Source organism: Bubalus kerabau, chromosome 4 (genome assembly GCF_029407905.1).
Source record: "Bubalus kerabau isolate K-KA32 ecotype Philippines breed swamp buffalo chromosome 4, PCC_UOA_SB_1v2, whole genome shotgun sequence".
In the NCBI taxonomy this organism is placed as follows: Eukaryota; Metazoa; Chordata; class Mammalia; order Artiodactyla; family Bovidae; genus Bubalus; species Bubalus kerabau.
Genome location: NC_073627.1, coordinates 124,097,745 through 124,234,552, shown reverse-complemented (window position 1 = coordinate 124,234,552; position 136,808 = coordinate 124,097,745). Strand labels below are relative to the sequence as shown.

Here is a 136,808-nt window from a genome sequence, read left to right as displayed (position 1 = left end):
CAAATGAACAGCAAGTTTTTCAACCGGTTTCATAAGGACATTTGAACAACTGAAGTACAGAGCATGGATTTGTGCTGTTTAATAGGGCTTGGTGTAGACAGTATATATCTATCTATACCTATTGGTTTGGCATAGATAGAATATATTTGTATAGTTATCTTTTTAAAGTGTATATCTCTATCTATGAAGAAACAGAACTTTTTCAAAAGTTAGAACAAGTAAACTCTCACTGGCTCACACTTCTGTAAATTTCTTGGCAATGGTAATGAACGAACACAAGGTTGCCAAAAGTCAGTGTACATTTTAAAAACAACAACAGCAACAACCAGGCTACCAGACTCAGTTTTAGGTCAAGAGCTAACAATACAACTGCTAGAGGAGGACTCTATCTGTGCTTTTCAGGAACATCCTTCCTGAGTGTCAAAAAACTGAACCTCGGTGTTTTCAAAATAAACTTTTGTGAGTATAGTTTTTATTTTATTTTTTTTTGGTTTGAATTTTCTTCTTTTTTTATTTTATTTTATTTTTAAACTTTACATAATTGTATTAGTTTTGCCAAATATCAAAATGAAGCCACCACAGGTATACATGTGTTCCCCATCCTGTGAGTATAGTTTTTAAAAGTAATATGTACTCATTGAAAAAGCCCCGGATGCTGGAAAAGACTGAAAGAAAAAGGAGAACGGGGCAGCAGAGGATGAGATGGTTAGATAGCATCATCAACTCAATGGGCATAAATTTGAGCAAATTCTGGGAGATAGTGAAGGACACAGGAGTCTGGTGTGCTGCAGTCCGTGGGGTCGCAGAGGGTCAGGCACGACTGAGCAACTGCACAACAACAACATGTATGCATTTGTTATGGAAGATATTAAAAATGCAGAGATATTAAAGAAAAAAATTAAAGCAGCTTGTGATTATAAGACCCACATAAAGTCACATTTTGGTTTGTTTCCTTATAGGCTTTGTTCTGTGCATATATTAAGATGTACACACACACACACATACACAAATATTATCTAACTCAATATCATACTATGATATACTACATTTACGATTACACATTTATTATATGTGTATATATATATTTATTATATATGTATATATTATATATGTATATATATTTATTATATATATTTATTACTATATATTTACTACTACAGAACCTACCTTTTTCATGTAACAATTATAAACATTTTCTTGCCAACAAACACTTGAAAGCAAAGGTTGTAAATTGGTGGCCAATGAAAACTAAGATCATGGCATCTGGTCCCATCACTTCATGGGAAATAGATGGGGAAACAGTGGAAACAGTGTCAGACTTTATTTTTGGGGGCTCCAAAATCATTGCGGATGGTGATTGCAGCCATGAAATTAAAAGACGCTTACTCCTTGGAAGAAAAGTTATGACCAACCTAGATAGCATATTCAAAAGCAGAGACATTACTTTGCCAACAAAGGTCCGTCTAGTCAAGGCTATGGTTTTTGGATGTGAGAGTTGGACTGTGAAGAAAGCTGAGCGCCGAAGAATTGCTGCTTTTGAACTGTGGTGTTGGAGAAGACTCTTGAGAGTCCCTTGGAGTGCAAGGAGATCCAACCAGTCCATTCTGAAGGAGATTAGTCCTGGGTGTTCTTTGGAAGGACTGATGCTAAAGTTGAAACTCCAATACTTTGGCCACCTCATGCGAAGAGTTGACTCGTTGGAAAAGACTCTGATGCTGGGAGGGATTGGGGGCAGGAGGAGAAGGGGACAACAGAGGATGAGATGGCTGGATGGCATCACCGACTTGATGGAAGTGAGTTTGAGTGAACTCCGGGAGTTGGTGATGGACAGGGAGGCCTGGTGTGCTGCGATTCATGGGGTCGCAAAGAGTCGGACATGACTGAGCAACTGAACTGAACTGAAGTGAAATACATCTGATGGGCTCACAGGGTGTTCAGACACGTGGAACTCAGCTGATCCTGTGTGATAGGACTGTGCTTCCACTTTACTGCAGTTCTTACTGTGCCCTGTGGTTCTCCAACTTAGACTGTCAGTTGCTGTTTACAATTTCACTTATACTCTTTGAAAAATTAGGAACATGAAATAGTTCTCTTCTCCATGTCTCCATTTTATATCCAGACTACTTTACTCTTATTACTGTCTGGCATCCAAATGTGGAATCCTTTTACTAAAGTATGCTTTGCAAAGGCTTTTGAAAACACTGCATTATATGACTTCCATAATATATTGATCCAAAATTCTGTTGTTGGACATCCAGTTTGTTGACATTACAAAAAATACTAAAAGGAACATCATTTTACATAATTTTGAAAAGATGAGTTCCTAGAAGCAGAATTGTTTTTGAAGGGTAAGAATATTTTCAAACTTTTGATCTATACTTCCAAATGACTTTCAGAAAAATTGCCCAAATACATTATACTAAGAGTGGAAGACTTTTCTTATTTCCCTCTCTATACCAAATCATTACTTTTTTTTTTTGGCCAATATGAGGAGTTAAAAATGGCATTACAAGCAGTATATTAAGTGAAACAAATCAGACAGAGAAAGACAAATGCTACATGATCTCACTTATATAGGAAATCTGAAAAGAAAAAGGCATTTTATTCTTGCTTAATATGTATTTCATATTCATTTTTTCATATGTATTGATAATTGTATTTCCTTTGGGAATTGTCTGTTCATGTGTTTGCTCATTTCTCTACTAAGATAGTCATAGTTTCCTGAATGGATTATATAAAGTTTATATATTAATGACATTACTTGATCATCTGTGCCACAGGATTACCTCATTTCTTTTTTTTTTTTTTAAGATTTTTTTATGTGGATTATTTTTTAAAAGTCATCATTGAATTTGTTACAATACCTCTTCTGTTTTATGTTTTAGTGTTTTGGCCACATGGCATATGGGATCTTAGCTCCCAGTTCAGGGGTCGAACCCTTACTCCCTGAATTGGAAGTCGAAGTCTTAACCACTGGACTATGAAGGAAGTCCCTCTACATTTCTTATATTAATGTTTTCTTATGATCTCTTTTGCCTGCTGAAGTATATAACATTCAAATGTGGCAATACTTTGTTTTTTTCCTTTGCTTTTATGCTTACAAAGTGCTCTATGTTGTGATCAGGTAAAATTTTACCTCTATTTTCTTCTGTTCTTTTATGGCTTCTCTTTTTACATTTATGCTTATAGTAACTCTCTTGCCCTCTCAGCAACATGACACAGGGATCTGCAGTAAAACATTCTGTTTTTTTGGTTCTGTGCATTTCATTATCCAGAGATACCTATTACTTCTCTATATTCTCAGACTTATAATGGCTTCTAGCATTTTTGAAATCTTTTAAACAAATATTTCTTACACTGATATGTGCACAAAGGGTAATTTAGAGAATACCTTAACATGCAGTTGTCCTGCTCCCTGAGGTAGGTCCCAGAAATATGCATGTTCACCAAGCATCTGAAAGAATTTTTCTGCAAAGTGGTGTAGGAACTATTCAGCCTTATTATCCATTTGCACGTCTATATTTATACATGTATGTCTACACACATCTATCTCCACAACCATGTCTGTGTAGCCTCCATTGAACATCTTCAGCTGTGTATCTCCCAGGTGCCCCAAACTCAAGCCAAAGGAGAATTCATTACCTCTTCATTCAAAACTCTTCATCCTTTGAGCACCATTTTACTTACTGACAGTGAAAGTGAGAGGTTTCCCTGCCCCAAATGTGAATGAGAGATTTTTCCCAGAAGCTCTGGTACCTGTCTGTGGATAATAGTATTTAGAAACTAAGACCTGGGCACTAGGTATACTTATAATTACCTTGTCTTCCTTTTAACTCTTTCCTTGACCACCATCCCAGCAGTGGGATTATTGGATTAGAGAAGATGAAATATTTTATGGTTCTTGATTCAATATTGACAAAGGTATAACCAGTCCCTTTGTGGGCTCTGTTGGGATACATACCATTGCCTCTCTTCCCCCAGACAGTGTCAGTCACTAATATTAAAGCCTTAGCATTACCTAACAGTGTCCTCTTGATATTAGAACTTCAGGAAGAGATTCTGAGGTACAGCTCCTGTCACTGCCCTCTCTATTCCTCCAGGGATCTTTGCCATAAGGGAGAACAGACACACACTGAACAACAGTCAAATGGGGAAAAAGAACCAGCTGGGCAAGTGCCATATCCAGCTCCCACACCTACCCCCTTCCAAATCAGCGTGTCTCTGATTCATTTGGAGAGAAAGATGGGGCCAAGACCAGGACTTCTAAACAAATCTCCATACTTTGCTTTGTTTCCTTAGTCTAAACATCCTCAGAAGGCACCGGGAAGGCCAGCCTGGCCCTTCACAATAGCAGGAAGCAAAAAAGAAAAAGGTTAAACAACGTTTCTTGACTGCAATGAACAGTAACAGAACCCTTCAATAAATGTGTCCCAGATTATCATATTGGGGGGAATGGAAGACAGTGAGGGTGGTGGCCAAGAAAGGGGTAGAAAGGGGGCAGAAGTACAAGGGCAAAAGGGAGCCCCCAGAGTTACCATCTGTGATGAGACGGGGGCTGGGGGCAATCCTGTCTCCTAGAAGTGCCACCAGGCACACTATCCAGCCATGTCTGTCCTCCCTTCCCTGTGGTGAAGCCCACATTTGCCCACTCAAACTAACTCTACAGGAGACCAAGAAGCCCTGAGAAAGAACAAGTCTTGCTACAGGCTGTTTCAGTTTCCTTAACGACTATAAGAAAAAAGATGCCAGGGAAGAATCAAAGCAGGTGTGGTTTGTCTTGACAAATCTTACACCAGTTCAAAAACATGCCATTTCTGTGTTGTTGCTACTGTCTGTGAGTTCAAGAGAGCACTCTTCTTCTAAGACTTGTCTCATGCTCCGGGGTGACAGGAACTCTGACCATCTCCAAACTGGACTTCTCTAGGTCCAGCTCCTTCAGTTAAACCCAGAGGTTAGGCTTTGGCTCAAAGTGGTAGTCAGTAACCCACCTGAGGGGTGGCAGGCACCCAGGTTGAGGAATGCTGACTACAGAGTATCTCTGCTACCCACTAGCTAGTGAGATTTGAGGAAAGCCAGCAACTCTCTGACAAACATAGACAATGTGTTAAAGAGCAGAGACATTACTTTGCCGACAAAGTCCATATAGTCAAAGCTATGGTTTTTCCTTTAGTCTTGCATGGATGTGAGAGTTGGGCCACAAAGAAGGCTAAACGCCGAAGAATTGACGCTTTTGAGCTGTGGTTCTGGAGACGACTCTTGAAGTCCCTTGGACTGAAAGGAGATTAAATCAGTCAGTCCTAAAGGAAATCAATCCCGAATATTCATTAGAAGGACTGATGCTGAAGCTAAAGCTCCAATACTTTGGCCACCTGATGTGAAGAGCTGACTCACTGGAAAAGACCCTGACGCTGGGAAAGATTGAAGGCAGGAGGAGGAGGGGATGACAGAGGATGAGATGGTTGGATGGCATCATTGACTCAATAGACATGAGTTTGAGCAAGCTCCGGGAGATGGTGAAGGACGTGGAAGCCTGGCATGCTGCAGTCCATGGGGTCGCAAAGAGTCAGACATGACTGAATGACTGAACAACATTAACAACAAAGCAACTTTCTCTGCCTCATATTCCATATGTGAAATAGAGATCCTCTAGTCAGAGTTCTCTAGAGATAAACAGAGTCAATAGGATGAGTATATATATATGTGTGTGTGTGTGTGTGTGTGTGTGTGTACAGAGAGAGAGAGAGGAAAGGAGATTTATCAAAGGAACTGGTTCACATGACTGTGGAGGATGAGAAGCCACATGATCTGCAGTCTGCAAGCTGGAGAACCCGTGAAGCCAGTGTGTAATTCAGTCCAAGTCCTAAGGCCTGAGAACCAGGAGCATGATGTTGGACGGCTTAAGATGTTTGTCTCAGCTCAAGCGAAGAGCAAATTTGCCCTTCCATGTTGTTCTATCCATTGGATGATGCCCCCCTATATTGGTAAAGACTATCTTTACTTCGTCTACTGATTCAAATGCTAACCTCTTGCAGAATAACCCTCAGATACAGCAGAAATAATGTTTTAACATCTATATGAGCATCTCATAGCCTTGTCAAGATGACACACAAAATTAACCAGCACAGGAGGTGATAACATACTGACTTTAGAATCATTGTGAAGAATAAATGAATTCATACATAAAGTATTTAGACCCGTGAACTCAGGAATGATGGCTAGAAAATGAAGATAATGATAAGTAGGACTATAAAGCTGCCAAAAGTCATCTTCCTTCAACCCGCCATGGAACCTGAAGATTCCCTTTTGATCACTCCTACAATTTTCAATGGTCCCCAAAGTATGCTTCAGGGGATGCAAGTATTTCAGGGGCTGGGCCAAAGTAACTCACTGCTAAAACTGAACAATGACAGCCTTCCCTGTACCCATTCTTCACCAGCTGCAGACCAAATTAAGCTAATGGATACAAATTTTAAACTTAAATTTTCATCCTACCTATAAGTTTTTATACCTTTGGTGCTATAAGTGTTTGGAAGGAATTAAGGGGTAGAAAATAAATATTATTGGCAAAACTCAAATGCTTGGTTGCCCAAGCCTAGCTCAAAAGCCAAATGATTTTTCATGAAACTATACTCAATTGTTTTTACTTTAGACTGAAGATCTGTGAGTCATTTTTTGCTAGTAATATTAGTTTTTATGTATATGAGAGAATGAAATATGTCTGTATTTGGTTGTGTCCTAGCACGAAATAGAATCAAGGCTCAATGCCATTTGAAAAAATCAATCCCTTGGAAAAGTATTAAAGGTCGTCATTGGTACCATCTCCAGGTACATGGCTCCACTAATCCCTACAGGGTTCACTGAGTGTAACAATTATTTGACCCTTAGCATGCAGGGCTGGCAGCTGAGATGAGCTACCGCACGACCAAGGTCAGGGGCAGCGGCTGAGAGGAGCAACCCTACGTCCAAGGAGTGGTGGCTGCGCAGGGCGCAGGAGGGCCGACAGGAGCTACTCCACATTCAAGGTCAGGAGGGGCAACCTTGTCCAAGGTAAGGAACAGCGCTTGCTTTGCTGGAGCAGCCGTGAAGAGATACCCCATGTTCAAGGTAAGAGAAACCCAAGTAAGACAGTAGTTGTTGCAATAGGGCATCAGAGGGCAGACACACTGAAACCATAATCAAAGAAAACTAGCTAATCTGATCACATGGACCACAGCCTTGTCTAACTCAATGAAACTAAGCCATGCCGTGTGGGGCCACCCAAGACGGATGGGTCATGGTGGAGAGGTCTGACAGAATGTGGTCCACTGGAGAAGGGAATGGCAAACCACTTCAGTATTCTTGCCTTGAGAACCCCATGAACAGTATGAAAAGGCAAAATGATAGGATACGGAAAGAGGAACTCCCCAGGTTGGTAGGTGCCCAATATGCTACTGGAGATCAGTGGAGAAATAACTCCAGAAAAAATGAAGGGATGGAGCCAAAGCAAAAACAATACCCAGTTGTGGATGTGACTGTAATAGAAGCAAGGTCTGATGCTATAAAGAGCAATATTGCATAGGAACCTGGAGTGTTAGGTCCATGAATCAATGCAAATTGGAAGTGGTCAAACAGGAAATGGCAAGAGTGAATGTCAACATTCTAGGAATCAGTGAACTAAAATGGACTGGAATGGGTGAATTTAACTCAGATGACCATTATATCTACTACTGCAGGCAGGAATCCCTCAGAAGAAATGGAGTAGCCATCATGGTCAACAAAAGAGTCTGAAATGCAGTCCTTGGATGCAATCTCAAAAACGACAGAATGATCTCTGTTTGTTTCCAAGGCAAACCATTCAGTATCACAGTAATCCAAGTCTATGTTCCAACCAGTAATGCTGAAGAAGCTGAAGTTGAATGGTTCTATGAAGACCTACAAGACCTTTTAGAACTAATACCCCAAAAAGATGTCCTTTTCATTATAGGGGACTGGAATGCAAAAGTCAGAAGTCAAGAAACACCTGGAGTAACAGGCAAATTTGGGCTTGGAGTGCAGAAAGAAGCAGGGCAAAGGCTAATAGAGTTTTGCCACGAGAACACACGGGTCATAGCCAACACCCTCTTCCAACAACACAAGAGAAGACTCTACATATAGACATCACCAAATGGTCAACATCAAAATCAGATTGATTATATTCTTTGCAGCCAACGATGGAGAAGCTCTATAGAGTCAGCAAAAACAAGACCGGGAGCTGACTGTGGCTCAGATCATGAACTCCTTATTGCCAAATTCAGACTTAGATTGAAAAAAGTAGGGAAAACCATTAGACCATTCAGGTATGACCTAAATCAGATACCTTATGACTATACAGTGGAAGTGACAAATAGATTTAAGGGACTAGATCTGATAGAGTGTTTGATGAACTATGGACAGAGGTTTGTGACATTGTACAGGAGACAGGAATCAAGACCATCCTCATGGAAAAGAAATGCAAAAAAGCAAAATGGCTGTCTGAGGAGGCCTTAAAATTGCTATGAAAAGAAGAGAAGTGAAAAGCAAAGGAGAAAAGGAAAGATATACCCATTTGAATACAGAGTTCCAAAGAATAGCAAGGAGAGATAAGAAAGCCTTCCTCAGCGATCAATGCAAAGAAATAGAGGAAAACAACAGAATGGGAAAGACTAGAGATCTCTTCAAGAAAATAAGAGATACCAAATAAGAGATAAGTGAACATTTATCAAGCAAAGATGGGGCTCGATAAAGGACAGAAATGGTATGGACCTAACAGAAGCAGAAGATATTAAGAAGAGATGGAAGAATACACAGAAGAACTGTACAAAAAAGATCTTTACGACCCAGATAATCACAATGGTGTGATCACTCACCTAGAGCCAGACATCCTGGACTGTGAAGTAAAATGGGCCTTAGAAAGTATCACTACGAACAAAGCTAGTGGAGGTGATGGAATTCCAGTTGAGCTATTTCAAATCCTGAAAGACGATGCTGTGAAAGTGCTGTACTCAGTGTGCCAGCAAATTTGGAAAACTCAGCGGTGGCCACAGGACTGGAAAAGGTCAGTTTTCATTCCAATCCCAAAGAAAGGCAATGCCAAAAAATGCTCAAACTACCGCACAATTGCACTCATCTCACACGCTAGTAAAGTAATGCTCAAAATTCTCCCAGCCAGGCTTCAGCAATACGTGAACCGTGAACTTCCAGATGTACAAGCTGGTTTTAGAAAAGGCAGAGGAACCAGAGATCAAATTGCCAACATCCGCTGGATCATCGAAAAAGCAAGAGAGTTCCAGAAAAATATCTATTTCTGCTTTATTGACTATGCCAAAGCCTTTGACTGTGTGGATCACAATAAACTGTGGAAAATTCTGAAGGAGATAGGAATACCAGACCACCTGACCTGCCTCTTGAGAAACCTATATACAGGTCAGGAAGCAACAGTTAGAACTGGACATGGAACAACAGACTCGTTCCAAATAGAAAAAGGAGTACGTCAAGGCTGTATATTGTCACCCTGCTTATTTAACTTACATGCAGAGTACATCATGAGAAACACTGGGCTGGAAGAAGCACAAGCTGAAATCAAGATTGCCGGGAGAAATATCAAAAACCTCAGATATGCAGATGACACCACCCTTATAGCAGAAAGTGAAGAAGAACTAAAGATCCTCTTGATGAAAGTGAAAGAGAAGAGTGAAAAGTTGACTTAAAGCTCAACATTCAGAAAACGAAGATCATGGCATCTGGTCCCATCACTTCATGGGAAATGGATAGGGAAACAGTGGAAATAGTGATAGACTTTTTCTGGGTGGGGCTCCAACATCACTGCAGATGGTGATTGCAGCCATGAAATTAAAAGATGCTTACTCCTTGGAAGGAAAGTTATAACCAACCTGCTGCTGCCAAGTCACTTCAGTCAAGCAGAGATATTACTTTGCCAACAAAGGTCTATCTAGTCAAGGTTATGGTTTTTCCAGTGGTCATGTATGGATGTGAGAGTTCCACTGTGAAGAAAGCTGAGCACTGAAGAATTGATGCTTTTGAACTGTGGTGTTAGAGAAGACTGTTGAGAGTCCCTTGGACTGCAAGGAGATCCAACCAATACATCCTAAAGGAGACTAGTCCTGGGTGTTCATTGGAAGGACTGATGCTGAGGTTGAAACTCCAATACTTTGGCCACCTCATGTGAAGAGTTGACTCATTTGGAAAAGAATCTAATGTTGGGAGGGATTGGGGGCAGGAGAAGGGGACAACAGAGGATGAGATGGCTGGATCACATCATTGACTCAATGAACATGAGTTTGAGTGAACTCATGGAGTTGGTGATGGACAGTGAGGCCTTGCGTGCTGTGATTCATGGGATGGCAAAGAGTCAGACACGGCTGAGTGACTGAACTGAACTGATGCACTGTTTTAAAGTTGTTTTTTATTTTTTTTATTATTTGTTGTTGTTCAGTCGCTAAGTCGTGTCAGACTGTTTGTGACCCCATTGACTGCAGCACACCAGCCTTCCCTTTTCTTCACCATCTCCCAGAGTTTGCTGAAATTCATGTCCTTGAGTCAGTGATGCTATCTAACCATTCATCCTCTGCTGCCCTCTTCTCCTTCTGCCTTCAATACACAGTTTGAAAGCATCAGTTCTTCGGTGCTCAGTGTTCTTTATGATCCAACTCTCACATCCATACATGACTACTGGGAAAACCATAGGTTTGACTATGTGGACCTTTCTCGGCAAAGGGTTGTCTCTGCTTTTTAATACACTGTCTAGATTTGTCAAAGCTTTCCTTCCAAGGAGCAAGAGTTGTTTAATTTCATGGCTGCAGTCACCATATGCAGTGATCTTGGAGCCCAAGAAAAGAAAATCTATCACTCTTTCCATTTTTTCCCCTTCTATTTCTCATGAAGTGATGGGACCGGATGCCATGATTTTAGCTTTTTGAATGCTGAGTTTTAAGCAAGCTTTTTCACTCTCCCCTTTCACCCTCATCAAGAGGCTCTCTAGTTCCTCTTCACTTTCTGCCATTAGAGTGGAATCATCTGCATATCTGAGGTTGTTGATATTTCTCCCAGCAATCTTGATTGCAGCTTGTGATTCATCCAGGCCGGCATTTCGCATGATGTACTCCACATATAAGTTAAATAAACAGGCTGACAATATACAGCCTTGCTTTACTCCTTTCCCAATTTTGAACCAGTCCATTGTTCCATGTAAGTGTCTAACTGTTACTTCTTGACCTGCATACAGGTTTCTCAGGAGACAAGTAAGGTAGACAACTAAGGTATTCCTATCTCTCTAAGAATTTTCCAGTTTGTTGTGCTCCACACAGTCAAAGGCTTTAGCATAGTCAGTAAAGCAGAAGTAGATGTTTTTCTGGAATTCCCTTGCTTTCTCTATGATGCAATGAAAGTTGGCAATTTGACCTCTGGTCCTGTGCCTTTTCTGAACCCAGCATGTACATTTGGAATTTTTTGATTAACATAATGCTGAAGCCTAGCTTGAAGGATTTTGAGCATAACTTTACTAGTATGTGAAATGAACCCAACTGTACGATAGTTTGACATTCTTTGGTACTGTCCTTCTTCAGGATTGGAATGAAAAATGATCTTTTCCAGTCCTGTGGCCACTGCTGAGTTTTTCAAATTTGCTGACATACTAAGTGCAGCACACTTTCACAGCATCATCTTTTAGGATTTTAAATAGCTCAAGCTGGAATTCCATCACATCCACTAGCTTTGTTTGTAGTAATGATTCCTAAGGCCCACTTGACTTCACACTCCAAATGTCTGTTTTTTTTTTTTTTTAATTTTATTTTATTTTTAAACTTTACATAATTGTATTAGTTTTGCCAAATATCAAAATGAATCCGCCACAGGTATACATGTGTTCCCCATCCTGAACCTTCCTCCCTCCTCCCTCCCCATTCCATCCCTCTGGGTAGATGTCTGGTTCTAAGTGAGGACCACATTATCTTGGTTATCCTGGTCATTAAGACCTTTTCTGTATAGTTCTTCTTGAATTCTTGCTACCTCTTAATCTCTTCTGCTCCTGTTAGTTCCTTATCATTTCTGTCCTTTATCATGCCCATCCTTGCATGAAATGTTCCCTTGATATTTCCAATTTTCTTGAAGAGATCTCTAGTCCTTTCCATTTATTGTTTTCCTCTACTTCTTTGCATTGTTCACTTAAGAAGGCCTTCTTATCTCTTCTTGCTATGCAACTCTGCATTCAGTTGGGTATATCTTTCCCTTTTTTATTAGTACTCATCATTTAAAATATAAGTTTGTAAAAACAGAGTTGCCATAAGATCCAACAATCCCATTCCTGGGCATATAGCCAGACAAAACTATGATTCAAAAAGATGTTCACAGCAGTGATATTCACAATAGCCAAGACATGGAAACAATATAAATGTCCATCAACAGGTGAATGAATAAAGAATATGTGATATATGTTAATATCTACACATATATATATACATGTATATATACAATGGAATATTACTCAGCCATTAGTAAGAATGAAATAATGCCATTTGTAGCAACATGGATGGACCTAGAGATTATCTTGCTAAGTGAAGTAAGTCAGAAAGAGAAAGACAAATAGCATATATCATTTATATGTAGAATATAAAATATGACACAAATGAACATACTTATAAAAGAGAAACCAACTTACAGACATAGAGAACAGACTTGTGGTTGCCAAGGGGCAGGGGGACAAAGGAGGGGAGAATTGGGATTAACTGATGCAAACTATTATATATAGGCTGGATAAACAACAAGGTATATGGTATAGGATGGGGACCTATATCCAATACCTTGTGATACATCATAATAGAAAAGAATATGAAAATAGAATACATATATGTACAACTGAATCACTTTGCTGTATAGCAGAAATTAAACAAAACATTGTAAATCAACTATACTTCAATAAAATTAAAACAAAGTATAAGCTAGATTTCCCAGCTATACTGCATGCTCTCTGAGAGAGGAATTAATGTTTATATAGCTCCTGATGTCCTCAAAGCCTAGGGCAGAAACTGTTTGTGGTATATCCAAATAAACATATTGGCTCATAACTTGTTACCTGGAATGAATTATGCTTCACAACTTTTAATTTTCATTTAATCCCCCATTGGAATTGGAACATTGGGTAGCTAAGTCTTAATGGTTAAGACAGTAGAAAATGTCCACCTACTGAGGATCAACAGCCCAGTTCACCAGATCTAGATGGATCATGAAAAGGTCCATAACTGGAGCCTCACGAGTAGGGCATTAATCCTTATAAGAGTTATGGCTGGAAAAAACCCACTTCACCACAGAAATTCCATTCGCTTTAAAGGCTTGCTGGGTTGCAAAGGAATTGCACTTTTCTGGTTTCTAAAGTTAATATTTGAAGAAGCTGTTTCCCTACTGATTCCTTTTACATAGAGAAAAACTGTACAGACCACTGAGCTAAACCCAGTGAAACAAAATCCAGCTTGAGATTCCTCCTGGGTATCTGATGAAATTGTAGAACTATGCAGAATCCTTTCAAAACACTTTTCAAGAATATGAATGATAGGGTTCACAGAAGGAACATCTTAGGCTCTTTTTCACACTGGAAATAAAAAATTCCCATCATTAATGTCTTCCATCTACAACCAACACTCACACCCTGGTCTTTCCCCCAATCCATGTTTTTTTTTTTGCATACTCAACCTTAAAGGATGTTGGAAATGAGAATACTTCATTCATTCCTAGAAAAAATTTCCTAATTTTAGCCCAATGTAACTGTGGATCTTCTAGTCCATGCTGGTCCTAATGTCTGCTAATCTATTATTATGTGAACATGCTTATTGAAAAAGAGGGCTGTGTTTCCAGGGATTTGTCTGAAGACGTCAAATACAAGTTGACAGACTGCAAATTCTAGATATGCCTCCCACTTGACACTGAAGGAATTCTTACTAAGTAAAATTTAAGAACTAAGTATCACCTACTCCTTGTTCATTATCCCTTCATCTTCTCCCCTCCCCCACAGCTGGGAACTCTGTACTGTTCATAGGGGAAAGATAGGCTTTGTTCTTTCTTCCTAAATAGAACTCCTCCTTAAATGGCTGCAGTGGGGGAAGGGAGTGGCAGTGATGTAAAAGCTGCAAGAATTGGTCTATGGACACAGCAGTGCTAAACATACTACCCTTTATAAATCATGAGGATTATGTTTTTCTGTTTTGTTTTTTTTTTTAAGCCTGATCTGGGTAGCCAAGCTTGTTTACCCAATGGTCTAATTGTTCCTTAATGTAAAAAGTGAAATCTAGAAAGAAAAATCCCTTCTCTTTTTCTTTTACTCTCCTCACAAATGAATGTCTTGTATTTCAATTTTTTTATCTTTCTAGAGTAGCCCTGATTTCAAACAAAAGATGTCAAATGAAGAAAGACACATAGAAGAGGTCCTAAAGAGTTCCTCGGTTGACAGAGAATTGTTGGATTTAAAGATATTTGAGATTGACTTCTACCACAGAATAGCAATCCACGGCCATTAGGATTCTTACTTAGCCAGGGCCCATCAATTCTCACTAAACCCTATTCACAGATTGAGAGACCTCAGCCATTGCTAATTAAATAGATGATGTGGAAGGAAAGTGGAAGTTCCCAGTTCAAAAAGAATCCTAGGGCAGATCACATTCCTCAAAAGAATTCAGTTAATATCTAATCGACTTCCTAATTTCTATATGTGTTTCTCAAGGTCTTCTCAACACACAACTTCACATTCATAGGGTGAGATGGTATGACACTCGAGCGTATTTGAGACATAATTCCATTAACCTCTTGCTGGTAAGCCACATTTTTCTTGTTATATTATCTAAATGAGGGAATTCAGGGGATTTAGCCATCCAAAATAACCACTGTATGTAGCTCATGATTTGTTTTCATAGTACTACTCCCACATCAAATTGCATTTTCACTTCCACAAAGATTTATTTACTTATTTAATTTTTTGACTGTGGTGGGTCTTTGTTGCTGTGGGGGCTTTCTTAAGCTGCAGTGAGAAGGGGCTATTCTCTCGCTGTGGTGTGCAGGCTTCTCATTGCAGTGGCTTTCCTGGTTGCCAAGCACAGGCTCTGGGCACAAGGGTCTCAGTACTTGCGGTTCCTGGGCTCTAGAGTACAGGCTCAGTAGTTGTGATGCAGGGGCTTAGTTGCTCTGCAGCATGTGGGATCTTCCCAGACCAGGGATTAAACAGTATCCCATCTGGTGTCCCTGGCATTGCAAGGCAGATTCTTAACCACTGGGCCACCAGGGAAGCCCCTTCACTTCCAAAAAGATATGTGTACCAGTGGCATATTTTCTTGAGTATGAAACAGCCTATGAATGGGAGGGCATTCATGATCTATGGCTCCTGCCTTTCACAAGATCCATTTATCCTGCCTCCAAGAAACACATAGTGATGTATTTCTGGGCAGCAGAGTATTCTTGGGCCCCAGACGTATTTCTTGGGGCCCCCACACAGGCCATGGCTGGACTAGAGTTCCTCAGATCGCCCTTTTAGAATCTGTCCTGCTATCTGATTTTCAAGGATGCATAATAGCAGGGGTGATAATCCCCCAGTTCTTTAGTGACCTAGGGTAGGGCCCTTCTTTCCAGGCAAAAAAGGGAAAGGAACAAGGTTCTTAGGGCCAAGCACTGAGTGGAATAGGATACTGTGTTATCTCAGCTTATCTCTTTCAGTCCAGGCAACCACCTTGAGAGACCTGTGCTTTTATCCTGGTTTTATGGGTGAGGAAACTGATGCTCAGAGAGGGGAGTAGTTTGCCCAGTGCCATACAGTAAGAGGCAGACATGGATTCCATTTCAGGATCCTCTGTCTCTAGGCTTGGTGCATGTTTTGTTAAACTTCTCTAGGCTTCAGGGTTGGGTGGGGCAGGGAGGAGAATGAAGGATGCCACAGGATGGGGATGGGGATCCTGAGAGGGGAGATGGAAACAAGACACAGGAAAGGGTCCTCAGAGAAGGGAATGACAAAAGAATTATGCAGGAAATTCTCTGAAGGGCTTTGAATCTTACTGATTTGGAACTTTGTAACTGAATGTAGGGCTTCCCTGTTGGCTCAGTGGTAAAGGATCTGCCTGTCAATGTAAGAGATGAGTTCCATCCCTGGGTTCATCCCTGAATTGGGAATTTCCCCTAGATAAGGATATGGCAACCCAGTCCAGTATTCTTGCCTGGGAAATCTCATGGACAGAGGAGCCTGGTGGGCTACAGTACAGAGGTTTGCAAAAAGAGTCGGACAGTAGTGACTAAAGAAGAACAACTGCATTTAAGGCACGGATTATGATTTATCGTTGCCAAAAGTGTAAAGAAAGGTCCTAACGTTATTGAGCAGACTTGTTTTACCATTTTTCATTAATATGGTTTTGGGGTTAATGACTTTCCATAAGCTGAAGTTGTTAATAAACTGAAAAATTCTATAGCTGTGATGGTTCATTTCAGGTGTCAACTGGGCTAAGGAATCCAGATAGCTGATAAAGCATTTCTGGGTGTGTCTGTGAGAGTGCTTCTGGAGATAAGCATTTGACTCAATAGACTAAGTAAAGTTCACCATCACCAATGCCCAATGCAGGCGGGCATCATCCAATCCATGGGGGCTGGGGGGGCCCACACAGGACAAAAAGGAGGAAGGGTGAGCTCGCCTCTCTTCTTGAGCTGGGATGTCAAGCTTCTGGTTCTCACACAAGTAGCCCTTGGTTCTCAGGCCTTTGGACTCAAAATGAATTATACCACTGGCTTTCCTCGTTCTCCGACTTACAGATGGCAGATTCACGGCTTCCATAACCTCAGGGGCCAATTCCTTTAATACATCTCTTCTCTCTTTTTCTCTCCTATTGGTTCTGTTCCTCTGGAGAACCCTGACTAGAACAGTAAACAGTAACAATTTAAAGTAATGTTTTAAAATCGTGTTGCAACCTGTTTATATGACCCCTGTTGATGTAAAAGAGAAAGAACTGGACAGAGATTTTTAAAAATGTATTTCTTAGTGTGGTTCACGGAGAAGGCGATGGCACCCCACTCCAGTACTCTTGCCTGGAAAATCCCATGGACGGAGGAGCCTGGTAGGCTGCAGTCCATGGGGTCGCTAAGTCGAAGACTGAGCGACTTCACTTTCACTTTTCACTTTCATACATTGGAGAAGGAAATGGCAACCCACTCCAGTGTTCTTGCCTGGAGAATCCCAGGGACGGTGGAGCCTGATGGGCTGCCGTCTATGGGGTCGCACAGAGTCGCACACGACTAAAGCGACTTAGCAGCAGCAGCAGTGTGGTTCATGGTCAAAGATATTCAAAATCCATTTATTTTAGGAGAATTTGGAGGATAGAAACTATCCATTTACATTCAACAGGTCAAATGTTTCCAAACATATTATCAGGACCCAGACCATATGTCTACCATTACCAGGACACCCCAAATCATTATTAATTACAGAGTTCTATATATCCCCCTGCCTTTTTTTTTTTTTTTTAATTTTATCATTTGTGACATTGTAAATCAGGACAGTTGCTTTGCTATCCTAGGTGAAATTAAGACTTGCTATCTTTGGCGTTCCTCTGCTTCATCTGGCTACTGAGCCCATCTTTTTTTTTTTAACTGAACTCCAATTTAGGGCATGGATTGGGTGCTTCCAGAAAGCACACAACTGAAGGTAGCTGCCTTTCTCTGCTGGCAATGCACACAGTTCTAGAGCCCAGAGGCAACTCTGCAGGAATATAAGTCCTTATATTCCTTATATATCACATATATATAAGGACCTTATATAGTCCTTATATATCACAGCCTACCAAGCTTGTGAGCAAGATACATATAAATGTTTTCTATCAGGAGATCAATGAGGGATTTGATCAATGAAAGAGAACTCACTGTGGCCAGTGGCCGCTAGTGAGTTCTCTGGAGTACCAGGCTTCAAAAAACCCAGCTCTCCTACAAGTGACTGAGAAAGTACTGGGCCTTGGGCTTCTGGTCAGTAAAATAGGGATAGTAATACAAATGCTTTGATGGTCAAATGAGGTAATACGAACAATAAAGCACTTAGAACAGTGCCTGACACACAGTAAGTGCTCAATAAACAATGGTATGCACATTCAGGAAATGAATAGGATGAGAATCCACTGTAAAACTGGTACATACCCAAAAAAGAAATCCTACTGACTTTAAACAAATAACTGACAACATACACAAAATGTGTCGTAAGCATTTTTAAAGGCATAATGCGGTGTCACTAAGTACATTCACACTGTTGTGCTGCCTTCACCCCCATCCATCCAAGAACTCTATGCCTCTTGCAAAACTAAAACTCTGTACCTGTTACCTCTCCCCAGCCCCTGGCAACCTCTGTTCACTTTTCTGTCTATAAATTTGCCCAGTCTAGGTACTTCATATAAGTAGGATCATAAAGTCCTTGTCATTTTGTGTCTGGCTTATTTCACTAGCATAATGTCCTCCATATTATGGCATGTGTTAGAATTTCCTTTGCTTTTAAGGTCCATTGTTGTTATTTTTCAGTGGCTAAGTCATGTCCAACTCTTTTGTGACTCCATGGACTGCATCCCGTCAGGCTCCTCTGTCCATGAGATTTCCCAGGCAAGAATACTGGAGTGAGTTGCCATTTCCTCCTCCAGGGGAATCTTCCAGACCCAGGGATCAAACCCGTGTCTCCTGCATTGACAAGCGGATTCTTTACCTCTGTGCCACCAGGGAAGCCTAAGGTCCATTGATTATTTAATTGTTTATATATTTTAAAGGCTACACTCCATTTACAATCATTACAAAGTACTGGCTATATTCCCTGTGTTGTACAATCCAGCCTTCAGCCTATCTTATACCCAATGCTTTGTACCTCTCATTCCCCCACCCTTATATTGCCACTTTCCCCACCTCGTCTCCTAGCTGGTAACCACTACTTTGTTCTCTGTATCTGGAGTTTGCTTCTTTTTTGTTATATTCACTAGTTTGTTGTATTTTTTTATATTCTACATTAAGTAATAACATACAGTATTTATCTTTCTCTGATTTATTTCACTTAGCATAATGCCCTCCAAGACCATCCAGGTAGCTGCAAATGGCAAAATTTGTTCTTTTTTATTGAAGCCCACTGACCTGTCAGACAGTAAAGAATCTGCTTGCAATGCAGGAGACCTGGGTTCGATCCCTGGGTCAGGAAGATTCCCTGGAGAAGGAAATGGCAACCCACTCCAGTATTCCTGCCTGGAGAATCCCATGGACAAAGGAGCCTAACAGGCTACAGTCCATGGGGGTGCAAAGAGTCGGACCCAACTGAGTGATTAACACACACACACACACACACACACACTGATCTTTTAACCTATCAAATTTTTGAAGTCTTCAGAAATTAAAGATATAAATATGAAAATGCCTCCTTTCACTAGCAAAGGCAAATAACTTCTTGAAACACTTCCTGGAGTTACCTAGAGATACCCATCTCCATAGAAATGCTAATTAGAAATCCAGTTTTCTTAAGAAAGGTATTATTCCTTGAGGCAGGCTGTTTACATTAATCAACATTTCTCTAATACTAGTCAGTGTTTTGTAACACTTTTTCAAGTGCCAATTGTAGCTTGCCAGTTCTTCTGAAATGTGGAGAATGCCAATGGGGGAAATTAGAATGGTAACTCTGTCCCCATGGGATTTTTTCTGTCATCGTGAAGGAGTTATTTTTATCGTTTTCACTTTACATAAGCATTGCTTATGTGGATGGTGGCTAGAAATATTGGACACTGTGTAGAAAGTCCTGGTTTTTCTGTATTTTCATATTTGCCTCCCTGTCAGGCACTCAAGTTTTTCAGTGGAAATTGTGGATTTAATCTGTCCACACAAAATGGAATCTGTTTATTACTGTCACAGAAATGTTTCCTTTCAGTCAACATAATGGCAATGGGAAAAACAAAATTCATGCTAAATGGCCACAATTAAAGGGAAAAAACTGATGGATGGGGCATTCCAATAGTCAATGCTCAGATTATGCTTTGTCACTTTTCACAACTTTTTGGAAAACTATTTACTTGCACATCATAAATATGTGCCTCTGTGATTCTAGATGAACATAACATCAGCATCCAAGATTTAGTGCTATTTTCATTCCTTTTCAAGATTAGTATTTAAAGCTTAATACACAGAGCAATAATCGGTTTCAGTATTAAATTTAAAAATCTTCAGGAAGTTTCCAAATAAAACTAACAATTTATAAATTTCACTGCTGGGTTCAAGTGATGAAAAGGCCAGCAGAACACCTATTTATAATGGGAATTAAGAAACTGATATAAAATTTATTTGCTACAATCTTATTCTTAATATGTAAGTAGTTTTGTTCCTTATTTTATAGTAGATTTTCTGGTTATTCTGAGCCTGATGGTCCACAAAACGATGCATTAGAGGATTGCTAATGTAATGCCCTAATTTGTTTAAAGATTTTCATTTTATGTTAATTGATAACTAAAGGACATTTGAGACAGCGGGAAAAAATAAAATACCATTAATAATAAAAGAACTAAAAGATCCAGAGAAAAACACTGGGTAATACTTTGGATATTAGTACAAGAGCTTTAACATGATGCGGGGGCACTTTTTTCGTACTTTTAAAAACTGGAAACATCATAAGCCAATCTTTTAACTATGAAGGGAATTTCTATTACCATGTGAAGAAACAGATGCAGACAATGAACCTAAAATGGCTTTCCCACTTTTTATCATGAAAAATTTCAAACAGAAAACTTGAAAGGTTAGTAAAATGAAAAACGACCGACTCTGCTCCTAAACTCTACAGTTTCTGTTTACAGATTTGCTTTTCCTTTCTTTTCAGATTTGAAGATTTGGTTTCTCTTTCTCTACCTACACATTTTCTCTGCAGTTGAAGACTTCATTTGAAGTTGCATGCATCAGTTGCAAATATCTTCTCAGAATATCCTTTGACATGATCACAATTTTTTAAAAAAATTAACCATAATCCCATATTACCTAATAACCAGTCCATATTAAAACTTCTGAAGAACATCTTTCACAGATACGTGATGGGTTTTTGTTCTTTGAACTAGGAACCAGTATAGATTCATATATTGCATTCTCATCATGTGTCTTTGCTTTTATGGAATAGTCCTTTCCATTTTTTTTCCCCCTCTCATGACACCGAATTTTAGAGCAGAGGCCAGTTGTCTCATGAAATGTTCCAACATTCTGTAATTATGTCACTTGACTTGTTCATCTAGGTCTACACTTAGCATTCTAGAAGCCATGGAAGTATTTGAAATATTCACTCGCTATCTAGCCCATTTTTCATCCCCAGGGCTCACCTGCCTTCAACCAGTGAGGAACATCAAGAGATCAGAGATTAGCTGAACTCAGCTTTAACCCTTCAAAGAAACTGTGTAGCTCCAGGAAGAAAAGTTATTTAAATGATACTCCCAAAGAAAAGGCAGAGGAAAGGTGCCCCCATTTAATTTTTCCTAGTAAGTCCAAGGCCTATGGTAAAGTGGGTCATTGAAGAGAATTATTAAATCAACAAAGTTTGCTCCTTTATGTGAATCCCTAGGAAGGAGCGTCAAAGGTACTTCCTTTAACTACTTTTTCTTTTGTCTATGAAATACCCTTCAGCTTCTCTTGAGCTAAATGCTAAACTGAAAAGGTAAAAAAAAAAAAAGTGTGTATTATTCCAACTAGTACCAGGCCACATTAACAAATTAACACGTGCTCCATACACGGGCAAGAGATGTAAACAGGCCTAGAAGGGGCTGTGAGATGGAGAAGAACATTTGTATCTGCACTTCTAGGATGACTTATAAACACAGGCTATTTTGGACCTCCACCTCTTGAAGTTCAGACTTAAATAAACACAAGTTCGCCCTGGCTGAGGTGGTGTTCTTCTGCAGGCGAGTGTTTTTTAAAACATGATTGGCCAGCTAAGAAGTTTATCCGCCTGGTGCCTCAAATTCTCAAACAGTTTATTTGAATACCGTGTGAATGGCTAATCTCCGACAAGTTTTGGGGCTTTAGCAAGGTAAACAAGTGGGTGGGCTCTGAAAGTAAACACTGGATTTCCTGCCAGTCTCATCCTCCTCTCCCAAATTCCGCTCCCTCATTCCTTTCAGCAGCCCCAGCCTCCCCCTTCCAAAGCTTGGTCTCTTGTACCCTGTAAATGTACTGAAATTGCAAAGGAGACATTTTTAATTATAAGTACTACAGTAATGAATTCAAGTACACTCGTTTATCATAAAGGGCTTTTCCATCTGTCTCTAAAGTATACTTAAAAAGACTGTGTATTTGATAACATTAGCACTGAGCATCTTCCACATGTTGATGTTCAGCGTTTTAGATATTCGCTCCCCCCACCCTCAAAGACAGCACGGTGGTGGTTCCAGAAAGAGCACATTTATCTCTGTGTTTGGGAGTGTCTGTGTGGTCTCTTCCTAATTTATTTGCACTCCAATCCTCAGGGATAGCATCGCAATCCCCCTAGGCCAAAGGAGATTAGGGACTGGGCTGTCTGCTTCTCCCCACCCTGACAGAGAAGGGAAAACAACTTCCCCAAGTCCCACAAGTTCTCTGGCCACTGTACAAATTGTTCTTGAGCATGGAGGGTTTCCAAAAGCCCTAATTAGCAACTCACAGCAAACATTTCTTTGCATTAGCTAATGATCCGGCTACACTTGTAAGCAAACAGAACCAACATATCTAATCAATGCTGAAAAACCAACCAAATGCCTATTAAACATCTGGATGTAATTTTCTAGTTAGAACAAAATGAAAACATATGCAGGTTCCTTTGATCTGTGTTTTAACAAAGAAATTGTTGATAAAAAAGCATACTGGTCAGTCAATGTGTCATTTTCATAAAGTCTGCTCATTTCTCTTCAAATGCTCCCAGTTTAATTTAGTTGGTTTCCTGCAATCTCTAATTTTACCATATTGTGTGAAACCGCAAGAGATTCTTTGGATGTGATTTTATTTGAGGTTTTACTGCTTCATGGATTTGCTACCGACTTTTTTTTCCCTTTCCTTCTCTGCTTTCTCCCTTCCAACCCCATGCCCATCCTGTTCTTTTCTTTGGTAAAATGCTGAGGGAAAAAGGTTATAAAGCAATGCTGGGAAGATTTCTTCTGGACCCTACATTCTTAGGTTTAAGAAAACTTCCAGTTTAAAAAAAAAAAGTCAAATGAGAAAATGTATAACAGCTGAAAGGAAGAGAAAATGACAAAAGTAATCTTTTTAAAATGTGTGTAATTAGTATTTATTTCAAATAAAAAAGTGACAGATTTAAAAGATGTATAATTTCCATGACCAGCATTCATAATTTTTCCTATTGTGTCTAGTACCTATACTACAGATAGCACCTAGTTTTTGTAATCACTTATACTATTAGTGAATTGAAAATTTGATAACTCAGCAACAAATGAATGGAAACATACATGCATCAATGATAAAGAGCAATCTTTTTGTTTTCTTGCCGAGGATAAAGAGGGAATTTTTTTCAGAGACAATTTCCTATGGAAGCAGAGTACTTAATATTTCATGTAAAAACATCATCAACATATATATGTTAAAGGTAAAGAAGATTATGGTTAACAGACTTTAAACAGAAGACCAAAATTACAGATTTCGTGAGTAGAACTATTTTCCTTTAAATAGGCTGTAGGCAATCTGCACATATATTATTTATTTAAAACATAAGATTAAAGCTACTTGATTGTTTAAACACCATCATTTGTAATGCAGTTTGATGAGAGTTTTGTAGTATAATTATTACAGCATGACAATCACATAGGAAAAATGACCTTGAAAGGGGGCCCAGCCTCCTCTCTCAAGGAGGATGTGCTGTAAGAGAAAGAAGCCATCGAAAACCAACCATCTTTATGCACACAATTGAAGGCCTTTCAATTTTCAAATCAGTATTCTTTCTTTTCGCCAAATACTACATCAGAAGGAAATCAGAAGGCCTGGTGTATCAAACTCTACTGGTAAAGAAGCACGAGTTAAAAGAGAATTTCTTGCTGTTCACCTGAAACTGTCACAACATTGTTAATCAGCTATACCCCAATACAAAATAAAAAATTTAAATAAGCAAATCAAATAAAAGAAAATTTCTAATTTTCCCCTTTGGCAGACTAGGAAATATGGTTGAGTAGACATGTTCACTGTGAACAGTTATATTAGAGAACGTTGGCCTGGCATGCTGCAGTCCGTGGGGTCGCAGAGTCAGACACGATAGAGTGGCTGAACTGACTGACTTACTGACTGACAATGTGTTAGGGATTTCCACAGTGGTCCAGGGGTAAGACTCTGGGCTCCCAGTACAAGGGGCCCAGGTTCCACCCTTGGTCTAGAGCCCACATGCTGCAACTAAAGATCCTGCGTACTGCAGCTAAGACCCGACACAGCCAAAACAAATACATATTAAAATCAAAACGAACAAAAATGTGTTAGAAGACATTTTGAAGGGGATGAGGAAGGGTGAGAAGTAGCAACATTTTTACTCCTGTTTTAACTTCTCTGAAAGTGAAATTGCTCAGTCATGTCTGACTCTTTGTGACCCCATGGACTGTAGCCTACTAGGATCCTCTGTCCATGGGATTTTCCAGGCAAGAGTACTGGAGTGGGTTGCCATTTCCTTCTCCAGGGGATCTTCCCAATCCAGGGATGGAACCTGGCCTCCCACATTGTAGGCAGACGTTTTACTGTCTGAGCCACCGGAGAAGTCTTAAACTACTAGCATGTGCCAGTAAATCAAAGTCAAGTTTGGGTAAAGCCATGGAGAAGTCTTAGTTGCCCTAGTTGTCCCCACATGCAGAGGCATATTTGTGGAATCTAAGCACTTTCTACACAACCCTGGAGCTGATTACGGGATGAAGCAACCATAGACTGGTATAGGTGACCCAATACTATGTGATTTCAAGGCACATAGGTTGCCAATCCCAACTCAAGGAAGCTATGAACCAAGCCGTGCAGGGCCACGAAAGAAAGGTCATGGTGGAGAGTTCTGACAAAATGTAGTCCCCTGGGGAAGGGAATGGCAAACTACTTCAGTATGTTTGCCTCAAGAATCCCACAAACAGTATGAAAAAGCAAAAAGATATGACACTGGAAGATGAGCCCCCCAGGTCAGTAGGTGTCCAGTATGTCACTGGGGAAGAGTGGAGAAACAGCTCCAGAAAGAAAGACTCAATGGACATGAGTTTAAGCAAACTCTGGGAGACAGTGAAGGACAGGGAAACCTGGTGTGCTGCAGTTCATAGGGTTGCAAGACTCAGACACGACTGAGGGACTCAACAACTAACAGGTTGCCAACCCATGGTTGTATGATTCAAAAACTCCTGTAGCAAGACTGCTCTCATCACTAAATATAACCAAGAAAAGGGGCAGTGCTTCCTTGCTATTCATTTCCAATGTCAGCAGAAATGAATAATAGAACCCACTCCTTTAACCCCACTTAATGAGCCACAATTCTGAACTTGTTTGAGAATTACTATGGCGTTGTACAGACTGGCTAAAATCGCTCCTTTAATTTTTCATTTATAATTGATATTTGGGATTGATCCAATTATAGACAAATCAATATCATACATATTTAAGAACTCCACCAGTGAAACGTATTATCTAAAATGATTCTTTTAATATTTCAAAGAAAAGATCTCTGTAAAAGCAAATCTTCGAATAAATTGTATTTCTGTTTAAATAAATGCCTTTCCATAATTCTCTTGAAAGTAAAATAATGGGAACATGGGGGCCATTAACACCGAAAACTTAAGTATATTCCAACATTAGATGAATGCTTGTCAAAGATGTGTCTTTCTCATGGAAGAATTCACCCCTATTTGGCTAAAACAGCATTATTCACTTACCAATCATGTGGAAATAGCTCAACTGAACTGCTCTTTAACGTATAAAAGCAGCAATAGTGAAGGTTTTCTGTGGGATGTATTTTAGAAAAACTGACAAAAACTGGAGATTTACGCAGTATGCTCCGTTTATTTAAAATCTTAAAATCCTTTTCAAGTCAAGTTCCAGCTCATAAGAATTTTTTTCGACGTCTTTTCCACAAAGCTTCCCATTTAGCTCCTTACATAGCTAAAGGGGGCGGGGGGTACCACCCGAACTATGGGGGTGAGGTGGGCAGGACAGGTTTTTCAGGTCTCAATGCTGTTTATCCCATTGTCTCCCTTTGTTTCTAGAAATTGGAAACCGACTCGTGGTCGTGTTCCTGAGAGGCCCCTGGAACTCTCAGTAGCCCTCTTCTACCCAGTACAGCGAAATCGGGACTTTAAAAGAGAAGGACCCGAGATTTCGCGCGGCGGGCAAAACATCTCATCCTTGATCGAGATGCGCCAGCCTTACCCTGACAGCTCCTCGGGTATCCCTCCCGCCCCAACTCAGGTCGATCTTTTTGCAAGGTGGTTTGTGAAATACTCCAATAAAAACCAATTCCTACCACCTTGAGTGCAAAAGGGGGCGTGGGCATTAGAAGCCTAGTCCTAAGCCGCTAGTGTATCTACGCAGCCAATGAGTTGCCTATTTATGCAGTTTCCATGAAGTGCACAGTCCACTCCTCGGGCATCTGCGTAAAGACAGCTCAAGGGAAAACAATCCTCACAGAAATTTTGAATATGACCTCACTTTCTAGAGTAGCATCGAACAGGGGCCTCCGAAAGACACCTTTGGCTTGAACTACCAAAAAGCACCCACTCTCCCTCTTAAGAAACTACGCGGTTAGTCTCCGGGTTACTTTCACTGAGATCTGAGGATTTTCATTAAAGGGAAAAGTGAACAAGTGGCAGGATTTCTGCAAACTCGAACCCCCGGCTTCCGAGGCTGCACGCTCGCGTGTCCCTCCTGCTCGCGCGCTCCCGCGCGCTCCCTAGCCGGCCCCACGTTACTTTGATTGACAGCCCGGCCCCGCCGCTCTCCTTCCTACCGACCTTCCCATCCACCGTGCCAATCTCCGCGTCTCGCTGCTTCCCATTGGCTGGTTTCGGCATCCCGCGGCTCCTCCAGGAACAGTTCCTCACCGAGCCCGGGAGGACACGACTGGCGGAGGAGTGGTGGGGGTGGATGGGAGGGGAGACGGGGGAGACGGCGGAGATGGAAGCAAGTGGGGTGGGAGAGGAGAGGGGGACCGGGTGAGACGGCCTGTCCGGTGCCGCGCTGCCATAGGCTCTGGGGAGGCTTCTCGTCAGCACCCCACGTTGGGCGCGCCGTAAGCGATTGGTTGACGAGGGCCTTCCCCCACCCCCCTCCACCAGACAGACTCACGTCCCCCGCCGGCTCCGCGCTCGCGCCCCCCGCCCGCGCGGTGCTGGGCGGGGCCGGCGCTGGTTAGCTCCGGAGTGTGAAACCGCGTGTTAATGTAACCGGCGCGAGAGGCGCGGGCGGCGGCAGCGGCTGGAGCGGCGGCTGCAGGAGCGGCGGCGGCGGCGGCGGGTACCCTGTGTCCTGCGTCCCCGAGGCAGCCGACTGCGCCACTCCCGCCTTCGCAGGACCGGGCGGGAACCGCGCCACCAACCGGGACCTCCGCCTGCCCTCGGCAACTTAACCGCCTCCGCGACTGCTCCGGACTTGCCCGCGGAGTTTGCCGGCCCGGGAGGGAGGCCGAGCGGCGGAGCGCACTCTTGGGCTTTTCCTCACCGTCTCTTGGATGTCTTTCTCCGGGTCGTGAGAGAACTTTGGAGCGGGCTGGAGCGCCCTGTGAGGAGAGGCAGACGAAGAGAAGGAAAGAAAGAGGATCGACGGAGAGGCTCTAAGAAAGGGTCCGGAGAGGTCTGGCCGGCGGTGCAGGACGAGTGCGCGCGGGCCGCGGCGCCCGGATGCGCCCAGGTCTGGAGGAGCAGCGGGCGGCTGCGGGATTGCCCTCGGCGGAGTAGACCCGTCGGCCCAGGAGGGTTTGTGCAACCTCGGAGAACACCCAGAGCCGGCTGCACTGGGCGTGCCAAGCCGCCTCCCGCTGCGCCCTCCGCACTTTCCCCGCCTCGTCGTCATCCCGCGCTCCTCGTCTCGGGTTAAAGCTGCGGAGCGCCGGGCGGGGAGCCTCCGCTGCGACCGGGACCTCGCACCCCGCCGCCTCACGGGAGCCTGTGAGCTCCCGGTCGTGAGCGGTGCCTGGGCCCGAGGGGGTCACCCCTGAACACAGTCAGGTTTGTTTGTGTGGGGTTAGCCGCGGGCGCCGCGCCACCTGCACCTCGCCGGCGGGCGCCTCGGGGAATACCCGAAGAAGAGGCGGGCCGGGAGAAGAGCAAAGGAGAACAGTCCTCCCCTGGATTTGTTGCCCGGGACCGCTGCGGCGCACGCGGATCGCCGCGGGGAGCATCGAGTCACCGGGCTCGTCATCTCTCAGCCCGGGCGGCCGAGACCCGCGGGTGGAAGCGCAGCCCCCGCGTCCTCCCCACGAGCACCAGCGGCGTCCCGCAGGTTCTTGGTGCGGCCGGGCCCGGAGTGCCCTGTGATGTGGCCCTGAGCGCGGGAGTCCGCACGGGCGGGAGCAGAGTGGCCTGTGCGTCCCGCCGAGCGCGCCTGCGTGCGTGGCCAGCGCGCTGTCCGCTTCTGCCTGGCTTCCCGGCTTAATTTTCCTCGGCGGGATTAAAGTTGGAAATTGAGCGGAGAATTGAGTTGCCCGGGAACAGAGCCGCGGCCTCCTCCAGAGCGATGTTCCCGCAGAGCCGGCACCCGGTGAGGCGCGGTGGTGGCGGAGTGGGGGGCAGGGGGGTGGCGGAGTGGTAGTTGTTCTTTCTGTGCGGTGAGGAAATGGGTGGCTGCTACAATCTGACCGAGCCCCCTGGCCTCCAAGGGTACAAGACTTGGGAGGTCCCGGGCTCTCTCCTCCTGTGTGGGAAGGGGGCTGAAACTCTGAATTCTCCCCCTTTGCTCTAGGCTCCCTCCTACTTGACGTCTAGACTGGGCGGGCGGGGCGCTTAGGGAGACTGGGGTTTCTCCCGCGGCCGCATCCTCTCCGTTCCCCAGGCGGGTAGTGCGCCCCCCGCTTTGTTTCTCGTCTCGCCTATTTACATGTCAATGAGGCCCCGGTTCCGGCGCGCCTGGAGGTGGCCCCGGCGACTCTGGGAACGGGGAACATCAGGGAGTTTTCTCCTCTGGTCCCCGGGGTCATTATCGCCCCCTGAGGGAGGAGGAGGCGTCGTCGACGACAATCTGGCCAGGTCCTCCACGGCCGCCGCCGGGAACCCTTGTCCCTTCAACCAGGTGACCCAGGCGCACTTACCGCGTCCCGCCCTGGAGGCTGGAAGAGGCTGCGAGCGTCATTTGAGGAGCTTCGGATCTGGGAAGGTCCACCTTCCCTCTCCCCAAGTGAAGCGCAAATTGGAGTTCGGGACTCCGTTTGGTGCCACTTCTAACTTTATTTTTCGTTTATGTCCCACCCACTCTTTGATACTCCGACTGCTTTATCCAACCGCCCGCATCCCCGTCGCTTGGTCCCCCTCGTTGGTCGCCCTTAGACGCCGCACCAGGCTGCAGGCCAGCCCTTCAAGTTCACTATCCCGGAGTCCCTGGACCGGATTAAAGAGGAATTTCAGTTCCTGCAGGCGCAGTATCACAGGTGCGTGTCGCGCCGCGCCCGGTGAGTGGTCGCCCGGGCAGCGCTGTGCCCCGGGTCGCCCATCCTGGTGGCGGCGGCAGCTGTACTTAGTACTTGCGTCCAGGCGGTGGCGCGTGGAGTCACAGTTAAGACCTGTCATTCACGTTACCCCTTTCCCCTGCTCTTCCCGGGCCGCCTCTTCTCTTGTCTCCTCCTCCTCCCATTGTTTCCCCTTTGCCCGTTTGCTGCTGTTCCAAGGAGCCTTTTTTCGTGTATTTAGGAGTTGCATGAGAACTGTCAATATTTGCACTTCATTTATTTATTTTGCAACAGGCTGAGCTTGGTTCAGTCGATGCCCCAGCTCAGGAGTGCAGGTTCAGAGAGGCAAAGCCAGTGTTGAAATCGCTGTTTGCCATACTAGAATGGGTTCTTTGAAGCAAAGTCCATTATGGGAGGGTAGATTCTTTTAGCTGTGCCCATCCTTAGTGGGGGGCTGTGGATGTGTTTAGGGAACAGCTCACCTGCTTTGGCTTCATTCTGGGTTGGTTTGGGTAGGGCACGGGATTGGAGTCACATTTGTAGTCATTTCACCTTTAGTCTCTTCATCTAATGAAAGCTGCTTCAGAAAATTTATAACAGAAAGCTATTTGTAAAGCACCCAGTCCATAGTAAATTTTCTAGAAATGTTAGTTTCTTCCCGTTTCTATGAAATCTTAGCTGATTAGAGCTAAGAAATAACTGTAATGACAGGTTTTGTTTTTATCATGCCCCAGAGAAAGCACACAGCTGCTTGGGTGTGAACTTTCTTATTTTTGTCAGAGGCTTTCTGATTATTGACCTTTTGTCTACTTGAAGATAATAGTCTCTAGAGCTTGAAACATCCCTGCCCACACCGTGTTTGCCAGGAAGGGAGGACTTCAGCCCACTTTAATTGCCAAAGCTATATGACATATTTTGGCAGGGAATTAAAAAACAAAGGTATTAAAAGGGACCAACAGTTGTAGAAGTAACTTTACAGGTACAGTTTTCAAACCAAGAGACTGAGTTGGCAGAGGTGACACAGCCTATGCCTGAGACCAAAGGTTATATATACAAAGGCCAGATTTTGGTTAAGTCCAGGGAAGCAAACTTTGATGCAGTGAAGCAAGTAGGAGTGAACAGATGACCATGAGGAGAAATCAGTCTTCTGAGTAGATCAGAGGTTTTGACAGATCTTTTGGTCTTGGCATCAGAGCAGGTATGCATGAAGAAGGAAAAGCTTAGTTTTTAAGTGGATACCTTGCACTATTCCTCTTATTCCTTTTCCCCATTTAATGCAAGGACAAAGCTTTTGGGTGTTTACCTAGATAGTTTATGGCTTTTCCAAATTGGTCTATGTTTTTACTTGAAGTGCAAATATGTGAGGCAGATGTTAAAACAAGTGACATAATGTTTACATTAAGTTGCCTGTTTTGTTTTCGTAGCCTTAAATTGGAATGTGAGAAACTGGCAAGTGAAAAGACAGAAATGCAGAGGCACTATGTGATGGTAGGTATCAAAGATTAGGTTTTTTCCCTTTTCATGTAATAGTAACAAATATGTGTTCTCGGCATTACAGAACATGAGTTAATGACATACTTGGTTCTTTTTTCTTTTTACAGTATTATGAAATGTCATATGGATTAAACATAGAAATGCATAAACAGGTAAGCTTGAATGAAGTCTCAAGTTGAAATGAGAAATAAAGTCATGATTCTATAGTGCTGGCTTTGTCCTCTGTAGTGGGAGGTATCTGCATGCCATGTTTCAGCCGTGGTTTCCCTTTCTGGGAATTGGGGGGCAGTGTTCTGGAGCAAGAGCTGGTTCTTGACAGTTATAGAATGTTTAAGTTCCTAGGTGGGAGGTGCTTTGGAAGTGTAAACTAGCCTGTTCATAGGCAGATTGGAATCGAGGCTTTGACTTGACTTTACTGCCTGGATACATTTATTCTCCTCTTGGAAGACCGGGATATCCTGTCAAGTTCTGAAGTTCAGAATAGCTAACGTTTTTGTGCTGATTTGGAAAGAAGTGTGGCCCTTTGGGGGAAAGATGGGTATTCAGGAGTTTCTTTACTCAGGTTAAACAAGGTATAAGACAAACTATGGAGTTTTGGGGGCTACATAAAGCGACACTCAGGATTAGTGGCATATTAGCAAACAACTTTTTAAAAAATGTCTCAGTTGATACAGGTTTGGAGGTGAAAAAAGCATCCTTATATGACCACAGCGTATGTTGGGAGTTGCTTCAGTCCTAGTGGTTTTAAAAGCATGAAAAGATTAGTGACTGGAAAGCTCAAGCTATGACTATGAGTTTGCAAGTTCCCATAAAATTCACACTTATGGCTGCTATAATGGTGTATAAAAAGAGTATTGAGCTGGAACAAGGCACTAAGGACCTCATAAGAGAAGAAAAGCTAAATGATTGCTCAGCCCAAAGGACCCTCGATTGAGTAGTCATTGTCTGCCAAAGAAAGCATTAATGGCAGGGTGTAAGTATTCTGGAGATATGCTGACATTCACTTTTTCATCAAGACTCTGGTACAATAAGTCTTTTAGAAATCGATTGCCTCTTAAAAAATTATCATCAGATGAAGTTGCACAGTTGGACACATTTCAAAGTGCAACAATACAATTCTTACTTGATGTATATGTGCTATTTCATCTCAAACCCTTGTTTCATTAAATTAAAGAGCATGGCTGACCGGCTGGGGCACAGTGGAGAAATTGATTAGTTCAGCCTTCAGATCTTCCTTATATTCAAAGACTTTCATTAAGCAAGTGTATTTCAGAGTTGAATTCTGCTTTTGTAACTCTGCACTCTTTGATTTTTAATTCATCATAGATTTCATAATGTTATGTTATCATCGTGTACCTTAGATCTGTTCTCAGATATGTGTTTGGAAGGAGATAGTTAAGTTCAAGGCTTTTCATTAGCAGTGTAATGGGCCTTTAAAAATGCCAGTTCTGTTCCGATTTGCAAAGTTGGTAGCCTAATTTCTGCTGGGTTTGTGTCTTTGTTTCTCTGTGCTTAAAGGGGCCAGTGCCTGATTGAGGCAATTGTAACTTGTTGATAGTAATTATACTAAGAGATATATGGTCATTTATATGAATTATGGAAATAAACTTGGTGGAGGATTCTAATGTGCCACTTTGTTTTTTTAAAGTTACCCTAAAGGCACATTTTTTTCCCCCAACAAATTTTCTGGAAGGGTAAGGAGGAGATTGAGCTTTCTCTTAAACTCATAAACTCAAAGGATGTAATAACCTCACTGACTCCGTACAGGGGAACGCCACCTCTGTGTGATGTGTATTGGTGCTGGATTTATTGGGGGAGCTACAGGAGGTGTGAAATTCTCCTGGGTTCCTGTAGGTTACTTGGTGGAGGACCTCTATCAAAAGGAAGAAGGGAGAAGGAGGATCAGGAACCCCATGGTGTGAAAATAGTTTTCTAATGAGTTTCTGGACTCCATTGGGCATTTGTGGGTATATATTGTCTGTTCATGAGCCAGTGTGCCTTAATAATATGCTGTGTATAATTGGCTCAGTAATTTGAAAAATGTGAAAAGCTGAGAGATGTTGTGTTCTCCATAGTAGGATATTAAGCTCCCTGAAATTTGGTTTGTATTGTAAATGCTGATAGACCCTTAACTGGAGTAGTACGCAAAGCTGTGCTGTAATTCAGTTTAAAGTGGCCTTACATTTGAAAAACATCCTTCTGAATGTCACACATTAATAATAAGTTCTGAGGAGGCATTTGGTGCAGCTAGTAATCATAATTCTTATTAAAACTGGTGACGTCTGGCCCCCAGGGTGTAGCCAGGCTCAAATTGATGCTTTTTGCCGCCTGATCACCAGCATGGCCTAAGTGCTCATTATATTGTAGAGAGGGCCTTTGGAGCTCTCATTAGATTTGACAGGAATTCTCTCTAGGGGGAAACTGGGCATTAGCAAGACTCCTGACAGGCTGAAATTAGTCCTGCTTTATGGCTTATAACCAAATGCTAGCAAGGCATCATCAGGGGACACAAAAAATTGTCATTTCTGACAACATCTTTGTTACTGGAAAAAAAAAAAGCAGTGATGGGGAAACTTTCCATGGAGAGTCCTTTAATGTTGTTAAGATTTGTCTCCAGCGTGACGACCGCTCTCCTCCCCACCTTTCAGTGGCTTTGTTGAGGGGTGAGTTTGAGAGATTTCAGTGTCAAATCTCACCACCACCTTTTGCGTCTGGAAGTTTGAAAGTGGAAGTACATCCAGATCAAGAATGGCATAATTGTGGTTTCCTTAGCTGGTTTGGTGCCCGCAGTCCGTGTGGCAACACTTCCTGATAAGCCTTCCCCTTACTTTCTCTGCTGCCATCTGTGGCCAGTTACCAAAAAGTCAATGAAATCAGGGTGGTCGTGGATATTTAAATCTCTAATTGTAGCATGAAGACAAAATTTTTTTCCTTTGTGCTTTTTATAGCTTCCCACCTGTCTGTCTGTTTTCAGGTAGGTCATGTAAACTCTAGATATCTCTATACAGGAAGGTGGGGACTTTTCATGAAAGCTGGAGCAATTCTGATACCACCAGTGTTCGGGTACATGAAAAAATAGGTTAACGTGAGTCTAGCTGTTTTTGAGGATAGGACTGTGCCTAGTGTGTTTGGCAGCTTGATAAAGTTTTTTTTTTTTCCTGTCATGTGGCATGGTATTGTTTCATTTATATTTTGGGGAACAACATGCACTGTAAATCCTTACTTAGGGCTTATTTATCCCACTTGTGTACCTGTTCAGCACACTGATAAAGCCATGCCATAAGTTGTCATTAGTGGCATGAATTTGTACAGCACTTAGTTTTCAAAAGCAAATTGGCCTTGTCCTCTGAAGAAAATAGGGTAGGTGTTAGATTGGGTAGGTGTTGTGCTCTGCCTTGTAATGTGGGGCCAAATGCTCAGAGTCTGCAACTTGTCAGGGCCAAGAATCTACTGAAACTTGAGTTTGGGTCACCTGGTTCCCCATTCAGTGCTTCTTCCCTGTCTCCTCCAACCCCGCTGCCTTTGGAGGATGAGGCCAGTAGTGGAATCACACTTGAGCCTGTGTTTAGCGACCTATATCTACTCTGCTGCGTGCCTATGTTTGATCTTTATCTGTTTTGACCAATTTCACAATTTGCAAGACAGCTTGGGGCAAGGCGCATATTGTAGAAATTAGGAAAATCAGCAGTACTGACTGGTGGGTGGAGGCCACAGCTGTGGGCAAGTAGAAAGTTGTAACTAACTGAGCAACACTGTCCACAGGTTAAAGTAGGCCTAAGAACCAAAAAAAACCATGAAACGCGTTATCAGGATTCCTAGTTGAAACCCAGCAATGCAGTGAGTTTGATTGATTACTTTGCCTCTCTGTGCCTGTATTCTTTTAAAGAGCAGACAGTGCTTAGGGCTCTCCAGGGTGGTGGAAGAATTTAAAAATAAATGAAAGGACTAGTAGGAAGGTTTTCTGCAGTCCTGATTGTGGGGTGGGGAAGGAGAGGAGAAGGAAGGAAAAAAAAAGATGAGAGCTGAACATTTCAAAACTCTGTGTGATAATTCAGCAAGCACAGTGTCTCAGACCATATAAATTTTGGAGTTAAAACTGCTTTCACAGTTTTGGTAAGTGCTTTAAAGTTCCTCTCTAGAAAGAAATGTTCTTCAGTAGTGTTTTAAAAGTGTTGTGGTGGAACTGTTAGGGGTTCACTCGTGGGTTAATTCCTTAGATGTGACCCTTATTATTTTGTCTGTATGCTTTACCTTTCTTCCTGCTTTTAAACCATGTGGGTTTTCAGTCTACAGCTTCTCATTTTGAGATCTTTTTTTTTTCCTAAGTCAGCATCTCCGAATGGAACTGATCAGCTGGAGTATAGGCACTTGGAGTTAAACCTCCATCTCGTAATACAAAGAAGACAGCTGTCATCAAGGTTGGAGTGGTCCCTCACTTCATTTCATTAGCCAGGCCTGTCCTTTACAAGTAGGAGTTAAGAGATAAAGCTCCCTGTGTGTAGAACCTAGATTCCGAGGTGCAAGATTAGCCTTTGTGTTTTTTTTTGTTTGTTTTTATCCTTTGCTCCTTACACAGCACCCTCCTGACCCCTTCCATAGCTGGGCTCGTTGTGGGTTTCTTTCCAGGGCCATGACTAGGGTAGGTGAGTAAGGCATTTGCCTTGGGCACAGAGTTTAAGGGAGGTATCAGAAAGCCTAATTGTTGTTCAGTCGCTCAGTTGTGTCCCACTCTTTGCAGCCCTATGGACAGCTGCACGCCAGGCTTCCCTGTCCTTTACTGTCTCTCGGAGTTTGCTCAGACTCATGCCCCTTGAGTCGATGATGCCATCCAACCATCAAGCTTTTTAAATATTTTTAAGGCTTGAAATCAAAGCCAAAAAACCCGTGAGGAACAAAATGCCAGCATTTTATGTAGGGGCAGAATCTAACAGGGTTGGGAATAGGGTGAGGTGAGGCCAGGGAGGCACATGTGGGGTCAGAGAGCCGCCCTCCCCTCCTCTTTGCTCTGCATCTCCAGAGGACAGGGCAAGGTGGAATGTCCCAGTGATTTGTGGGATCTATCTTGGTGTAAGATAGAGCTGACTGAAGTCACTTATTAGGGACCCTGTTAGTGATGGGGTGGGTCATTAACAAGTTGCCTGGACCCTGGTTTCCTGCTCTGAGAAGAGGGTGATGAGACTAGACAGACTCTGACGTAGAGCTCTGCCCTGCAGAGGGGACTCACTCCTCCAGAGCAAGGAGCATCCTCCACCGGACTTCGAACCCAGCTCCGTGTATATGTCAGCTGAGGAGAATCTGTCTGGAGGCTTCAGAGGTCCCTTCAAACAGTGTTTATTAAGAAACACAGAAAGGAAAATCTGTTCCTTTAGCAAATATTTAAATAAGTATCTTGTGTGGTAGTTTCACTAAAGATATATTCAGTTACTGGCTCCTGGAACCATTTTGAGTTTCCCTAGATCTGAGTCTTCGACTTGTCTATTAAACTTTTGTGGTCTCCAGGCTTGGATTAAATTTGAGGAAACTAAGAAACTCACTGGGCTCTCATTAAGCCTTGACTGACTCAGTCATCTCCTATGCCCCCTGCCCCCGACCCTTCCCTTCCCTGGTACTTAGCTGTTGCTTCAGATTTTTTAAAATTGAAATTCTTAGGACCAGTACATTTGATGTGGAGTATTTGGTGTAATGGTCTTTAATTAAATTTTAGACAGCTGTTCTGGGAGGTTGGCTGATTTGACAAGATTAGGCATTTATAGCTTCAAAAATAGTGTTCGATAATAGAACTGGTGAATTCTGTAGTAAGAAATGTGCCATAGGATTGTTCCATGAATATGGCTTGGTGCTTGAGAGAGAGAGAGAGAGAGAGTGTGTGTGTGTGTGTGTGTGTGTGTGTAGGCATGAGTCCCTCAAGTGTGGGAGAGATTTTCTAACTTTTTTCTGAGGCATGGTTTGATTGGAAAAATGAAAAAAGTTTACACTGAAATTTTAACATAAATTAAGAGATTCCTGTATTACTATTCACTTGGCTAAAGAAAAAAAAATGATTTCTAAAATTGTTTGCAAGAACACAGTGATTACAGAACTATTCAATTTATAGATCACCCAGTCACTGTAATGCTTTCTGTGAAACTACAAGAAATGTTGACACAAAGTTTTACCAACTAACCTGTGATTTCAAACAAGTGTGTATTTCATTATTTTACATTTCAATTTTTGGTACCTAGTAAATTTTTAATTCTATTTGCCTACTTTAAAGCAGCATAACAGTCATAACCATGAGAATATTGTTTACCTTCATCCCTGCCCCCCCATGTTTTCATACTAGATATAACAAACACATTTTTCTAGTTTTTCTAGTAGCATTATTTGCTACTTGGTCATTCTTTGACCACAAAATATGTTTTCCGGAAAAGGGAAGGATGAAGGCTATTTTGAGTATAAGGAAAATCAAACCAGAAGAATTCTTTTCATTGAATCAGCTTTTCCACTTGCCAAGTAGAGGAAAAATTGCTATTAAGTGTGGTGGGTGTGCATTGCTGTGCATGCTGAAAGGGGTACTATACCTATTTTCAGTAGATTCTCATTAGACAGTCATTATTCATTTGATAGTGGAATTAGTTGTCTTAGAGAACATAGGTACATTTGAACTTGTATGTCCAAATCATGCTACTTGTTAAACTGCTGAAATAAATACAGGTGGTACTAGGCTGGGGTTTTGTTTTGTTTTTTTTTTTCTTTTTTCCCCTCTGCTGCATGACTTGAGGAATCTTAGTTCCCCAGCCAGGGATTGAACCTGCACCTTCAGCAGTGAAAGCATGGAATCTTAACCATTGGACTTCCAGGAAATTGTCTGGGCTGGGTTTGACAGTACTGTCTTCAGTGATCTAACTAGCTTTGTACAGCCTGTCAGTAAAAAGTTAAAAAATGTATCCCCAGACTTGTTTACTTATGAATTGGTAAGTTCTGTAAATATGTTACTATACTGATTGTTGTATACATGTATAATAAATGGGAATTTTAATTGGAGGGGTTAACATCAAATTTCTCACAGCCTCTGTGTTCCCTGTTGGCTTGTCTGGTGTGGCTCTTGGGGCAACCCTGACTCCACGGTCAACATTAACCCACATTGTAAATAGTCTTGGAACGCTCATCCTGGAAGGGAGCATCTTTAAGGGAGTGAATGGGGGGCTTGGGTCTTTTCATCTCTTCGATATGCCCAATTTTTCTAAATTTGACTTCCCACTCAGGTGGTTGCTTCTCTGCCCATCACTCACAGCCTCTGTGTTTGCCTCTGGTCACTGTCCCTGCCAATCTTACCTGGTCACCTCCATCCTCTTCCCTCCAGGTCATTTAATCCAGCCAAATGGGTCCTTTCTTCATACCTAAAACATGCTTTGTGTTTTTCTGTTTTCTTAAATGTCCAGGCTCTTTTGTCAAAGTTCACATGGCCTTCTTCAGTATCCTTCAAGATCCAGTTCAAATACCAACACTACCTTTCTACTTCAAGGCCTTCCATGGCTGCTCCCAACAGGAGGCTGTCACATCACTTATTTTTGCTCTGATTTTTGTAGTGGTGTTTTCATGTGCCTTTTTTCTGTTACTTCAACTATGCTGCAGTCTGCTTGAGGCTTGAGTTTGAGATTTGCATCTTTCCCAGTGAGTTTGAGTAGGCATTTAAAAATTAAAAAAGAAAAAAAGGAGTATTTATTTATCTATTTGGCTGTGCCAAGTCTTAGTTGTGGCACGCAGGACCTTTTTTCTTTTTTTTAATGCAGTGTGTGGGATCTTTAGTTGTGGCATGTGGGATTTGGTTCCTCAACCAAGAATTGAACCCAGGCCCCCTGCATTAGGATTGTGGCGTCTTAGCCACTGGACCACCAGGAAAATCCCTGAGTAGGCATTTAAGAAGCATTTATTGTGCCCCTCAGAGCCGGTAGAGTAACAATTTTGGGTCCTGAACCCATATGAAAATCAGGTAAAACCTGCTTGGCAAAAAACCATATGCATTTTGATACACATGCAGCTTTGCCAAACAATTTTGGCTTTTTGTGGACATGTTAAGATCCATCAGCAAGTCCATGGAATCTAGATTAAAAACTTGACTCTAGAGTACCAGTATGAGTCCTTATGATAAAATTAAGAGTGAAATCTGTTTGGTTTCATCAGATGTTTTGTAGGATTACAGTTCTAATCTCATCCAACCACTTTTGCTCAGATGTTTTTCTTTTGAAAAATGATTTATAGTCAAATATCTATAGAGGCTACTTAGAGAAGTTTAATTAGAGTAATACATTTCAGTTTGTAGTAAAAAGGTAAAAAGAGAGAAAACAGAAGTAGTATGTTTCTGAGATCTGGGTTTCCATGTGAATTGAGTGTGTGCATGCTTTACTGCCCTGGGAACCACCATTTATCTCCTAAGGATGACCACAGCCACTAGCAGAGCTGTGGATAAGTTGAGTTACAAGTTTCTTCCAGGGCATTAGACTTGACTTAATCACCAGGTTTCTTAATAATTATACTATTGATTATTTACTTATAGAGGCTTCCCAGGTGGCTCAGTGGTAAAGAACCCACTTGCCAGTGCAGGAGACGCGGGTTTAATCCCTAAGTTGGGAAGATCCCCTGGAGAAGGAAATGACAACCCACTGCAGTATTCTTGCCTGAAAAATTGCATGAACAGAGGAGCCTGGTGGGCTACAGTCCATGGGGTTGCAGAGAGTCAGACCCGACTAAGCATGGGCATGATTTACTTGTCTTTACAGAGTTCATTCCCCTACCCCAAACATTTTGCTATGAAGAGTTTCATATATACAGAAGAGGAGAAAGAAATGTAAAGTGAACACCCTGTATTATACCCACCTATTTGATCCCAGGAGTCTGTAAAGTAGCATTTTTGTAATATCTCTGTCTGTCCCATATTTTGCATAGAGCACTTGCCTTCTGCTCACCCTGAAAGATAAATAGGTGATTCAAGCCTTTCTTTAGCAACCTTTGAGGCCGGTGCACATGGAAGGGGAGTTTCTCCAAGTATACACCATCTGAATAGGTGTTTATCGCATTTTGTAACATTTTCCTTCTAACTTGCCCTTTGTGTTTTTGGCGTGATTGTATTAGATGATCCACCATTATGTGGTGTTGGGGTGCTTGCTCTTATGCTCTCATCTGAAAGCAGAGGTTGGTACTTAAAAAAGCCAGATTCCCCTTCCCCTTTTGGTGCTTGATAATGCACGTTTCAGATGTGATCAGCAAATTCACCAGGGGAACAGCTTTAGTGTTGATAGGTAGGAAACTGGGAAGGACTCTGATCAGGACTCTGATTTTGAACTTTGTGTGAATGGAAGCTCTCCTGATGGAGAATTTAAGGTGGCCTCTCAGATGCTGTGGGTGTTACTAGGATGTGGATTGCCAGAGACCAAAACCTCTTTGAAGATCCTGGCATGAGGAGGAGGCTCTCCATCGCTGGGGCCTCTAGGAGCACAGCCTTTGTCCTCTGTGCCCTCTTGATGCCTTGAGCAAATAGCTGGGCAGAGCCTCTCACAAGTAAGGTGACTGGCCAGTGTATTGACACTCACAGACACGATAAAAAACTGCATTAGGAGGTGAGCCACTGGGATTTGCAGTAAATATATTACAGAACACAAGTGACTTGCCGATACTGCTTGTTTAGCAGTTTGCAAGGGCAATGGCAGTATGGATTTTTGAATTAGAAGGGAAGGGCTGTTCTTTCTCTGTGCAGGAACATCTAGTTGATGGCTGGGGAGAAAATTGATTTAGAGAACAAAATGCAGCCGCCTTTATTTGTGCCATTTGAAAGGCTTCTATGGATTAGTGAGTGTAAATAAAAAGGTTGCTTTTGGTTTAGGAAAGGGGGTCTTAAACATTGATCTGCATCTTGGTCTGGTATGGAAAGAAAAATGGTTGGGCCCCTGGGATGGAGGAAGGGCATCTGGTCCCCATGCAACCTGCAGCTACAGGTGCCCACTCAGTTCTCAGACACTTGTCTGTTTCAGCACTTTGGCTTTCAAAAGGCAGCTTCTTGGGTCTATTATTGTTGTTATTGTTTAGTCGCTAAGTCGTGTCAAGACTCTTTGAAACCCCATGGACTGTATCCCTCCTGGCTCCTCTGTCTTTGGGATTTCCCAGGCAAAATACTAGAGTGGGTTGCCATTTCCTTCTCCCAGGGATCTTCCCGACTCAGGCTTCGAACCCATGTCTGTTGCATTGGCAGGCAGATTCTTTACTACTGGGCCACCAGGAGTAAGCTTATTTGAGACATGAGAGTAAATATTCTTAGCTCCATGTATTGGGCCACATGTGCCCTAGAAATTGTACAGTATGTTGTTATTGAGTCACTAAGTCATGGCCGACTCCTTTTGCAACTCCATGGATTGTATCCCGCCAGACTCTTCAGTTCATGAGATTTCCCAGTCAAGAGTACCGGAGTAGGTAGCCATTTCCTTCTCCAAGGGATCTTCCTGACCCAAGGAACAAACCCTTGTCTCCTGCATTGCAGGCGAATTCTTTACCACTAAGCCACCTAGGAACTCTGTAAATCCTTCCAGCCTCCTGTGGATATTAATTATTCCCCCTTGCAAAGGAAAAAAACAGGCAAGAAGGTTAGGGGATGACAGTAGCATCTACTGTATAGGGTAGTTATCAGGATTGAGTGAGTTTCTGTGCGCAGGAGCCTGTACTTGGGCAGTCTCAGGACAGCTGTTCTCAGAATCTGTTATTGACTCTATTATTGATTCCTTTTAAACTATACACTCTATTTGGAATTCTAGGCCATGCTCCCTATTGTTTTTCCAAGTCCAGTTTCCTTCCTTCCTGCATCTGAACTGTTTGCTTTCCAGTATTTCCCCTCAAAGTTTTTATTGTTTGTTTACTTTTAAGATCAGGAGCATTTATCGGTAGGTTCAAAAGGGCATTTTTTTTTCCTCTCTTTTTTTAATCTCCTGTTGGCAGCCTCTATGGTGGCTCAGTGGTAAACGAATCCACCTGGAGTCCAGGAGATGTAGGAGATGAGGGTTTGATCCTTGGGTTGGGAAGATCCCCTGGAGGAGGAAATGGCAACACACTCCAGTATTCTTACCAGGAAAATCCCATGGACAGAGGAGCCTGGCAGATTACAGTCTGTAGGGTTGAAAAGAGTCGGACACAACTGAGCACACACATACGTACACACGCACACGTATGTGCTCTAGAGGAATTAAGGTGCTTTATTTAAGTCAAACAGCAAAAGGTGCCCTTGGAAGGCAACAGCGTTAAGTAGTTAATACAGCTACCAGTGAGAATAGTTTTGTGTTGAGTTTTTTCATTTATGGGGATGGGTGAACAACAGAGAACAGATTTGGTTCATTTTTATCGAAGTGAGTTCTGGCAGAATAAAGGATGGGAGGTGTGTTTCTTTTGATGTAACGTAGAAAATCAAATTTTGAATTGGAAGATAATTTTATTATCCTGAAAAAAAAGGTGTGTGGATAAATTAAAGATAGTTGCTTTGTTGGAGAAAGGGAGGAAAAAAACGTGTGTCTTGATGACATATACACACATACAGTTTTTTGGTTTATTTTTTTATTGAAGGATAATTGCTTTACAATATTGTGTTGGTTTCTGCCATACATCTACATGAATCAGCCACAGTTATACATATGTTCCCTCCCTCCTGAACCGCGCCTCTCCTCCACCCCCCATCTACCTCCCCATCCCACCCCTCTGCTGCTGCTGCTAAGTTGCTTCAGTCATGCCCAACTCTGTGTGATTCCATACATGGCAGCCCACCAGGCTCCCCCGTCCCTGGGATTCTCCAGGTGAGAACACTGGAGTGGGTTGCCATTTCCTTCGCCAGTCCTACCCCTCTAGGTTGTCACAAAGCACTGGGTTGAGCTCCCAGTGTCACTCAGCAAATGCCCACTTGCTGTCTGTTTTACATATGGTAATATATGTTTCCATGCTATTCTCTCAATTTGTCCCACCCTTTCCTTTCCCCACTGTGTCCACAGCCTGTTCTCTGTGTCTCTGTCTCCATTGCTGCCCTGCAAATAGAATCATCAGTACCATCTTTATAGATTTCATATGCATGCGTTAATATGCAATATTTGTGTTTCTCTTTCTGACTTACTTCACCCTATGTAATAGGCTCTAGGTTCATTCACCTCATTTAGGACTAATTGCCAATGAAACAACTGACAAAGGATTAGTCTCCAAAATATACAAGCAACTCATGCAGTGCAATACCAGAAAAACAAACAACCCAGTCAAAAAGTGGGCAAAAGGCCTGAACAGACATTTCTCCAAAGAAGACATACAGAGGGCCAACAGACACCTGAAAATATGCTCCACATCACTCATTGTTAGAGAAATGCAAATCAAAAAAGTGCAATGAGGTGTTATCTCAAACACCAGTCAGAATGGCCATCATTAAAAAATCTACAAACAAAATTGCTAGAGAGAAAGTGAAGAAAAGGGAACCCTCTTACACAGTTGGTGGGAATGTAAATTGATATGTATAGTTTTCTTTGGCTATGAAAATTCTGGAGTGCATGCAAAAGTTTGAGTAGATGTGTTGCAGTATTTTCCACGTACTCCATGGGCTTGAGATTTTTGTAGACTGTCAGTTCACAATTGCTACTTAAGTGCTAGTATTTGAGGAAGCAGGAAGACACACACACACCCACAAAACCCACAGGAGGGAGAGAAAAGCAGGGCCATTGGGATTGGATGGACCGGAAGTTAGACTGTTGACTCTTACTGCCAGGCATGATGCAGTAGCAACTTTTTGTAAGTATTTGGGTTAAAAGAGGACACACCTGGACAAATTGTGCCAGTGCCTGCTCTCACGTTTGCTTAAAACCCCTGCTGCCTACTGACTTCGGTGTGCTGAGATGCCCCACGTTGTGGCTCTGTGTTTAGCTCAAGTCCTAAAGTCCTCCGAGTGTCCGTAGGCGAAGCATGAAGTTCTTGACAACCCCTTGGCCTGCCAGTTGGCCGGGGTTGCAGAGCCTTTTCGTTTTCTAAGCTGGCTGGCCCTCTTACAGTGCCTGGACCCTGTGCTCCCTCGGAGCCAGTGTCCTTGTAGAGCTCCCGAGAAGATTGGAATTGGACCATTGAAATGTGTCCAACTCGTGTCCCTTTTTAGCTCACCAAAGGCCAAAATCATACCACTAACAAGAGCGGCTGACTTCTGAATCTTACCAAAAAATCTCTATTTCATAATTGATTATTCTGAATGCTGTGACTGTTCTGAATTCATGAATTAAATGAAATTAATGGGGTGTCACATTTCGACTGGATTTCTCTAGGGATACAGAGATTTTTGAACTGGTTGCTAAATCTGGATTCATTCTTACTTTTTACAATGCACAGGGTCAGATGTGGCTTACAGAAGGAGCCCGGCAGGGCAGTGGTGGCACACCGCTGTCACCTTGTGCGGCCGTTGTTTTGCTCATGATTTTATCACAAGGTCAAGTACCCACAAAAGCTGAGGTTTTTATTTTAGTATTACTTTTTCTGATCAACTCGTTGGTTTCCCTCAAAATGCTGAAATTGCTCAAGATTTACATGGAATGGGTACCAACTGTTGCTTTGCAAATTAAAACAGTATAAAAGGGAAGGGGCTTTTGGGTAGACTTTGCACAGTGAGGATATTGGTGTTGACATCACTTAGAGTTTGGAGTGTAGTTTGAAGACCAGATTCTACTGTTTGTCGCATACTGGTTAATATGGCCGTAAAGAGGAGATGAATGTGGCTACTTTTCCAAGTCTATTACTCAGGAGGACTGTAAATTTGATTGGCTGTTACAATTCTAGCAGAATCATTCGATTTGAGAGCAATAGAAAGATAAGATATCCAATTACCCAAATGATTTGCAGGGTTAGCCAACGTTGTCATGGAGACACGAGTTGGAACAAATTAAATTTCAAGCAATAAAATAATCTTAAAGCCCGTCTGGGAACAAGAAAATTTGGCAGTGGCACTTACCTGAATTGAATCTTAGCTTGACACGATGTTGTTTGACATTGATATACTGTGGGGGCCTAAACTTACATATGGACCTTCACAAAGGAGCTTGACCAAACCAGGGAAGAGGAGTATTAGCGTAAAGTCAGGGTATTAACATTTATTCCGTGGCTTAAGTGGTAATTAGGCTCTGGGTTCCCAGGAATATTTTGTATTTAATGATTGAAATGCTTTAATAATGATTAAGCAGCATTAATTGGACACTTGGAAGAAAAAAGATTCCTCAGCAGCACACAGCTTTTGGAACTGCTGTTCTCCTTTGTGTTAGCAGACGTAATAGAAATCGTGTGGATGTCTTTTGGTGGGGGGGCGGAGGTGTGTGAGCATGCATATATTTGCATGTACAAATAAGGAGATTTTTGGCACATGCCCCTGCAACTGCAGACGATTCTCCATATTCGTTAGAATTTCTCCTTTGCAGTACTGCTCGCAGACTGGAAAATTGCTTTCTAAACTTGAGCTGATGCCCTAAAACCTGAGTAAGTGTCAGTCTGGGGCTTAGAAGGTTATTTCCCCTTATTAACGTATTGTTTAACTGGTTCCTGGCTTGTGCGGTGGATTTGAAAACAGCAGAGTAGCCCAGAAGGAGGGAGGCTTTTTATCCACATGTCTATTAGACAGATGGAGATGGAAATTGGTCTGAGGTCAAGCCATTTGCAGCGTTCTCACAGCCTTCGATTTTCCTCTCATCCTCACCGCAGATCATCTCAAATGATTCAGTAATGACCAAAAGTGCAACATTGACCTTTATTCCCTGGTGGATTACTGTGTTTCACAGTCCAAATGGCAGGAAGTCTATTCTGTTCTTCCAGAAGAAGCTCGACATTATTGAGCCAGCCGAGCCCTGTGGGAACCATGCGAGTGCAGACCCGTGTAACACAATACGTGGGTTAAATTTGGTTTCTTGTGCTCTGGGAAACAAGAATTGACATGTCTTGAACTCACATAATTAATGGAAGAATATCTAGGATGCTTTCTAAAAACACACAAGCACAAAAATTGATTTGTCCACTTGTAAAATAACTGGTGAATGATAGGAGTGGTAACTTCTGATGGCCCCTGGTTTATAAATTGTTCTCGCTTGAATTATCCAGTATTCTTTCAGTATTCTTTCATCCCTTCTTGTTTAATTCTTCCCTGGTAAATGTTAGACAACACATGACATTGATATGTCATTTTAAAATTACAAGGTGATATGACGGCATAAAGGGGCTTTTCTTTAAATACTTTTAATTATATATATATTTGTGGTCAATCCATGTAGCCCTGACTAAATTATCTTCAGACAGCACACTTTTTACCCCCTGAAAGTAGCTTGATTGTTATGTTGGAGAAGTGATGATTATTTTTCTTACTGCTTAGATTTCTCTGTGGATCGTATTGTGATGCAATGTGATGAACAGGTTCTTTGTTTAAGAATTAACTTGTATTTATTTATGTGTGCTGGGTCTTAGTTGTGGCATGTGGGATCTAGTTCCTCAACCAGGGATTGACCCAGGCCTCCTACATTGGGAGTCTGAACCACTGGGCCGCCATGGAAGTCCCTTAATTTGTGTTCAAAATGCTGTTTCTCTTTGCATCCACCTGCATGGCCAAGTTAATATCCTGTGGCTCTTGAGTGTACTAATGAACTCTGTCATCTAGGATCCTTGTGCTTACCATCTTATAAATACTTAAAAGTTTTTCCAAAAGGTGATGCTTTGAACACAATTTTCACCAGCCCATCAGATTTCATTTTTTGTAAATTAATACTTTACTTTTGGCTGCATTAGGTCTTTGTCTCTTTGAGTGGGCTTCCTGTAGTTGTGGTGAGTGGGGGCCACTCTCCAGCTGCAGTGCACAGGCTTCTCTCGCGGCTCACGGGCTCTACAGCACGGGCTCGTTCGTCGTGGTGCATGGACTTACTTGTCCCACAGCATGTGGGATCTTCCAGATCAGGGCTCACACCCGTGTCCCTTGCATTGGCAGGTGGATTCTTAACTACTGGACCACCAGGAAAGTCCCCAGATTTCATTTTAATTATGATCTAAGGTGCTTTTGAGAAAGTAATTTTTTCCTTCACTTTTGATGTCACTGTGCACATTTTTTTTTCCCCCTCAAACTTTGATGCTTTTCTGGCACTGCTAGGTTCAGCAGAGGACTGTCCTGAGGCAGAAGCCCAACCCCAGTCTGCAATAGAGCCCCCTCCCTTCAGATTCATCCTCTGGCCACTCTAGGGGGTAACTTGCATTCTGGAGTTTCTTGGCACATGATGTTGATGGAAAAGAGAGCCCCAGGTTTCAACTGGGAATGCCAGGAACCTTGTCTTCCTTCCCAAAGGACCACCTCTCCAGCAGTTCAGCCTGTGAGGAGTCAGGCCCAGAGATGGGGCTTTCCACCTGAGACTTGAGTTTGGGACTCAAGGATGGCCTTATCAGTGCATACACACACACGTGTCTTTCTGACTTGGGCCATTCTCCTGCATGTCACATGGCTTTGATGGCGTAGACCTCTTGATGAAGTAGCTGCTTTTCCCAGGAAGTTGCTCTGGAACAAGAGTGGCAGCCATCCTTCATGTGTATGGGTCATTCTGCTGCAGCGTGCTTATAAAATTAGGGAACCACTGTTCATGGTCCATTCAGGCAGGAGATTCCCTTCCCACCATCTAGATTGGCTGACGATTCCAACCTTTTAGGGAAACATTCATACCTATCCAGTGATCTCCAGATAAGATGTGGGGAGAGGGTATGATGAGAAATACTAAAGCTGATGATAAATTGTGCTTTATAGTTGTGTGCACTGGATGTTTGCTTTATCGTGATGGGGGGCAGGGGCACAGTGATGCAGACTGTTGGAAGCCAGTACCATCCAGAAACGGGTTTGTTGTTGTTTAGTCGCTAAGTCACGTCCAACTCTTTGTGACCCCTTGACCTGTAGCCTGCCAGACTCTGCTGTCCATAGGATTTCCCAGGCAAGAATACTGGGACCCTTTCCTTCACCAAGGGATCTTCCCAACCTAGGGATAGAACCCTCATCTCCTAAATGGGCAGCTGGATTCTTCACCACTGAGCCACAGGGAAACAGACCTAAAAGTTTGCTCTGATTAAAAAGAAAGGGTTTAAGTGTTATTACAAAGAAAGTAACTTTCCAAGTTTTGAACCAAGACCATTCTCATAAACCCGGTTTTCAGAGGCTACTTGGTTTTTGCATATTCTTGTGCAGTCTTTGTCTTTACGTATGCATATTTTATTTTCGTAATTGTAATTTTAGCCTTCGTGCCATGATGATGTAGCCGGTTCTTCCTCCCACTGATCTTCCTGCTGTTGTATGATACTATCTAATTTCTCATGAGCTCCCTAAACGACTAAGCCCTGTGAAGAGGGTGAAAGGTGTAGGCTTGCTCTCTTTCCATTCCCAGAACAATAGGTGATTAATTCATAGTATTGTTCCATGGTTCACCCCGTGGAGTTTGTCTTGAAACCCTTTTTGTGGCACAACAGAGCGCATTTTCCTCTGACACCACCAAACGCTGTCTTTTTGCATCATGAAACGAGTCAGAACGATTTCTTGTGAGCAGCACTTTCTGAACTCCGCAACAAGGGTTTCTGAATAATGGAAATGTGCTGTTTAGGCACTGAAACAGCTGCGATGCTTTTGTCAAGGATGCATCTTTACCAAAATGACAAATTAAAGCCCAAATGCTCTGCTTGGCAACAGTTGGGTCAAAACATTTAAGTCATTAATTAGAAGGAACTGAAGGGGGAAGAATTTACACAAATACACAGCATTGGAGACTCAACTTCATCTTGGAAAATGCAACTGAATTCTTTAAAAAAAAAAAAAAGAGGACAGCCCTCAAGTGGGGCCTGCCAAGCTTGTCATTTGCAAATAAATCAGAAAACTGTCATTGCAGGAAGGAGGACCAATGAATAGAGTTGCTTTGTCCTTCTTTGATGGGCCCCACACTCAAGCCTGCTATTAAAAATGAATGCATTCAAGAGGCTCTGCATTAAGGACATAAACAATTAAGGGCACTTGAGTTGCTCTGCTGAGAGCTGCTGCGAAGATCCGAGAGCTTTCTCCGAAGATGCAGGCCCCTGCGATCTGCCTCACAAGGAGCCAGAGAATGGGAGCAATTAGTGTTGCTATCTCCGCCCAGGCAGCCTTCAGCAGGTTTTTCTTTCCCTTTATTTTAACCCCTCCTTGCTCTGAGAGAAACTGTGAGTGTGAAAGGTGAGCAGTGGAAGGAGGGAGTCGGCGCCCTGTTGGAAAGGGCTGGGGTCTAGAATGTGCTTGTAGAAGCTGCCAGATGAGGAGGAGGCGGAACATGAAAGTTATGATCTGCCTGTAATTGGCGACTTTGTATTCTGATTAATTGAGCCACTGAAGGGGTTCTGTCATCTGGCCCTCTTTGTTTTGCTTTAATTATCGGGTTGAAGAAGGGATGAGATTACATTGTCATGGGTGGACTCATTTAAATGAATATAGTTTGAGGTTTCCCACAGTAGGCAAATGGCTTGCTCCAGCCTCGGTTTATGTTCTTGCCTTGGTCTGATTTTCTAAAAAGGCGTGGAGAAAGGCGATCGTCTCTCTCTGTGGCAAGGCTTTGGAGAGAGACAGATCTGACCTCCCTTCCTGCTTAATTCTGACCCTGGGCGAGTTATTTTAACCTTTCCGGTCCAGTCTCCAAGGGTACCCACACTAACTGACATTTAGAGCCTGTGTGTAATTGGAGCTCAGGTGTGTTAAGCAGTAGACGCTGCCTCTGTCATGATTATTCAATTTCCAAGGTTCTCAAAGTGTGGTCCCCGGTCCAGAAATCTGCAGAGCACCTGGGACCTTGTTAGAAAGGCAGATGCTGGGGCCCCAGACCTCCTGGCTCAGAAATTCTTTGAGTGGGTCCAGCTGTCTGTTTTATCAAACCCTTCAAGTGAACCTGGGGCACTCTTATTAAACATGATAACCTCATGATCAGTATATCCTCAACTTAAAGAGATCTCAAGTCCTTTTCATTTGGATTTCCCCCAAATCGTGGCTAGTCATTTATCTCCGTCATTATATTTTAAACAGAAAAGCTACTCTGATGCATTAGAATTTCTGATAAAATTCCTTTTTCATGAGTGTGCTGGTGAAGCAAGGTGTTAGTCTGATGCGTAGTTATTGTTCTGAAGGCGATCTCTAGCCCAAGAAGCCTTTTCCCCTTCTAAAGGGGTGGGCAGAGTACTGGAAGATTATTTGCAGAGTTTTGCATAGATGATTTTGGGTATGCACTATCAGGCAAACATCTTGAATTATCTTTAGGTACATCAGAGACAATGTTCAGGAAATGAGAGATGTATTTGTGGCTTTGTTTTCGTGGATTCTGCTTCATTGGTGGGCCAGGTTGTCTGAAGTTAGTGCTGAGGCACTAATTCTCTTTGCCTCTGAAGGGCGAGACAGAGGTGTGCAGTTTGGCTGCTGTTTTTTATTTAAGGTTTGCAGTTTAGGACTGAGGCTCCTTGTGAAATGCCTCCTTTGCTTTGCACTGTACTTCTGCCCAAGGCAGCAGGAGTCCAGTGACCCTGTCACTGACATACGGTGGCCACGTGTTGTGGTCCTGTCGTTGGCTCAGCAGTGACATGGCCTTGTGCTGCTGTGGCCCTGTGTGGGCTCTATTGCTTTGCATACAAAGCTGAGTGTTTAAGCTTTGTTTCTGGTCTAGAGTATGTTCCAATTTCCCACTTCCACTTCCCTGGAGAAAGAGCTAGGCAGTGAACGTGGCTTCTTATCTTTATGATCCTGGGCAAATCGTTTCATTTAGGTATTTGCTTCTCCATGTGTGATAGGATGATTGTGAGAGGGCTGGGCACCCAAAGGGTGTCAGGGTTTGTCAGCATCCTTATGACTCAGGGCCAGGGTCCATCACAGGAGTGGGGAGCCTGATCACCCTTCCCCATTGAATAATACATTCAAACGGTAAATCAAGGGCAGGCGACATCTGCAAGGTCACTCTTGGGGGAAACAAGGCATTGATAATGCTGCCATTGCAGGATAATCACTGGTTTTATTTGGGGTATCAAATTACAGTGCTTTGCCACATGCATATGTTGTTAAGAAAAACAAAACAAAACACAAACACATGAACACCACAGCTTTGTTCTCCTCCTGGTTCATCTAGTAAATATGTTGGCTATTTAAGCATCATTATCATAAATATGACTTTAAAATGGTTACCTGCCATGCCTTTGGGTTGATGTCGTGTATTTAACCGTTCTCCTAGTACTAGACAACTGATTTATCAGGAGGGCAAATGTTAAGTTTTTCAAAAACTCTGCAGATGGTTGTGATGTGTCGAGCTACTGTTATATCTTTACCTGACTTTTTCTCTTTTGCTTTGAAACTTATGCTGCAGTGAGCAGCTTCATGCATGGAATGCTTTTCATTTGAACTATTTCCTTAGGATAAATTCTTAGCTGTGGGAAGCCTTACCAAAAGGTTTGAATAATTTCATGCTCTTGAAACGCATTGCCCAGTTGCTTTCCAAGATGACTGTACCAATTTACTCTGTCATCAGTAATGTATGATTGCTCCAGTTTCCCAGAAGACTCATCAGCTTTTGATTTCATTAATTTTTTAAAAAATAAGCTAACATAACTGGTGCAGAATGACCCACCTTACTTAGAACTGCATTTGCATTTTATTTGGTTGCCGCTGAGGCTGAACATTTTTTCTGGATTGAAGGCTGTCATTTCACAGACTCTGAACCTTCTAGTCAGAAGGGATTTAGAGATTATTTATTTCCTTTTGTGTGCTTTGTTTTCATGTTCTTGCCCGTTTATCTTTTGCCAGATACTTATGACCAGCTCTCCACTGTGTTTTTCTCTTGGCCTCCCGCTTGGTTCGAGGAAACCAAAAGATCAGTTTGCCAGCCCTCAGCATAAGCGGCATTTTTTATGATCCATCAATTTGCAATTTAATGGTGGTGGAGTTTCCCCTCCCTAAGCTGACTTTGGGCAGGGTGCCATTGGATTGCTTTGAGACCCATGGGCAATTTACTGTTAAGCAGCCCTCGCCCTGCTTTGAGCCTCCAACAACCCTCATTATATATTACTCGGTGTGTAGTGGAGATCAGTGGGCAGCCGTTGGAAAGCGGGCTGGCTCTTCAGTCTGGTAATTAGATGAGGTGGAAGGAATATGAAAAGGTGGAGAGCTGAGCTTTTAGGAATCGTGAAGTCCAAAAACGTAAGTTCAGATGCTCAGAAGATCATATCTTCGGTTTAAGAGTTCGGTTCATTGCTGGCCTTTGAGATATTTGACCTGTTTAACTCTGTTAAAATATACATGTATCTGAATCTTGCGGGCTTCCCAGATGGCTCAACGGTAAAGAGTTCACCTGCAATGCAGGAGATGCAGGTTCGATGCCTAGGTCAGGGAGATCTGCTGGAGAAGGAAATGACAATCCATTCCAGTATACTTTCCTGGAAAATCCCATGGATAGAGAGGAGCCTGGCAGGCTACAGTCCATGGGGGTTGCAAAGAGTCAGACATGACAGAGCGACTAAGCAACAACAGCAACCTGACTCTTGTACTGAGATGTGATTTCTTATTGTAAACAGAGCCTTTTCCTAACACTGGTTAGGAATGGTTTATGTAGTTCCATGTTGGTCATTGAGTTTAGGATGTATGGGGATTCTGTTTTGGTTCTGTAAGGCATTCCTTTGAAAGTTCCAAATGTGGAAAGGGTATCCTGTGGTCAGTTTTGATGGGGAGGGTTCAGCGAGGAGCTGAATCAGGAGTCTTCTCCTGCTTCCCTGTTGGGTTAAGATGCATGATGCCAGCCTTGATGCTGGAAGCTGTAGGAAATTGTCCAGAAGCTTCATGTCATATGTGATTTTCAACATTTAATCTTAGTTTATTTACTAAATAAAGTTAAATTGCTCTGGTGGGTCTTGAAGGGCCTAGAGTTTGTTTATTGGTGTTACAGGGGAAAGGCAGCTTCTCTTTGGGTTTGAGGTCGTTCTTAAAAGATTGGGATGAGAGCACAGCACTTTGTAATAGTGCAGCTGTAGTTTACATATTAGCTTATGTGATTCTGATAAATCACTGAAGTAGATTGGTGATAAGAGACCTGGCGCTTAGCCATTGAAGTGACTTAACTCAGGACACTTAGTACTACTTTGCTGATATGCAAACCCAAGTTCTTGGATTATGAGGGCTGACTCATCACCATAAGCAAATCAGTGAGAAAGGAGTTGGCACTGATGAGAATAAAAGCTGGTTCTGGGGACTTCCCTGGTGGTCCAGTGGTTAGGAATCTGCTTGCCAGTGCAGGAGACAGAGGTCCGATCCCTGCTCTGGGAAGATCCCACGTGCTGCAGGGCAACTAAGCCATGAGTTGCAGCTACCAAAGCATGAGCACAGCAATGAAGACTCAGTGTAGCCAAAAATAAAATAACACATAATGCACTTTAAAAAAAGCTGGTTCTGAACAGACGCACTCCTGCTGCCTCGGTGGGTGCTTGCCGTCCCTGAGGCAAGGCCTGATGCTGGGGCCTTGACCAAGCTGGTAAGTTTTTGGGCGCAATGTTTCCATGCAAATCTGGTTTGGGTCTGGCTCTTGAATGCTGACTTAGTGTTGTTGCCTTACATGGTGTCAGAAATACAGACACAGGGTAAGTTTACTTATAAACAATATGTCTGTTAGCAGGTACCAAATACATCTTCAGTTTGGGTCAGGAAAATGATTTCTAGGTGGAAAACACAGTTAGCCTGCAGTTTTTTGTTTTTTGTTTTTTGTTTTTTCCTTCCATTGAAGTTGTCTGGTCTTTGGAAGAGGTAGAAAGAAGGCAGTCTGAAAAGGTTATGGGACTTTCTCAACACCTGCTTAAGCAGGGTCAACTATCCAGTCTAACCTGCTTGTAAACTCTGTGGTCAGGAATAGAAGCACAGGTAGAGAACACTACTACTCGTTAATTTGTGCTAAGTTCTTGTCAGAATATCCTTATGTTGAAGCAAGAGATGATGCTGGAGGATCGCTGTCAGTTGTCATCCAGACTGTTTGAAGGGCGGCAGTGGTGGTGATGTGTTAGACCTCCCAGAGCACTGTCAGGGAGATCAGATGCATCCTCACGCTGCCAGGAGCAGGGACTCTACAGCTGGCTCAGAGAATTGCAAGGTAAACCAGAGGTGAGGTTGGAAGCTAGTTTCCTGGCTCAAGGTCAAGCTCACTTGTCAGAGGATGGTTTTAAGATTAGGGATTAGAGACCTGGCAGAGGAAGGAGACAGCTGGGACAAGATCTTTCTCTGTTGTTCTTGTTTCTGTTTCTTTTCCAAACCGTTTATTTAGAATTCCCAGGACAAATGGTATGGCTTTTGATGTTTCTGCATCAGTTTGAGCTTTGATCTTTAACACTCGTCCTCCTGTTGCAGTCTTAGCTGCTCTAACCCAATTTATGTGGTCTGTGCTCTTAATCCGTACTTCTTTTATTTTCCTCTTAATATTAAAGGATTAATATTAAAGGTTTATGAGTTCGTTTCATTTAGACCAGGTCTTAACTGTCCCCTGACAGTGAAGTTCACTTCTACCTTGAAGCCACTCTGTGTAATAACATATATAATTATTAATTAAAGAGGAGATCATCTTTCCTTCTTAAACTAAAATAAATTCCATGTAGGTCAAGTAATTAAATGTAGAAAGTACAGCCGTAGCAGCACTAGAGGAAAATTAAGAATGGCTTCTTTAATTTGGGAGTGTTCTAATCCTCACCCAAAGGCCAGGAACATAGGAAGGCTATTCTTTAGTCCGACCATGTAAAAACGTAGTTATGTATAGCAAAAAACCCATACTAAGCAAGGTTGAAAGACAGGTGACAAGGTGGAAAGACCATGGAAAAGTTAGTATTTATCTTATAGGAGGAACTACTACAAAAAGACAAGGTTGAATAAATACCAAAGGAAAAATAAAGTGGGCCAATCAATATATGAAAAGATGTTTAACTTCAGGAAGAATCGGAGTAATGCAAATAAAAATGAGATCATTTTTTAATCTATTAGATGGATAAAGATTTTAAAAAGGTCAGTGAAACGCAGTATTGACACTGGGTGGGGGAGCAAGCACCATCATAGAGGGATAATATAAACTGGTAAGCTTCTCTGCTGGGCAGTTTATCAGCATGCATTACAGTTTAAAATATGCAGACACTTTGACCTAGCAATTTCACTTCTAGAGATTCCTTTTAGAGATCTAGGGAAAGGGTTATTTGATGTAGAGCGTGTAATTGTGGAATATTAGGTGAAAAATAAATATCCCCCGATGTTGGGAGTGTTCAGACACCTGACTGCTTGTGTAGTGGGATATATTGATGATGTTCTTACTTATATCTGTTTTTATGGAATGGAAGGGTGTCCATGACAGGTTTGAGTGGAAGGAACAAATTGCAGAAGAGCAGCATACCTCATGGGATCCGTTGATATCAAGGTGTCTCTCTCCACTCTGGGCTTGTGCACACACAGATAATGAGAGCCTGGGGGGTTGCTTCCCAGGATCACCACAGAATTATTGTGGTTGTCTCTGGGTGGCAGACTTAGTTCTTGTGTATTTCTGTGCAGTATACATCTGTGGATATGTACTCAGAGTGAGCAGATGTCATTTTTAACATAGGAAAACATGAAGAGAATTTTGGAGGCCGGGTAAGAACAGAATGCTGTTGGAATGTATGGCAGGTGGAAAGTGGGGAGCAAGGACCTCAGACCCCACAAAGGGCATCTCTGCCTCTTTATGTCTACCCAAACATACAGGGTAGAACCTTGTTGCAAAGGCAAGGGTAGCTGGCCCATACTTTCCAGGAGAGCCATGACCTTGTGTTCACTTGAGTGGGTGGCTGTGATCAAACGAGCTACGTGGGGCTGACCCAGTTTTGTGATTGCACCTGGTACAGCTGTGCCCTTTTTGCATATATGTATCTGTTAGCTCCACTTGTTCAAGCAAGGTCATGGGATTGTTCTCTATACCAGTGATTTCCCTTTCCAGTACATTTCTTCCAATGCACGGTCTGTAACCCTGTCTCAGTGGTGGTCAGGGAGAATTGAGTTGGATTGGCATAAATCCAATCCCATAAAAGGAAAGGCTTGTTGCTCAGTTAACTGGAATCATCTCAGAGGACAAAAGGCAGCTCTTTTTTATGTACTTGATTATACAGTTCCTGAGGTTTCTACTTTATCTCACTTATTCCATTCTGTCTTTCTCAAGGGCATGGGCTGTGCTCTTCTTATTTTTTTTCTCCCCATAGTCCTTTTCATTGCCTAGTTCAGTAATAGAGGTGGCATCAGTAAACATTGACACAGAAATGACGAAATATATACATAAGGTCAACCTGGGACTCTTCAGATGTCTTTCCCCCTCCACCCCCCAAAACAGAACTGTTCTTCAGAGTTAGAGGAAAGCAGGGCTCCTTTGCATTGCTGCAGGGTGTTGGAGAGGGGGTGGGCAGGGGGAGCGTTCCTAGTCTGGGAGCAGAGCACACTGTATTCCCTCCTTTGCCAACTTGTCCCTCTTCCAGAGGGACTCCTGTGCCCTTGGAGCTGAGCAGGGATTATTCCTCCTTGCTCTAGAATAGCCTGTGCCACAAACACTCAGGACACATTTTCTTAAACTCAGTGGAACCGTGGGCTCCTGGCATTTGATGCTGAGTTGTGGTAAAACTTGACAGATATCTAGAACCCCTTGTCTTGACTGTCTGGATTTGAGTCTGTTTCAGCGGTGTTTTCTAGGCTTGTTTGAAATTTTGAAACTTGGTGAAGGCTTACTAACATTAAAGTTCAATTTCAGTTGTGCAGGAGTTGAAACAAGTGGAAGGAGGTCTTCCACTCCCACTCTGGACCTCAACTTGAGAGCTAGTCTGCTTTGGCAGTGCTTCTGCTCTCCAGGGTTCTGACTTTGGTTTGAATGAACTTGCTTCATAAAAGTGCTCTGGTATGCCATAATTGAATAAGTGTACAGAAGGGTTTGGAATCACCAGGTTAAATGATTATATAGCCTCAAACTGCATAGATTTTCTGACTCAATTAAACTACCCATTATCTCTTATTTAAGTGACCAATAAAACGTGCGATTATGTCTTTCTTTGCAAGTGGGATTAATATCTACTGTTTATCTCAAGATAAATATTGCTAACATAGCCTGGGAAAGCACTTTTATGCCCTTAAGAGTGAGGCAGTAGAGGACTCCACTGTTGGGTATGAAGTTTTGTCTTCTGAACTGATTATGAAATACGCTAACCATTTATATGGTTTTGTCTTTATAGACTGAAATCGCCAAGAGATTGAATACGATTTGTGCACAAGTCATCCCATTTCTGTCTCAGGAAGTAAGTAAAACTGTTCAGCTGTTAAAGTGCAATTATGTTGCTTCTCTGTTTGCAAATTAGCTAGTTTTAAGATGTTAATTTTATCACGAGGAACAAGTGTGAGGAACATCTGTTACAGCTGAAGTGTGTAAACCCCCTGCTATTCCATCTCATAGATCTAAGGGCACACTGTGGAAGCAGTGACGATAGCTCAACCTTAAATTAATTCTTTTCTATGGAAAACTGCAAAATGACTATCAAGCATAAAGCTTTTCTTTTCTTCGAGGAGTAGTATAAGCTTGATCGCTTCTGATGATTAACGTGTCCTTTTACTGTTTCTTTTACTGCTTTTTAAAAATGGTTCCATCAGGGTTGACTTGATCATGGGAGCAGGTATTTCATTTGTCCTTGTACCTCAAGGCAGATTGATAATGCTGTCTGTGGAGGGAGCGGATGCCAATACTCGTAAGGTTAAGAGCATTCATGTTACATGTTCGTGTTACCTTGGCTTACAGAGTTATATCCATATATGAGCCATTTTATTGTTACAAAGTCATAGATAGGAGTTTAACCTTAATCTTTTGAGAGGGGAAAGCTCTTTGTGTGAGTAAACCTATGAAATTGACTCAAAACCAGTATATTTTAGTTTTGCCTTAAAGTTTACTTTTGGATACAAGCTAATAAATGTAAAACTGTGCTTTAAGTGTGTACAAGATGCGTATATCTTGAGACAGAGTGAAAAGCTTATGGGCCTTGGAGCTGGAATGCTGAGTGTCTGCTCTTATTGGCATCTACTGCTCCATGCTGGGTAGCACCATCCCTGCTATTACCATGGCAGCCTTTTCCAGCATAGCATTTACGGGATGTTACCATTTAGATTTGTTGGCCTTTTGAAGACTGTTGTTTTGTTAGACTTTATTAATTCGGAGTCTCTGCTATATATAGTCTCCTTTCTCCCAAAGAGACGTGCAACTTTGTTTTTATTTGTGAGTGGACCTGGGAGGTGTGTGGGCTATTTCCAGCCTGTGATCTCAGAGTGTGTGTGTGTGTGTGTGTATGTGTGTGTGTGTCTTTCCTTTCTCCTGTGGCGGGTAAAACATCTAAGGACTAAAGGAGGAAAGGAATTCCCAGAGTCCAGAACCAACTGGTGGGTTGAGATTTGTTGACCAGAGAAGAGATTGCAGGTTTAATGTTTAAAATTTGAGTATCCAAACTGCTACTGCTGCTAAGTCACTTCAGTGTATGACCCCAGAGATGGCAGCCCACCAGGCTTCCCCGTCCCTGGGACTCTCCAGGCAAGAACACTGGAGTGGGTTGCCATTTCCTTCTCCAATGCATGAAAATGAAAAGCGAAAGGGAAGTCGCTCAGTCGTGTCTGACTCTTCACGACCCCATGGACTGCAGCCTACCAAGCTGCTGCATCCATGGGATTCTCCAGGCAAAAGTACTGGAGTGGGATGCCATTGCCTTCTCCAAAGGGGTGTTTTAAATGGCTGTAAATTTCTCCTGCTCAAATTTATCATAGCAAACCCTTTCTGAGAATCAGGATGATCTTCCACATCCCATACTATTGACTTCTAAGGCTTCACATGACCATTTTTGATGTCTTTTTTTGCCTTTCTACCATTCTGAACCCCAAATTCCCATCAGAAGTTAACTGGTGCTGTTTAGAAAGATGGGCAGCACCACTGTTTTCCTTTCCCTGGTTGTCTGTGTTCTGTGAAATATGTGCTCCAGCAAGTTCACATTTAAACTCATATTACACCTCAGTCTGTACCATATGCAGCATTTGTCTTTTGGTTGGAAGGTACAGTGAAGTTCTTGGCTGCCTCACTAATACTTTTTCTTCTTGTTTTCAAAGCATCAACAGCAGGTGGCCCAGGCTGTTGAACGTGCCAAACAGGTGACCATGGCAGAGCTGAATGCCATCATCGGGGTACGTGGCCTACCAGGTCTACCTCCTACAGTGTGTATAACCAGCTTTCATTTCTTCTAAATTTGTGGGCTTAATCTATATCTAATCTGTATATAATATGAAGTTAACTTGACCTTTTGATAAGTGGGAGAGGGGGAGGCAGTTTCAGGTACGGGGAAGTGGTTTCAGGTACACTGAGGTGTGTAAGGGAAGAACACTTGGCATAAGGGAGGTAATAGCAACCTTTTTTAGGATGGGAACAAAATAAATCTTATTTTCAATGGAAAAATAAATATAGTTTATCCTGCTCCCTTAGGTTAAAACTTTAGGTAAAGGTTTTAAATACCTACTTTCCTTACTTCTGTCATATAACTTTAGATCCCAATTGGGGTCAAGACATCCCTTGGAATTATTTCATTTTGTTATCATTTGATTCTTTTGCCTTTTTTTCCCCAGGGTATTAGAACCTATGTATAACTGTTTTGATTTTCTTGTGGCTCTTTCATGAAGTTTTAAGTGGCACCCCAACGAAAAGAAAGCCCTCTTGCCGTTGAAGAAGTGATAATTGTCTGCCCTGGTGCCCTCTAGCCTTTCACGAGGTTTCTGCTCTTCTGGGTTGAGTTCAGTTAGTGCTCCTTGCTGGCAACTGGTTGTCAATCACAAGTCATTTGCTCTGCATTAATGAGCCCGGTGAACCGTGGGGTCCATCTCCTGCATGAGTTCATTCCCCACCCCCTGACCACGCCCCCTTCCTTCCCCTCAACTGCAGGATCCAGGACGGTTCTCATGTTTTCTGCCCTTCCAGACTAGGCGAGAGAAGTAGCTGAAACAAGGGACCGTCCTTTCTGATTTTATTCATACGTGAGTGCCTTGAGCGGATTCAAATCACTCATTTATCAATTTATGTTAATTGCTTGTGAGAAGATGCCCTGCTGGTCTTTATAGTTCCCTCAGACACTTTGTAATGATAATTAGACATGCTGCTGTACGGATTAAGAGTGCCATAGTGCAGTGACGGCCACAGACAATGGAACCAGTTAATCCATCAGGGTTTAAAATTACATCCCAACTGGAGATGGAGAAAAACATAAGAGCCAAGGAGGATTAAAGAATGAGCCTCAGCTTGAAAACTCTCCTTTCATCAGTTTCTCAATTGCAGATCTGCAGTCGGGTTGCCTGTGGTAAGCTATTGGCAGTCAATTAGGTGAAATAAACTGGGAGGGTGACCTTCATTTCCTTTTAATAGCTTTTTCCTCCCTGAAATGGGGAGCTTCAGTGGATTTTCAGCTTAAATTTTATTCAAGCTGCTTTATTACACTTGACAGCTTAGCTCTGCATAAACAATTCTCCCTCCTCCCCTTCACCCCAGATCCGGGCTCTGCATCTCTCCCCCTTCGTATCACGTTTTTGACTGTTACTTAGTGGGCTCTCTAATCACATTCAACAAAAAACACAATTACATCTGCATTTGTCTGCTGCCTTCTGTACCCTTTTCTTGTGTAATGAATTGCTTTATTTCAGAGATCAAATCAAATATTCACTGGTACTTTTGCATGTACTGTGTTTGATTAGCAAAGACTAATAGCAAATTGTACTTGTAGCTCGAGCGCAGAATTTTTTAACCCAAATGAATGAGGATGGAAAAGCCTGTTTTGATTAAAGGAAAACATATGCAAAGCAGTTCTCAAGTACCCAGTTCAACTTTGTGGAACATGTTTGTTTTCTGATAGGCTCTAAATTTTTACATATCATTTCTTCATGGTAAAACTTTGTACTCTTTATGTCCTCAAAGCCACTGCCCAATTGTACCCATTAGAAAGGAGGAAATTGTGTTAACCAGATGTTTATAGGTAATACTCATTTCACGTTGAATCAGAAAATAAAAATAACAGGTTGTTTTGCAAGGGCAGATGAATCGCTAATTTTATGAGTGGCTTTAGTCCAGGAAACATGTTGTTGAGATTATAAAGGCAGATTAGCTCTGATAGCTAGCAACAATAACCCAAATCAGTGAATTGGGCCCAGCACAAGACTTAACGCCAATTGTGAGTCTTCAGCATATTGGCATGTGCAGCTTTTATAATTGTAATGTTTGGATCAGTATATTAATTTATGTCGGCAGGCTCTTTTAAAGTTTGTAGTGATCAATAATTATCCTACACCATAAGTTTCATGCTCTGGCATATGCTTGATTTTTGCTTGAAAGGAATTGTGCGCATCCTGGAAAATCGAAGTAGCATAAAATTGGGTTGACAATTCAGTGGACCTTTGCACCCCTTCATTGAACATGCAGTGTGTCAACCTTTCTCCCCAGAGGGGAGGAGGCTCTGGGAGGCTGTCTGTTCCTACAAGCAGCAGCTGCGCGCAGAGTAAATGCAGCCTGGTTTGATAGCAGCTGTCAGTATTGTTCAGGGACCGACTTAGGGTAAAGAACAATGGCAGAGGCCACGGTCTTCGTCTGCATCGACTTTCAGGCTAAGAAAAGAAATAGTAATTTAACGGTTTAGACATCTATTACAAGTGTGAAAGATCATGAAAGAGTACCCTTTAAAATGCAGATGAACCAAAAATTTCTCATCCCCTTTAAGGTACAATCAAGCAGCTTACTGCTTGCTTAACAGGGCTAAAGATTTCTCTTTAGCAAACCTGGAAAAAGTTATATCTTCCTAAGGACACCAGGCTTCTAAGTGAGATTAGCTGTGTCCTGGGACTGTGGATGCTCTTTTAGTAGGAAGAGAGAGGTTCTATTATTTTTTTTCCCATTTTTGTGAAGTGAATTAATGATACCTGTTTTGCACTGGCATAGAACACTTAGTTCTCATATCTGATGGGAAATACAGAATTTTAAATCTTTTCCACTGCAGCACCTGCCTTCAACTTACATAGATTACTGGTATTTAAGAAAGATAAACTTCTTAGATATTTGAGATATTTTTGGTTATACTTTTTAAAAATAGCTTTGATGGTAAATTTGATAATCGGCAGAATAATAACTGCAACCCTAGATTTTGAATTTTTTTTAAGCTCTCTTGCTATTAAACATATGTTCTTGTAACAATAAAAAGTAATAATGCAGAGATCCTAATAGGCACAGGGTTTATTCAGTTTGACACAAGCTGACTTGTACTTTAGAAAACAAGTTCATTGTGGGAAGGGAACTTACTTGAACCTTGATTTCCGCCCCCCCCCTCCCCAAACATTGGGATAAACAACACAATTTAATCAGCATTCCTCAAATATTTTTTTAAAATTTGGAATGCTATTAAAAATGCTCAAAATGAAATAGTTTGTTGACTTAATGTAACATTTTATTTGTGGAATAGCTAATGGCTACCTGAAGGAAAAGAAAATTGACCAAAGACCTCTTAAGTTCATTACTCCCCATTGTAGTATTTGGGTAGTTGGAAACTTAGAACTCTCCTTTACCTGCTCTGACACTAAGTAATTGATTCTAAACTGAGATTAGGATTACAAATAATTAGTGTTGTCTTTTAACTGGATTTATTATATCATATATAATTGGTTTTATATCATATAAAATTAATATGTCATACAAATACAGATATGGCTATGTACATACCTGTACACACATGGATTTTTAAAATTTGATGTGTAATTTACACGTGAAATGCACAGTGTACAGACTGACCCCTGGCACAGGCACACACCCTTTGGGCCACACTCTCTCTCAGGGTACAGATTGTCCCCACCACCATAGAAAGTCCCCTTGTCGTCTTGTCAGTCAAGATTTCCCACTCCCTGAAGAAACATGGTTTCTTTTTGATTAAAGAGTGAAAGAATAATTAGCAGAGGGCAATTTCTTTTTTAAAGAAAACAATTGCATAGTTTACCTATTTCTAACCAAATACCTGCTGCCTAACTTCTCAGTGTTTCATTTATGCTCATTTTCTAAGACCATTTACATCATGTTCTAGAACTAACACCCAAAAAAGATATCCTTTTCATTATAGGGGACTGGAATGCAAAAGTAGGAAGTCAAGAACACCTAGAGTAACAGGCAAATTTGGCCTTGGAGTACAGAATGAAGCAGGGCAAAGGCTAATAGAGTTCTGCCAAGATAACGTACTGGTCATAGCAAACACCCTCTTCCAACAACACAAGAGAAGACTCTACACATGGAAATCACCAGATGGTCAACACCAAAATCAGGTTGATTATATTCTTTGCAGCCAAAGACAGAGAAGTTCTATATGATGAGCAAAAACATGACTGGGAGCTGACTGTGGCTCAGATCATAAACTCTTTATTGCCAAATTCAGACTTAAATTGAAGAAAGTCAGGAAGACCACTAGACCATTCAAGTATGATCTAAATCAAATCCCTTATGATTATACAGTGGAAGTGAGAAATAGATTTAAGGGACTAGATCTGATAGATAGAGTACCTGATGAACTATGGACGGAGGTTCGTGACATTGTGCAGGAGACAGGAATCAAGACCATCCCCAAGAAAAAGAAATGCAAAAAAGCAAAATGGCTGTATGAGGAGGCCTTACAAATAGCTGTGAAAAGAAGAGAAGCAAAAAGCAAAGGAGAAAAGGAAAGATAGATCCATTTGAATACAGAGTTCCAAAGAAGAGCAAGGTGAGATAAGAAAGCCTTCCTCAGTGATCAATGCAAAGAAATAGAATAAAGAAAATAGAGATCTCTTCAAGAAAATTAGAGATACCAAGGGAACATTTCATGCAAAAGTGAAGTCGCTTAGTCGTGTCCAACTCTTTGCGACCCTGTGGACTGTAGCCTACCAGGCTCCTCCAAGATGGGCTCAATAAAGGACAGAAATGGTGTGGACCTAACAAGCAGAAGATATTAAGAAGAAGTGGCAAGAATACACAGACTGTACAAAAAAGATCTTCATGACCCAGATAATCACGATGATGTGATCATTCACACTCACTTAGAGCCAGACATCCTAGAATGTGAAGTCAAGTGGGCCTTAGGAAGCATCGCTATGAACAAAGTTAGTGGAGGTGATGGAATTCCAGTTGAGCTATTTCAAATCCCAACAGATGATGCTGTGAAAATGTTGCACTCAATATGCAAGCACATTTGGAAAATTCAGCAGTGGCCACAGGACTGGAAAAGGTCCGTTTTCATTTTAATCCCTAAGAAAGGCAACGCCAAAGAATGCTCAAACTACTGCACAGTTGCACTCATCTCATATACTAGTAAGGTAAGGTAAGTCACTTCAGTCGTGTCCGACTCTGTGTGACCCCAATAGATGGCAGCCCACCAGGCTCCCCCATCCCTGGGATTCTCCAGGCAAGAACACTGGAGTGGGTTGCCATTTCCTTCTCCAGTGCATGAAAGTGAAAAGTGAAAGTGAAGTCGCTCAGTCGTGTCCGACTCCTAGCGACCCCATGGACTGCAGCCTACGAGGCTTCTCCGTCCATGGGATTTTCCAGGCAAGAGTACTGGAGTGGGGTGCCATTGCCTTCTCCGCATATACTAGTAAAGTACTGCTCAAAATTTTCCAAGCCAAGCTTCAGCAATACGTGAACTGTGAACTTCCAGATGTTCTTGCTAGTTTTAGAAAAGGCAGAAGAACCAGAGATCAAATTGCCAACGTCTGCTGGATCATCGAAAAAGCAAGAGAGTTCCAGAAAAACATTATTTCTGCTTCATTGACTATGCCAAAGCCTTTGTGTGGATCACAATAAACTGTGGAAGATTCTGAAGGAGATGGGAATACCAGACCACCTGACCTGCCTCTTGAGAAACCTGTATGCAGATCAGGAAGCAACAGTTAGAACTGGACATGAAACAACAGACTGGTTCCAATAGGAAAAGGAGTACGTCAAGGCTGTGTATTGTCACCCTGCATATTTAACTTAAATGCAGAGTACATCATGAGAAATGCTGGGCTGGAGGAATCACAAGCTGGAATCAAGATTGCCGGGAGAAATATCAATAACCTCAGATATGCAGATGACACCACTCTTATGGCAGAAAGTGAAGAAGAACTAAAGAGCCTCTTGATGAAAGTGAAAGAGGAGAGTGAAAAGTTGGCTTAAAGCTCAACATTCAGAAAACTAAGATCATGGCATCTGGTCCCATCACTTAATGGCAAATAGAAGGGGAGACAGTGGAAACAGTGACAGACTTTATTTTTGGGGGCTCCAAAATCACTGCAGATGGTGACTGCAGCCATGAAATTAAAAGACGCTTACTCCTTAGAAGGAAAGTTATGACCACTGTAGACAGCATATTAATAAGCAGAGACATTACTTTGTCAACAAAGGTCCGTCTAGTCAAGGCTATGGTTTTTCCAGTGGTCATGTATGGTTGTGAGAGTTGGACTGTGGAGAAAGCTGAGCGCTCAAGAATTGATGCTTTTGAACTGTGGTGTTGGAGAAGACTCTTGAGAGTCCTTTGGACTGCAAGGAGATCCAACCAGTCCATCCTAAAGGAGATCAGTGCTGGGTTTTCATTGGAAGGACTGATGTTGAAGCTAAAACTCCAATACTTTGGCCACCTGATGTGAAGAGCTGACTCATTGGAAAAGACCCTGATGCTGGCAAAGATTGAGGGCAGGAGGAGAAGGGGACGACAGAGGATGAGATGGTTGGATGGCATCACTGACTCAATGGACCTGGGTTTGGGTGGACTCCGGGAGTTGGTGATGGACAGGGAGGCCTGGCATGCTGTGGTTCATGGAGTCACAAAGAGTCAGACATGACTGAGTGACTGAACTGAACTGAACCTTGGAGAACATGGTGCCCGTGTTGGTACCCGTGTTACCTGGTCCTAGGATAAGACTGGACTTTTTTGGGACACTTGGCACTATTATGCTTTGTGACCTCGTACAGCCAGTTTAGCTCCATCAGCGTCCATCTTCAGGTGGACAATGCCATTTACCTTGTATGGCTTTTGTAGAGGGTAAGACTGACCAGCAGCCTTTGCCTGACATGTGGGTGAACTGACTGCCCTGAACTGCAGTTTTGCCTGCCTGGTTTCTCTCAGTGCCTGTAGCACATCTCTGGGTCCAGTTGACCAAGCTTCTTCAAAGGGTGATTACTCCAGGCAGTGGGTCACCTCCTCTTTTGTCTTTTCTGGTGGTTACCTGGATATTGTTATTTGAGATTAGACCCAGCCAGATGCTCTGCTTCTGCCATTAAGTCGTGTGCTTGAATGAGTTTTAATAAGGACACAGCAGTGTAGAAGCATTGCCATTTAACTTTTGGTGAACAAACTTAAAATTCAGAACCGAGGGAAAAGTTAACTTTGGGGAACAGATGGAGAGAAGTTTGAGAAGCAAAAGTGTGAGGATCAGGCACTTTTGGCTTCCTTACTCAGCATAAAGCGTGAGGGACCAGTTCTTTTGTTGGCACTGAGAAGTGGCAGGGATCCTTGAGATGGAATTAGAAGGAAGGCAGAATTAGAAGAGATGCCTAGATGACCAATTCCCCTACCACAAAATGCCAGATTTCTGATAGCTGCCTCTGTGCTGATTGTTGGACATAAGAAAATGTAAACAATTTTCCATAGCAGTATATGAAGGTCAGGAACTCAAGGAAATTTGGAGTTAATATAAGCAAACTTGTTTATCCTTACTCATTTATTTGGATGTGATCTAACTTACTTTCCCCAAATATAACTTCTGTCAAGGTCTGTGGGGCTCTGGTTTGGGGCTCTAGTTTTGGTCAGGTGTGTATTCTTGTTTCATAGGCAAATTTATAATTCTCTATACTTTAAAACAACTTAGTGTGAAATAAAAGAAGCCTAGGGTGGTTTGTGGTATCTGACTACGTGTGTTTGTGTAGGTGATGGCTGTGAATACAGACTTCTGATGTATCAGTAGAAGGAGCCTTTCTGTCCTGAAGAGATTGAGTTGTAGACCTAAAGGACTCCCCATTGTTGCATGAGATGATTGGTTTAAGGATTAGCAAGAATGTTGGATTATTTTTCTCCTCCGGCTGTAGCTGTCAGCCATCTATAGGATTGTAGTGTGTGAAGTTTAAGAGGATGAGGTTAGCCTCTTATTCTTATGAGTATGCAGTTAATCCCTGGAAAGCCCATCAGTAACCCAGCTGTAAGTTTCTTTATAAAACAAAATCACCCTAGGAGAATAATGCATAGCCTGCTACCACAGGAAGTAACTAAAATGACAACAAACATGGATCTTCCAGCTCTACCAGCTTCTATTTAGTGACTTACCTGCCACTTAAATTCCAATAGTTCAGCCCGTTTATTAATTTTCCAAAGGGATGGAGCAATACAGCCGAGAAGTCTTCTCTGCATCTGACTTTTTTTTTTTTTTTTTTTTTAAACCTAGAGTACAGCTAGGTATCTAACAAATGCAGGGCTTGGCTTCAGTGTCTGAGTTCCTCTGAATAGGCAGTGTGCTTTTAATTTATTAGGAAACTTGCTGAAGCGTTGTTTACTTGTTCATGTCCCCATATATTTTCATATGATTTTTATTTGGATTTATTAGAAGGCATTATAATATTTTCCCTCTTTTCAGGGGAAGAACTCTTCAGAATAGAAAGTAGAACATCTCATTTTAATTATTAGATCTATGCAGGTTTTTTTAATTGATGGGTGATTTATGTACCATATCATTCACCCTGCTTTTTTTTTTTTTCAAAGAACTTTTTAAAATGTGGACCATTTTTAAAGTCTCTACGGAATTTTTCACAATATTGATTCTATTTTATGTTTCTTTGGTTTTCTGGCTGTGACACATGTGGACTTTCAGCTCCCCAACTAGGGTTTGAACCTGCACCCCCCTGCATTAGAAGGCAAAGTCTTAACCACTGGATTGCCAGGGAAGTCCCTCACTCACCCTTTTAAAAGCACAGTGTTTTTAATATATTTACAAACATGTATAACTATCACTAATATGTAATTCTTGAACATTTTCATCACTCCAAAAATAAACCCATATTCATTAGCAGTCAAGACCCCCCTTCTCCATCCCTTCAACTCCCTGGCAATGCTTAATCTTTCTATCTCTTATGGATTTTTCTGTTCTGAATATTTCCTGTAAATGGAATCACATAATACGTTCCTTTGTCTGGCTTGTTTCACTTGGCATAATGTTTTCAAGATTTTTGAGTCCTTTTTTTGATGAAAAATATTCTATTACATCAGTATACTGCATTTGTTATCTGTCCAGTCACTTGCTGGTCATTTAATTGTTTCTGCATTTTGGCTATTATAAATAATGCTGCTGTAAATATTTGTATGAGGATGAGATGGTTGCATGGCATCACTGATTCAATGGACATGAGTTTGAGTAAATTCTGGGAGCTGGTGATGAGAGGGAGGGCTGGCGTGCTGCAGTCCACGGGGTCGCAAAGAGTCAGACATGACTGAGAGACTGAACTGAAACATTTGTATAAAAATTTTTCTTTGGGCATGTTTTCTTTTATCTGGTATTTATATCTAGGAATGGAGTCTCTGGGTCATATGGTAATTCCATCTAACTTTTTAAACAGCCCAGTGGCTGTAGCATTTTACATTCCCCCCCTAGCAGTGGGTGAGAATTCCAGTTTCTCTGCTTCTTCTCCAACACTTGGTATTGTCCATTGTTGGATTCTAGTCCTCCTAGTGGGTGTGACATGCTGTCTGATTTGTAGTTTTGATTTATATTTCTCTGATGGCTGGTTATGGTGAGCATCTTTATATTGAAACCTTATCTGGTTTTAGAAGTGGATCTACTTAAGTGCCCATGACTTGTAAAAACTCACTCTAGTTTAGGTCTTTAAGTCATGATGGAAACAGGTACCCAGGGCAGGTAGAATGAGTAAGTCAGGGTGATGATGCAGAACAGGTTGGCCTGTGCAGGTTAGCCGAAATACAGAAACAGAAAAGAAGAGTTTCGATCCTTTTCAGAATTTTAGGCCTTCATCTGGGTGCCTGCCTACATGTAGGTCAGCAGTTTTGTTTCTGTGTGCTCCTGCATCAAAATGGGGCCTTTCGGTGGATTTATTTATTTACTTACTTTTTATTGTCTTCAAGTGGCTTGTGAATTCTTGGCCCCAGCAAGCAGTTCCTGCCTGTTTATCACCCCTGCCCCTCTTCACACGAGAGGCCATCCACATAATGGGAGGTTTCCAGATAACTCCCAGAGTAGTGTCCTTGATGTTTCTGCTGCCACACAGCTCTTCCCCACTTCTCCCACTTATTTATCGTAGCATACCAATTTTCTTTTTATGCACTCTCCCAAGATAAGAACTGAGCGTTTTAAAGAACAGAGTAATAGCAGAAAATCAAGGAAGAGTGATTTGGAGAAAACTGTCAATAAATGCTACTTTTCACTCTCCCCCTCCCCACCTTTAAAAGTGTTTAAATACCAAGTGCTATAAATGCCACGTACTGTCACACTTTTAGCATTGGAGATGCTGTTTTGGGGCATGGTTTTAGTTCTGGTTGGGTTCAGTTTGTGGTTTGTGTGACACAGTTTTCCCAAAGGTTGTAAAGTGGGTTAAATTTCAGAAATTCAAATTGATTCAGTGGTTGGTGATGAGGAACTTATTAACATCTAGTGGGGATGAGGGGGATATTGGTCTTCATTTTTCTGGTTTCCTTTCTACCTGTATAGGCAGCTTTGTGGTGATAAATCTTGTGCTATACCTGTTTTAGAAACAAAAATGTAAAAACCACCTCACTATTACATTAAAGCTCTGAATGTAAACAGCAAAGTCAATTTCATTATAGCAACATAATTGACCTGGGCTGCACTAGGTAAAATGTGAATTAAAATTCTAAATGCATGGCTGTTGTTTGATATGGATGAGGTTATTTTATTCCTTGTGGGTTTTCAGTATCATTAACTCAGGGTTTGGTGTTTGTTTTCTTCATCTCATTCCCAGCCTATTCAAATTGTTTGGGTAAGAATGAGTGCATTTATCTCCTCATGCCCCAAACTAAACCTTTCCCTAATCATCTCTGTGGCATCAGAACAGTCCGTAAAAGTTCCCAGTGTAGCTCTTTCTCCAAATTGTTTTGTAAAATGTGAAGTTTCTGTTTGTTTTAAATTGTTACTGGAGTCAGCATAAGCAGCTGCTCATTTTGGGGGGTCGTGACAAGGTACTTGATGGAGAAAGGACAGTGAAGAGTTGAATGCTGAAAAGTACTTTTGGGTTTTAAACAATTTGGCAAATCCTTTGGCATATAAGAACATGGATTCTAACATAATGGTACAGAATTCTAGCTTAGATCTAGACCAGAATTTCTCTGTTTCAGTGTTACTGACATTTTAGGCTTGTGAATTCTCTGTGATGAGGGCTGTTCTGTGCATTGTACTGTGCATTGTACGGCGTTGAACGGCATCCCCGGCCTCTACCTACTGGACGCCAGTAGCACTTCTCCTCCTCTCTCCCTCCCAGCTGTGACAACCATAAATGTCTCTAGATGTTGCCAAATGTCCCTGGGATGGGGGAAAAGGCTGTCAAAATTGCTTTGTTTGAGAACCACCTGTTTAGATTGATACATATTGCCTCAACCACCACTGTTCATCAAAAATGCCTTTTCTGATAGCTTTGTAAACTGTTTTGCTTGTGTGTTCTGTGGTTATAAATCTATAGCCAATCACTTAAAAAAAAAGTTTACTAATTAGTGCAAGCTAATGAATGGGTAGAAGGTTGAATTTTTCCAGCCTTGCTGTCATGTTGAGAAACATTTTAGTTTCCCCAATGATTTGGGCAGGTTTGGGTCTATGGAGGACTGATGCATGTAAATTCCCTTAATTGGCAGAGCCATTGGGTGTTTTGAGGTGTTGCTGGCTGTATAGTAGTGTCTTTTGTTCTAACACATATTTTTGAGTAGCATTCATGTTTTTTTTCTTTTAGTGAAGGTGATGGGTATTAGGCTGTCTCAGGTAAACTGTGGGGAGAAAAAAAAAAAAACACAAAACAACATGTTCTTTCAAGAACACATGGGACAGGTCAGCTGCTCTTTTGGAGTCAGCTGTTTTAATCTCCTGGATGTGGGCCCTCTATTCATTTCCATGAATATTTTATCTTACAGACAACACTTCTTATTTATTAAGCGTCTTCTGAGAGAAGCCAGAACTATCTCTGTTTCAGCTTGATTCTTCCTTATCAGCTTCCTTGGAAGAGAACTAGAGTGAAAGATGTTTTCATTTCTCATATGTAGGGTGTTGGGAAGTGGAGACTGGAGAGATGGCACTTGTGAGTTGTAAATCTCAGAACAAATTCCCATCTGTCACTGCTGCCGAGGCTGCATTGTGGAGATCGTTTTATTTCCCAGTAAACATCCGACAGTGAAGTGGATTGTCTCTGGGTGTACAGTGTTGCGTGCCCTCAGGAGTATCTCCTTACCTGGGAAGGGAGAAATGTGAAGTCATCAGTGGAGAAAGAGCTTGTCTTCTTCCTTCCGCTGCTTGGGAACCCTGGGTCTGTCACTGACTCCTTATGAACATGCCTGGGCTGCTGGGGTCACAGGAGAGATGCTGTTGAAGGGAATGAAAGGTTTTCAATCATCATTCTGGCTGAGAACCCATGGCAAGCCACTCTTTCATCTGTGAAATGGGAGCCATGATTCCCACCCTCCCTCCCTCTGGTATGTTCTAAGCTGAGGCCAGATAAGGAAGCTGGAATTATGATCTAGGAGCTCTGCATGGCAGGATAAAGAAGTAGAATGTGAGGCAGCAGTGTTCATGTTTCCTGGGTCTGCAGCATCTTCAGTAGCTGTGATTCATCCTGTTGCTATCTACTTAAGTATTCCTTTCATTTTGTGAGAGAGTTATGCTTTTTTATAAAAGGTGGAAGAAGGCACTTTCAAGATGGCCAAGCTCAGAATGGAAGAACCTCATTGCCTCTAATAATAGACTGTCTTCATGGGCCTGAAACTCTATAGCAGGGTAGAGGTGGGGGTTACCTATGGCCAGTGTAAGCTGTTGGAGAGCTCTGTTGAGAGCCATTTGCCTAAATGTTGGGTTTAACCTTTCAGGTCTGCTTCACAGCTGAGGCAAAGCCCCTTTATTTTGTAAGCTTAGTCTTCTTTTTAGTAATGAGAATGCTTTCCAGTTCATCTTTCTAAAAACCAACTTGGCTTTGGCAGAAAATTCCCTTCCTTCTAGCGTCTTCAAATGTCACCTGAGACTGCCTTAACTCTGACATAAAATCCCACGTCTGGAGTCATTTTTTTGGTAACTCCATTTGGGGGGGGAATTTTAGGGGGGTAACTGGGAGGGGCGGGGTGCAGGGAAGGGTGATAGGGTTGTATCCTCCACCCTGTAGTTAAAGTCCTTCCCCTCTGCTTAGCCTCGCTCATCTTCTTTTAATCAGTGCTGCTCTTAATTACCCCACTGCACCCACTTCTGTATGCATCACTGCCTTCCCCTCGCAGCAGCCGGACATAGCTCTCACTCTCCGAGTAATGATAGTAATCGCTGGTAGGGCAGACCTGTTCCTCATCCTTCTCTGAGCACATTTCTTATGGCAGGTGTCTAGTTCCTAATTAAGTGCTAATGAGCATGCCTAGTGGACCGTGATGCCTCTGCCAGCTTCTTCAGTTTTATGTCCTGCTATTGCTGAGCTCTTAAAAGGTGAGAGAGCAGGAATTAGTGTCTTTGGGATGACAGGAAGGTGATTTTATGCATAAAGAAATTGTTATTATGATCTCAAATGGTGAATGAGTAGTTTATAAATACTTTCCAAGAATGCTATTAATGTTGCTCTCTCTGACCTCACTCCCTTTTCCAATTTCCTTCTCATTAGAACTGTGCTCTCTTTGGAAGGAATGGAAGTTTAAAGAGGTTGGCTTCTAAAGATTTTTAAAAAGATACTAGGAGTGGTTGAAAATTCACTGTAAGATAACTGTAGACACTGATTTCTGCCTTTTAGCTGCTGCTTGCTCTTGAGGGCTGGAAACCTGTTTAGTATTCAATCAAATATCAGTAGTTGGGGTGGAAATTACTGAAGATCTGGCATAAAGATCTAATATATTCAGTACACGCAAGGGGGTAATAAATAAAACTAGTAATTGAGTCCCAGGGAAGTGAGCACAAATCAGAATCTTAAGAATTTCCTAACATTACACCTTAGAAATTGAGCTTTAATCGTTTTTACTATCTCATCAAAAATGAGTTTTATGTTGGACAGCTGAAATGCAGCCAGATTTATAGTGGAGGGGCCATTTCTGGGATACTTTTTCATTTCCTGTAGTGTGTCTTAAATATAATATATGAGAGCAATGGTACTTTTTAATATGAACCAATTTATAACTTCTGGAATGGGTTAAGCAATAGAGGTGAAGGCATTTAGGAACGAGGGACTTGGTCATCAACAGTGTTTTCCTCAGCAGGCTTCTTGGCCTCACTGTATCCCGGTGTCTTCCTCCGTGACATGGAGAGGGGCTGGTTTGGGGCATGAAGCTCAGGAGAAAGGAAGGGATAATCAAAGTTCTGCCTCTGTGGTTTCTTTGAGTTGTCACATGCATGTCTCCCTGAGGCCTCCCTCTGTATGTGGTGGTACCATGACGGCCCTTCCTATGTTGACTTCACTCCCCTCCCACCTGGTGGGAGAAACTCAGTGCCTTGAGCCTGGCCACCTGTGAAATGGGAGTATCAGTACTTCCTCATTTCTGTGAGGGTTTGATGAAGTAGAACTGACTTAAGATGAAGATAAACCTTGATGAAGTAAGGGCACACCAGTGCATAAGAGATGCTAGTTCTTCCTTCTTTCTGGGTATGTTAATATTTGGTTTTGTCTCATCCTACCATTGTGTTAGGTTAATACAAGAATGCTGGGGTAGAATGGAATCGCCTAGTAACTTGTGACTTGTTGAGAATATAGGTACTATATTGTAGGATGTATATCTGTGCCTCCCCTGTTGTAACCTTTCTGAAATCAGAATGAACCCAAAATCTGTGGCATCTTAGATTCAGTGACAGCACTGGATTTCAACCCTGGAGCTGCCTAGAGATGGGACTAACTAATATGTGAGGGCTTACTTACCTAGCCAAGCTTGCACAGCTACGTTCTCAGGGTGTGAGTTAGGCCAGAAAGTGACAATGTTAGTCTGAAGATTATGTTTTGGGACGATTATATGATATCAGGTAACTAAGCAGATGCAGGCTTTTGATGGACTGAACGTACTAACCACATTTTTTTTTTCTCCCTTTCCTCCCTCTCTCTCTCTTTTTGCTGTGTGTGTGTGTAACCTCCTGATCTGTCTCCTCCATCCTCTCATGTCATGTCTGGTTTCTACCCGGATGCCACCACCGCCGCCGCCACCACCACTTTTTCTTTCTCTCTCCCTCTTCCTCTCAACCACCACCTCCAACAGCAGCAGCAGTTGCAAGCTCAGCATCTTTCTCATGGCCACGGACCTCCAGTGCCCCTCACCCCTCACCCTTCGGGACTTCAGCCTCCTGGAATCCCGCCCCTCGGCGGCAGTGCCGGCCTCCTGGCGCTGTCTAGTGCTCTGAGTGGCCAGTCTCACTTGGCAATTAAAGATGACAAGAAGCACCACGATGCAGAGCACCACAGAGGTGAGAGGCCGGGCAAGCCAGATTAGGACCTTGTCCTAACACTCTTACAGTGCTGCAAAGTTTGTGCACCGCTAAAGAAAGCCCCAACCCATACAGAGCGCTAACAATGAGCTAAGAGGAACTGTCTGTCGCAAAGCTTGGCCACTGAAACACAGTTCACCCTGGAGGTTTTCAGGGTTTAACGTGGGCATCTGTAGATTTCTCCATCTCTTTAGATGGCAGGCATCTTGACATCTTGGCAACTGCCTCGTTAATGCCAGTGGCCTGTACCATATTATGGAAAACTGTTAACTGCTTAATTGGGTAATTTTCAAAGAAAGTAATGTTGTTAAATGGGGCGAAATAAGAAGTTAAATTTGAAAGTGAATGTGTTCAAATGAAAGGTTTGATAATTGCATCTGTTACTACTTAGTTTCATAGGCTTTAATTCTAGTATGCATTAAATATTGGGCAAAATTGCACTTGACTAATTTTTTGAAAAAAAAAAAAAAAAAAAGAGTAATTTATTCTGTCAAGAAATTTAAAAAAAATAGGCTTTTGTGTATGGTTAAACTGTAAATCTTATGTTTACAAAATACTGTAATTTTCAGGAAATCACTGTATTAGGAATGTGCAATGACTTATATAAATAAAAGCCATTTTTAAAACTGTTTGGGGCTTGTGTTCTAATTATTCCCCCCTTTTTTTTATTTCTGTTCTTGCCTCTGTGTCTGAACGGGCATGTCTGTGCGTTTCTTGGTAACCTCGGGAGCAGACAGAGAACCAGGCACAGTAAGTACCCTGACTTTATGTGCCTGCTGCACATAAAAACACGTTCCTCCTCCCACCCCCACGGTGCACCCCAGCCGCCTTTCTGTACATATAGGCACAGACACGTGTATTCTACCCTATCTCTCTCAGCAACTTGTTTTTTTTTTTTTTTAATATGTCTGTTCTCTCCCCCACCCCCCATCTTTTGTATAAAACTTTTATCGGATGAGAGGGAGGCAAAGCTAAGATTACTCACTTGAAAATACACTTTGATCCTTATGTGCCCCATTTTAAAAATATGTTTATCATTGCACTTCAAGTCCAGGTTTACCTCTAATGTAAGAGAGTATTCATTTTTTTCTTAAGTCAGTTCTGCAGGCAAGAGGTCATAATCCATATATGAAATTGGTTAGTGTTGTGTTATTTCTACCTAAACCATCATTATCCTCTGCAAATGCATCTTAGTTGCTAGGTTTCTATATCTGGTTTTCTTTTCATAATCATCCTTGGAGTGTGAACTTGAACTTTATTTTAGTCCAAAGAACTGAGTCTTTGAGTAATCTCTCAAAACCAAGAAAATTGAGTTCACAGAGCTCTGTGCTTATTGAGTTCATTTTTTCACCAGCCTAAATCTCAGTATATACTGAGTTTCCTGCATAATTATTATAGAAAACTCATGGTAATGGTTATATAAAATGGAGAAACCCACTTTATGTAATATTTGATCTGTTCACATATCTGCCAGTTACTTGTGGGGTTGCCTGTCTCTAGAATGCACCTCTCATGTTGTGGAGCAAACAGTGAGAAACTGGCCCCTTTTCAGCTAAGATAACCTGTAGTTTTTACCCCTTCCCTCCTTCCTTTTATCTTTCTGAACATGACAGTATTTTGATGATCTTCAATCTAAATATGGTTTAAAAATGGGATGAAGTGAAGTGAAGTGAATTGAGCTCGCTCAGTCGTGTCCGACTCTTTGCGACCCCATGGACTGTAGCCCACCAGGCTCTTCCATCCATGGGATTCTCCAGGCAAGAATACTGGAGTGGGTTGCCATTTCCTTCTCCAGGGGAACTTCTCGACCCAGGGATCGAACCTGGGTCTCCCGCATTGCAGGCAGGCGCTTTACCCTCTGAGTCACCGGGGAAGCCCTACTGAACTTTTAAATAAATCGCTCTGATACTTTCTTATGAATTTGGGGGGAAGATATGTAATTTTTTTCAGTTTGAAAAGTTTAGGTCCCCCGTCCCTCCACCTTCTGGGTAGAATAGTAACTGTTTTAAAAATTTTCTTTGGGACTGAGCTTGGTATACTTTATGTGTCAGAGTATATTAGGGGAATAGATAATGGTGAAAGGATGAGAAAGCTGGTTTTAAGATTCTTGTTCTGTAAGTTTTCTTTGGAAAATGTTAGGAAGGAAAAAGGGGAGAAAAAATTAGACCTAGGGAATAAAGTCACCTTCTCCCAAAGTACAGACCTAAGTAAACTGATATATGGAGGAACTAACTTTTGATTTATGGGGAAGTTGTACCCTTAAAGAAGTACAAAATAGTTCTTCAATTTCAGGCAGCTGTGGATTGTTTTTAAGTCCAGCTAGTTTGGTTATTAGTAAGTCCATGTTGAGTTAATAGTTAGTGAACTTTCAAGTCCAAATGTGGTAGATACATTGCATAAACCAATCTATAAAATAATATAAAATACATAGTTACTTAATGTTTCATTTGCATGTCTCCTTTTTTACACCAAACTTCTGTTAAGTCTTAATTATAATTTCAACATTTTCAGAAGTATATATACTGAGTTTCCTGCATAATTATTATAGAAAACTCATGGTAATGATTGTATAAAATGGAGAAACTAGACTACTTTGTAACCTAAACATTTAATTCAGTCTGTAGAGAGGAATTAAATTGTTCACTGTCCATATAAGTGGGATTTTGCTGCAGTTATGTAAAATTAACTCTCTTCAAACTTTATGTAAAATTAAATATGAGACTCAGTGGGTAATGAGATGATGTGTACTATTAACACCTAAAATATTATAGTACTTAAGTATTTAATAAAGTGGTTTGAATTATGAAGTTGAATTTTACTTGGCAGATGAAGTCAATTGATTATACAGGTGTTTTGTTTTTTCACTCAATGAGGGGTTAAGAGCAGTGGCTATCTAGGGCAATGATTTTCACACCTTGTGGTCTCAGAACCTTCATATCCTTAAAGTAATTAATGACCCCAGAGAACTTTTGTTTATGTATGTCACATATTTTGAAAAATATCTGGGTTAGAAATAAAACAGATTTTTAAATTACTTAAACAGATAGTTACTTAATTGTGTTAAATAACATTTTTAGTGAAAAATAACTAATTTCCAAAATAAAAAATTAGAGTGGGAAGAATGTCTTTGTTTTTTGCACATTTGCAAATGTCTTTATTGCCTGGTTTAAAGAGGGTAGCTGAGTTCTTGTCAATTTTTTGTATTCTGTTTGTTGACATATATTGTTTTGGTTTAAGTATTAAAATCTGCCCACAAAGAGACACCCTTGAGGTCCTTGGACCCAACTCTTGAGAACCTCTGCCATAAATAAGACCAAGGAGTTCTGAGAAATTCTAGGCTGGCATATAGTTTTATTTTTTTCCTACTCTTCTTTCTATGTTGAACAGACATTTTTTATATCCAATGCAAAAATCAAGGACTTACAATAGATCCAGAGGGAACTGTTGAGTGTGTATGTATTGTTATCTGAGTCTAAACTATTCCATTCGCTAGTTGAAGGTTTTATGGTGGGAAAACAAATGAACTATAATGTAACCTATTTTATGTAAAACCCAGGAAAGGAGAGAGCTAAGAGCAGAGAGGACACGATTTTTTAAGTTTCTCATTTCTGAAAGGGATGAGTGGTAAAGCTAGTAACTTAAGAGAGGTGTAATTTTCTGTTTGGCTATTGATTTTAAATTAAGATTTGACTACTGTTTTTCTAATTCACAAACCTTTTTTTATTTTAACATAAGCCTGTTTATCAGAGTGCTACTACTGAGCAAAGAAATGACCTGACAAAAGCCTTTATTTCTTCAAGAGTAATAAAATTTAGATACTCAAGTTAATTTAAAGATGAATTGCACCAAATTCATTTTGGCTGAAGAAAATCTCCTTTAAATTAAGTCTGCTTGAAAGACCTGGAGTTAGAGAATTGACAAGGAGCTGTATGGCTTTTAAGAAAATGTGATAGGATGTTTATTTAAGTACTCATTCATTAAACAAATACTTATTGACCATTTACTATCTGCCAGGCACTGGCTGAGAGCACTGTGTATACTTGCTGCCGTTTTATAGTGATGTCTTGTGATGTCAGAGTCAAATTATGTGTTGAATGAAAAGCACTGAAATACGTCACTCATGTGATCATTATTTGGAACATCTAGAAAAGGGAGGAGACTTGAGCGGGCTGTCTGGGAGAGACTCTAGAATGGGATGGTCTGTAAACTTAGGCAGGCTCCTGAGTGGACTTCAGAAGGCCCTTGAATACCCCTAAGATTTTATGTAGAGTACTGTGGGTGAGTGCTCTTATGTAATGCTGGGAAAAGATCATAACTCTCACTGAATTCTCCATGGGGGGTTCCTGGCTCTGAAAAGTCTTAAGCACTTTTCACCTGCTTTAGGTCAGAATAGTGCATCGCTATCATTTTCTTCCTAGGTGGTACTAGTGGTAAAGAACCCACTTGCAGGAAACATAAGAGATCTAGTTCAGTCCCTGGGTCCAGAAAATCTGGAGGAGGGCATGGCAACCCACTCCAGTATTCGTGCCTGAAGAATCCCATGGACAGAGGAACCTGGCAGGCTACAGTCCATGGGGTCTCAAAGAGTCGGACATGACAGAAGTGACTAAGCACACATCTCTTTTCTCACACGCAAAGCACAAGGAGGTTGGGTGCTTCTGTTCATACAGATCATCTTTCTGAGGGACTGTATTACCACTCCCGTAACTGATTTCTACAGTTACCATGCTCACATTTAGAACTTTTAAACAAGTGGTTATGACAACCATCACTTGATGTTAAGATGGTGTCTTTATTTTTTTCTTCTCTAGCTGTTGTACTTGACTAGTTAATTGGCAGAGGCAGGACCAGAGCCTAGTTCTGGACCACCCACCCCTTCCCTTTTTCTGAAATGACACTGTGCAGAATAGAGGGCAAAGAGGGAATAAGCTACGAGGCTTGCTTTGGGAAGTATTTCACCCTTGGCTGTTTCTGAAATTTTACTTTTTTGAATGTCACATTGCTCGTGGCTTTTTATGACCATGGCAGTGTGGGGGGGGGGGGTGTGGGGGTGGTGAGGAGCAGTGATAGAAAGAAGGTAGGTTTTGGACTAAGGCAGACCCAGTGGAATTCTGGCTGCACAGGCAGTCTTCCTCATCCTTTTGGACCTTCTTGTCTCCTCTGTAAAATGGCAATGGTGGCTGCCTGCAGGGTGAGGGTTCAGGACCCACAAATGGGAAGTCGTCAGACCTGCCATTGCAGGCCTTTAGGCAGGTCCTCCCTGCATCTGCCTGCAGGGGAGCCAGACAACAGGAAACATGTCGTTGGTCACCCTCAGCATAGTTACTTGTGGTTTCCTTTCCTCCTCACACAATGTGTGAGGCTTCTGTGGCGACGAGGGCCCACCTGACTGAGTGGCTGGTCCTGATTATGTGTGTCAGCCTCACGAAACACACCCCAGTCTCTTAGGAACTTGATCAGTTGAATGATGCTGGAATCCGTCAAAGGCAAATGGGGGCTCAGAGGAGGTATTTTCACCTAAACATTGATGACATTATCTTGGCCTATGCCAAGGAATTGTGTGGAGACAAAGGATAAAACTAAGATGAATTAACTGAAATCTCTATATTTAAGGCACAGTAGGAAACACATTTTCTGAAGCAGTGGCCTCAGTAGATTTTTCTTTTGGCAGAACTTAAAACTCTGTACTTAAAAAAATAAAATAAATCCTCTGGGAAAACCAGCATCACTGCCGTGAGAAGGGTGAACCCCCAAGGGAAGGAGGACCCTGGCGGTTTCTTGCTTGTTGGGAATGGTGTGTTCCTGTGCCAGGTGAGGTGTCTGCTTATCATTTTCAACATCCCCTCCTTAACATAGTACAGCAAACTGTATCTTTCCGATGAGGAGAGATGGGTGTAAGTGCCATCAGATATCAGATACCACAGTCCAGTCCTGACCCATTGCTTTCTAGTTTCAGGACCTTTTTCTTTGCAGTAGAAGCTTCTCACCAGGGGCTGGCAAATGAAGAGGGGCAGTAGCACCTAAGAGCGCTTTACAAACATGCTTCTAGAAAAGGTTTGAGATACAGCTTGATTTTTGCTGTGACCAAGGTCCTGATTAGGGGAATAAAGGTGTTATGAGGTCATTTAAAGATTATTTTTAAGTAGTTATGTTTCTTTTCAGCTTCATAGTTTTTATTGAAAACGTTTTATTTTGTTTTACCTGGAGAAGGAGGGTGGAAAAGCAAACTGTGGACCTAGAGAGTGACGCTGAAGGCATTTCATGGTTTAGCACGTCTTCCAGCCCAGATGTCACTGGGTGTGTGTCTATAGCTCTTTTATCTTGGACATCCTCTCGAGTCACCCATCTGCATCCAACAGTGCTGAGTTCCTAAATGCAGGTGCACGAACATGTTTTTTCTTTTAATTTTTTTTTTATTGTTCTCCCCATATTTTGCCTTCAAACCATGTGAGAAATAGATGTTTACCCTTCAGACCTGCTTCACAGCCAGTCTTCTGAGACATGTTTTCTATGTTTCCACACATCTCCATTTGCTTCCACTTTTGCCACTGACAAGTGGGGATTCTGTTAGTTTTATACGTTACAAGTGCATTTGTCACACAGAATGCGTGAATGACCAACTGGACCGCAGCACAAAGTATGCACAGAGTACGCGCAGAGTGACGGCTTAATTGGTACCAGGTGTGGATGAGGCGGCGCACAGATGTGATGGGGTGTGTCGTTACCTAATTGTTTTAATGTTCACTGAGAAGTTAATTGTCAGCCTAGAGTGTGCTAGCAAATTAGGTTCCCACTGCCTTAGAGTAACTGAGGATAAATGAGGTGTCATGAGTTTCCAATCTGTACCTCTGACACAAACACTTTTCCTGTGAGGAGGAGACTGTTCCCAAGGGGAATCAGCATGGCAGCTAAAGAAATCCATTTGAATAATGTGCATTATTTTCACATTAGGGAAACCTGTCTAGCTTTTGCTGTCTCCATGAGCGGGTTTTCCTTTCACATTTGCTGCTGGTGGCTTCAAGCTTTAGATTTGTCTGGCAAAAGAATTGCTTTGAGGTCTCAGAGTAGATGAAGGAGACGTGAATGCTCTTATAAAGTGTTCTGGCAACACTAACAGTGTAAACCAGCTCTCTTTCATATATTTGGAGTTTACCTTCCAAAATACCTCAGTGTACATGAACAGCCATTCTTGTTAAATTGCCCAAGAAAAGTAAAATTCTTAGAACAAGACTATAAAGACTGCTTATTATTCATATTAAAGCAGCTAAGTCTCTCTATGTTGGTCTTGAGTAGGTGGGTGTTCAGAGCATGAAATAGAAACATTATTTTCCAGAATGGTCAGAATAAAGGTAACACAAACTCCAAATCTTGACATTTGCTTCTGATTTGACTGAATGCTCTTTGAAATTCAAAAGATTCTTCTATTTAAATTGTAAGTTCTTATAGGAAGGTATGGTTTGTTATTTACATGTCTGGATTTTATTTTTACTTTAAGAGATTACATTGTCCACTTCTACCCGCTAGTTCAAATACCACCAACTCTCTAGTTAACTTGGGCCCACTCATCTTGAGCAGGGAATGATTCTGGTGTGTTTTTATGCAACATGTTTCCCCTATTTGGGAAATTGTGCTCTGAATCTGACCACAGGTTATAACATTCGAAGGCTTCCTATGCTTTCTGGGTAGCTTTTTTGCTCACTCTCATTTCTGTTCTTAACCATCACATCACTGTTAGTGCAAGAAGGGACTCTCGGGAAGCACAGGGTAACCATAGTGAACAATTCACCTGTTGTCAGTTCACATGCCCAGTGAGGTTTTAGGTTCTCAGATATTCCAGATTTTAGAAGGGATGCGTCCCTTCTTGTGGTTCATACCTTTTCTCTGTTCTTAGACCTCATCTAATCATTTCATGAATAGTTTCTTTATATAGATGGAGAGAAAAGCATGCCAGTTGGGATAACGGGTCTTTTAGACACTCTGTCTCTGGGCTGAACATTCCAGGGGGATCTTGTTTTCTTTAGAGACTTGTTTCATCTGCCTCTCCCTTTATTGTTTTACTTGGCTCTATTCCCACCAGTGTGTGTAACTTGAAAGGTGCAGAAAATCATCACGGTTTTCAAATTTTAGCTTATTTTGAAAACAGTGTGTTTTTAGATCTTGATTTGCTCAGATTTGTAATATCCCCCATGGGCTGTATGAAACTTCTATTTTTGAATTCTTGTAGGGAAGACATAAGGTAAATAAGATGATTTTGTTTGGTTCTTAAGAAAATTTTTAAACAAACGAAAACTTATATACAGTCTGGAAATCCCAGCTCTCGGAACATTTGTAGTAGAAGTCTGCCCGGTAATTATAGTGTTTGAAAAATTCTGGCAGATAATTAAATTTTACCAGCTGCAAGGTGAAATAAAACATCAAGTTTCTTGGCTAGAATTAGAGTCTATCATTCAGTGTGGTAACGCTAGTTTTCATGTTGATTAAAAAACTCTGATTCACAATTAAATATTTATTTGGCAAATAAATATTTGAAAAGTGAATTTTACTTGATGAATGCTGTTTGGGAGATAAATACCTTTCAAAATACAGACTCTAGGGGGAGAAGCAGTAAATAAGCATATGGAACCACCGTTGGCAGTAATTGATGGGGCATGAAACTGGGGCTGTGGATACTGGGCTATTTTGTTGCTCTCTGCTGGGGTGTTTTTTTTAGTGTGATTCTTGGCTTATAAATGGCAGGAATCGTGAGTGGAAAGCCAGGAATTTGGGATTGTTTTCAGGTCATTTAAAACTAAGCTGTAAAATGTTTTTGGTGTTTGATATTATGTTCACAATTTTGTTACAGTGGGCATATACCAAGTAAGGCAAGATGTGTCTGTGTTTAGGAGGTGGGGGAAGTCCAAGAGAGCATACATTAGTAGCTATTATATCACATTAGAATTTTAGGCTCACTAGGTTAAAGAGCCAATATGACTTTTAAGTGAGACATATTTGGGGGAGTCAAGTATTTGGGTACAAGTATTTGGGTACAATGTACATAAACTGAGTTTAAAAAATCACTCTTTTGGGAGCGCAACACTTTGACTTAATGGACAGAAGCTTCTTGACTTCAGGAAAATCACCTCCCCTTCTGGACGTCCTCTAGATAAAACAAGAGGGATAAAGACAATGAATATGTGTTAAGGTTGCTTTAGCCTCATCAGAGGTTTGGTCCTAACTGTCTTGAGTAACTTGAAGCAACCTCAGTTTTATTCTTTTACAAACAGGCTCTTCTTAAATGTTGATTGAATATTAAATTTTAATGTTAAATATGATTCTGTCTTGTCCTCTTTCAAATCTAACAAATCAAAATAGAACCATAAATTTTGAAGGACCCAAAGGATATTCATTCAGCACCCAGGGATAGTCTCTTCATTCTTAAAATGTGTGTAAAATGTCTCAGAACAGCCATCAGAATGACTGTTCTGCTGCTGAGCCCTGAGGAATGTAAGACAACGTGTGAGAACAAAACATAGCACCAGGGAAGAAGACTTACGGTATCAGGAGACATCCAGCACCACCCATGTGGTCACTTGCGGGTTCTGAGGATCAAATGAGGGAATTGTGAAAGATGAAGGTCACCTAGGCAGTAGTTAAGCAAAACTGTTGCTGCCAACAGTGCATTGAAGTTCATTAGGCTGGAACTATTTGCTTAAGAGCAACAATGAAAGCAGTGTCAGGGCTGGAAGATGCTGGGGACAATTACAGCAAACAGGGCACATGGGAACCACAAGAAAGTGGTTTGTCACAGGTGGGGCTGCAGCGGGGGCCAGGCGCCCCCTGGCTCCAGACTGCGGCTGTCCCAGGCCTCTCCAGCCCACACTCCTTGCTGCCGTGTTTTGAATCAATTTTATACCATCAAAGGTATGATGAGACATTTCATTTCATAACTTGTCTCAATCTTCCATCTGAATGGAGCCAATTTTCAGATAAGCAGGAGTGCTAATTACCAACCCCATCTAAATTTAGAAGTACTTTCAGAGCTTTGCAGATCTCATTCAGATTATAGGCCTCACTTAAGCTGCTCAAACAGGAATGAGAATTTAACTTCTGACATGGAAATGCAAAAGCCTCACAGCTCGCCAGGGTCCAGCCAGAGGAATGTTAATGTTTCTAGCAAATATTGCGTTGTTCCTAGAAGGCACGTCGTTTACTTTTGTGATCACAGTCCCATTTGACGAGAAAAATCAGATCATTAGAAAGCTGTCTTTGAGTAGCTGAGTGATTTGGATGCCCAGTGCTAGTTAGAGCAGGAGAGCTGCTCAGGACACCCTGAAGAAAGAGGCTTTAAAATTGCCAGTGGACACCAACACTGCTGTGTTCTGCTGGGCGCATGGGTATGTGTCCGGTTGAGAATGATGCAGCCTGGCCCTCACTGCTTCTGGTCTGAGTCTAGAGGAAGAAACTTGGGGGCTGATATAATCTAGAACACAGACAAGCGTGTTTGGACACTTTTTCCACGTGAGCACAAGCTGCTGCTCCCCTCCCCAGTGTGTGTGTTAGCACTTCACAGGAGTTTTGTTAAGTCTCCTGCGTCCTGTCAGGCAGTGGGTCTGGGTCAGAGGGGTTAGTTTTTAGCAGACGTTTGCCAAGGTAATTAGTTCAGGGATCCAGCCAGCTCACCTTTCAGCCCCACACTGTGCTCGAGACATTCTGAGCTTCTCTATAGTGAATTGTGTTGGTTCCTACCACTGCTTTTATGTAAGCCTCCCTGCATTTGTGGAGCTTGAACGGTCATGAATGAAAGCTCAGCTGCTTCAGAGGCAGCCTCTGAAGTGGGCAGAGGGGCTTCAGCATGCCTTTTGATTTCCTCCTGAGTGTGGTTGAGCTGAGAATGTTCCCATGGTGGGGTCCCCAGTTTTCACAGGGGACGAAAGGGGGGCGGTTTGAGAGCAAGCCAACTGGCTAATTTCCTTGGGCTGGTTAGGACGGAAGACCCATCCAGGGCCTCTAAAAATTGACCTTTATTTAAAGATTTGCTCCTGGTTTTTATTGCATTAGAGGTGGTCTTACTTCAAGGTTTTCCCAAGCCCCTTTGTATTTTAAATTGCAGCCTAGAAAGGTAGCATCACTGTTTGTTGTCTGTGGACTGAATTCTCCAGCATTTTTCAGAAATTGGGCTTATCTGGGCTTTGAGAAAGGAAGTTTTTGCACAGCCAGTTCAGCATTGTTCAAGGCAGTAACACATCACTGAACAAATTGCACTCTTGCATATGCTAATCCCACACTTAAAAGAACTCTTTGTAACATGTTCTGATGCTTTAGCCCAAGGGGAGATGGGAATTGAAGGGATGTCAGATCGTGTCATGTGACCCTCAAATATCTAAAATGCCTGTTTTCTTTGGGTCAGCAGTTCATACTCAGCACATGTGAAGGAAAGTATCCTGTGTGGTTTGTGGAAAAGATTAGTCCTTGTTCCTGCTTTTGTGTGTGGGAGCTGGCCTTGCTGTTGAAGATTCACTGGCTGGAATTCCTGCTTTGGGTCTTAAATTTCAGTGCTCTTGGCAAGGAACACCAAATCTTATTTTCAACAATAAATTAAAAGAATTCAAAAGAATTCCTTCATTGTGACTGTGGAAAATGTGATTTGCCTTTTAGGAAAGCATACTGTTAATCCCACCCGCCCTCTTTGTGTCTTTTTAGAAAGGCCCACATTGACTCTTACAGTGACAGAATACGTCTAATAGAGTGATCTCAGGTTTTGCTCATAGACCATTCGTATTCCAGACCAGGGAGTCTCAGTGGGAAAGAATAAAAACACATCCACATATAAACAGCAGGCTCCCATTTCTCTTAAGAACAAACAGAACAGAGGAGCATTTTAAGTGAGTTGGGCCAGAAGGATCCACGAGGCTTTGGATGGCTTGATTGCATAATCAGGGTCTCCCTTTTAAGTGCTTAAATCTCTATAAATGTTTGCCATCTACGTCTTCAGATGAGACGAATTAAATGGAATGAAAGGCTGTGTAGGTATCACCTTTCCAAATCGGCTGTCACATCCAGGTTGGGTTTTCATGTGTACAGAGAGACTTGGGAAGAAATCTTTGATTAATTTTTTTTTTTTTTTTTGGTCTTGCAGAGTAATTCCCTCTTGGTCCCAGACAGTCTAAGAGGCACAGATAAACGCAGAAATGGACCTGAGTTTTCTAATGACATCAAAAAAAGAAAGGTGGATGATAAGGACTCCAGCCACTATGTAAGTAAATAAAGGGCTTGAAATAATATTTTGTTTGTCTTCTTGCTCACCTTCTAAGTGAGTCTATAAAAGATCTGATAATTTCACATACCTTAAAATAATGTATCAAGAGGATAGATTCTTACATTGTAGGATATTATTTCCCTCTAGAGCTGTAAATTATGTATCTTCTAGGCTCAGTATTAAATTTTGGGCTTTCTACTGCAGTTATTTGTAAGAGGGGATACAGAAATGTAGGACTAGCTTCATGGTGTGTGGTCTGAGCCAGCTGCACTGGCCCTGCTCTTAAAAAGAACCTATCTCACCCTTAGTTTCATCCTCTGCTCTCCACCATCTTTAAATGCTCAATTTTTGAGCCAGGGCCTGTGTTTTCATTTTGTCCCAGGCCTTGCAAAATTTGGTACCCTGTCATGCTGAAATAATGAGGATAAGAATTTGGTGTCACCAGCTGCCTTCTTGGATGCCATTGTGGTAATAGATTCAGGTCCAAATTAGGCCTTAAGTCAGAGTCTGTCCTCTGCTGCAGCGAGTGGTGCAGTGATAAAAGTCCGTGGTAAAAATGGAAGAAACACTGGGGGCATCTTGTTCAAACCCTACAGATGAGACCACACAGCTCAATGTGAGGACTCTTGATTCAGATCTGGCTAAAACCACATTCATGAGGAGAGCAAACCAAGCCAAATGGCCATTGACTGTGGTCTCGGGGTCATAAACATTGCATCTGACAGATGCCTTGTCATTTCCTTGTGTGTCCATGAGTTTCTATTTCAGGATGGACACATTCTCAGAAGCGTGAGAGTAGAGGGTGTGTTAAGCCATTCCCGGTTGCCCCTGGAGGAGAACATGTCCACCTCCAGCTGGCTGCTGTGCAGAGGTTTCCACGCTAGGCCTCTGTCTCCTGCTAGCTGGCACAAGCTGAGGGCTAATGTAGTATTTAGAAATGGGTAGCAGTTCTTGAGCAGCACCTCAAGGTAGTGCCAGGTACCGTATCCTTCTATGTGGCTTGTTTCACTTAAGTCTCAAAACCACCCTGTGTATTTGGTACCACCCCTCCATTTCATAGATAAAGGAACTGCAGCACAGAGCTTTTAAGTGATTGGCCCAAGGCCAGAGTTAGTAGCAGAGCCTGGAGACAGTCTGACTCTAGAATCCATGCTCTTGGTAACCATGCTAGGATTCCCAAAGCAAGAGCCTAGGATTGGATGTTTTGGCGCAGAATATCGGTACCTACTTTGTTCCATAATAATACTCTAAGAACCCAAATTGTTGATCTCCCCACCCCAGCCCAAGCCTTTTTAGTATGTATTTGCCCCTTATCTTTTGCCCAGCACTTGTGTTGCACACAGATACTTTTATATATGACATTGATTGTTTGTCAGCCATGACATACCGAAATGTGCACACTTGCCAATGATACAGTTCCAAATTGCTGTGTGCAAGGCTCGTGTGGATAAATTATGTAGTAGTGAGTGATGTAGAATCCGTGGCTCTACATGGCTTTTTCATAACCTACTGCTATTAACTGTGTCTAGTTGTATTGGTAGTTGAGGGCAATGTATTGAGATGATGTTGGAGAATGTGGAGCAAAGGACTCAGACCTTAGATGTTTGATGACAGATATGTACTGTACTGTGAAGGTTTATATTTGGGGGATGATCCGATACAAAGCTAACATTTACATTTCAGACTACTTAGGGATGCACTTCACAGTTCCATTTTAAATAAATGAGTTGTCTGTTACTTCTTACCAGTTGGTCTGTACATTACATTAACCTTTTTTATTTTCCTACTTTTTTTCCTAAAGGGAAACCCCTTCAGCTTGTATGTTGTCACCGTCACCCTGGGTTTCTTTCTTTCTTTCTTTTGATCAGTGTTTTTTGTTGTTGTTTTGGTTGGCCGCCCTGTGCAGCATGAGGATCTTAGTTCCTTGATGAGGGATCAAATCCGTGCCCCCTGCAGTGAAAGGGTGGAGTACTAACTGCTGGACCACCAGGGAATTCCCATACCCTGGGTTTCTTAGTACCGGAAAACGTTTGTGATTTTCTGTGGGCTTTGTTAAGAGAAAGCAAATTTTTTTTAGTATTTTTTCTTTTATTGCATGAAAAAATACTTCTTTCAACAGACTTATTTTAAATTACCCAGGCTTCCTCATTGGTTGTAATTTCTTGTTATTGCTAGTGAATTGCATGGGACCTTTATAACTATGACTAAAGCATATCTAGTCACACATTATTGAAGAAAGTCAATTGGGTCTCCCTCATATAATACTTTAGGTATGACTAGATAAAACATTTAAGACATGAATTTAGAGTTGGGGTATCTTTCTAGCTGGACTTGGGGTCCACAGAAAGTTAATGGGTTTGCACTTATACTGATATTTCTCAGGCATTATTAGTGTATTCTTATTTGACAATGACATCAGTATAAGAACGTAGATCATAAACCCGGGGCCTGCTCCTTTTTGAGAATTAGGGCCCATTTGCGATAACCTGTTTTTTTGTATGTCCATTGTATGACTCTGCACTAAAGAGCATAGGCCTTTTAGCTAAGAAAGCTTCTTAACCTTAGTTCAGGGCTTCTTCAGCCTGCCCTGAACTTGATGTAGGAGTGATCACGTTATTAAATTAAACAGCTTTTTTCTGAAGTTTTTTCAAATTCAGTGCAACCATGGAGTTTCCTTTGATGAGCCAATTTTATGGCTTCGTGTCAAGACCATAAAAACCCTACTGTAGGATGCCAGTGCCCTCCAGATCCTGCCATCCTATCTTCCTTCCATGTCAAGAATATTCCAAGTTGATTGCTAAAGAGCCAACGTGAGGTTAGATTAAATCTTGGTAGTTATTTCAGCCAGTACTTAGCTTTGTTGTTTGTACTTTATTTTTGCTTTATTTATTTTTTTGCTTTATATAACTTTTTTGGCAGTAATTAGTAACCCCATGGGAACAAGGTCCAAATTTGTCTTTGTAATTATGAATTGCCCATGAACACTAGAATTGTTGACAGCCTTCAAGGTGATACATGTAAACGCAATAGTATGAAATTGTGTTCTTAGTTTGAAATCCGTTGGGGGAAGATCTCTTAAAGAAGGACATGTAGTTTTTGGATTATAATAGATTCAGCTGTTGCAAACATTTATTGAGTCTTTACTGTGTGCCAGGTTTTACAAGTTGCCATCCCCTGTATACACACTGTGACTGTATGGCTGGTGTGCTATTGCAACAGAGTTCCTGCCTGGGGCGCTGCACCTCCCTGGGTCAGATGAGAAGGGAAGAAGGTGATCTTAATTACCAGGGCTGGCATTCTGTAAGGGAACCTGTAGGCATGTCCCAGGTCATTTTCTAGTCTGTCTGCTACCAAGAACTATAGGTATTTCATTGAGCCTCAATCCCTTTAGCAAATGGCATTAAAATCTCTTTTTTTTTTTTTTTTTTCAGGATAGCGATGGTGACAAAAGCGATGACAACTTAGTTGTGGATGTTTCTAATGAGGTAACCATTCTCTTCATCAAACTTTATTTTTAGAGCAACTTGTGAGAGAAAGGACGTGGAGCTACCGTATGTTGGTCTTTTGCAACTTTACACATTAAGAATTTACTGAGTGTTCATAGAGCAGTAATGGTCTAAAAACAACACAAACTGGTTTCTTTAAAAAAATAATCTGTCTCCCTAACCATTTTGGATTCCTAAGTTGGTGTCTGGTGCTCCTTTCTGTCCTGTGCCCTCTGGGCAAAGTAGGTGAGCATGAGGGGAAACACAATTGTTTCTAGATTTTTTTCTTTACGGTGTCTCCACTGGTGTGCTTGCAGGACACCATCCTGTTCATTGTAACAACAATATTAGGTGCATGCCCTCAAATCACCCAAATCTCAAGGACTTTAAGCACTCTCCTTTAATTTGGAGAATTGGTATGGAAACAGAGTGTGTAAAGGGAAAGATCCATCTGTTGTGAGTGAAATCATGAGACCTTTGCTTGTGCTTCTGGAGGACCCCTCATCTCCCCGCGCAAGCCCCGCCCATTCACCCAGGGAAAATGGGATTGACAAAACCCGCCTGCTGAAGAAAGACGCCTCCAGCAGCCCGGCATCCACTGCCTCCTCGGGAAGTTCCACTTCTTTGAAATCCAAAGAAATGAGCTTGGTAGGTCATAAGAACTGTCACTTGCCTATTTAGCAGTTCGGTTTTCTTGGGGAACCAGAGGTTCCCTAATGTATTTGAAATATGGGGTTTTTAATGACTGAGTTATATTTTTAAGGGTTTTAAAGTGAAACTCATGGTTCTGCTCTCTGTCCCTGGGTGATTCCTTTTTCCCACTGGGTCATCTCTTCTGGGCCATGATTAGAGCAAGATAAGCTTCCGTGCCTGTTGCCTGCTTTCTTGGGGGATATGTCTGTGGCACAGACTCTCTTGAAACTTCTTACTTGACAAATGGTTTGAATGCCTTAGGTCCTATGAAGTCCTTCACTTTGTTAAGTGGTGCATTTCCCCTGGTTTTAGACTGACCCGTCCTGTCGGGTCATGTTGTGACCAGGTTACTGGGCAAATTGGTGATATACTCAAGGTGGCATCAGAGGTAACCTGGACGTGGGGAGGGATGAGGGTGGTATCAGGCCCATTCATGCTCTCAGTCATTCACCAGACATTGTGGAGTGTCTCATCTCTCCACTCACCATAACTGCACCATAATAACCCTGCAGTTAATCCCTGTGTGGTCCCTCAAAGCATTATCCCATTTCACTGATGGGGGGGCAGGCCTCAAGTTGGCAAGCTTGAGGAGCCTGCCAAGTTTACACAGCACATGGACTCCCAGGCCAGAAAGAGCTGGGGTCTCTCTAGCCTATGTTCTTTGCTATCCTAGAGCACTTCTCAGACTGGCTAAAAGGACACGAAGGGTTGAGATGCAGAAGAAGGTGCCCTGTGACCCTGTTACCATCTTGACTGCCGAAGGCCTCTTGCACTAGTGGGTCCACCCTGTTTATGTAGGCAAATGGGTGCTGCTGCTGAATGCCAAAGAGTTATTTTTTTTAGGTACATCTCTTAAAATGATAGGGCTAGTTCTAGGGCTTTTGCCTCTGAAATGCTAGTTTGCTTCTCATCAAGCTGATGGCTCAGCTGTCTCTCTCTGTCATTCTCAATCCCACTGCCACTAAAAGGCAAGGGTGAAAAGGTTGGTAGGGGGGTTCCTCCCTCTGATATTCTCAGTGATGGAGGCATTTGTTTCTGAGTGACCGAGAACTTTCCTCTGGGTGGTCATCATTCTTACTTGGACTAGATCCAAAGTCCACAAGCCTGATGGAAAAATACTTTTTAAAATAAAATCTGCGGAGGAAGGCGTGTGATCATGTTCTGTGTCTCTAGCTAGAGTTTTAATTCTGGCAGGAAGAGGAAAGGTCAACATTTCTCACTCACAAGTTAATGCTGTCAACATTGTGTGGATTTATGAAAATTGGCCGAGGGAGTAGCTAGAAGGTGCCCAGTGTTCCAGCTGCTGTTGTGATAAATTGTGTAATATGGCTTGGATTAAAAATAATACTCATTTAATTTGTTTAATGATACCAGCATGAAAAAGCCAGCACGCCTGTGCTGAAATCCAGCACACCGACGCCTCGGAGTGACATGCCAACGCCGGGCACCAGCGCCACTCCAGGACTCCGTCCAGGCCTCGGCAAGCCTCCAGCCATGGACCCCCTCGTCAACCAAGCGGGTAAGGCATTGCCTCTGGTGGGCTGTGTTTTGTTTTTCTCTTTCGCAACTTGATTTGTCTGTTCATCTCATTGTGCATTTCCCCGTGAATATGAGAGGTGCTTTCTGCCTGCCTCCCTCCTTCTTATCTCTGAAAAGCTGTGATAAGAAACAGATGTTTGTCCTTGGGTTTCGGCAGCTGTACCCTGTTCAGTCTCCGACTGTTTACATTTGGCTTTTCTTTTATTTCCAAATAATCCAAATCCCAAGGACTTCAATAAAGTTTCTGATAATTATTCCGCGTGTAAGCTCCTTACCAAACTATCATTGTGTGTCTGAGATTGCTAATGTTGACTGAAACAGCCGGTCTGGCTGGCCCAAGTGTGTTTCTTGTGTGCTTTAGTTGGCCAGTGTTCTGCTGGTACATCCCTTAGAAATCAGTGGTCTCTCTTCCAGGAGAAATTGGGAGGGTTTCACTGAGACTCCAGTCCCTGAGCAAACTCATAACTTTTAACTATATCTTCCTCCCTGGGAAAGGGAGAATGTAATACCCTGGACCAGGCGGTAAAGAGGCCCCAGAATATTCCTCCTAAACCTGTGCTCTTGTTTACATAAATCTAGGATCAGGTTTTTATTTGAAATTGGTACCAGAAATGGAAAGTTCAAGCTGAAGGAAGAATTATGGATTTTTATCAGAAAAACCTTCTGAGTTTAAGTCAGAAGGTGGTGCTTTCTGTCAATTAGGTACAATAATGCTGCTTAATTCCCCTGGTTTCCCAGTGTTGTCAAGTGGAGGTACAGGGGGAAATGTGTGGGCAGTGCTCCCCTTGGAGTCCATTCTTTCCTGGAGAGGAGTTCAGCTGTAGGGAAGAAGGGACCAGGACCCTATGTAGGAATTGGAGGTGATACCTTCCCCTCCCAACACCCCCCCAGACCCCCAGACCCCACCCCTCACCCCCCACACCCCCAGCCTTCCCTCCGTCTCTATAACAGGAGGCACTGAAGAGGGCCCTGAAACTGATGATCAGGCGGCTTTGAGTGGCCAGGTGAGTCACTGTGGCTTGTGCTTCCTTGCAGCAGCTGGCCTGAGAACACCCCTGGCGGTGCCCGGCCCATACCCCGCACCATTTGGGATGGTGCCCCACGCGGGCATGAATGGTGAGCTGACCAGCCCCAGCGCCGCCTATGCCAGCCTCCACAACATGTCACCGCAGATGAGTGCAGCTGCGGCCGCTGCCGCCGTGGTGGCTTATGGGCGCTCCCCAATGGTGAGGATAGCAGGGACTGAGGATGGGTGCGGGTGGGGACCTGCGGAGCGCCAGCGGCTGGCAGCCCCCACACCTGCAGACAAAGACCCAGTGTCTCCACTGCTCCTTCTTGTCCACCTTCATCAATGTGCCGCTTCATTAAGTTAAGGCCAAACACTTTTTGTTTTACTGTTTTTGTGGATGAAAAAAGGCAGTGTTTAGGAGCTCCTTCCGTGGTTCAGGGGACATCTGGTTTTCTCCCACCAAAGTAGATTTTTTTTTCCTCTGGAAGGCGATGAAATGACTCAAGTAGCTCACAGAAGCCTTTTCATTCGTTTCTTGACATTTTTTTTTCTCCTCTTTAATTCTTAGGAAAAAATATTTGAGAAGCCGTTATTTTCTCTTTCCGTGCTTATATTATTCTTTAAACCCAATTGCGTGACTTTGGTGTAAGCGGTGATCTCAGCTCAACAGGGAGAAACACAGAGGGACTGAAGTTGTGGGGCAGAGTCTCCTTCTCGTCTGCCTTCTCCCACCCTGTAAATGACTTCATGCTTGACCAGGAAGAGATAGAACTTCGAGTAAAGGGGAAAGTTGACTGTGTGGTCCTTGATTGCATCAGGAAAAGGGACTAGATTATAACTCATAGCAAATGAAAGTCCCCAAATCATTTCTGTTGACTGTTTGAAATATGGCATGTGCATTTCTCTCCTCTCCCTTCTTCATTACCTCCAATAACTGGAGATGATATTAAAGTGCATCGTTTTCCCCTTCCTTTTCACTCCTAGGAAAGGCTGTGTAGTGGAGGGCAAGATCATTTAAAGCAAAGGGGGCAGCCAAGGGACTAGGTGCACAAAAAAGAGTCCATGTGTGAATTTTTAAGCATTGACTTAGACCAGTGGCATGAAACTGGAGGTGATTTTGCCCCCTTGGGACATTCGATCGTATCTAGAGACACTTTTGTTCATCAGAACTGGGGGGTTGCTATGGGCACTTAGAGGGTAGAGGCCAGTGATGCTGCTAATTATCCTGCCATTCCAGGCCAGCCCCTGGCCAAGAATTATCTGGCCCAAAACGTCAATAGTGCTGAAGTTGGTAGTCACGGTGTCCTGGCTCAGACAGCGTATGTTCTTTGTACTTGTTTGAACAGGCAGAACATCCTAAGTCCACAGGACGTATTTACCATGGGAAGCTGGTTCTCAATACACAGATGGATCATGTGCCATCCTACCTCCCAAAAAAGAAGTGTCTTGTGGTATTTAGTGAAGGCTGTATTATTTCTTGCATTATAATTTTTCTTTTGGGAAATGTTAACACGTGTCCCTGTTTCTGTTGCTTTGGGGATTTCTGAGTTTCTAGTAAGAAGTTTTTAGAGGTGTCACAAAGTGCCTATCCTGCATAAACTGAGTCTTTGATGCCTTATTCTGTTCCCAGGTTGGGTTTGATCCTCCCCCTCACATGCGTGTACCTACGATCCCTCCAAACCTGGCAGGAATCCCCGGGGGGAAGCCGTAAGTACCTCTAACTCTTGGGTTCTGTTTTAAAGGCGGTTATTTAGTCACAGGTATCAGTGCACTAGAATTCCAAAGGGAGCACAGGCTTGGGCGTTTCCAAGGAGATTTCCAGTGTCTTTTCCTGAGGAGTGTTAACACTTTCTATAAATAGACACTGGGTAGGTGTCATGCCTCTGTCTTCTCACTGTGGGTGATCTCATGCATTTAGTTATTTCTGGAGAGAAGCTGTTGGAGACAGGGCCAAGGAGGGAGGTGAGAACCAGGGATGGTCGGTCCCCCTTGCTTGACCCTCAGAAAGCTGCTCTGCCTTGCCCCTGGGTTAGAGGGTGCCTGTTGGAGGTTTCCCACAGGACAGTGTTGTGGGCAGTAAGCTGTCACAGACTTGAAGTCTCAGAAAAATGAAATGTGCTATTTCTTTACCCAGCTCAGTGCCACCTCTTCTTATTTTGGTGGAAGCAAGAGTTGTGTGAAAGGTGGGGGAGTTCCGCGCCCCCCCACCTGCCCCCCGGCGCTCTAGTAAAGTTTTGCTGGGTGCCTTCCTCTGGGAGAGCCAGGATTATAAAGTGTAATATGGCATGATGGGAAGCAGTGAGAGGTAGGTTAAAGGGCAAAAGAGCATTCAGAATTTGAAAAGCCCTGTGGGTTATTCTTCCAGGGTCACTGAAAACCACCTGTTTTCCATAATATGTTAGTAATTAGAAATGTGATTTCAAATAATTCCTAAAGTTCTTCATTTTTGTACAAAGCAAGCTTGAAGTACCAGAGTCTGTCTGTCTTCTCAGCAAACACTCTTGTTTCCCTAGGTAGAAGATGGCAGAAAGCTGGTTCCAATTCACTGATTTTTTTTTTTTTTTTCCTTCCCAAAAGAGGTGCATGTCACAGGCCTTCAGTTTTTTTGTTTTGTTTTGTTTTTTTGCTTATACCCTTTACTTTCGAACGGTTGCATTCAGCTGTTACTTACATGTCTGTTGCATACTGCATTATTTTGAGTGGTCCGTTCGACTACTTGGTCATCCTTGTGTGGTTTTTACTGCAACCTTGCTTCAGAAGACGGGAATCCTTACTCTATCACCTGCTTTTAGAAGGCAGATTCCCACTGCTCCTCTTTTCCTGCATTTTGATATCTATTTCATGATAATTTGACTCATGATGAACTGAAGCTTTGGTTTGTACTTGGAACTAGTAGAGACATTAAGAATTTACAGTGACATCTTGGCCCAGGGAAGAGCAGGACTGGGAAGTGGGGCAGTGTTGCAAATACATTCTTGGCTGGTAGATCTCTTCTGACTGAAAGGCTTCAGTGAACTGCTGAACCTGTGAACTACTATGTTGTGCTTTCTTAGGAAGGCCTCAGGGTGCCCATCGGTATTTCTTACCTGTGGTTGCTGGCAGAGTAGCTAGCTGTCATGTGTCCTTCTACCTGGTGAGTGGATAAGGGGCAGATGAGTACTGTTGAGCTAAGAGACAGTCATTAATAGTAACTGATAAATCTTCAGAGAAATATTAGGTAACTAAGGCTAAGTTCAATTAACCATTAGGGAAAGCCAGTTTCTGCAGTCAGAGCTGTGGAGGTTGTGCCCAAGACCCCACCCTGGATGTGAAATGTGAGGAAGGAGGCTGGGGGTGGGCAGAGCTGAGAGCCATAGAGTTGGTCCTGAAGGCTGGTATGAGGGATGGTTAACTCAGACCCAGTTCCTAACAATTGTGTGTGCAGTTAGACACCAAGTTTATACTTTCAGTGAACATACTTCTTAGAGCCAAAAGAGTCATGTTCTTGACTTGCCAGCACCTTGGACTTCCCCGTGTTCACGGCTCAGACCGCAACAGTGGACTGAGAGGCAAAGCTGTGAGACTCATGTAACAGTGGTTTTCTCCCCTTGATCAAAAAGGGCACTGGTCTGTGGATCAGAGGCGTCACCGCTTTCTAAAACAGTTAAGATATTTTTTGGATTCTCTTTCAAGATTAAGGTATTCTCTTTTAAGATACTATGGGAGGAAGATCAAATTAATTGGTAGCAGAGGGAAAAATGAACTTGCCCACTGTCCAGGATCTGGGCTATGCAGTCTTAGTCCATGTATTAATCCATGTTTGAGAAGACATACTGTTCTCATCGTTTAGTAAAGTCATACTGCCCAAGGCAGTGCTGTTCAAACCAACTATGATAACAGACCAGTTTTCCCCTGAAATGACAAAGATTGAGACTCCTATAAAAGATAGATAAAGATGAGTAAGGAGGAAAAGATACAAAATACCAGTCCCAGTGTTTTATTACAAGAGACAGCAGTTGTGAGTTGACTTGAGTTGCTGTGTAGAAGTCTCTGGGAGAGTGGGCACCTCACTAGGGGCAGCAGTGAATGTTTGCCAACCACACTGAGCAGTGCCGTCTGAGGCTCATAAAGAGTAATGGTGACAAGCCACCATGTCTAGGTAGGGTGAACAAAGTGGTAAAAATTTTCCAGTGTCTTTCTCTGAGAAATTACAATGGAAATAATAATTGGAAAGGGCAAATGGAAGCTCTTTGTAGATGTTTGATGGAGAACTGTGTGTTACGTACCCAGCAGGCTCCGGGAAAGACAGTGTTGGTCATCCTGTCTCTGGGGGGGGCTACTGATGTTGGGTGGACCTTAAAGAAACAGTAAATACTTGAGTTACATTTGTGAGAAGTGCTGAGTGCTGTGAAGGCAGAACAATGGTGATAGGCAGACAGGTAAAGAGTGACAGAGTTCGTAACGGCTTCCTTGGGGTAGGGTGGATATACAGAAAGCTGAAGTTCACGCAAGAGGATAGGGCAGAGCTGGGCAGAGGGGGCTGGGAGGGTGGGCTGTTGCAGGTATAGGGGACAGCAGGCTCCCAGCACAGAGAAGCAGCTTGACAATTCACGGGCAGGTGGATGAGTGTCTGAGAAGTGTTGTACAGCTGGGAGAGTTCATTTAGGGTTGGAGGGACCTTAGAAGTGCCTCTAGTGTGAATGCTCATCTGTGGTTCAAGTTTCCTATAATGGCCTCACCAAGTGTCTGAGCATCTCTGACTGATTCTCTAGTGATATCAGCTCATTTTCCCTGGCCCTTTGAAAACTCTTTGAGCCCTTGAGTTGAACTCTGTCTCCCTGGAGCTTTTACCTATCAATCCTGTTCTTATCCACTCCCTGGGACCACACAGTGCTCCACTAATCCAGCCTTCTCAAGACAGACAGCTCTTGAGATCTTTGGGGACCACCATCTCTCCACCAGGTGTGTCTTCCAGCTGAGTGTGTCTGTTGCTTCAGCCTTGATTTATGGGATATGATTTCAGGTTCCTAGGCCATCTGTCAGTCACTCCACTTCCTTTCCTGTCTTCTACAGATGTCATCCAAATTTGCTGAATAGGCTAGAGGACCCTATTGGGAGCTCACAGCCTGATGATGGGGAGATGGTTTTAATCAAGTAATCACAAAAATAAATGTGTAATTAAATTGAGGTAGCTGTGACCATACCATACCAGTCAGGTATGACCTAAGTCAAATCCCTTATGATTATACAGTGGAGGTGACGAATAGTTTCAAGGGATTAGATCTGGTAGATGGAGTGCCTAAAGAACTATGGACAGAGGTTCATGACATTGTACAGAAATCAGCGACCAAAATCATCCGAAAGAAAAAGAAATGCAAGAAGGCAAAGTGGTTGTCTGAGGAGGCTTTACAAATAGCTGAGAAAAGAAGAGATGTGAAAGGCAAGGGAGACAGGGAAAGATATACCAACTGAATGCAGAGTTCCAGAGAGTAGCAGGGAGAGATAAGAAAGGCTTCTTAAATGAACAGTGCAAAGAAATAGAGGAAAACAATAGAATGGGAAAGGCTAGAGATCTCTTCAAGAAAATTGGAAATATCAAGGGAACATTTCATGCAAAGATGGGCACAGTAAAGGACAGGAATGGCGAGAATCGAACAGAAGCAGAAGAGATTATGAAGAAGTAGGAAGAATACACAGAAAAAAAACTACACAAAAAAGGTCTTAATGACCTGAATAGCCACAATGGTGTGGTCACTTACCTAGAGCCAGATACCCTGGAGTGTGAAGTCAAGTGGGCCTTAGGAAGCATTACTATGAACAAAGCTAGTGAAAGGGATGGAATTCCATCTGAGCTATTTAAAATCGTAAAAGATGATGCTGCGAAAGTGCTGCACTCAATATTTGCTCAGCAAATTTGGAAAACTCAACAGTGACCACAGGACTGGAAAAGGTCAGTTTTCATTCCAGTCCCAAAGAAAGACAGTGCCAAAGAATATTCAAACTACCATACAATTATGCTCATTTCATGCTACCAAGGTTATACTCAAAATCCTTCAAGCTAGGCTTCAGCAGTACTTGAATAAGAACTTCCATTTTTAGTAGCTGAGTTTAAATAAGTCAGAGGAACCATAGATCAAATTGCCAGTATTCATTGGGTCATAGAAAAAGCAAGGGAATTCCAGAAAAATATCTACTTCTGCTTCCTTGAGTAAATCCTTTGACTGTGTGGATCACAACAAACTGGATAATTCTTAAAGGGATGGGAGTACCAGACTGCTTTACCTGTCTCTTGAGAAACCTGTATGCAGGTCAAATAGCAACAGTTAGAACCTTACATGGAAGAACTGGCTGGTTCAAAATTGGGAAAGGAGTACAGCAAGGCCATATATTGTCATCGTGCTTATTTAACTTCTATGCAGAGTACATCATGCGAAATGTTGGGCAGGATGAATCACAAACTGGGATTAAGATTGCCGGGAGAAATATCAACAACCTCAGATATGCAGATGATACCACTCTAGTGGCAGAAAGTGAAGAGGAACTAAATTGCCTCTTGCTGAAGGTAAAAGAGGCTTGAAACTCAACATTAAAAAAACTAAGATCAGGGCAGCCAGTCCCGTTACTTCATGACAAATAGAAGGGGAAAAAAGTGGAAACAGTGACAGATTTTATTTTCTTGGGCTCCAAAATCACTGTGGATGGTGACTGCAGCCATGAAATTAAAAGATGCTTGCTCCTTGGAAGGAAAGCTATGACAAACCTAGAGTGCATTTGAAAAAGCAGGGACATCACTTTGCCAACAAAGGTCCATATAGTCAAAACTATAGTTTTTCCAGTAGTCATGTATGAATGTGAGAGTTGGACCATAAAGAAAGCTGAGTGCCAAAGAATTGATACTTTTGGATTGTGGTGCTGGAGAGGACTCTTGAGAGTCATTTGGACTGCAAGGAGATCAAACCAGTCAATCCTAAGGAAATCAACCCTGAATATTCATTGGAAGGACTAATGCTGAAGCTGAAGCTCCAATACTTTGGCCACCTGGTGCTAAGGGCTGACTCATTGGAAAAGACTCTGATGCTGGGAAAGATGGAATGCAAAAGGAAAAGGGGGTAGCAGAAGATAAGATTAGATAGCATCACCAACTCACTGGACATGAATCTGAGCAAACTCAGGGAGATAGTGAAGGACTGAGGAGCCTGTTGTGCTATAGTCCATAGTCCATGGGGTCTCGAAGAGTCAGACATGACTTAGCAACTGAACAACAATAACAAGAACTGTGATAGAGGAGTATTGTTTTCTGAAACTCTGAAAGGTTGATCCCATTTGGAGGGTTAAGGGAAAATTCTCAAAGAGTTTGAAGGGGAAGGGCATAAGCCTCTAGGTAGAGAAACCAGCATATGCAAAGGCCCTGTGGCCTTTCATTGTTTCTTATCAAAGAGCATGACATTGCCACTATTCTGTACTTGTTCTGGTGTCAGCGTGATCTAAGATCTCAGTAGCTTTCCCAACCAACCTGGACATTTTTCTCTCTCTCCCACTTCTAACTTCTCTTGACTCCTTTTTGTTGAAGGCATCATCCCATTTCTTACATCTGTACTCAGACTTTAGGTTTGATGCTTTCCATTTTACCCAGTCTTCTTATTTCTTAAAATCCTCACCAAGATTGTAGGCAAGAGTTTTCCGTAATGAAATATTTATCTGATCTTATCTGTTTCTTGCTCAGAAATCTGCAAAAGGTGCATATAATCTCCTGATGTAATCCCTCTGATAGAGTCACCTCAGCTTGTTTTTCTAGCCTCATGTCCCATATGCATTGCATCTCATGCTCTGGCTGAATGGGATAACCTTGTATTCTGTGAATGGCTCTCCTCCTACTTGGAGCAACTTCCTCTCTAACTTGTCTCTACCTGTCCCTGCAGAAATATTTTCTTTCCTTTAAAGACCACTTCAGGCTGCTGCCACCTCCCAGAAGCCTTTGCTGATGCCTGTCCCACATATGATCTCTCTCCACCAGCCCCTTGTAAGTCTTGTGACACTTTCCACACTTTGGCCTTGAATTATAACCATGTGTACAAGTCCTATCTCTATTTGCTTCTTCCCCACTAGAATTAAAGCTTCTGAAGTCCTCTTGTCCCCTTGAGCCTTGATAGGCAGTAAACAAATACTTGCCGCGTTGACAAGGTGGGGGATGAGCCCAGGATTGTGTAAGGCCGCATGATTCATCCTTTTCCAAGGGAGAATGCAGTTTGCATTTTAGAGACATGCAATGCTGATTTATAAGCGGTTGCTCTCACTGTGTTTCCAAACCCTCAAGGCGAAATTTAATTGTTGCATTTTGTCGGCTTAATTTGAACTTACTTTGAGTTTTAGGAAATTTATTCCCTGAACTCTGTGAAGCTCACTGATAAAAAAAGAAATCTAGAAGAAGTTTAGACAGATTGACATCTTTGTTATATTTTGTGCCTCCCTCCTCTCAAGATGTTTTTTTCCTGGCCTAAGGGCACCACTTTCCTCCCCACAAATACTTGGGGCCGAGGTCTACTTGCCTCATACAGTAACATCTAGAGGTCAGTTGTAACTCACACTAATAATAGTTTGACTCAAGATTCCAGCTAAGTTACAAGTTCCCTCACCCTGTGTTTTAATGCTAGACGTGTAATTGAGAAATCTTCCACCCACTTGTTTAGTGTTTAAATAAACCTTTTAAACTACCTTTTTGGAGTTGCAGCCTAATGGGAAGAGAAAATCTAAACTACATTTGGGGTAAAATTGCCTCTTAAGAAAATATGTTTTGCAGCATTGAAAAAGGCCATCCAGCTTCTAGCTGAGAAAACGTTTTTGTGGCCAGTCCCCTCTCCCTCCTCTCCATTCCTGATCTTGCTTCTGATCCCTATGCTGACCATGTCTAGATTCCACACTTGGTTTATTTAGTGGATTTGGAAATCAATTCAGCCCCTGCCCTTTTTTACTTATTATGATATTTGGGGTTTTTTTTTTGTCTATTAAGGACATAAAGGAACATGCTTATTTTGTGCTATATTGTCACCATGTGTGTTTGAGTTTAACTTCTCTTTTTCTACCTTTGAATGGTCTAGGACTGTGTCCCTAATTTCTTAGGTTTATATTGAAGTGTAAGTCCTTTCCTTTTGATCTGAGTTATGTTTAGCTGCTGGACAATCATCCCTTCCTTTTCTCTCCCTTTTTACCTCTTCAGAAATGGCTTTCAGCTTACTAGACATAGCTTGTCTTATCTCTTAAGTGAATACTGCTATTTACCTGCAGTGATTGGTTCCTTTGCTAGAACTTTTAAATGGAGCTTTGAAGTGGCTGTATTTTAAACTTATCTTTGTCTTACTTTTTGTCCACGTGTCTCTTGGTTTGTATCTTGTCCTGCATAGGAGCCCTGTTGCTGCCCCAGCACATTTACAGTTTGGAAAAATTTAATTGATGGAGGAAGTAGGGCCTTAGAATCATAAATGCAGACTTTGATCAGAGAACTTCTTGTGTATCAGCTAGACCATCTCTTCTTCATTACTTTGTCTAGTAATTTTTTTTTATATCCATTTTAAGAAGTTCTGCATTCCCCTTTTTAAAATATGAGGATAGCTGTGTATTCAACTAAATAAGGGAAAAAGTCTCCCATCTTAATAGTTTAATGTCCTCTATTTGTATTTTGTTACTAAAGCCCTCCATTGATGTAGAAATGCTATCTTCAAGTGGGGTGAGGACTGCGCCTTGATCTGCATGTTTACTGTTTGGGAGGATGCTCAGAGGCCAAACTGAGAAAATCCTGTGAAAGAAGTAAAGGATTTAACAGATGTTATAAGTTAGGCATGCAGACCCTAAAAAAAAATTAAAGGTAGAGCTTGTTAGATTGGCAAAGAAAGATTTTTATCATTAGTAGATGAATTATATACCTGAGGACTTCCCCCCCTCTGAATCTTAGAATAATATGGCTCTGATTTTCTTATGAGTCCACATCCCAACAGTCCCAGCCGCCACCTTCACTCTACTAGCTCCTGAGGCTGGGAGCATCATCCAAAATCATAACTTAACATTGTTCTCATCTGTCTTAGAATGAGCTAGATGCCACAGCCCTCAGCCCTCAGGGCTCCTTCATGAAGCACGTGGATGATGCCTGGTGTTCTCTTTTTGTGTAGGGAAGGTGTCTCCATCCTGGTGGGCCCCACAATCCCTCTTGAAGCGAGAGTGTCAAAGGTGGTGCTGACTTGGAAGCAAAGTAGAGGTTAGAGCCCCACTTCTGTGATTGGCTGGCCCCTCCTTTGTATGAGCTGAGTTGGACCTGTTATGCATGCTCTCTTGTCCTGCTTTCCCTCCTCTGTAAATAATAAGGGATGGCGAGCTGTCTCCTGTGACATGGGAACCAAAGGTTGAATCTATATAATGCTTCCTACTTTCCTGCAAGTACTTTCCCACATGACATCATTTCCCCCACACCTCAGCAGTCACATTTACAGGGTATGTTTTGTCACAGCGCGCTGTAAAAATAGGGAAATGCAACCCAGATAACTTCTATATGGTCTCCGCATCTCACTAGTGACGAAACTGAAACTCTGGCCTGGGTCCCCTCACTTCCTAAGCGTCACTGTATGCTCTTCAGTACCCAGACTCAGGAACCAGCTTGTCACACGTGACCCACGGCAACTTCCGCCGCAGCTGATGCTGAGGGGTCTCTCATCCACCAGGTTCTGCTGATGGGGTGGCCTGTGGATTTCACAGTTCCTGTTGTTCTCATTGCCTCTTGTTCTGCTCTTCATCAGCTCTGTGTCTCTGGGACTACTTCTTCCCTTTGAGAAACCACCTCCTAGGCATTTGGTATAAGTTTTATGGGAAAGTTGGCTGGCAGAGCCCAAGTGGACTCCCCACCTTTCTGTAGCTCACTTTCCTTACTGGAGCAGTCTTTCATGCCTCAATTCGTAAGTGATTAGGTAGCAATTAATGAGTTGAGACATTCGGATTCTTCTACTGAGCACCAGCTGTATGCTCGCTGGTGCAGTCATCCCACCTGTCCCTAGAGGACTCGGGAATGAGACAGATATCCTCAGCATGATACCAATTTATATTGAATCAGGGCACTGGGAAGGGACTCATGGCACCTGGGGAGTCAAGGCAAGCCGCGAGAGTGGGGAGGAGACGTGCACTGAAGGCGAGGCAGTGCTATTCTAGGCAGGAGGGAACAGTTTGTGCACTACGTGGGGATGTGACAGTTTGCGATATTTTAGGGGAATGGCCTGTTGTGCCACACGGCTAGGAATTTAGGCTACAAGATGGTCACATGAACTGAAGCTCATAGGCACTCAATTGTGAAGGCTTGGTGAGCCATAAAAAGTGAGTGAAGGTTTTGATCTGATCAGATTTTTTTTTGATACCTGTTAATAAAGCAAGAAATTCTCGCTCAGGAGGGCCAAGTCCACAGGCAGCAGGGTCTTGGCCACAGCCTTCATCGCCAGGGTCCCTGGTTCTGCATTACTGTGTGCTGGACCCTGCCTCCTTCCAGCAAGCCCACAACTCTAGCACTGACCACGGAACACAGTGTAGTTTTATGAACAGGGGCCAGTCTGCTAGGGAAACCACCTGCTTCCCGGAAACACGCTGCCATTTCCCAGTTTGCAGCACCTGCAGGGACTCAGGGTGCCTCCATCTCTGCTGTGTGCCCCAGGAGTAGAGTCCCTGGTTCCAAAAGAGTTCAGTTTCATTCAGGTTTTAAATCTGTGACGTCCAGTGGGCTTTTTTCTGTTCAGTTCTGCCACCAGATTGCAGAATTAGATCCTGATCTGCAAGTGCTTGATTCAGACAGCCGGGTCTGGGGACTCAGCTCTGAGGCTCTGGGGTGTGGGTAGATGGCCCCTAACCGAGCCCCATCACCCCAGACTCCTCCTTTCCACCCCACAGTTGGCCACAGTGCTTTCTCCAAACATCCTCCACTCGTCTTTGCCTGTGCTATCTCCCCAACTAGCCTTTTAGGATTTATGGGTATCCTGGTTTTCCTGGCCTCGCCATCACCACATGCTTTCCTGGCTCCCACCCCACGCCTTCCTCCCTTTCCGCATTCCTGGCTGTCACACTTGTCCTCTGGTCAAGATAAGAGCCCTGGATTCAACGTCACCTCACTTTGCTCTTTTTAAGTCATGGGTGTTTGGTATCGATGCTGTCATTTCCCGAAGGCCCCTGCAGGTGTCAAGCACAGTGTTAAGTGTTTTGTACTTTTGCAGCTGCTGGCCCTTTTTTTCCTTACTACCATCCCTGAGGCCCTTATGTTTCATTATTATTTCTATCTTGTCGATCAGGAAACAGATACGTAATAGGCTGCAGGTAGTTAAGCCCCTTAGGAAGACCATAGTCAGTGAGGCTGTGAACCGGGGCCCTGAAGCTCATGTCCCTTTAAATCCAGGGTCTGGGCTCTCAACCTGCCTGTGGACCCAGCCTACAGTGGTCAGGAGTCCTCCTCTTCCCTTTTTCTTTCTTTGTAAAGATTTCTTTGTTCATTTTTGGCTGTGCTGGATCTTCATTGGTGTGTGTGGGCCTTCTTCAGTTGTGGCGAGTGGGGGGCTGCTGTCTAGTTTCCGTGTTCAGGCTTCTCATTGCAGGGGTTTTTCTTGTCGCTGAGCACAGCCTCTAGGTGCTCATGCTCAGGTAGTTCGGGCTCACGGGCTTGGTTGTGCTGCAGCATATAGGCTCTTCCTGTGTCCCCTGCATCAGCAGGTGGATTCTTTGCCACCGAGCCACCAGGAAAGCCCCTCCCCTTTTTCTTGGATAAACAAATCCAAGTTGTTTTTTTTTTTAATTTTATTTTTAATTGGAGGATAATTACAATATTGTGTTGGTTTCTGCCATAGGTCCCCTCCCTCTTGAGCCTCCCTCCCATGAATCCAAGCGTTAAAAATAGAGGCACATGTTCGATGCACGATACTGGATGCTTGGGGCTGGTGCACTGGGACGACCCAGAGGGATGGAATGGGGAGGGAGGAGGGAGGAGGGTTCAGGATGGGGAACACATGTATACCTGTGGCGGATTCATTTTGATATTTGGCAAAACTAATACAGTTATGTAAAGTTTAAAAATAAAATAAAATTAAAAAAAAAATAGAGGCACATGTATACAAAAATGTATACATGTATACAAAAAGAAAGTACACAAATCACGTGTGTATAGCCCAGTGACTTGCACAAAGAGCACCCGAGAAACCTTATCTATGCCTCTTCCAGTCTCAAGGGGAGCCACCACCCCAACTTCTAATACCAGAGGTAAATCCTGCCTGTGTGTGAGCTTCTATAAATGTGGTCATGCCATATGCATTCTTTTGTGGCTGGTGTCTTTCTAAATTCAGGCATGAGAAGTATTTATAAATGTACACTATCCATTTATAAATACCCACTCCTAATTGATCTTACTTTTCCTAGTTTCTCAGTCAGTAAAGAGGCAAAGTTTACTTCTGGGACCTCGTCAACATTGTTAGGATGTGCCATTGAAGTGGGCTTTCTCAAAGACACTCATGTTCTTCCTGGAGGTGAATAACAGATTCCAAGCTGTTTCATTTGCTTCCCTGGTTTTTCCTTTCCATCTTTCCCTCTGTGAGCCGCACCTGCTCTGTGCCTCGTTGGGGTCTGTTCATTTGATTAGGCTCTCCAGCACAGCGGGCAGCGCCAGCTTCCTCTGAGGCCCCCTGTGACTGATGTATTAACATCCGTATGGGTTTCCCCTGGGATGGACGAATGTTCACAGCTTCTGGCAGCAGTTCACTGCACTGTGAATCAGTTTTAAAACTGCCTAAGTATGATGATCATAGACCTCCTGTGTGGTTTAAAGAAGAGGACACCTGGGAGAGAGGTGGATATCTTCCAAAGACAAGCATACAGTTCTCTGTCTGTACTTCATGCATCTGCTTTAATCTGGAACATTTAACCCTATAATAAGCCGAGTTCCAGGGGAAGCAGATAAAATTTCCTTCCCCTAATAATCCAGATTGCTGGGAGAAGTATCAATAACCTCAGATATGCAGATGACACCACCCTTATGGCAGAAAGTGAAGAGGAACTAAAGAGCCTCTTGATGAAAATGAAAGAGGAGAGTGAAAAAGTTGGCTTAAAGCTCAATATTCAGAAAACTAAGATCATAGCATCTGGTCCCATCACTTCATGGCAAATAGATGGGGAAGCAGTGTCAGACGTTATTTTTCTGGGCTCCCAAATCACTGCAGATGGTGATTGCAGCCATGAAATTAAAAGACACTTACTCCTTGGAAGGAAAGTTATGACCAACCTAGATAGCATATTCAAAAGCAGAGACATTGCTTTGCCAACAAAGGTCCGTCTAGTCAAGGCTATGGTTTTTCCAGTGGTCATGTATGGATGCGAGAGTTGGACTGTGAAGAAAGCTGAGCACCAAAGAACTGATGCTTTTGAACTGTGGTGTTGGAGAAGACTCTTGAGAGTCCCATGGACTGTAAGGAGATCCAACCAGTCCATTCTAAAGGAGATCAGTCCTGGGTGTTCTTTGGAAGGACTGATGCTAAAGCTGAAACTCCAGTACTTTGGCCACCTCATGCGAAGAGTTGACTCATTGGAAAAGATTCTGATGCTGGGAGGGATTGGGGGCAGGAGAAGAAGGGGACGACAGAGGATGAGATGGCTGGATGGCATCACTGACTTGATAGATGTAAGTCTGAGTGAACCCCTGGAGTTGGTGATGGACAGGGAGGCCTGGCCTGCTGCAATTCATGGGGTTGCAAAGAGTCGGACACGACTGAGCGACTGAACTGAACTGAAAAATCCAGAATTGCTAAAATGGCACCTGATAGAAACTGCCTACCTGGAAGTGCCCACCTTGATGTATGGCAAAAAGAAAAGCTAACCCTCACATCTGCTGTAATTCTTTAGAAATTACAGAAAGCTCTAACAAGCAAGTTTTCTCCCCATGTTGACCACCGTTCATGTGTCATCTTCAGACCTAGATTGTGGTGCCTGGTATTTGGGTCACATAAGTTGGAATGTAGATAGACTTCAACCCCAGTTCTTGTGGTCTTATCTTCAAGGGCAGTAATACAATGCTTTTTGATTCCAACTCCAAATACCCTGTAATAAATGGCATGCTGCTGCTAAGTCGCTTCAGTCGTGTCCAACTCTGTGCGACCCCATAGACTGCAGCCCACCAGGCTCCCCTGTCCCTGGGATTCTCCAGGTAAGAACACTGGAGTGGGTTGCCATTTTCTTCTCCAATGCATGAAAGTGAAAAGTGAAAGTGAAGTTGCTCAGTCATGTCCGACTCTTAGTGACCCCATGGTCTGCAGCCTACCAGGCTCCTCCGTCCACGGGATTTTCCAGGCAAGAGTACTGGAGTGGGGTGCCATTGCCTTCTTCAGAATAAATGGCATAGGTTCAATTAATTCTAATGTGCATGTATTGAAACATCATGTGGACCTGATAAGGACTAACAACACCAAAGCATACTGTGGGCTAAAAAATAGAAGATTTAATAATAAAAAAGAAACAGACTAATTGATGTAGGGAACAAACTAGTGGTTATCAGTGGGGAGAGGAAAGCGGGGAGGGACAAATGGGGTAGGGAATTAAGAGACACAACTATTATGTGTAAAATAAGCTACAAGGATATATTGTACAACACAGAATATAGCCAATATTTTACAATAACTATAAACGGAGTATAACCTTTAAAAGTTGTGACTCAATATGTTATATGCCTGTAACTTACATAATGCTATATTAGATTTCAATTAAAAAATACAGATTTAGTGGTCTAGTGACATAAGTGCCTTGATCTATAATTGTTTTATTTGCATATTTATTTCCTATGACATTCTGTGCAGTTCCCATCATGTGTATTCTGTCATTCAAATTAAGGCTAACGTTAAGGATTTGGGCCAAATAGCCATTTAATATTAGTTATTGGAACCAGTTTGCCAGGAGATAACATATCTAAGGTTCCTTTTGCCTTTTCATACTCTAAGATTCTTAGAGTCTAAGGAGAAATCTTTTCATATATTTGATATTTTGTTTTTATAGAAGAAAAATAAGGACAGATATTTTATTTTCAAGCTTTCATAACTTTCAAGGAAGTTATGTGGGTTTTATGTGCAAGCAGGTAGAAACCTGATATCTTGTATCAGTTTTGAGTTTTGTGCATGCTTAGTTATTTTTCATACTTTGAGTTAGCATTGAAATGAAAATTTAAGTTCTATATTTAATACCCATGGTCTTTAGAATCTGTTAAGGGACTTCAAGTTGCCAATGATAAGTTCCAGAAGGAGCCCAGACTTACCCCAGAGCGTTATGGGAAGGAGAAAACCCTACATACTTCATTTGTTGTTTATGTGTTCATACTTATAGAGGTTTAATGTTGCACTTCTAGATTATCAAGTGATGCTCTGAATAAGAAGAAAGTGAAAGCGGTGGTCTTCAAAGTGCCTAGTTCAGATGTGGGTGGGAAATATTATCACTCCTATTTCTTCCATCCCCTACAGGGTCTTTTCTTTGTAGAGATTTTATAGTATCTGTAATATATTGGTGCTTGGAGTTCAAGAAATTAGATTGTTAAAGAAAAAATATGCTTTAAGATTTTGGTTTAGAAACAAGTGTACACTGGGATTAGTGAAAGTGAAGTCGCTTGGTCGTGTCCAACCCTCAGCGACCCCACGGACTGCAGCCTTCCAGGCTCCTCCGTCCATGGGATTCTCCAGGCAAGAGTACTGGAGTGGGGTGCCAACACTGGGATTAGGTATTAACTAAATACAGGTATTTGTCTGTATTTAACAGGGAAGAAAATAATAGCCAAAAAAACATAGAAGTTCATTTCCCTCTCCCATAAAAGATACTGGCTGTCAGCCCAGGGCAGGTGTCAAGCCCCATCGTGTCACCAGGGTTTGTGCACCCTATCATTTTGTTTTGTGCCCCTCAGCAACTGATTTCCATCTTCAAAGTCATGTTGTGACCCAAAAAGGCTACGGAAGCTCCAGTCATCATGCTCATAGTTCAGTTAGCAGAAAAGAGGGAAAGAAGAGAGAAGGCACACTCCCTTTCCTCTTTTTAAATTCTTTTTCTTTCTTTTTTTTTAATTAATAAACTTATTTTTTAGAGCAATTTTAGGCTAACAGCAAAATTGTATGGAAAGTACAGACAGTTTCCATATCCCCCAGATTCCCTTTCTTTTAGGTTATGAACTAAGTGCCACCCAGCAGCTTCTGCCTACATCTCATCAGACAGAACATGGGCATACCTGGCCAGAGCAAAGCTGAGAGGAGTCATCTTTTACTGGGAGCTTTGCTACCTTTGATAAAACTGTGTTTTGTGGCCAAAGTAGACAGGGAGGTAGTTGAGGAGGAAACTTGAAGTCTTCATTTAACTTAAGACATTCTCTTTTATTATTTTATGTCAATTATGCAGAAGAGATTTAAGTCCAAACATTAAACTGGTACATTTAGAAAGCTGTTTTTGTTTGTTGATTTTGAAATATACTGTACCATGTGTAATTATTATGAGCTCGTAAGGGCTTCATCTTAAGCATCAAAAATAATCATTTTAAATTGTACTAAGAAATCATACAATTATACTAGGTACATAGAAGGAGGAATTTTATGGTAATTTGGAAGTACATTTAGTGTTCTTTTGAAGGAATTTTTTTTTTTATGAAATAAAGCAGCACAATTTAAAAATCTTTATAAAATTTTAAAATATTATTCAATATATATATTTTTTAAACCCTAGACTTTGGCTATTATTTATTTCATTTGTTCCATCAATAAACACTTCAACTTCTATTGCTTTCAAAAGGAAAGCAGAGCAAGAATCTTTCTTTTGTCTTTTTCATAGACGTATACTGTGGTAATGATTAATTGCTTTATGATAAATATTTTTTCTGTCTTCTCTCATGTTCTTCTCCCTAATCATCCCATCTCCAAAAGCGCATACTCCTTCCACGTTACTGCAGATGGTCAGATGCAGCCCGTCCCCTTCCCCCCAGATGCCCTCATCGGCCCTGGCATCCCCCGACACGCTCGCCAGATCAACACCCTCAGCCATGGAGAGGTGGTATGTGCGGTGACCATCAGCAACCCCACGCGACATGTGTACACGGGTGGGAAGGGCTGCGTCAAGGTCTGGGACATCAGCCACCCCGGCAACAAGAGCCCCGTCTCTCAGCTCGACTGTCTGGTGAGTGAGAAGGAACTGGTGCACCAGGGTTATTTCCCCCTGGAGACTCAATAAGGAAATCGCTGTCGGGGCCTGGGTTTTATTCCCATTATGAGGAAATGGAAGCCCATTCTGTTTCCTGTGTTAGCCATTTAGCTCTCCCCACCCTCTCCCCTCAGCGTGAAGGTTTCATTTGTTGCTATTTCAGTGGTTAAATCCCAGAGTTGATGGATTTCTCTTAAAAAAATATTTCAACGGTAGTTTACAGAAGCTGTTCTTGTTTGAATGTGTGTGCAGAAGGGGGTGTCCCGTTTAATGGATGGAGTGCAGCTAGGCCTGGACTCTGAGCCCTGTACTCCACTCCACTTTTAATTTCCCTGCAGCCTTTGGATAAATATTGAAGAGTAAACATTTGATAACATGACATAGAACCATTCTGAACAGGGGCTGTGTTTTCAGGGAGATCTGGCTGAGTTTTATGACCTTAATTTCAGGAAAGAGTTAATAGATCACACTGCACGAAATCAGGGCAGCCATCAGCAGAATGGGGGTGGTGGGGTGGGAGGGAGTGCTCCCTTCAAGCTCCTATGCCACCTCCCCACCCCCACTCCCACAGTAAGAGAATACCATGTTGCATTTTTAGGGATCATAGAACATGTTGGGACATGTCCTTTACAGAGTACCCATGTACAGGACCCATTCATAGACCACGTACCATTGGCCTTGGGCAGACTATAGGCTACCTTGTGGTCCTTGACCCACAGCCTGCCGGGCACACAGCAAGGATTCTGGAGAGGGTGTTTCCAAAAAGAAGACAGACTGTAGTTTTGAGATGAAAAGGATCTTTGGGATAGTCCTTGATTTATTTTTGTAATCAAATAACTTAAACATATATCTATTAATGAAACAGGAGGAAACATACTTAAACACAACTTAACATTCTATGGTAGTAGGAGAGTTCTGTAAAACTCATTTTTTTGAAATCACACTGGTTACAGTTTCTCTCCTCTTTGAACAATAGGCCATGGTTAAAGCACAGTAAAGACTGGCTGTTTCTGTTGGGGACGCGGTTACTTCTTTGTTGGTGGTGGCGGAGGCGGGGGGGTCATTTTAGGTTTCACCTTCCTTTCTAATGTGTTGGTTTTGATAGATAGATGCCTTCTTTTGTTGATTTCTTTGGCCTCTGGATTGAAAGGCTTAAATATGACAGCAGCCAGGTTACAACTGGAGAAAGCAGCTGTGTTAAATTCCCAGACAAGGATCCATCTGGCTAATGAAGACACGGTACAAGCCTTAGGCAGAGAGACTTAAGAGTAATGAAAACCAAAACCCAGGCAGCAAGTCTGCATTTTCTAAATAGTAAATAACAGGGTAATGAGGTCAAAGATTTCTAAACTAGCTTTGAAAAGTGTTTTTTTTCATGGAGAAGTACATGTACACCCACCTTCCATGTACTGATGGTCTCAGTTTTGTCTCTTCAGCAGGAAACTAGGCAGCAGTGGGAATTATATGTGAGCCTTCACATGCACTGAGCAGTCCTCTGAGGTTGCTTTGTTTACTACTCCAAAGGAGCCAGTGGCCATCAGACCCGGATCTTTACTATAGACTGCTTGCTTTGCTAGTGTCCGTGAAATACCACTTTTTAAGTCAACAACCAAGATAGCCGTTAGAGAACATAGCATTGTTACTGCTTGGTCATGCATTATAACAATTGAATTATGTTTATTTCACAGAACAGGGATAACTACATCCGTTCCTGCAAATTGCTCCCTGATGGCTGCACTCTCATAGTGGGAGGGGAAGCTAGTACCCTGTCCATCTGGGACCTGGCAGCTCCCACCCCGCGCATCAAGGCAGAGCTGACGTCCTCGGCCCCTGCCTGCTACGCCCTGGCCATCAGCCCGGACTCCAAGGTCTGCTTCTCATGCTGCAGCGACGGCAACATCGCTGTGTGGGACCTGCACAACCAGACGCTGGTGAGGTGAGCGGGGGTGGTTTCCTAAGTTGGGGCTCCTTGGGTCAGAAAAGTCCCCTCCCCCCATTTCTCCTACTTCTCTGCCTGCCCCCATGTTCTCAGCCCACGCAGGCCAGGCTTGGAACTCGGTGTCAGGACCGTGTCGCTGCCCTCAGGGGCTTACACTCTTGCTGCCATGCTTGGGTGTCACCCAGACTTTGTATTTACCTCCCTAATGTTCCTATTCTTCATGCCAGATTTGTTTAAAAAACATCCCTGGCCTTTGCCAAGGGGCAGAATACCATGGATTAGATGGAGGTACAAAAGGTCCTCAACACTAGATGTTTTTGGCTTTGCCTGGAACCTCATATGTGCAAATAGGAACCAACTGATACAGGATAACAGAAAATCAACAAAAGAACATTAGAAGAGATTCCACGAATTTAACCCACAAAATGGTTTTAAAGTAGCAGTGTTTCTCAATAACTAAATAAGCCCTGTCCAGGGGTCATTTCCCCCAGGAACAAGCCTAGCTGCCTGGAATCTGTCACCTTTGTGTCCCTCCTCGGCTCTGGCCAGCTCCCTCCCTCTGGCCAAGTTGATGCTCATGTCAGAGATGTTAGAGAAAAGCCTTTTGAAAAGGAAGCACTGGACTTCCCTGGTGGTCCAGTGGTTAAGAATCTGACTGCCATTGCAGGGAACGTGGGTTCGATCCCTGGTCTGGGAAGATCCCACACGCCGTGGGGCAGCTAATAAGCCCATGCGCCACAACTACCGATCCTGTGCTCCGCAACAAGAGAAGTCACCATGATGAGAAGCCCATGCACCACAGCTAGGGAGTAGCCGCCCACTCACCCAAAAAATAAATGAATAAATAAATAAAGGAAGCAGTGATTAAACATCTAAAGCAGGATGGACCTATGTTTTGCCCTTTAACGTCACAGTTCATCTTCACTTAGAAACATTGTGTGTGATACATTTTTAGATTCATAGGTTACTTAGCAGAACTCCCTCCATGCTTCCAGGCCACGGGCTGGAGGGAAGGAAGAGAGCATGGAACTCATTAAAGCGGCTCACTCTTCAGCCTTTTCTGTAGAAATCTACCAAGTCTTACCACACCAGGCTCTGTCCCTGCATGTGGGTGACAGTCTGCAGTTATTTTATTTTATTTTTGTCACTCTCGGGGCAGCTCAGAATGAGCAAAGTGAACAACTGGAGCCAGAGCCAACAGCCACTTCAAACTTCTAGCCTAGTGATTGTTGGTTATTTTTTCTTAGTTTTCTGCCTTTTTTTTAACTTAATAAATACACTTTCAAAACATTCATTTGAAGTGCTTTTCAAGTATTCATCTGTTTAACCCCTGTCACTTGTGCACTGCTTTATCCTGATGTTAGCGTGGAGGCGCTGCAAAGGGGTTTGGGCACCCTGCCCTCTCGTGTGCTCTGATCTCCTGCTCTGTGCCAGCCCCTGGGGAGTAAGTACCTGTTGGATATGATGGGATATTGCCTCACACATCTCTCTGTTTGGACTGGCCACACGCAGCTAGTGGCCACCCTGTGTGACAGGGCAGTGCAGAGTCTGTTGAATATCTGTGTATGTCTGTGACCCAGCACGTTCTGAACAGCCCTAAAAGCTGCTTTCTAGGAGCCTTAGTGCAGAGCTGAGATGGGTGTATGGAGGGATGGAGAAATGAGCACCAGCTACGTGCTTAGGTCCCCAGAGAAACAGTTGTTCTCAAGGAGTACAGGTATTTCATGAGTTCCAGAGGTAAGAAGAATTCAGAGGCTGAAATGAAAAGGAGGTCCTTGGGTTTCACAAGGTTTTTGAAGACGGAAAAGCAGCACTTTGGAAAGGTGGGGTAGGACTACAAGGTGGGGTAGGACTACAGTAGGCCTGGGGGACCAGTGGGGACACCTTGGATGCAGGCTGGGACTTTGAGGGACAGATTTGGGGTGCATGGGGGAGAAGACCATGGTGGAAGTTCTGAGTAGTTTTCAGAAGAGAGACTTTTGAAATACTGCTTTGTATCTTGTCTCAGAATTCAGGGCAGCAGTGGAGCTCACATCCTCTCCTCCATGCCCTTTACATTCCAAGCTCAGCTTTGAAGTGTGAAGCTCTGAGGGAGTAATAAGGTAACAAGAAGAAGAGGCAGTGGAAACTTTGCTATGAGTGTTGAGTTCCCAAGCAGTTCTCTCATGGATTCTGCCTGGTTTGCCATTGTGATCGAGCCTTGGAACACCTCTCACCTATTCCAGTCACTCCCCTGCCTGCTCCCTCTTGGTCTGCAAAACCAGGCCCATGACCCCCTACACCATCAGCCCTGTGGTAGGTTACATCACCCTCCCTTCAGCAAGTCCCACCTGAGGCCTGGCAGAGCGTCTGTGCTCAGCAAACCCCTGTTGGTTATTCTTGGTGGTGATTCATTGTGTGTGTGTGTGTGTGTGTGTGTGTGTGTGTGTGTGTGTGTGTTTAAGTATAGTTGATTTTCAATGTTGTGCTAATTTCTGCTGTACAGCAGAATGATTCAGTTAGATACATATATACATTTTTTTTTAATATTCTTTTCCATTATGGTTTATCTCAGAAGATTGGATGAAGTTCTCTGTGCTGCAGAGTATGACCTTGTTGTTTATTCATTCTAAATGTAATAATTTGCATCTACTAACCCCAAACTCCCAGTCCATCCCTCTCCCTCTGCCCCATCCTATCCTTGGCAACCACAAATGTGTTCTCTGGGTCTTTGGTGGTGGTTATTGACTAAGGCACGAGATTCCCCTTCAAGAGAACAAAGGCCTTGTGCTGGGATTCCAAGCAGGACCATGCCCAGGGATCAGTCAGCAATCAGCTCTCTCTGCCCCATGCGGCTGAGTCAGGAGGCTGGCATGCCGCTTTGTCTCTGGGAGTCCAAATTTCCTAATGCAGGGCTTTTTCTAATAGAGAACGCAAGGTTGAGTCAATACATGAGCTCATGCTTTGCTGGCACGAAGGGCATCTCGGTGCTACTCACTCATGGAAATGGGTGTGCTCCCGGGCCCCGAGTCCGTGGTGTGGTGATACAGGCCTTTGCAGTTAGAGGCAAAGCCTGCCTCTTTTTGTAAGGAATACACTTGGGATTCTGTGTGTTTGTCTTTTTTTCCCCCCTTCTTTTCACACTTAAACACTTTTCCAGACCTGGGAGGAATTTCACCTTCCAGACAGATTTGTAAGAATAGCTCTTGGAGCGTATTTAACTTCTCCTGTGTGGTGACCTAAAACAGCATTCCATTTCTTCAGCACTTGGATCATGAAAAAAGGAAAAGAAAATCTGCAGGTGCCGTTTCCTCTCCTCCTCGAGGGAAGAAGGTTGGTTTGATCTTGCACATCAGCAGACACAAGGAGATGACACACGCCCGGCGAGTCCAAAACTAACAACACAACAGTGTTTACCTTGAGCTCTGGCAGGAAATCATTATTCAATCTGGTTTGTTTTATCAGGCAATTCCAGGGCCACACGGACGGGGCCAGCTGTATTGACATTTCTAATGATGGCACCAAGCTCTGGACAGGCGGCTTGGACAACACGGTCCGGTCCTGGGACTTGCGCGAGGGGCGGCAGCTGCAGCAGCACGACTTCACCTCCCAGGTGCGCACTCGTCCCTCCCCGGGACCCTCCCTCACCTCCCCCACCCTCACCCCCAGGAGAGTGGAAGCTAGACAAACAGACCAGAATTTCATTTGAGATACACACACACACACACACACACCCCCCCAAATCACCCTGAAACACTTAGACTGGCTTTTAAAATGCTGTAGGTAAAGACTTGTTAGTTGTTTTGTTTATCGGTGAATTCATTGCAGGAATTTGTGCCGTGAAGAAAGTACAGGGTCTGATGTGTTGTCCATCTTCTCACCATCTGATGTAGGGGTGAGAGATGATTTGATTCTCATATAAATAGACCTTTAAAAATATGCAGGGATGTCACAAGGAGTAGAGAAAAATCACAACAGCTCTACAAGTTAATTCATTTCACTTACATCAGGGAGCTTAAAAAATACAGTGGTATCTCAGTGGATGCCTGTTTTATTAGTCATCCCTTAGAAATTGGACTCATGGCTGACTAGATTTATGGAATTTTGAAATGATAGGAAAATGGCAACTTTGATTTTGCATTGTGGAGATTATTTAGATGTCAAGTGTCTGAATCTAGGCCTGTTTGGGGAAAGACAGTGCATGCCATGTTAACTGTTTTCTGATGGTGGAATTGTTTTATTTTGTCATGACTTATTTACTTTTTTTTTTTTTTTTGGTAATAAAAATAATTAGAAAAGTATGACAGAAATAGAAAGCAGCTATATGTTCAACTAAATTTCATATCCCTGTCAAAATTCTGTCGAGTTCCTTATAGTCTTCCCTGTTCCCTTCCAGCCCTGTTTCCGTTATGGTTAGGATTCTATTTTCAGTCTACATTTTTTTATTAAAAAAAATTCTTATGAAAAATTTCAAATATATATGAGAACAGAGAATGTTCAAGCATATATGAAAGCACAGAGAATTATATGATAAACCCCATATGCCCATCACCCAACTTCAGTTCCTAACACATAACCCTTCTCATCTGTCATCCCTGCCTCCAAACACTGGATTATGTTTATTAAAGTAAATCCCAGACATTGTATCATTTCATCCATAAGTATCTCAGTTAGTATCTATAAAAGACAGGCTTTCAAGAATCCACGTGCAATATAGGAGACATGGAGTTTGATCCCTGGGTCATTAAGATCCCCTGGAGGAGGAAATGGCAACCCACTCCAGTATTCTTCCCAGAAAAATCCCATGAATAGAGAAACCTGGAGGGCTATTATCCATGGGGTCGCAAGAGTTGGTTATGACTTAGTGACTAAACCATCACCACTAACTGTAAAAGACAACCCTTTTAGATAACACACATGAATACCTTTATTAGTTCCTGAGAATTTACTTCTTGATTTTATCACGCATGGAGTAAGTGTTGTTTTTCTTTCTCATTCCTTCAAGGTCTTTAACACTTGACTTATCTGGGTTGGGTTGCTTGTCCTGTAGACTTGGCCACAGCCTGCGCTTTACTTACTACATCCTCCTGTTCTTGCTAGTTTTCCCCTTTGTTGTCTGTTCACTTCCCAGGTCTATATGGGCAAACTACTCAGTGAGCCTCTCTGCTTCTTGTAGATATTCTCCCTTGGGTATTGCCCAACTGGGGAGTGGCTGGCTGTGGGCATGGAGAGCAGCAACGTGGAAGTCCTCCACGTGAACAAACCTGACAAGTACCAGCTGCATCTCCACGAGAGCTGTGTGCTGTCCCTAAAATTCGCTTATTGTGGTGAGTTCAGCTGAAAGGAAACCGGAGGACGCCGGTGGCCGAAATGGAAAATACTTCTAAAAAAATACAGTGGAGATCATATCTGGAAAAAATGTTGTTCTCTGAGCAGCTGGATGCAATCATTCTATTGTCTTAAAATTGTCCCTCAGAGCATAGTGATGTCTGTTTCGGTCTGTTTCCCTAATTTGAGAAAAGTCAGCAGGCGATAAAATTGCCTAATACAAGGTTTTGACGCATGTTTGTTTTTAGTGAAGAGAATCAGAAGTGTGGGTGGAGGGCAGTTAGGTACCCCTCTGAGGGGGATGGGTGGGAATTTGTAGGAGAATGAGGCAGGAGCAAAGGAGGTCGTTGTGGACTGACCAGGATGAGGAGCCCATGGTCAGAGAAGGGAGCATTTTGGGGCGCCCAGACCATTACACTCTGCAGTGAGGAGTATGAGAGAAGTTCATGGGGAATACTTATTCATGAGATGAAGGGTGGGTTAATAGCTATCACATTATACTGACCACATTCTATGTGCCATATATCCTATCTGCCATTTAACTTAGATTCCTCATTCAATCCTTTCTAGTCCCATTTATCATAAGGAGACTAACAGAAAACAACTTCATTGATTGACAGAGGACCCACTGTGTGCTGGGTGTGAAGCTACTTGTCATGTTTCCAGTGGCTAATGGGACTGACATGGTCCCTGCCACCGCTTTGATTAAACCCAAGATCACAGATGGTTCACAATGGAGCCCATATTTAAAACCTGCCTTCTCTACTTATGTCACACCCTTGGGCATGATAGCTCATAATTAAACAATGCTCTGAGTTTGATTAAGTTCAGGTAGCTAATATATACCAGGAATTTTGATCTTATTACCTGTTCCTTTGCTAATTCTAGGTAAATGGTTTGTGAGTACTGGAAAAGATAACCTCCTCAATGCTTGGAGGACCCCCTATGGAGCTAGTATATTCCAGGTAAGTCAGTGCTCCTCACCCAGAATGGCAACATTTGGACTACAGTGTTCCTGATGATGCTGGAAGTGAAGGTGCCTTGGAGGGACAGGGCCTGGAGCATCTCTATTCCACCAAACACACATCCATTGTTTTCTCTTCCAGTCCAAAGAGTCCTCATCTGTGCTCAGCTGTGACATCTCTGTGGATGACAAATACATTGTCACTGGCTCAGGGGACAAGAAGGCTACAGTCTATGAAGTCATCTACTGAAAACATTATGTAGTTTAATGTTTATAGTTGAATTGGGCCAAAATGTTTTGAATTTGTAGAAATAGAAAAGTCGTAACTTTAAAAACACAAAAACCTGTTTCCAAACCTTGACACAAAACTACTTTGCGTCTACAAAGAGGAGGCAACGAGCACATCAAGAGAAGGTCACCTATCTACCTAGACCAAATGGAGCACCGAGGCAACGTGGACAGAGGGGTGAGGGTTGCAGGCTCCAGGAACGGAGCCTGCCGGCCCAGGCAGAGTTCATCCTTTTCTTTCTGTGAGGTCTGCCGAGATTACCTTTCTGTTCCTTGTGGTTTTCCTCCTATCTGTCCTTGGTAGATCAGTGGTGTCTCCAATTAACTTGTTTCCCGGTTTTGCATCTTGTGAAATGTTTTTTTTGTATTTTTGTTGAAGGTTAAACATTTGTATAAATTGTAAATATATTTGGTTTATTACAGTAAAGGCTTTAGTACCAATAAGTGGTTTTTCCTTCTCCTCCATTATTGTTTTTAATCATTGGTGTGGGTTCTATAAGCAAAGTTCAGAAATTTGTACAGGAAGTTTTAAAATGCGCTTCTTGTTTTATAAATATATTTGGTCACAGACTCCTGGTGCACTAGGACCTAATTACCTCTTCTGAGTTAATCAGGAAGTCAAGAGGAAGAATAATAAGTAACCAAAGGTTTATTAATGATGATTTTATTTGGGAAGCTAACATAACATGACTTAAGCCAAGATTCATTCTTTTGTTTGGATACTCTTGTGATTCGAGGTTGTCAATTAAAGCTTTACTTTTTCTTGGTGATTCACTGGGAGACAGAATACTCTTTTTTTCTAGGAAAGCCTGGCACTTTCAAATCTATAGTCTCCCTTTACAGGCTTTACATTTCAAGAAATGAAGGTGACTTGGGTTTAGTGCTAAGACTGATGATATCCACAAAGCTGTGGAGTTCATTAAACTGTAGAAGAAAGGTGACATGCCCGCTGGTTTTATCTCATTAATACTTATTTGATCTATTATATTAATTGACTTAAGCCAACCACACCCAGCACTTTGCTCCATCCTTCTCATTAAGGCTTTCCCTACAGCTGCAGCCCTTCCTGCCTGTCATTAGTCTGTTCTTTATCTTCGTGGACAAGCATCTACTAATTTGATTAGATGGAACCTGTAACCCTGGGCTTTTAATAAGTTGCCATGCATGATTCCTCCTGAAAAGGCCACATGGCTCATTCTTTATATACCTATTATTTACTGCTATATTTTCAAAAATCATGGTTAATAATTTCAAGCCAGGTTTTCTGGCTGTTTAAAAATAGCACCCTAAGGAATTTTATAATGTCCTTGTTTTCTTATGATCCAGCAAGTTGTTGGCAGTTTGTCTTAATATTTTTTATTTGTTATCCAGACCATTTTGTTTTTATACACTTAACAATATTATTTTGTTTACTTTTTGCCAAAATAATGTTTATGTACAGTTTGTTAAATATTTTCTCTTCTCATTAAGTGGATGGCAAAGACCTAATTACTGAAGCTGATTTCTCTCTCATCCCTTCCCTGTATAATGAAGTAGGTTTCTATACTACAGACTCTAATGGGTTCATAACATACTGTTTACCTTTTCTGGTCTCTCTCCTTCCTGCCTCACCTTCCCTGTTTTCTGTAATAGTAGAGTAGAGGTTAAGTTGCTATAACAGCACCCAACAATACAGTGGCTCTGAGACCACAGAGGGTTTGTATCTTACCCACATATGACCCAGAGACCCAGGCCATTGGTGCAGCTCTGGGCATCCACAGTTACTCCCATGTTCTCTAGTCCCAGCCTCCAGAGGGACTGGAGTCCTCCTTCCCAGAGGGACAGATTGGGAGTCCAGGGGAAGGGTGTCCTCCCAGACAGGTGACTAGGAGTTTCTCTATCATTGTCATTACCAATCCATTGGCGGAGACCTAGACACGGGGGAGTCTGGGGGTTATGGTCTCTTCCTGTGCAGTGGGTACCCATGGAGAAGGGAAAATATATTTGGAGGGATTCTGGGTTAAGGAAATAGTCCCATTTTCTGTTAGTGCATTTTCTCCCTTCATGCTTTATGGTTTCCCAAGCTCCCAATATTCTTTCTCTCATGGGATTTTCTGAGGGTCTAGATCTTTATCAGTTCATCAATTATCTTCAATTTGATGAAACCACTTCCATTTGCTTTTGGTTGAGACTCTAGTCTGGTCCCAGAAGAGGTGTTCTGTAGAGCTCATCCCTCTGTTCAAGGTTTGGAATCTTGGGGGACTGCCCAGTTGATTGTTTCTCCACTCGCAAAATGGGAATGATAAAATAGTCATGCCTATATCTCAGGGTCTTGAAGATCAGAATCTGGTGTGTGAAGCATGACTGAGAGCACCATCTATGAGTGGGAGATTTCCTCCCCAACTATAAAGTTAGGAGGCCCCACACCTTTTCCCCAGGAAACTGGAATCATGTGATTGTTAAAATCTGGGTAAGCCAAATGTTTATGTACCTCTTGCTTTCAAAAATGGATTGTAAATTAGGATTCAACAGATTCAGATCCATCTAGAGAGCCATGCAAGGCATGTTTGCATATAAAAATATCAAGAGATGATTGTCATTATCCCTATAGAAGTAACCAAGGTTCAGGGAAGCTGTGTCCTCCCGACCCCATGGGAGATAGAACCAAATTCAGGCTTATTCTTTTGAGTTTCATAAAGTGGTCTGTCATATTTCCAAGCTCTCCAAATTTCCTTTTTCATTTCATTTGAAATATTTACAACTTGCACATTTCTCTGGTGTATATAGGTGTATGAAAGTGAAAGTGTTAGTCTCTCATTCATGTCTGACTCCTTGCAACCCCATGGACTGTAGCCTACCAGGCTGCTCTGTCCATGAAATTCTCCAGGCAAGAATACTGGAGTGAGTAGCCATTTCCTATTCCAGGGGATCTTCCTGACCGAGGGATCAAACCCAGGTCTCCCACGCTGCAGGCAGATTTTTTACTGTCTGAGCCACCAGGATTTATGACTAAATTTAAGCAAGTGATTGTTTTCCCTATTCTTTTAATAGGTTTTGTTTAATATTTATTTAATCTTTTTTTTTTCTATCACTCACAGTCTTAACCTTGAATGTAAGTTTCCGTCATGTTCTCTTTCATGGCATTGAAGTTTGCTGGATAATAATTGAAGGCCTAGTAAGATTGGTTTTGTAATACCTTTTTCATTACCAGATGTTTCTAGTACTACTTATTTCATAATAACAAAATATTTCATCAATATGATAATTAAAAATTTTAAAGTTTCTCTTATTTGACAGATGATAGGGAACTGTTTTATAAATTATAAAAATCCTCACAGTGGCCTGAGAGATGGGACTTTCTTTTTTTCTTGGCTGCATGGCATATGGAACTTTCCTGGCCAGGGATCAAATGCATGACCCCTGCATTGGAAGCATGGAGTCTTAGCCACTGGATCACCAGGGAAGTCCTGAGAGATTTTTCCATCTTTGAAGATTCTTTGAAGAGTTCATGACTGGTAAGTAGCAGCTGGCTCCAAAGCATTCATACAGGGATTTTAAAAATTGCACTTTTGCTAATGGCACAATGAGGTAGTGACTTTCCTAAAAGTTTTCCAGCAAATCAGACAGAGGGGATCAAATTCTTAATTTCAGCATGCTGTTTAATTCCATCAAGGGACTGTTGCCTCTGCCATCAGCTTGAGCATGAGGAAGGATATTTCATACTTTCCACTGCTGTAGATCATGGCTTATTTGTTTCTCAAGGATGTCTTCTCTGTACTCTTCCTTTGGCAATGAAATCATCAAATCACCACAGTTTCAGGCTTCCCTGAGCAAGATGAAGCTTGTGTGAGGTGCATTTTCTGCCCCAGCAAACTTACTCTCCAGATAGCCAAGGCCTCTCTGGCTATATAGTTGTCCTAGTACTTAAACAGTTATATGGTTTGGTGTTAGTTGGATTCCTGTTTTTAGAGACATTGTTTTCAAACTTTAGTATGCATCAGAATCACTAGAGGACTAGTTAAAATTCAGATTTCTGGGCCCCAGTCTCAGAGTTTTTGATTGACTAGGTCAGGGTGGGACCCGAGAATCTGCATTTCTGACAAGTTCTAGTTGATCCCGAGGCTGCTGGTCTGGAGACCACACTTTGAGCACAGCTAATCTAGAATAATTACACATAACTGACAGGATGTGATGTGGTCCACTGGAGAAGGGAATGGCAAACCACTTCCGTATTCTTGCCTTGAGAACCCCATGAAAGGTATGAAAAGGCAAAATGATAGGATACTGAAAGGGGAACTCCCCAGGTCGGTAGGTGCCCAATATGCTACTGGGGACCAGTGGAGAAATAACTCCAGAAAGAATGAAGGGATGGAGCCAAAGCAAAAAGAATACACAGCTGTGGATGTGACTGGTGATAGAAGCAAGGTCCGATGCTGTAAAGCAATATTGCATAGGAACCTGGAATGTTAGGTCCATGAATCAAGGCAAATTGGAAGTGGTCCAACAGGAGATGGCAAGAGTGAACGTTGACATTCTAGGAATCAGTGAACTGAAATGGACTGGAATGGGTGAATTTAACTCAGATGACCATTATATCTACTACTGTGGGCAGGAATCCCTTAGAAGAAATGGAGTAGCCATCATGGTCAACAAAAGAGTCTGAAATGCAGTACTTGGATGCAATCTCAAAAACGACAGAATGATCTCTGTTCGTTTCCAAGGCAAACCATTCAATATCACAGTAATCCAAGTCTATGCCCTAACCAGTAATGCTGAAGAAGCTGAAGTTGAATGGTTCTATGAAGACCTACAAGACCTTTTAGAACTAACACCCAAAATAGATGTCTTTTTCATTATAGGGGACTGGAATGCAAAAGTAGGAAGTCAAGAAACACCTGAAGTAACAGGCAAATTTGGCCTTGGAATACGGAATGAAGCAGGGCAAAGGCTAATAGACTTTTGCAAAGAGAACGCACTGGTCATAGCAAACCCCCTCTTCCAACAACACGAGCAGACTCTACACATGGAAATCACCAGATGGTCAACACTGAAATAAGATTGATTATATTCTTTGCAGCCAAAGATAGAGAAGCTCTATAGAGTTAGCAAAAACAAGACCAGGAGCTGACTGTGGCTCAGATCATGAACTCCTTATTGCCAAATTCAGACTGAAATTGAAGAAAGTAGGGGAAACCACTAGACCATTCAGGTATGACCTAAATCAAATCCCTTATGATAATACAGTGGAAGTGAGAAATAGATTTAAGGGACTATATCTGTTAGAGTGTCTGATGAACTATGGACGGAGGTTCATGACATTGTACAGGAGACAGGGATCAAGACTATCCCCATGGAAAAGAAATGCAAAAAAGCAAAATGGCTGTCTGAGGAGGACTTAAAAATAGCTGTGAAAATAAGAGAAGCAAAAAGCAAAGGAGAAAAGGAAAGATATAAGCATCTGAATGCAGAGTTCCAAAGAAAAGCAAAGAGAGATAAGAAAGCTTTCCTCAGCAATCAATGCAAAGAAATAGAGGAAAACAACAGAATGGGAAAGACTAGAGATCTCTTCAAGAAAACTAGAGATACCAAGGGGACATTTCATGCAAAGATGGGCTCAATAAAGGACAGAAATGGTATGGACCTAACAGAAGCAGAAGATATTAAGAAGAGGTGGCAAGAATACACAAAAACTACACAAAAAAGATCTTCATGACCAAGATAATCACAATGGTGTGATCACTCACCTAGAGCCAGACATCCTGGAATGTGAAGGTAAGTGAGCCTTAGAAAGCTCACTATGAACAAAGCTAGTGGAGGTGATGTAATTCCAGTTGAGCTATTTCAAATCCTGAAAGATGATGCTGTGAAAGTGCTGCACTCAATATACCAGAAAATTTGTAAAACTCAGCAGTGGCCACAGGACTGGAAAAGGTCCGTTTTCATTCCAGTCCCAAAGAAAGGCAATGCCAAAGAATGCTCAAACTACTGCACAATTGCACTCCTCTCACACGCTAGTAAAGTAATGCTCAAAATTCTCCAAGCCAGGCTTCAGCAATACGTGAACCGTGAACTTCCTGATGCTCAAGCTGGTTTTAGAAAAGGCAGAGGAACCAGAGATCAAATTGCCAACATTCGCTGGATCATGGAAAAAGCAAGAGAGTTCCAGAAAAACATCTATTTCTGCTTTATTGACTATGCCAAAGCCTTTGACTGTGTGGATCACAAGAAACTGTGGAAAATTCTGAAAGAGATGGGAATACCAGACCACCTGACCTGCCTCTTGAGAAACCTATATGCAGGTCAGGAAGCAACAGTTAGAACTGGACATGGAACAATAGACTGGTTCTAAATAGGAGAAGAAGTACTTCAAGGCTGTATATTGTCACCCTGCTTATTTAACTTACATGCAGAGTACATAATGAGAAACGCTGGGCTGGAAGAAGCACAAGCTGGAATCAAGACTGCCGGGAGAAATATCAATAACCTCAGATATGCAGATGACACCACCCTTATGGCATAAAGTGAAGAGGAACTCAAAAGCCTCCTGATGAAAGTGAAAGAGGAGAGTGAAAAAGTTGGCTTAAAGCTCAACATTCAGAAAACAAAGATCATAGCATCTGGTCCCATTACTTCATGGGAAATAGATGGGGAAACAGTGTTAGACTTTATTTTGGGGGGCTCCAAAATCACTGTAGATGGTGATTGCAACCATGAAATTAAAAGACGCTTTCTCCTTGGAAGGAAAGTTATGACCAACCTAGATAGCATATTCAAAAGCAGAGACATTACTTTGCCAACAAAGGTCCATCTAGTCAAGGCTATGGTTTTTCCAGCGGTCATGTATGGATATGAGAGTTGGACTGTGAAGAAAGCTGAGTGCTGAAGAATTGATGCCTTTGAACTGTGGTGTTGGAGAAGACTCTTGAGAGTCCCTTGGACTGCAAGGAGATCCAACCAGTCCATTCTAAAGGAGATCAGCCCTGGGTGTTCTTTGGAAGGACTGATGCTAAAGCTGAAACTCCAGTACTTTGGCCACCTCATGCAAAGAGTTAACTCATTGGAAAAGACTCTGATGCTGGGAAGGATTGGGGGCAAGAGGAGAAGGGGACGACAGAGGATGAGATGGCTGGATGGCATCACCGAGTTGATGGACATGAATTTACGTGAACTCCGGGAGTTGGTGATGGACAGGGAGGCCTGGCGTGCTGCAATTCATGGGGTTGCAAAGAGTCGGACACGACTGAGTGACTGAACTGAAGTGAATCTAGAATAATAATCTTGACAATAGAGCTGTCAGTGTTTATCTAGAGAGCTATCAACTATTGGAGTATATTCATATTCTCTCATAATGCTGTATTTTTAGCTTTGGGTTGAGGATTAAAAGCAAAATGGCAGTAAAATGTAGATATACTGTGGTGAAGTTGCTGTTTCATTAGTCTCTGTTCCCAAAACTAACTTTTGAAGTTGACTATTATAATAGGTCTAGACCAAAATTGAGCCCTTAAAGTTGTCTTTTTTAACAACTTACCCATTATTCAATGTGAATTGTGTGAGTGTTGTAAGGCTTGGAAAACCTACCATGATGACCTCATATAGTAGAAGAAGCCTTGAGAATGTAGACAGTGTTTGATGGAAGTGGTGATGCATAATTAAGAGTTAGAAATCATTCTTTGAAAACTGGAATACTTACTATATGTAGAATAATAAGCTGCTGACTTTATCAAATGTCTTCATTCTTCAAATTATCATATTAGATTCAGTGAATCAGGCAGTATTTATTGAATAGGTGACCTCCGCATGTGGCAAGGGGTCACTGGGCTGACTAAGGTGAAATTATTCCATCAGGGGGTGCTGGGGAAGAATCTACGGGTGGTAATGGAGCAGGATGTGGGAGAGGCTCTGCCCTAAGGAGACCCACAGTAGGATGGGCAGGCAGCTTGCGGCAGTCTTGGATGTGAATTACTCATTTGACATTAGCTGGCGAGGGCAGCCAGTGGGTACCATTCCAGCAAGCATTTGGAAGAACGTCCATGTGCCAGGCACTGGGCCAAGGGCTTCCAGATGTTTTCTCAGAAAAAATTTTTTTATTCATGAGGGTATCCTACATCTCTGACTTGGAAAATAGGGCAAGGTACAAAGAAGAAAATAAAAACCTGTCATTGTACCACCTAGAAATAATACATTATCGTTTTTATGCCAATTATGTCAACTATAATATAGATGATTAATAATGGTGAGCAATTTGTTGAGTGTTTTCTATGTGCCAAGGACAGTTGAATATTTTGTATTATCTCACTGAATTTTCACAAAAGTCCAATGAACTAGTTACTGGTTTCATACTCATTTCACCAGTGAAGAAACTGAGATTCAATAACCAACTTGAGATCATACAGCTAATTGTTGGCAGAGTGAGATTTAACCCAGGCAGTCAGATTCCAAAGCCCATTGTCTTAATTCTACAGTTTAACCTCCTTGCCCAAGTGGTTTTGGAACCTGGTGTTCAAGTTTTTCGTTTTCAGCTCGAGGTATAATTGACAAGTAAAACAGTAGGTATTTTTATTGTAATTAGCCTCTAATTAAAATAAATAAATTTTTAAAAAAGTATTCATTGCTGTTTTAATTGTTACTGTTTTCCCTTGAGATGGACATGGGCCTTCTGAGCCTGAAGAGAGCTGGTTGCTTTAGAGCTATAGTTCTGTGTTGGCTAACTGAGGTTGCCCTGTACACACATTATTAAAATTATTTCCAGTTATGGATAGTTTAGCTCTTCAAAAAAAATAAAGTGTCCAACATGATGATTTGATATATGTATACACTGTGAGAGGATTCTCCACATCCAATTAATTAACCTGGGCTCTTTTTTTTCCCCACATACTTGTCTTTTTTTTTTTTTAAGTGAGAACACAAGTTTATCTTCCTAGCAAATTTCAGTAATATGATACATTATTATTATCCTCAATGTTGTTCATCTTATATCTGTAAATCTGTACCTTTTACCAACCTCTCCCTATTTCTCTCACCCCCTTCAGCCCCTGGCAACTATTCTTCAACTCTGAGTGAATTTTTTTTTAAGATTTCACATATAAATGATACCATGCAATATTTGTCTTTCTCTGTCTGGCTTATTTCACTTCACTTAATGCCCTCTAAGTTATTCTATGTTATCACAAATGCCAAGGTTTCCTTTTTAAAGGCTGAATAATATTGTTTTATATATGTGTATATATATATACCCATATACATACATATGTCACATTTCCTTTATCCATCTGTTGGTGAACACAAGGTAGAATGTTTTTATTATACCTTGGCTATTGTGGATGATGCTGCAGTGGGGGTGCACATATTTCTTTAAGATGATTTCATTTCCTTTGGATGTCTACAAAGAAGTGGGGTTGCTAGATCACGCAGTAGTTTTATTTTTAATATCTTGAGAAACCTCTATAGTATTTTCTGTAGTGGCGGAGCCAATTTACATTCCCACCAAGCGTTCCCTTTCTTCATGTTCTGGACAGTGTTTGTCAGCTCTTGTCTTTTTGGTTATTCTAACAGATATGAGGTGATACCTCCTTGTGGTTTTGATTTGCATATTCTGATGATCAGTGATGTTGAAAACTTTTTCATGTATTTGTTGGCCTTTTGTATGTCTTTTGGGAAAATGGCTATTCAGGTCTTTTGCTCATTTTAAGAAAATTAGGTTATTTGAAGATTTTTTGTATTCAGTTAACTTTATTATTAAAATTTATTCACAAACAACTTACAGTGCTGAAGTTACTATAACTTGCCCTATCACTTATTAGGCATATAAGCTATTCCAAACACTAAGATACAATTCTTATAAAGCAAATGTTTGTGTATCATATTCTCACCTTATTTCTGTTCCTTTCCTTAAAGTTAATCCCAACAAATGGAATTACTGCATCAAAAGATAGAATGATGTTTCAAATCTTTGATATTATTCACTGCCAAATTGCCTTCCAGAAATATTACTACTCCCAGCAAAGCATGGCATTGGTAACTTGTTTCATGGCAAATAGATGGGGGAAAGTGGAAACAGTGATATACTTTATTTTCGTGGGCTTAAAGTCACTGTGGACAGTAACTGTAGCCATCAAAAGAGGCTTGCTCCTTGGAAGAAAAGCTATGGCAAAGTTAGTGTATTTAAAAGCAGAGACATCACTTTGACGACAAAGGTGCATCTTGTCAAAGCTATGGTTTTTCCAGTAGTCATGTATGGATGTGAGAGTTGGACTATAAAGAAAAGCTGAGTGCCAAAGAATTGATGCTTTTGAACTGTGGTGTTGGAGAAGACTCTTGAGAGTGCTTTGGACTGCAAGAAGATCAAACTAGTCAATCCTAAAGGAAATCAACTCTGAATATTCATTGGAAGGAGTGATGCTGAAGCTCCAATACTTTGGTCACCTGATGTGAAGAGCTGACTCATCTGAAAAGACCCTGATGCTGGGAAAGATTGAGGGCAGGAGGAGAAGGAGGCAAGAGAGGATGAGATGGTTGGATGGCATCATCGACTCAATGGAAATGAGTTTGAGCAAACTTGGGGAGATGGTGAAGGACAGGGAAGCCTGGCATGCTGCAGTCCATGAGGTAGCAAAGAGTTGGACACGACTGAGTGACTGAACAACAATATTGTTCTTATTCTAAAAAATATTTGCTAATAATAGGCCATAAATGACATTTTGTTTTCCCATTTAGTTTTGTTCTAACTTAGATTCATTCTTTGAAAGGATCCTGAAGAGCTTCAGTCAGTTCAGTTCAGTTCACTCAGTCATGTCATTGATATCCTATCCCCATTCTTAAGATGTCTGTTCTGTTAACCATTCCTAGAAAACCTTTCATAGACTCTGGAGAGTTTCTTTTGGCCATTTAAAGTGGATGTCCAGCTTTTTCAAGGTAGCTTTCTCTTGTATAAACTTGTAGGTTTTAGTTTTGATATTAAGGATCAATAGTTTTTAATAATTAACTGTGTTAATATTTTCCATCATTATTCTTTGCTGACCTCAAGGAGTTCATTTAGAAACCATAAAGATGGTAAACCTTAGTAATGAATTAAAAGCAGGGGACTAGGATGTACTTCTGTACCATTTTTGTTGTTTTTGTTCTGTTGTTTCTGTAGTTGCATGAGTAATATCCCACTTGTAATGAGGACATAAACCTGGCACTGTTACCAGTATAACGCATTTGGAATCGACTCCCATCAGGTAAGGATCCCAGAGGTGATTCTTAGTTGTCATTTGTGTATGGCCTTGGGCAAGCTTCTCAGTCCCTCGGGGTCTTTCTTCAACTGTCAAATTGGAATAAAAATGCCTATCTCATAGGACTGTTGAAGAAATTAAATAAGTTGCCTTTTTTTTTTTTAAGAATTCAGCAATTGAACAATTTTAAGAAATTTGAGATTTTTAAAACAAAGTTTAAGAATTTTTATCAATTTTTGAGACTTTATGTTGAGAATTTAATATGATGCTGGTCACATTTTCTTTGAGAAACTGCCATTTGAATCTGAGTTGTGCTAACCACTGAAGTCACCTGCTGGTTATTACTTGTGACTACCTTGGGCAATGGAGAGATGGTCTCAGAGTGAACTAAAGCTTGCACATCAGTGATTGGCATGGTCAGCAACCCCAGTTTAGTCTGTTCAAGTGCATCTGTGGATCTTGTAAAGTCAGGCCTTTGCATCCAGGATGCTCCAAACTGACATCTTTCCATAGAAATAACCAGACTGAAGTGTCAACTTTTGTAAAGGCAATTTCTTTTTTTTTTTTTTTTAACTTTAAAAAAAAATTAATTTATTTTGATTGGAGGCTAATTACTTTACAGTATTGTGGGTTTTGCCATACATTGACATGAATCAGCCATTGGTGTACATGTGTCCCCCATCCTGAACCCCCCTCCCACCTCCCTCCCCATCCCATCCCTCAGGGTTGTCCCAGTGCACTGGCTTTGAGTGTCCCGTTTCATGCATTGAACTTGGACTCGTCATCTATTTCACATATGGTAATATACATGTTTCAGTGCTATTCTCTCAAATCATCCCACCCTTGCCTTCTCCCATAGAGTCCAAAAGTCTGTTCTTTTGCTGTCTTGCATATAGGGTCATTGTTACCATCTTTCTAAATTCCATATATGTGTGTTAATGTACTGTATTGGTGTTTTTCTTTCTGACTTCACTCTGTATAATAGGCTCCAGTTTCATCCACCTCATTAGAACTGATTCAAATGCATTCTTTTTAATAGCTGAGTAATATTCCATTGTGTATGTGTACCACAGCTTTTTTATCCAGCCATCTGCCAATGGACATCTAGGTTGCTTCCATGTTCTAGTTATTGTAAACAGTGCTATGATGAACATTGGGGTACACATATCTCTTTCAATTCTGGTTACCTCTGTGTATATGCCCAGCAGTGGGATTGCTGGATCATATGGCAGTTCTGTTTCCAGTTTTCTAAGGAATCTCCACACTGTTCTCCATAGTGGCTGTACTAATTTGTATTCCCACCAGAAGTGTGAGAGGGTTCCCTTTTCTCCACACCCTCTCCAGCATTTATTGTTTGTAGACTTTTTGATAGCATCCATTCTGACCAGCATGAGATGGTACCTCATAGTGGTTTTGATTTGCATTTCTCTGATAATGAGTGATGTTGAGCATCTTTTCATGTGTTTGGTAGCCATCTGTATGTCTTCTTTGGAGAAATGTCCATTTAGTTCTTTGGCCCATTTTTTGATTGGGTCATTTATTTTTCTGGTATTGAGCTGCATGAGCTGTTTGTATATTTTCGAGATTAATTTGTCAGTTGCTTCATTTGCTATTATTTTCTCCCATTCTGAAGGCTGTCTTTTCACCTTGCTTATAGTTTCCTTCATTGTGCAAAAACTTTTAAGTTTAATTAGGTCCCATTTGTTTATTTTTGCTTTTATTTCCATTACTCTGGAAGGTAGGTCATAGAGGATCCTGCTGTGATTTATGTCAGAGAGTTTTTTGCCTATGTTTTCCTCTAGGAGTTTTAGTTTCTGGTCTTACGTTTAGATCTTTAACCCATTTTGAGTTTATTTTTATGTATGGTGTTAGAAAGTGCTCTAGTTTCATTCTTTTACAAGTGGTTGACCAGTTTTCCCAGCACCACTTTTTAAAGAGATTGTCTTTAATCCATTGTATATTCTTGCCTCCTTTGTCAAAGATAAGGTGTCCATAGGTGCGTGGATTTATCTCTGGGCTTTCTATTTTGTTCCACTGATCTATATTTCTGTCTTTTTGTCAATACCATATTGTCTTGATGACTGTAGCTTTGTAGTATAGTCTGAAGTCAGGCAGGTTGATTCCTCCTCCAGTTCCATTCTTCTTTCTCAAGATTGCTTCGGCTATTTTATGTTTTTTTTGTATTTCCATACAAATTTTGAAATTATTTGTTCTAGTTCTGTGAAAAATACCACTGGTAGCATGATAGGGATTGCATTGAATCTATAGATTGCTTTGGGTAGTATACTCATTTTCACTATATTAATTCTTCCAATCCATGAACATGGTATATTTATCTATCTATTTGTGTCATCTTTGATTTCTTTCATCACTGTTTTATAGTTTTCTATATAGGTCTTTTGTTTCTTTAGGTAGATTTATTCCTAGGTATTTTATTCTTTTCATTGCAATGGTGAATGGAATTGTTTCCTTAATTTCTCTTTCTGTTTTCTCATTGTTAGTGTCTAGAAATGCAAGGGGTTTCTGTGTATTAATTTTATATCCTGCAACTTCACTATATTCATTGATTAGCTCTAGTAATTTTTCTGGTGGTGTCTTTAGGGTTTTCTATGTAGAGGATTATGCCATCTGCAAACACTGAGAGTTTTACTTCTTCTTTTCCAATCTGGATTCCTTTTATTTCTTTTTCTTCTCTGATTGCTGTGGCTAAAACTTCCAAAACTATGTTAAATAGTAGTGGTGAGAGTGGGCACCCTTGTCTTGTTCCTGACTTTAGGGGAAATGCTTTCAATTTTTCACCATTGAGGATAATGTTTGCTGTGGGTTTATCATATATGGCTTTTATTATGTTGAGGTATGTTCCTTCTATGCCTGCTTTCTGGAGGGTTCTTATCATAAATGGATGTTGAATTTTGTCAAAGGCTTTCTCTGCATCTCTTGAGATAACCACATGGTTTTTATCTTTCAATTTGTTAATGTGGTGTATCACATTGATTGAGTTGGAAATATTGAAGAATCCTTGCATCCCTGGGATAAAGCCTACTTGGTCATGATGTATGATCTTTTTAATGTTCTTGCATTCTGTTTGCTAGAATTTTGTTGAGGATTTTTGAAATGGTAATTTCTAAAGAGACTTGGAATTGCTTAGCAATTCTCGTAGGGGTGCTGCAGACTTGTTTCAGTCCTGACACCATCTGCTGGCAACTGGCATACATCTACTCTACATAGCATCTCTCAGCTCTGGAAAAAAGATGCTGACAGTGCCAATAAGTGGATTTCACCTTAACAGGTTAGATTGGGAGGATACTGTTCATCTCTTAAAACAGGGGTACCCAACCTCTGGGATCTAATACCTGATGATCTGAGGTGGAGCTGATGTAATAATAATAGAAATAAAATGCACAATAAATGCGCTTAAATCGTCCTGAAACCATCCTCTCCCCCGTCATCTCCCCAGTCTTTGGAAAAATTATCTTCCATGAAACCAGTCCCTGGTGCCAAAAAGTTTGGGGATCAGTGTAACACTGATTATTCAGACTGTTCTCTCTAGGAAGAAAATGTGTGTTTCAGTATCCCTTAGAGTTTGGGTGGTGTATATCTCTTGCAACTTTAAAGGCTATATTATGCATTTTACCCAAAAGGGAGTGTGCTCTAAGGCTTGCACAGTTTCCACCTGTTCTGTTCATTGTCAGTGTTAGCATTTTTTAGATGCATGTGGCCATTGCCCTTGCTGTGAGCAAAGCATGATACTATTTCTTTATTTTATTCACTCTGTGTCTAGATGGAGAGGTAACCAGTGTAACAACCCAGCTTTACTGTATGCTACTGAACTGATAAGTAAGCAAGAGCCAACATGCAAAGGCACTTACAAAAGTAAGGCTGGAAGGTCCAGGAATCAAATTACTGTCTTATTTTATACATACAAATATCTTTATAGATCTATGTCATTAAGGGCTATAAAGCTTAAAAGAAACAAACAACAACAACAAAAAACCGCTGCAAACATCTTCATTCTAATATTTCTATTTTTGGTGTATTTCCCTTAAGTCTCTTTCTGAGTATATTCATATGTGAGCACAGCACTCATTTGACTCTAGTGTATTCCACTCTTCACATTTAGCTATCACAAGTTCTTTCTCCCCACCTGCATAGTCTTCATTTATTTTTATTGGTTCCATCAAATGATACATCACCATTTATTAGACTACTTCTGCAATGTTGCATGGTTATTGTTTTAACCACATTGTCACTAATAACTACTACTGTATTAAGTATTTCTATAGACAGAACCTTTTTATTCTTTTGAACTATTTATTTGGTATAACCTTAAGGATAGGATTGTTAGATCATAGGGTGTGAATGTATTATAATTCTGTTTTTCACATCTGTAATTGACTTTCTTATTTGCATAAAAGTAAAATCTGTTCCCTCCACCCAACACAGGCATCTCAACCAAGAGTTTTATTTTTATCAAGCATTTCAGGTGTAATATTTCCTGAGAATGTTTTATATGGCAAAATGAAAGAAAGGAACACACTGTTTCCCTTTTTGTAATATGAACCATCAGCACTCAAGTGAGGCCTATGTGCCGAAACCTATGCCCTTCTGGTTTTCTTTCTGATATTGTATGAAGTGACCCGTATCTCACTTCTGCGTAAAAGACAGTTGATGAGAAAGACAAAGCTCTTGTTCTTTAGGTGAGTGATTCATTGGTTGATTGCCTAGAGTTTTCCACTTGGGAGCAAATTCCTTCTGTGGTTTCCAGAGCTTGAAGAGACATTAGTTTGCTTTTCAATTTATATGACCATTCTACTGAATCCAGTGCGCAGCACTCTGCAATTGTAATAGCTCTGATACATAACTTCACATTTGGAATGTAAAGTGCAACCATTCTTAATAGTTTGGTTTAATGGCTACTCTTTTCTTTCCCCTATGGTTTCTTGTATATTATTTTTTTTTAAGCAGACAGCCATTCCAATACCACCACCTTCTCCATTTAACATACTCTCTACAGTGAAAATCCTTTTAAAAACAACTATAGTCCCTTGGAAAGCAAATCACTCAGTATGAAAAAACATTGATCTATGGGAAAAAATGATCCAATGAGCCCTAGTCTGGAATTTTTGTTGTTTTCTTTTTTCTC

General features: G+C 42.1%; 1 protein-coding gene and 1 long non-coding RNA gene across 11 annotated transcripts; one reads left to right on the top strand and one right to left on the bottom strand.

Annotated features, from left to right (window-relative positions):
• The first annotated feature begins 27,765 nt into the window (after nucleotides 1–27,765).
• LOC129650193 (transducin-like enhancer protein 1) lies at nucleotides 27,766–121,242 on the top strand. 10 transcript variants are annotated; one of them, XM_055578416.1, is made up of 20 exons: nucleotides 27,766–28,160; nucleotides 29,475–29,575; nucleotides 31,018–31,081; nucleotides 31,195–31,239; nucleotides 57,365–57,427; nucleotides 59,268–59,372; nucleotides 74,600–74,804; nucleotides 75,559–75,575; nucleotides 86,941–87,057; nucleotides 90,492–90,545; nucleotides 91,041–91,193; nucleotides 92,613–92,757; nucleotides 93,813–94,003; nucleotides 95,417–95,493; nucleotides 111,702–111,951; nucleotides 113,664–113,911; nucleotides 117,359–117,506; nucleotides 119,070–119,220; nucleotides 120,110–120,186; nucleotides 120,328–121,242. In XM_055578416.1, the coding sequence occupies exons 3-20, from the start codon at nucleotides 31,061–31,063 to the stop codon at nucleotides 120,433–120,435; spliced, it is 2,175 nt and encodes a 724-aa protein (XP_055434391.1). In that variant the 5' UTR covers nucleotides 27,766–28,160; nucleotides 29,475–29,575; nucleotides 31,018–31,060; the 3' UTR covers nucleotides 120,436–121,242. The 10 variants fall into 10 exon arrangements, with proteins under 10 accessions (XP_055434391.1, XP_055434389.1, XP_055434388.1 ...); XM_055578414.1 differs by having other exon boundaries at nucleotides 27,766–28,692; nucleotides 59,268–59,342; nucleotides 74,603–74,804; XM_055578413.1 differs by having other exon boundaries at nucleotides 27,766–28,692; nucleotides 59,268–59,342.
• Nucleotides 69,787–72,306, bottom strand: LOC129650194 (uncharacterized). The gene is made up of 3 exons (XR_008713679.1): nucleotides 72,188–72,306; nucleotides 71,629–71,759; nucleotides 69,787–69,919 (listed from the first exon to the last, which is right to left on the bottom strand). It is a non-coding gene; the product is annotated as an uncharacterized LOC129650194 (long non-coding RNA).
• Nucleotides 121,243–136,808: the final 15,566 nt, after the last annotated feature.

Excerpts from the sequence above, each read along its gene's own strand:
- LOC129650193 (XM_055578410.1), top strand. The coding sequence starts at position 28,669 with ATGTTCCCGCAGAGCCGGCACCCG. Across the intron at positions 94,004-95,416 it reads CTTATGGGCGCTCCCCAATG|GTTGGGTTTGATCCTCCCCC; the intron begins GTGAGGATAGCA and ends TTCTGTTCCCAG. Across the intron at positions 111,952-113,663 it reads TCTCTCAGCTCGACTGTCTG|AACAGGGATAACTACATCCG; the intron begins GTGAGTGAGAAG and ends TTTATTTCACAG.